Below are 144,179 nucleotides of genomic sequence, written 5' to 3'. Positions count from 1 at the left end.
GGAGTACACTAACCAGCACGGAAGTTCAGTTGCCGAAACAAGAGGCCAACCCCCTGTTCTGTGGCACTTGTTTGGCATAGCACACAATGTTCGAAGCTGCTCAGGATCTCTAAAGAAGACAACACTATTTTAGTGTTTACTAATTACTTCGGAGTGATTACTTCATGAATCTTGTTAGCTTGTGCTGTATACACTTACTGTTCCTATCAGTACAACATGCCTGACTCTCAGCTCATGACTAGCCCCCAGGTTTATTTCTGTAGGGCTACCGTTATCTAACAAGTCATTCACCCTTCTCACACTTCAAACCAAAGCCCTGTAAGTCACTTTTCCTGAATTTTGTCTTTTCCTATCCAACTACATTCTCTGTTTCCCAAATTTTGACTTCTATCTCATCCACAAGATGCCCTTGTCACCCCTTTTCAGCACTGTCCCATCTTCAAGTTTAGATGCTGCATTGCATCATCCAAGCTGTGGGATCCCTGGCATCCCATGGAGTGGGAAATCTTATTTTATTACGTAAAAAAGACCATGCATTCTTTGCAGCTTTGCAACCAGGCCCACAGTATTCCTCTAGCTTGCATTAACACAGTGTCACTTAAAAATGAATATAACACTCATCTTCATTCTAAGAAGTTAGCCAGCACTAGTGTGTACTGTCAAAGCAATCCAGCTCTCTGTTGTCACTTAATTACCTACAATGGATGTGTTTATTTGCCTTATCTCCTCTTCATTCTTTTTATGACACAGGTTTATCCAGTTTTCTCTTCTATCCTTAATATCTTATCCATTCCCCATGTTTCCATGGAACAACTAATTTCCAAGGTGGTTAACTAGCCCATTAGATTTGACCTCTTTGAAGACAAGTATCCAGGCTGCCACCAACCTAATCAGGTCCAAGATCTTACCCCTTCTTTGCAATCATTGTAGTTAGAAGACTTTTTTTTTCTTTAATAACAAGAAAGTAGGAACAAAATCCTGTCATATAAACATTAAATTTTTTAGCACTTTCCTTCCCTACCGAAAACAAAGCCACAAAACACTATTCCTGAAGCTTCTGCAAGCATATTTCTAGAGTAAATTGCCCTTCGATCTCTTGCTTAACTGCCTGTCATGAGGTAATTTGGAATTTTAGATTTGTCCCTGCTTGTTTGCACTGGGCCTTTGCAGTCTTCCACAGAAAGTAGGTCAGATAGTACTTCCCCTATGTTTTCCTTCTCGTGTCGAAGGGTGGTGACTCACACAAGCTGAGCTCACTACACTTCAAATATTAAAGAGTACGAACTGTTGGTGCATAGAGAATAAAGAAAGAACTGCCAGGCTTCCCAAACTCATCTCCCTCGCCCTTTCCAGTACGTTCAGAAGCTAAGTCAGGCTTCAGAAACTGCACTATTTTTGTTGATGGGGACTTGGGGACCATTTTTCTCCCTCATTTCTTGCTCTAACAGAGGCAAGCACAACCCTTCATTCTTCCACTCAGCCTGGCTGAGTGCGAAAGGGAGACACATTGCAAAAAGGGAAAAGGTGTGTGTGGGGGGGTGCATTCTCCTCCCAATGAGAAAACTCTACATTGAAGCAGCTAGAATAGAATCTCTCCAGCTTCTCATTGAAGAAAGGGACTGCTAATACAGTTTATGTCACCATACACCTTTAGCTAGGATAAAGACTAAATTCCCCCCAAGATCTGAGTCTCCAGGGGTAGCTCATACAGGATTTCCAAGAACACCTGGACAGGCTGTTGGTCTGCAGACCCTAAAAAACCCTCCTGAAAGGATCACAGACTGTCAAAAAATGAAATAGCAACTCTTGATCTTGTCTATTGAGCCTGCACCCCTTGCCCTTGTGGGACTAACGGGTGAGGTGGCTTGTGAGTCATGCCATGTTTCCTCTCTTGTTATCGAGTGTGTCCAGCCACACTTCCCCTCACACCTGAGCTCTGAGCCTCTTCCCAGGCTACTGCATGTTCAGCTTCCCCATAACCTTTGTTATGTACTTGTTTGAATCCTGGTTTGATTTCTGCATCTAGCAGGGATAGCCAGGTCCCTCTCAGAAGAGGCAAGGCCAGTGCAGCCCAGTTAGACCAATGGAGACCCATGGTGCTGTAGTGTAGAGGTGTCCAGCTGCTGCTCAGCACTCACCCTGAGAACACAAAGGCAGACCCAGGCCAATTCCTGTGCCCTGAAGTTGGCTGCTACACTTAAGAGAATAATAGAAAACGTGAATCAGGATTAATAAAGTCTGCTTTTCACAGTTTTATATGAGAACTCAGTGAAGTTCCACTATGTGTGTCCTACTATGTGTGCCACTACTTAGTTGGCTCTTGTCCCCAAGCTGCTCCTCTGTTGTTGTGGCATCTCCCCTTGACCAGGCATTTCGAGGCTTGGGACCTGAGAGAGACTTTCTTTGTCCCAAACACGCAAGGGACAGTATAAGATTATGCACACGTGGATAGCAGTTAGAATACCCACAAGGTGATGTAACTTCATGAGATCATCTAGTTTCATGACAGATGAGTATTAAGGAGCATTTGCCTAATTTATGTAACTGTATGGTTATATAAAGACTACATTTTTTGCTCCATAGATTACACATTCAATGGGCATGAGAGGCAGTAACCTCTCCTTATGGCACCACAGAATACGAGTACTGCAGAAAGGTCATGCTTCTATAATGATCTGCTGCTGAAGGATTTCAGATACAGCAAGGTTAACATAAAACACTCAGGACAGCATCAGAAGGGATTGAACTAATTTGGGTTTGCATCAGGAAGATGGACTGTGCTGTTCAAACAAAAAAACAACTCATGGTCAAGGCTTTTCCATGACCTTTTACTGCAGCTGAGTTACACCAATAGGAAAGGTTTTGATTAGCCAAGAGGATTAGGGGCACAGAATCCAGGTTGAGTCACCAGGTTGTGCTATCATACAGAAGAGCTGAAAATAAATTCCAGCTTAAAAAAAGCTTACTCTACCAACAACTTTGTATTGCTTTATCTAAAAAATTTATTATCAGATTGTTCAATATAATCAAATGTGGACATGGTTTTAGAAATTACTTCCATCATAATCCAGTTTGTTTTTCAGTCCACCAAGACTACTTGTGAATCATTCACACAGTAACTGATGACAGAGAGGTTGGATAAACACATCTAAATTCAGGCAGTGGATCCTCTGAAGGATCTCTGGTGGTATCTCATGTATTCTAGTCAAAAAACTTTGAATTCTTATAGTGCACCTATAACATGTTGCTTTTTTACCAAGCTCGTATGTTTTTGTTGGGTTTTTTTCAGCCATTGAGATAACTGTTTAGAAATACTTGCCCAGTTCTTTTGATTTGCTGTTACTGAATTCAGTTGCATGTGAGGGGTGAAATTTTTAACAGTATTTTTGACATGCATTAACCAGCAGAAGACCCCCTTCCCCAAGGATCAAAGCAGCCTGTTTAGGGGAAACCCTGGGGTGACTGGTAGCTTCTGCTCTTGCTGAGCACTGTATTGTTGCAGAACAATAGTTATTCAGCTCTGCTGGGACAACCAGAAAGCTGCTTAGTGGCATCTTCAATTTAATCAACAATGGGCCAGGCTTTCACAACTCATTAGCAATATTATTGGCTCCAGAAGTCTGACATACTCTAGATTTTTTTTTTTTTTAAGCATCATATTTAACTATTCTTCAGTCCTCATTTTGGTCAGTCCGAATACGAGTCTTTCTTTACTTATTCCATCAGCTGCCACAGAGCTCCCTCCTGCTACAGCACAGATCTGAAGTACTCTCTCATGATGAAGGGGAGATTTATAGTTTATTAGCTGAATCTCACCCTGCCCAAACTGGGAACCACATTTATTTAATTTGATACATGCAAAAGGAAATAGCTTTTCTCAAATTGCTCTTTGAGGTAAGCAAAAACACTGGGCTTTGCCACAAGCTGCTACAGGCCCTAAACTAGATTAAGTATGATTTGTATCCCACTATTATTAATCCTAGTTAGCGATCTGCAGTGTGAAAAACTCTTGAAATCCTCCATTATCTGAATAAAGCTGTTAAATTTGCACATTTTTTTCTCCTAATAAATCCTTCTCACTCAGCTGAAAAGGAAGGAGCGGAGTTCTCCCACCTCAAACACCTCCTTAAGCATTTTGTGAGATCATTCCAACTTTATGGAAGGCAAAACCAATGGTTTGGTCTTGTTTGAGAGGTATATGTAAGAGCAAGACAAGCATTTGCCCTGTAATTTGGCTACCAAATAGGACACTAGACCAACTAGAAAAATACTTTCACAAGGATTTGAACAGCTCTAAAATGAACTCAAACAGAAGGGTTTGTCTTTCCTATATATTGAATAGCAGAGCTAGTTCCACTAACAGAAATGCTATCCAAGGCAGAGCAGCCTGAAGAGCTTCTAACCTCAAAATAATCTTGATATTAGTGTGGGGGGAGGGAAAGATAAAATTCCCTGCTGGAGGAAACTTTAGCTTTGTTAGACCTTGATATTCTGCAGTTAATAGCCCATACACGATTAACTCCAATCTCAGGTGTTTATGGTCTGAAGACAGCTTATTGGTTAAGGGAATTAAAAAACAAAAACCCACTACCACACCAAAAAAAAAAAAATCACTGGCAGTGTCCTCACCTATCCTCCTTCTCCTGCAGACATATAGACTGCAGCATTAAGCTGACCACACACACCTTTAATTTTAACAGTCAGCCATAAATTCTGGAGTAGCTGAAACAGAACTGATGTTTATATATGATGAGTCAAAAGTGAAGCTTGCATGCAAGTCTGCTTCATCAGAAGTCAGCAGTAATGTGGCACCATCTCACCTAAATTCTCTTCCATTGTTTCTCCTGCTGCTCAAAATAAACTCCAGTGCTGCTCCGTGGCCCTGCAGGTTAATTAAGTAGTTCTCTTCCTAGAAGAGCTAATGTTGCAGACTAACAAGTGTAGGCCAAAGACCAGAAAGATGGCTACAAACTACCCCACGAATAGCCCATGGGCTGGACAGCCCAGACTTAAGCAGTACTTTTATCCCTGGGTAGTGTTCTAATCAAGGCTGTTCAAAGCATTACAAATCCCCCCGCCCATGGCATTAGAACTAGCTGATCTTTATGGTCCCTTCCAACCTAAATCCTTCTATGATTCTGTGAAACTATCTGCCCTCCCTGTTTCAGATGGCATTGTTCCCTCATGCCCCCTCCACAAGCTTTTGATGCCTATCAACCAACTTTAGCATCCCCACCCTTCCATCCATCAGTCTGTGTCACCTGGAACAAGGCTGGTTAGTGGCTCACAGGGTGCTCCTTCCAAAGGGAAGCAAGTGGAAAGCAAAGGATGCTCTTTTCCTCAGCAGGGCAAGCATCGTTTTAGCAGCTAGAGGTAAGTAATCCAATTAATCTGGCTGTTTGTCTATCAGATTATTAGTATAAAGAAATCTGGAAAATCTTACTGGCCTTCTCTTGTATTTTTGGCTGGTGACTTGAGAAGAGAACTATCTTTGAGGGGAAGGTCCTAGCTGCAAAAGCAGTTGCTTCTGTTTGAAACATGAACTCTCATCCAAGCGAAGTTTTCTCTTAGCACTTGGCTCTCAAGGCAGCAAAACACCTTCCAACACCTACTCAAAACAGGATGAGAGTTCACAGGATCTATCCCAGTATGAGCAGAACAAAACAGACTGTAGACTGCCCACTAGGCTTTAATCCTCCTTTTCTATCAAGCTGTAGGAGCATACTCTGATCTTTGCACAAGATGCAGTGGCCAAGGAAGAGCATCCAGCTGCTCCACACCCACATCAACCACAGTCCCAGTGGTTCTAGAGGCTCCACACTATTGCCCAATCAGCATTACATTTTCTCCTTACTGCAACAGGGCAACTTTTTTAATTAAGTAGGACTAAAACACAGCAATCAACATGCCAAGAGCAAAAATAAACCAGCCTGTCACCATCAGGCTGAGTTTCACATTCTGCAGCAGGGCCTTTTAAATTCCCACCTTCCATGAGAGCATGTCACTTCATGCTTCCTGAACCATCCCCTGCATATCTGTTTGTGCACTCTCATAGTGAACCAGATCAGGGAACTGGTCTGGCTAAACCAAAAAAAAAAAAAAAAAAAAAAAAAAAAAAAAAAAAAAAAAAAAAAAAAAAAAAAAAAAAAAAAAAAAAAAAAAAAAAAAAAAAAAAAAAAAAAAAAAAAAAAAAAAAAAAAAAAAAAAGAGAGGATAAAATATCATGCAAAGAATTTTCCAGCAGGACCAGTTCCCTGATCCTACTCAGTGCATGAATGCACAAGTGTTTGTGTTGGCACAGGGCAGAGCATGGCAGCCAGGGCTGTTTAAGCATTCATACAGATTTACAGCCTGGGTTCTGGGATGCTGACACACATTCCCCTGCCCGCCGTGCATTATGGAAATGCACATCACCAGGCTGCAGGCAACACGCAAATGGTGGCTGACTCAAAGGGCCACACAGGTTCATACAAAAATGAGCAAGGAGAGGGACTGTAGGGAGAGTTCTCTTATGCAGTGTCTGCTCACAATGGATAATGTTTGTTCCCAAGTCTCACAACAGTGCTTTTAAGTCCTTCCTGACCTCATGTGCACAGTAGCAAAGGCTAGACAGATGTCTTGCTCAAAACGGGAGCAGTTCTGCTTTTGCCCAGTGTCACCTGAACTTTACAGGAGGTGCAGTGCAATTGCTGTTTAATCCTGGACAAAGAGTACATTGCACATCCTTTAGCAGAGATGGCTGAGCAAATCTGGAGTAGCTGGAGTCCAAGAGGGCCATGGACTCCACAGTCAGGGGAGCTCATGGCCACATAACACGTGGCAGCAGTGACAGCACGCCAGCTGTGTGTGCTGCTAGGAGTGCACAGAGCACTGGGTCAGTTCTCATGCAGAAGAACTGAACTGCCTCACAACTCACTCTCAGCCAGCTCCACTAGAAGGGTGGTCAGTCCTTCAGCAATACAGAGAAGCAAGTTACAGCCTGTGCTCCTGGTTTTGCACCTGGATGATATATCAAGCAGGTAAGTTACTATACGCTGTTTCCACTCATGCCAACCTGCTCCTTCCAGCCAAGCAATGTAGCCCAGGCCAGAGACTGAATCTCATCGACAGGTCAACACAGCCACAGACGTGGCACACAACAATTACACTGCTTAATTGTCTATCAGTGGTAGGCTGTCACAACATGGCCAAAAGTGGGGTCCCTTTTGTCTCCCACGTTCAAGGCAGTCTGTGCTTTGAAGATGCAGTCTAATGAGAAAGCTCATTTCCCTGCAGCTAATCTCATGAGAAGCAGCCAGTTCAGTTTTATGTTATAAACCACTTTTCTTTAAAGATCTTTCCCTGCAGCTCTTTAACATACTTGATAGTTCAGGCATTCATTTCTTGAGCTAGCACAAGAAAGCCACAGCCAGTGTATAAGCTCAAAGGGTTGTGCAAAGTAGGTGCAGCCCAGGGAGGCCATGCAGCTAACAGCTCCAGTTCATCCTGGGGAATTAATTTCAATCTACTTCAGCTGGCTTGAGACATGAGCAGTGAGCTGCCTAAGTCAAGACCAGACAAACCTCACTTGTCTTAAAACCCTCTGACTTAGTCACCAGCACTTTTTAGTTCCTAGTATTGCAAAACCAGCAAAGAATATTCATTCTTATAGCAACAGCTACTTCATCTGCTTATTTGGAAAGGAACAGACCAAAAATTGCTTGGTTTCAGCTAAGGCTAGAGGAGGGCCACCCATCTCTGAAACCCTGACAAAGTAAGGCTAAAAGAGGGGAGTATGCTGGAGATGAGAAAAACTTTATTAAATGAAAACCTATCCAGCAAAGGACTCCAGCAGCCCAAGACTCACTACCCATGCATACTTGTAACTACAACACAGATAAATATGATCCTCTTGACAGCAGAAGAAATTAAAAGTGACGTAATCTAAGGTCCCTGCTGTCTCTTCATCCTATATCCATGCAGCCCCTGCTGTAGAGTTCAGGCAGGTGAGGATGAGCACTGACTTCACACAAAACAGAAGCAGCTACAGCCACTTTAAAGGAAAGACTGGACTTTGCATCATTGCCTGCAACATGTATAAAGACACTGAACTTAAGTCTTCAATATCCTTAGCCAAGTGTCCCAAAACAGGTGACCTCTGTTGTGTGCATATTCCTTTCTTTGTCCCATCTCTTGACACCCATTCACCCTGTTTTATGGGATCAGTACTGAGGACTGTCACTGGAATTAAATTTGCTACAGAACCACCGAGAGCTCCTGGCAAGTGCAGCAGTGGGCCTCAGACTGCCTGACTGCTCCTGGACAGCATGCGTGGTCTGGAGGAGCCAGTCTCCTCTCCTCAGAAACCATCCAGCTCCCAGGGAAGCAGATCAGTTACAGCCCTGAGACTGCTGAATGTAGTCCAAGGCTGGGTTTGAGCGAAGAACTGCGTCTCCATTTGTTCCATTTGAGACTGTCTTCTTCCAGTGGACCTGTTAGCTCAGACCGGTCAGCGTGTGGCCGTAGGGCTTGTGCCAGGATGCTGAGAGTCTCAGCCCTGCACACTCCTCCTGCCAAGGCCATCACTGCAGAACAGAGCACAAGCCTGCAGCACACCAGCATCAGGACATGGCAGGGGCAGCTCAGGGACATCAGTCCCACAGGAGCACAACTTGCTCTTGTCATCATCGGCCGTCCAGCTCAGAAATCAGATGCTGCTTTAGAAAGTCATTTTTACAGGACATGTTCTATGGCATCTCAAGTCTTCAAATTAGGCTGGTGCATCTCACGGTGCATCTCTGATGCCTCTCGGCAGCACCAGGAAAACACGTGTGTGCCTCTGGTCCTAGGGAAACCTGATTCCTGGAGACAAACGCCATACAATTTGGCTGATGGAACTACTACCCATTTCAAATGAGATCCACACCACTACCACAAGTAGCACCAGTGCTCTGACCTGAGCAGACATGGTCCCGAAGTCAAAACCCACCTGATCACTGTGCTACAAAGTATTCTGGGGAAAAAGAAGCTGCTCTGCCTCACCTGAGGAAGGGAAGCCAACATGCAGCCACAAACAATTATCAGACAAGAGTAAATGCAACAACCTTCGGCATCCAGACACATGGCTAGGAGAAGACCCAAGTTCTTATCTCAATACCAGGAGTTTCCCTCTTCTTCTCCTTGAATTCCAGCAATGCAGGATATGCCAGGGAGCTAGGAGACAAAGCTCTAATATCCTCTTGAAGGATCACAGAAGCATTTTCACTCCTTCAGTGATACATACATGTTTCTGATTTCAGCAAATTGCTTGCAGTGCTTCACTAAGGAAATCCAAATTTCAGATAAAAATCCCTAGTGTATCGAAATAAGAGTTTGTATTTAGGGCAATTCCTAGAAGCTAGGATGTTGTTTAAACCTCAGCAGAAAGATGAACTCGCAAACCCATAGTACTGAAAGGTCTCAGCTAAAGCACTCGGTAAACTAAAATGAGACTACTTAAACCTACAAACATTTAGCCTTACAACAACAAAAAAGCCGACAAGGTGTTCTGATTAGTTACATAGAAGTACAGTGGAACTGCCTAGACCTAATGTTTTACAAGAGGATACATCCTATAGTAACTGGAGATATCCTACAGCAATCGGATATGTAAAAGATAACAAAAACTACTTTCTACTTGCTTACACCGGAGTGATAGAAACACCCATCAGCTGCAAGGCCTGCTGCTATCCAATTGTGCTTTAGCTTCCCAGCTGATCTGATCAGAACTAACATCAAATCTTTCATATCAGGACAACAGCTGAGACTCAACAATCCAAGACAAGGCCCTCTTGATTGCTTTTTTAAATTCCACATTTTCTTCAGAGGGATGCACAACGAAGTGTCCAATGCTTGTGAAATTATTTTTTGCTAACTATCTTCCATACATACACCCCAGACATATGTTCCCTTGAAATGCTTTATTTTGTTACAAAACTCACACTCAAACTTCTCAGTTACAGCACCACCACCAGCCCTTTCAAGCCCACCCCCGCCAATGAAGAACTCATGGATCAGGAAACTGGAAGCACCCAGAAAGAGCTGCCTGGCTTGAACAAATACTACGTCAGTCTCTGCCTCACACATGCACACCAGATGGCAGGACAAGTGACATCCCACAGCCTGATCCTTTGGCCATGTTACTTAACAGCCTCTACAGGAGACCCTGTATTAGTCTGAATCACTGAATTAGTCTAAGGTAGAACCCAGCTCAGACTGCATGAACTCCATTTGAGAAATACACCTCACAGCCACTGGAGCAAGTGATCTACCCATATAAAATGGTGAAAATCAAGGTCCCAGTGCCTCTTCCTAAAACACTAATGGTCTCTGTGTTCACGGTTTACAAAATCAGTGGTAATCCTGCACATACTACAAAGTTCTGACAGCAGTTGTCCTGTTTACAGTTAAATTATGCAACATCTCAGTGAGATTATGGAAGCTGACTGGTGTACTTCCATGCTGAGTCATGAGGGTGTTGGAGTATAATTTCAACACTGAAGCATCAAATGAAAGCCTCCCACCAGAAAGTCTTAAAAAACCTGCTGCTGCAATTGTGCTCCCATTACCTATTGTTCCACTCGTTTCATTTACGGACATTAGGCATTTCTTGACTGAGCACCTACTGGATTAAACTAACTCTGACCTAGTCACCCAGTTACACTATTTCATACCACATCTGTATAGCAGAGCCCTGAATAAGGGGCTTGCTACAAAGGCAAGATAAATCAGAGCTTCCCTTTGATCTCAGCTGTTATCTAAGCCTCACTGTAACAGATAGAGTTATGTCCTGCCTTCATTTTCGGGTGTACAGCCTGTTCACCAGTCTTCCCTGTGGCCTTGTTTCAGAGCAGTCACCAAATCAGTTGGGGAGGTTTGAGTTTAGTGGGAAAGGTTACCATTTTTGTGCAATCTGGATGCCCTCATTCCTCAGATGAGCAACTGTTTAGACTTGAGTTGTAATTTGGACACCCCTGTGTTTTATACATCTTTGCTGTGAAGAGACAAGAGACATCACTAATTCCACCTCTGACAGACTGTTGGCATTAAGACAAGTCAATAAAACAGTACTAAAATTGCAAGGCAAGGTGAAGTGCTTTACTACCAAGTTGCTCCTAGCACAACATGCCCCATAGCTCAGACCAGTTTCTGTCAAGGAGTACTGTTGGGATAGCTATGTAACAACAGACTGGGCCTCTAAGAACCTGTTCAAACATTACTAAGCTAAAGATATTTCATATAGGAATAAACTTACATGAACAAAGTCTACTCGCTGACTACCAGTCAGCACAATCTCCCTCTAAATAAAGGAGAGCATAAAAAGCTGAAGGACCACCTTACAGACCAAGTCTGAAAGCACAGTCTGAATCACATGTACCAGCACCACCACACTGAATGCTTTGCTGTTCCAAGTGCATAGTATTCACCTCACAACCCTCAGCTGATGGATTATGCAGGATTGCTCATACAACTGTAGTTGCTCATCTCTCTGAGGCATCCAAAGCAGGTACAGTTTTCAACAAAAGAGTTGTGATCTCCTATTATGAACTTTCACTTTCTTCTACTGGATACTGCAGTTTTTACAACTTCATAATATTCTGGGCCTGCTGCCAGAGACCCACTGGCTACATCCATACTAGTAAATTAAATAACATCAGAGAACATCCCCAGGCACTGGAACACAATCTACACCATCAAATTATTAGAATGATTTCTGGCACAGTTTTGAGCCTTGTCAACTGGTATGCCCCCAAATAATGCACAGGAAGGTTCCCCACAGGCAGTTTGATGTGCAGGGGGAGTGTTATAGAATAGGCCAGAAAATTAGATTTTCTACACACTTGGGACTCCAGCATTTCATCTGGCCACAGGACACCTTGTGTCCAATGTATTTTACTGTACCGGGTTTGCATGGCAAGATTTTGGTAGCAGGAGGACTAAAGGGGTGGCTTCTGTAAGAACTGCTAGAACTTCTCCTGTGTCTGACAGCCAATCCCAGTGGGCTCCAAGACAGACCCACTGCTGGCCATGGCTGAGCCCATCAGTAATGGTCCTAAGTGCCTTTGGGATAACAGAGTTGAGAAGGGGAAAAAAGTTATTGCACAGGAGCAACTGCAGCCAGAGAGGAGAGGAGTGAGAATATGAGAGAGCAATAACCCTGTAGACCCCAAAGTCAATGCAGAAGGAGGGGCAGGAGGTGCTCCAGGTGACAGAGCACCTGAACCAGATTCCCCTGCAGCCCGTGGTGCAGATCATGGTGAAGCAGCTGTGCTCCTGCAGCCCATGGAGGTTGATGGGCGAGCAGAGATCCACCTGCAGCCCAGGGAAGGCCCCACGCCAGGGCAGGTGGATGCCCGCAGGAGGCTGTGAACCCATGGGAAGCCCCCACTGGAGCAGGCTCCAGGCAGGGCCTTGTGGCTCTGTAGAAAGAGGAGCTCACACTGGAGCAGGTTTGCTGGCAGGAGTTATGACCCTGAGAGGGATCCACTCTGGAGCAGCCAGTTCCCGAGGATGGCACCTCACAGGAGGGACCCACACTGAAGCAGTTAATGAAGAACTGTAGCCCATGGGAAAGACTCATGCTGGAGTAGTTTGTAGAGGACTGTGTCCTGTGGGAGGGGACCTATGCTGGGGCAGAGAAAGAGTGCAAGGAGCCCTCCCATGAAGAGGAATGCGCAACTGAGACGTGTGATGAACTGACAGCAATCCCCATTTCCTTGCACCACAGGGGGAGAAAAGTTAGAGAATTGGGAATAAAGTTAAGCCCAAGAAGGAGGGAAACGTGTTTTTAACGTTTGGGTTTACTGCTCATTACCCTGCTCTGATTGAATTTATTACCAATTAATTTCCCTAAGTTGAGTCTGTTTTGCCCGTGACAAGTCACTAGTGAGTGATCTCTGGCTGCCCTTACCTCAATCCACTATTCTTTTGCTATATTTTCTGTCTTTGATGGGCAGCTGGCATCCAGCCAGGGTCAACCCACCACATTTGCTTACTAAAATCAGTGTAAGAAGGTTTGGTGAATCTTTTTAACCCCTTTAGGCTGCATGCTGGGGGGGGAGGGGATATTGAGCATTTAGCACTTTTCAGCTACTAGAGTAATAACTTCTAATTATTCATAATTGCATCTCCCAACTTCTGTAGAAAGGAGCTTACCAATGTCTCACAGCTCAGTGCAACTACAGACACAGACTGGGATACTTTGTGCGGGTTAAACACGCTCCAGAGAGGAGCCGATGCTGCTGGAGGATTAAGCCAGCAGCTTTCCTCTGCGAGGCCATGAGTCAGTCGATGTGAGCACACGATAGCAGAGCACTCCTTTGCCACTGCCCAGACATGCCAGAGTCAGCCTCTTTTGTTAGGTGCTTTGTTCACTGATGGGAAAGTAGTCACGATCTAGATGATTCCTCAGTTAGGACAGAAAGAGATTTAGAAGTCAAAGCTGTCTAGCTGCAGGCTGTAGGCAAGTTTCGATGCAAGCCTCACTACCACCTTTCCACTGCACGTAGGTGCCACTTACACACTGTTAGAGTCAGTGAGGTGGACAAATCACGTTTGTCCATCAAATGTGCTGGTGTGAGAGTCTCTATTACAGTTTCATAAGCACAGACCACAGCAGGTGAGTGAAAAATATCACATACACTAGTGTTTGTGTCAGATATGAACTCAAGGAAGCTTTGTGGTTCCTTTACTCCTCTTTCCTGTCAACTTCTCAACTAAAGAAAGCCTGGGCTCTAACCCTAAAGATTCCTATTAGTTGGTCAATGGGATAACAGGTTATCCCTTCTGCAGAGATGCTTTAACCAGAGACTGATGTTTTGGTAGATCAACAGACTGCTCTTGAGTTCCTGCAGTTGTGCAGAGCATAGGCATCTAATCTCCCTGATCACCATCCTGGGGTCAGGGCACACACCCTCCAAATTTTGCTATGAGCTGGATAACAAATAGAGTGACAGGTATAGATATCTCTCTATATAAATATATACATAACTATATTTGTATGTCTCCATTCTACTGGTCTCAGAGCATACAATACAGTAGCATAGGATCCTGTTCTGGGACAGGAAAGAGCCAGGTAGGCTCTTCCTTCAGTGCTGTAGCTGCCAGCCCTGGTCCCCAGGGACTATGCAGAGGCTCCATAGCAGCACAGCCATAGCAGCATTGCTGCTATGACACGCAGCTTCACAAGAGCTCTCATCTGGAACTTGTTACGTTAATCACCGCTTGCTCTCCAGAAGGCAGACTGGCTCCACTCACCCCTGCCCACCTCTGGCTTCAATCTACAGTCTGCTCCTCCAGTAATCCCTAGATGCAAGGGGCTGGACTGGCTCTGACCAGGAGGTGTACAGCCACCAGCATTAGAAACTAATTAGCAAGAGCTTTCCTGTGTAAAGCACAAGACAGCCATGGTCTGCAGTGCTGCCCAGAAAGCATCCTGCATGCTCCCCTTCCAATTGGAATGGAGTTCAAGTTTCCTTACATTTAAGAGGCAATAAGCTCTTCATCATGCAGCAGAGGTAGACAAAGAGCAACCCCCTCACTCTCCAGCAACGGCTTGTGGGCGCTCAGGTGATGGAGCCAGAGCACTCCGAGAAGTTGTTGCATGAACTGGATGTACTTTGCAGAAGGCTGATTGACAGGAGTGTGTGCCTGGGACTGCCTACAGCCAAAAATCAAGACTGTCAGCCTTTGTTTCCACTACTAGCAATTAAGACACTGACATGACTGCACAAATAGCGCAGAAAAGTTACACAGTGGAACATGAAAATAACACAGAGCCTCCATGCAAGGCAAGACATCCATGAGTATTTTAAGCTGTTTGGCAGGCAGTTCCCTATCTGTTATATCAGTACCTTTGATTTAGTTGGGAGTCATTCTGCAATAGCAATCCCGAAGGCCTTTCACTCAGAAAAGCCTGAACACTATGAGGCAAAATGAATGGACACGAAAGAGAACCATGTTGCAAAAACAAGGGCTATGGAGAAGGTAGTTCTGCCAGAGAGCACAGCAGCATGACACAGCAGTGAAGTAGCTAGATCTCTTTAACTGATCAATACCCAAAGGAGTTTCAAACTAGAAGCCTAGCAGGGAAAGCCATGACTTACACCACCTCCATGACTCAGTTGTAACTGCAACTCCAGTGACTCAACGGGAAGTTCTACTGCCAACTCCATCCAAATCCCACTAACACACTGGTTCCCATCCAGCAAAGCAAGCCCCACTGGTGAGACTGGTCTCAGCAGTGAGATACAACATTACAGTCAAACATGGCAAGGAGCCCAAGCTAACAGACTCTGTTGGATCCATGCCGGTTCCACAAGACCCAAGAACACCGACTGCAGCCAAGCACTGCTTGAGAAATGGAGAGGTTGGGAAACCACCACATTAGCAGATGTTGCCCCACAAGGGTTGCTTGTAGGAGGTCCAAATGTTATCTCACCTTGAGGTGAGGCTTCACAGCACAGTAACTTTTCCACTAGCATCTCCACAGTAGAAAGTGCACTATCCTGGGTCTCCAGCCAGGCCAGATAAGGCTCATTGCTGCGGTACACCAGTAGCCAGCAGAGCAGCAGTTCAAGTGAAGTATGTTTGTCAGCTCTGACTTAGAGACCTGTCAACAAAACTGACACTCAGCACTCTGAAGGAGATACCACATGCTTTCTGCATGGAAGAGTTATCTTCTCAGTTCCAAAGTAAACCTCTAAGAAGTACTTGCACTGTTGGTCAAAACAATTTCCACACTGTAAATTCAGTGCCTACACCAGGAGTCTAGAACTAATAAAGGTTCCTCACTTCTAATTCACAAATAAATAGTGTCTTTTAATACTGATGCCTCCTCAACAGCTCACAACCATCCCTCAAAAACACATCCACTTATATTTCCACTCATATATATTCTGCTCACTTCAGAACACTGAGACAGGACCCAACTATACTCCCTTTTTCCTTCCACAGCCTTTAGCAGTTCAAGACTACAGTATCGTTTGGAGGCACTGTTCCAGTTGAACTAGAACAGGAAAGAGTTGCTGCTCTAGCTGAAAGCTGATGTTTCCCACTGCTTTGCCAGTTCCCTTGGCACAAACAGCACCTGTCCCGTCTGTTTGCGGAGAGAGTTACGATGAAAGTTTCACAAATAAAAAGTCTATCACTTTGAGCTAAATTTCTCTTGGACAAAAGCACTAAAATAAAGTGTCTATGCTCCCCTTATGGGCAACAAGAAATCTAGTCAATAAAGCCCTGACAAAGCAACTCACCTTGGAATTGACGTGTAGGGGCTGGTCAGATAATCGCTCTCTTTGGCTCCACTGATTACATCGCCATGACTCTAATGAGAGCTTAAACACCCAGCACACACAGACACCTACATTTAAGTGCCTTAACATCAGCTGAACGCTGTCCCGAGGGAGTAATGCCATTTGCACACAGTGAGTGCATCAATCTCCAGCTGTCCTGGAGTGCTGTATTAGGCATCTCCCACTCCAGATTATCTCAGAGCTATTAAGATGAAACTACTAACGCTGCAATGCTGAAGCACTGCAATTTTATAATTGACAGCACCTCCTCAGGAAAGGGGTCCTATCTTCTCTCTGCCAGTAAGTTCTCTCCTCCCTGTGGGAGGCCCTACTAAAATCCCAGCTACTCAGATGCCAGAAATAAGTGTGGACTGTCCCTCTCAGAGCCATTAGTATGATTCTTGGACACATGAATCACTTCAAGCAAGGTTAGGATGAAATGCTAGTATATAGGCCACCTGGAGACATCTAAGCACTAGGAATGCAAAACACATACTTAAAATGGACCAATTTTGCTGCTAAAACAGCAGCCTACATTTCAGGTTCGTGCAGTAGTTTACTTTTAGAAGGCTTACAGGTTTCTTGCACTTGCTGTGACTTGTCTCGGGTTGTTAGGAGAGAATTGTTTGGTTTCCAGAAGTTTCAGAGTGCTGCCATTAGAAATGTTAGCTCTTCTCACCACTTGAAACTGAGAGAAACCTGGAACAAAGACTACAAACTTGCACCAGAGCCCCTTTACAAGACACAAATCCCAGCTTATTTGTTGTTGTCCTAATCAGAGCTGACCAGACAACAGAGTCATCATTTCACTGTAAAGTGGCCACCAGTGAGTGTTCAGATGAAGAAGCTCTGTTTACAGTGCTCGATAAATATTTTGATGCTGCTCTGTATGTACTATAGAAGAAAGTGTTTCCTCCTTATCCACTGCCTACATGTTTAATAATTAGGCTGGACTACCTAATTTCTTCTAATTAGTTTATATTCAGATAGCAATGACATCACCCTTGGAAAAAGGTTCGGCCTGCTCTGCAAAGCTTGTGTCAACCATCAGCATACACCTACACCAGACAAAACAATCAAACCCATGTTTCCCCTCACCACACAGGCTAGATTGTCCACTGTCTTCTGTAGCAGAATGCGTATCTTGGCTCAGTTGGCTTGGTGGCAGAGTTATACCATGTAACAGTTTCCATTTGAGCGAATAATTAGGTTAGTCTGTTAAAATGTATCAGCCTTCTTATTCCAAGGAAATCCATGCCCCCATCATAACTGGGGTAATTACTCTCCTAAATTGTGTTTTAGGCAATAAAGCGTCACCTTGAAGAAGAACAGGAACCTCTCGAATAATTCCTGCAGGTAAAAGTACTCAGGAAAAAAACAACTATTGTTCGGTCACTTTTTTTGTTCCTGTTTATTATTTCTATGACAATAGGCATGGACAAGTCAAGTCATGCAGCAAGAGCCAAGCGCCAAGAGATACGTCAGCAGCAGCAGCACCCTTCCCAACGATCAGACCACCAAGAACCCAACACAACCATGGCAGTGCCCACAGCAATGTAGTAGATTCATCTGCCACTTTGCAGTGGCAGATTCAAAGGATTGTGTAGGGCCACTCTGCTTCTGTGCCCCAAACAAGAAGTTTTCAGCCACTTGATGCAAAAGTATAATTATTCCAGATGGGTGGGAAAGGCAACTTAGTCCATGTCCCTGACATTTCGACATGGGGAAAAAAGCCACGTGATCACCAGAAGGGAAAAAAACTCAGTGCTGAGTCACCACAGAAAGCCCCGAGGACTTCGGCTCCTCTATGTGCTCACCACGGAAACCCCTTGATCTGCAGTGTCACCCAGGCCCAAGTGTCTCTTACACATAGGAAAACTCCAGACAAGTATTTATTTCATGACCTTATCATTCCTAGTAAGCAATATATATCACAGAAGGATTTTATCCAAATGCACTACAGAGACTGTAAATTAACTGCAGTTTTTCCACTTTATTCAGAAGATGCAAGCAGAGCCCTCTCCCCATGGAACAGTGCTGGCTATGCTCACATGTTTGTCATTTTTAGCCATGTCATAACGACTCACTGCCATGTGGACCAGAAGGGTACATGCCCATAGCCCATGTCAGGTTCACAAACAGAACAGCACAGTGAAACTGGAGGTATTTTGAGCAGCTTAGATCCTACTGTGTACTTTGTTCTGCCACTCCATATCTGACTGCTGCTGCAGGTCATCCCCAGACAAGTTTCAAATCAAGTACTCCATTTGAGGAAAAAAAGCAAAAACAAACAAATAAACAAAAAAACCCAGTTTTGACTCTGATGTACCAGTCTGCTCACACATTTTCCTCCTATTCCATCAAAAGGAGACGACTCCACAACCGGTGCACACTCAGGTCTGGCAGGGCATACATGTGAAATAGGGAGCTACCTCAGGAGAAAGGGATGGGATCGGGGCTTCGTGCCTGTCAAAGGGCGGCCACAAGGCCTCCTGCCCCGCACCCGCTGACCCCACAGACCTGGAGCGCAGAGCACAGCACTTCACAGCGCGGTGGTGCCAGGTTTCCGCGGAAAGCCGCTCGCAGGCGAGGCGGGAGCAGGAGCAGTAGCAGAGCCATCCCCTGTCCGTGGATGACACCTGGCGGCGGCTGCTGCGGGACCAGCGCTCCCCACGGCTCAGGGCTCGCCCGGGCCACCAGAGCTGCTCCCGGGACACCGGGGCCGGGACAGCACAGGCCTCACTGCCGCGGGGTTACTGAGCTCCGGGGAGAGGGGCTGGCTCCGAGCCCGGCACCGGCACAGCCGAACCGGGCACCGGGACCTTTGTTTGAGCGGACAGAAATTAACGACCCCGGGCGTACCCTCCACTGGGCTGGGGCTCCCGGGCACAAAGGCGGCCGGGAACCGCCGGCCCCGCTCTCCCCTGGGCTGTGCCGGGACACGGCAGGAGCGTCCCCGCTTTAGGAACCACTCGTGACTTCGGCCACGGCCGAACCACAAAGGGCCACATGCCAACGCTCAGCCGGACTCGCCGCTCGCCGCCTCCGGGGCGCAACAACGCCAGAGGGACGGCGGGGGCATCCTGCCCACCCCCGGCCCCTCCAGGGGCGCCCCGAGGGGTGCCCGGTCCCGGTGGGGGGAGCCGGGCAGTGCCGCCCGCCCGGCCCGCGGCGCCCCGGGGCGGAGCCGCCGGCAGGTCAGGAGCCGCCGCGGCGGGTCTGGTTTGAATTAAGGCTGCCGGGGCAGCCGGGCTGGAGCCCGCCGCCAGCACAAAGGCCACCGCAGCCCTCCATGCCGGGATGGGCTGGCCACTGCTTCGCTCCCCTACGGGAACCCGTCGGAAGGGGGGAGTCGGGCGGTCCCCCCAGCCCAGCGCAGCCCGCCCTGGCCCCCCCTGCCCCAGCCCCGCACGCCGCCCGGGCCCCGCCGCCCCACGTGCTCCGCTCGGCTCGGCTCACCGGGACAGCAGCCTGGAAGCAAAGGGCCACCAGCCACACGGACACCACGTTTATCATCCTTCCTCCTCGCTGGGCCTCGGGAGCTCGCAACCTGTCCCTGCTTCCCGCCGTCTCCGTTCCTTGTCCCGCTCTTCTTAGGATTGCTTTAAGTAGCTGCGGCTTTGCTCCCTTTCCTGGTTTCTCTTTTTTTTTCTTTTTTTTTTTTTCCCCTCCCCTCTTTTCTTTTCCCTTTTTCCCCCCTCGCACGCCAGGGAACCAGCCTCCCAACAGCGTTCTGCGACGGCGAGAAGTTGAACTCTGTCTTTTAATGAACCCACTGCAACAACCTTCACCTTACGGCCACCCCCCGGCCGGCCCCGCCTCCGCCCCGCTCCCCTCCCCTCGGCTCTGCTGGGCTCGGCTCAGCCCGGCTCCCCGTCCCCAGCCCGGCCTGGCCGGCACGCCCTGCCCCGCCGCCCGCCCCCGCTTCCTGCCGCCGGGATACCTGCGCCGGTGCCCCCTCCCCGCCTGGCCCCCCCCCCTGTCCCTCCGGCAGCCGCTGCTTCCCTCGCACTGCATTCCCAGATTTCCTCTCTGGCAGCGGCGTTGCTCCCGCCGAGCTTCCTTCCTTCTCGCTAAAAATAATAAAAATTCATAATAATAATAATAATAATAGTGATGCTGTTAAAAGCCCTCCCTTCCCGTTCCGCTGTGGGAAAATCTCAGGGGTGCTCGGCCGTCTCCCCCTTCCCCCGGCGCCTCTCCAGGGAGAGGGCCGGGAGCGCTCCCCGGTGGCCCCGCACCCGGAGCAGATCCCTGGTGCCCGGGCTCCCGGTCACCTCCAGCGGGGGCTTCTACCCCCAGGAGGACGTGTTTAGGGGGGCGAGGGTGTCCTCCCTCTTGCCCGCGGGTCCCCGGGACCGGCCCCGCAGCCTCTGCCCGTGCCTCAGTGCTCCCGTTTTTCTGCCTCCCTCAACAGGGTTTCTGGCAGTGTAAAATGCTGCTGGAGGCTTGCGGCAAGAAATACTGCTTTGAAAGAAGCGCCCTCCTGCAAGTTACCCTTTTTTTTCTGGAGTTAAAAGCGGCTTCAGCGCTGCTGCGGGTTGGTCTTTGCACATCCCGCCGAGGATGGCAAAAACGAGGCCGGCAACAACCATCCTGCAAAAGCACACCGCGGCATGGATTTTTCACCCCAGCAAAGAGTCAGGGCTGGAGTTCCTGTTCCCTTTCAGTCCATTCAGTTGTCTTGGTTTTCTTTCTCTGTGTGTGCCAGCACATGTTGAAGTGTTTGCTATAGACAATGCAGCCCAATGTGTGTGCAAATGTTATTTAAGAAAAAAAAAACCAAACAGTTTTTAGGAATTTTTACAGCTTCTGGGAGCTGTAGGAGCACACTGGCCACACAGCTGATGGGCACGGCATGCCCGCAGAGCAGCTGGATGGATGAGGGGACAGTGGCCAAGGCTGCAGGCACTGGGCCCTGCTGCCCCGGGGCTGCCTGGGGGAGGGATAACCAAAAAAGAGCCATAAGTGGTGTTTCTTGGCTACTCTGGAGGCTCTCAGTGGGTGTTGGTCCATCTCTGCCAGACCCAGAATCCCTTCCCACAGCTGTGGCCCAAAGGCTTCATAGACCTAATTGGATATTCAGTGTGGCTAAAACTGTTGAGATTTTATCACGTCTTTAATTAGCTTGCTTTCTTTCCTTCTCTCTTAAATTACTCATGCAGCCTTCCTAGGAACGACTCCTACCACACTGCCTTTCCCTTGGATGAGCCATGGCCACCATGTGCTTATCCCTGCCATTTCTTGAACTTGATATAACCAGAAAATTGGAGATGAGACTTTTGGGATGGGTCTTGGGTGCTGGGGTAGAGCCAGCAGAGCATGAGGCTGAAAACGTCACCCAGGCCTGGTGGACAGATGGTGACATCGAGCTGCATTGTTGTCAGTGGGAACTGGGAAATGCGTGCTGGGCATGGTCAGCCTTTTTGGCAGATTTTGGTGGAGCAGGAGCTAGTTCAGCCAGGGCTGTGTCTGGTGGACCCTGGCAGCATGGAGGAGGGAGAAAACACTTCCACAAGGCTGCTCCTGGGGGCAGAGGCACTGGTGGGGTTGTGTGGTGTATGGGTTTCATGCCAGCGTGGGCATGCATGTGTGTTCGGTAGATCAAATAGCACTTGGTGCTCCTTGTTGGATTTGCTAGAAAACATTTAGAGCTTGATCGGGATGTTCTGGCTGGGATCTGTGAATGGGGTAAGGGAAGAACAATGCAGCGTTTGGAAGCCAAGTGTTTTCAGTGACATTCCCGTGCCCTCCGCTTGATCATTGAAGCATGTTAAGTATTGTGGTTTCAGTCAAAAGAGCTCCATGCTGAAAAGCCAGATGAGACTTGTATGGAGAGGAGTTTCTTGGCAGCCTGGAGCTCAGGGGATCATAGGAGCTGGTTGCCTCTGCCCAGTACAGTGGAGCTATGGGGATTTCCCAGAACTGGATCAAGGGCTTCCAGCAGCGTAGCCCAATTGAACTCAGCCTCCCCAGGGAAAAGGGGCCGGTTTGAACTGTGTCCTGCCATGGCAAGAGGGGAAACACAGCCACAGGAGGAATCCATCCCACTGCTTCCGCCACCACCAGAGGCAAGAGGGGAGCAGGGATGGCAACTGTTGCTCTTGGGTGACCGCCACCATTCTTCCCTGTGTTCTGCAGCAGAAGCCATCGTCCCTTCTCCCTCAGTGAACGTGAGCATCAGGCAGCAGCAGGAGCTGCCTGCCTGCCTTTCCAGGTGTTGGACCTTCCAACAGCAGTGTGTGAGGACGTGGCCACTGTCACCGTGTGTCCTCACCTTGCAGCAGTGGTGCAGCCTGCAGAGCAGGTGACTGCCTCTTCTCCTGAAGCCGCTGCTCTGTTTATTGAAGGTTTTATTAGTGGTTAATTAATGTGACCAAGTGGGGTAGGGTTAGCAAAAGCTGATTCTGCTTTGAGTTCCTTAAGGAGGGTAAGATCGTACCTGTAACATCAAGATGGACAGGCTCACTCATCACATCTCAGTGACTTCATCTATGACAAACTTGTTTGAGGATGTTACAGTCTGACACCTTGGGATGAAGAAAAGGAGTATATTCCCTAATACACAGTGTGAGGTTAGAGTATGTGCAAATACTGAGATTGCTTTAAGTGTCCGGGCTGTCTGCCTCCTGGGGTGGTGGAGTTGACAGCTCACTGCTAATGGGTGCTATCCCTAGTTGGCTTCAGGTAATTGGCTTCCCTGCTGATGATTGCTATTTTCTCTGTTGTTGATTTTGTGGCAGAGAGAAAAGTCTTTTTTCCCCTATCCTTTAGCTCAGTTGACTAAAAGGGCTTATAAGAACAGGAAACCCACAGAGCTCTCATGCATTTCACTTCTCAGCTATAATGTGCAGGCAAGGCTTTGGTTGAAAGCCTGAATTTGTGTGGTGATTGCTGAAGAGAAAGGAGAGGAAAGAGGTTGCCTCCGGACACAAGGGGCAGCTACAGTATGTTAAATACATTAAGTTAAATGCATTCAGATTCAGACTGCCCCAGAAACTTCTTAGAGGGAAGTAGTAGATGCACCCAAAACAAGGGATGGTGTCTGGGAAGAGCTTGAAGCTCTGTCACTGATATTTCCCTTCAATGTCAGGGTTTTTTCCAGGGATGATGCCTCAGAATGCTGAGCTGGCAATGAGAAGCTTTGATCAGTGGGCTAAAACTTGGAGATGGAAGAGGAAGACTTGTTTGTCTCAACAGGAGGAGGTTAGGACAGTGTGGCTGGTGGTCTATTTGGAGACTGCATAGAACAGGAAAATTTGCAGTTTCATTTCTTGCTAGCCTGGAGCTTCTTCCCCTCTGATGTTCAACTGGCCAGTGCCTCTGTTATCCATGGTTCACAACACATCCTCCTCTTTCTAACTCCATACAGTAACAAAAGTGCAATCTGCCCAGTCATTAAACCAATAGTGAGTGTAAGAACAAGTCTGCAGAGGAAGGACCCTGGACCTTCAATTTTCCATTGGCAAAAGCTTGTATTTGGCATCCAGTCATTGTGCCACTCATCTTCTGAGAGAGAGACATAGGGGTCCCCTATTCCTAAGACCATCTCTCTTACTTCAAGGTGGTGGCACCGAATACACTTAACTCTCTTCCTGACTCCTTGCGTGCTTTGGCAAATTCTGTGCAGTTTGGTTTGGCTGTCCTTTTGCACTGATGCAGACATAATTGATTCTGACCCTTTCAAATGCTGACTGTGATTTACAGCAGGATCTCCTGAACCCACCCAGAAAGATTGCACAGTGGTATCTGATTTTGCTTGTTCTGTCCGGCAGCCTTTGCAGTGACTCAGACATCTCTGAGCAACTCCATCTGCCTCCTGGCTTTCACTCCCAGGAAGTGAGACCAAAGGAGACTCCCCTGTGGCCCACCCTAAGGTGTGGAGTGTGAAGTTAGCCTGAGGCGATGTCTGCTCTGTTCTTTCTTCATCCCAATGTAATGCTCTGATGGAAGGGATGTCCTTGCTTATTTGGACAAGAATAAGCCCTCTTGCAAAAACCTCTGAGAGTTTTTTCTTCAGCTTAAACAATGAAATTTTTAATGGTCTAAGTGTCAGTCTTGGCTTTATAGATACTAACTGAATCAACTTGGCTGCCTCTCCCAGGAGTTTGGTGACTTTTTTTCCCTTCTCTTCCATCCCTTTTCCCTGTGTCCCTCTAATGAGAACTTCTGTGTGGACACTAAAAACTACATATAATAGTGTCTGTGCCACCAACCAAATAATTCTTGACCTAATTAAGCAGAGCTTCCTTTGGCAAAAGCCCAGCTGGCAGTGGCATGCCACTTTTGCGATAGTTTTCATAAACAGCTGTAATAAAACCAGCTGCATTGCTTTGATGATGCATGCGAGGGCCTGGTAGGATCCTGCACGCTCATTACAGAGAGCTTCAGAGCTGGATTTTGGGGGCTGGTGCATCAAAATCTACCGAGGGATTTCCCATTACCCTAAAGTTACACAGGTGTTGCCCACAAGAAAAGACTGACTCGCTCTCTCTTAATGAGGCTTTTTGCTGTAATGCTGGCTGGTGCTTTCACTGCTCAACAATTTTGGCCCACCTCTCTCAGGGCTTGCGGACTAGGCAGGTACTTCTCAAAGCACTCACCTGAGTAACCACTTTTTTGTTGTTTTTTCCCTTGCCCAGGGAGAAACCTGCAATTCTGTGATACACTTACCCATGTGGTCAGCTCAGGGTGGCTCACTCGCAGTGACTCACTCTGGCTTGCAGTGTGTGATCCCTCGACCTCCATGACCCCAAATAATTTTAGCACAGAATGAGGTCTGCCCTGGCATGAAAATGAGCACGAGAGAAGGGTAACACAAGGGACAAGAGCTTTCTTCAGTGCATTCAGTGGGGTAATGCCGAGATCAAGACTTGCAGGTTGGGTGCCTGTGTTATAAACCCTCTGACCACAGGAGAAGTTGGACCCTTCATAGCTTTCTACCACCCTGCAAAATAGGGCTGTGAGACGTAGTGCTGCTGTAGTACCTCGATGAGTGGTGTGACAATAAACTATGTTTAGGTTTTAATCCTACAGCTGGCTCTGGCAGTGCCACAGAGATCCATTATTTGCCAGGGAGAGATGGGAACTCCAGGTCAAATGAGGTATAGTCTCTTATTAAAGGACTCCTGTGTTTTTCTCTGTGTATTGCTTTATTTACTTGATTTGTGAGAGAGGCTTATGCTCTATCTTATGATAGGTTATGCTTGAATAACTTGCATAAAACTTTAATAAAAGTTCTCGTTGCGGGATTTGGTGCCTGTTCCTCTCTGACCATACCAAATATGCAATGTACTGTTGAGGTTAGCTATCAGTTTTTGCATAAACTAGTGCTTTACTACTGGTTAAAAAGTTCCAAATGAACGAGAAAATCAAAGAGTTTTAGCCAAAATACAGAAGTATTCAGTCCATGCGAAACATGTTAACTGTATGCTTCAAGACTGTCACTTTTAAACAGCTAAGTGACTTGGATTAGGTGTTTCTGCTACAAGGAGAAGTTGAGTAAGCACTTCTTGCTCCAGGAATTCTGCCAAAGCAGGTTTAGTACTCCTACATATGCAAAAAAGCTGTGGTCTCAGGAGAAGCAAATGCTGCAGCAGAGCAGTCATGAGAGCAGGGTTAGCTGCATCAGAGGTTTTAGTTCCATTTCAGTAACTGCTGGTTAGAGCAGATATTTGGAACATTGTGAAAAGTACTATTGGTTCTTTATCTTATCATCAAGCTGATGTGATCTGGACCCCAGGCTGGCTGGGGGTCTCTGAGGAATGCTGCTCTGGGGCCGGCTTCAGGTGTTACCATTTACCCTTGTGCCAGCCCTGACTGTGCTGTGAAATTGCTATGACGTAACACACAGGTTTTCTTCCTGATTAACCAAAAGGATGCATCCTGGTGTAATTATCATCCTTCATTTAGCATTTCGAGGCCACTTACCGTTTCCACAGACACTGTCTCTCTGTGTGCAGTCACCCCACAGCCGTACCCCTCCAGGCGGTACAAGAGCCTCTCTGCCCTTGCTGTCATAGTGTTGATTCACTCACCGATTCCCCACCCATCCTGTCTCATCCTTCACCCTGGATCTTCTCACGCATTCGTTAGGGGAATGCCTGTGCCCAACTCCTGCTGTCACCCCACATGGGAGTGGGGTCGGTGTAACCCCCCGCCCTGGGCAGGTTGGTGCTCACGTGCTGCAGCGATGGAGCAGAGACCAAGCTGTGCCCGAGCTGCCTGACAGTCAGCACGTGTAGCTGGGATTGAACCACCACCAGCGGAGCATCTGCCCTGGCTGGGTTGTGGGGTGGGTTCCTGCAGTGCTGACCTACATGTCTATGGGAAGGAGAGAGCGGGGGTTTTACCATAGGTTTAAGCTCAGTGTGGCATGTGTGCCTGCTGCCTGCCCCTCTCTGAGCAGCACTGACCTTCAAGGGTGAACACAGATGTTTAATTGCTTAATATTTTCTTCATTTTTGTTTCTTTTTTTATAGTTTGATTTCTTTTTAGGTGATTTAGATGAAACTAATTATACTTCACAGCGAGGCCTGGAATGAAGGTTTTGCTGTGCATAAAGTGTTTTATTACTATAGTTATTACCTTATATACTTTTTTAAGACACCATTTTGCTCTGAAGGTGCTCCTTCTGCCTTCCCCCTCCCCTTCTCCCAGTATTGGTAAACCAAAAGGTCCTTATGGTTGGTAATTATACCATGGCTACAGTAGCTTTGAGCATGTGTGTAGGGATGTGGATGCTTTGTTTCTTCATCTCTCATCCCACCCTATTCTGCAAATAAAGCTGTTCTCACTCTCACCCCCAGCAAACCCTTTGGGCCTAGTCATCTTCTCTTCCCTCCCTCTCTTTGTAATCATTGATTTATCAAATGTTACTTATTGGCTGCTGATCCCTGCTAAGTGGAGAGACCCATTGTGTCTATGAAGGTGTCCAGTGCTATCTAAGATGTTCTTCTGGAACAGAAGGTAGAGGCTAGGCTGAGGCAAGCTCCTAGGGAATGTTCCCCTGCTCTGTCCGGGTGTCCTGGATGCTCAAGGACTTTTGAATGGCACCAGATCCCTAAGTAGGCAATAGGATCTGATCCCAGTGTATGTATCTGCATGGAAGTATCTACACCTAAACAGAAGTGGTTTTAAACTGGGATGGTGTCCCCCCCACAGCCTTGCTGATGAGGTGTGGCTGCGTGGCCCCTGTGGGAATATCCCTTCTCCAAGTGGCCAGCAGGAGCTGGGCAGCATTTCACTGAAGTGAGGAGTGGGTGACCTTTAACACCCTGATCAAACCTCTGGGCTTTTGGTTCTCTATGTGTGGAGGGGGTGACACATGGGGTAGGGCTGGATGAGAGACCCTTTCCCAGCAGGATGTGAGCTCCTGTGACTCCCAAACAATCAAACCCTTGGTTCTCATGAGACACATGACATTTCAAGGAAATAGGAGCTATCATGTGAATTTTGGAGTACTTAAGATAGCCAGTTTTCATACAAAAAGGCTTTTTAAGAGCCAAATGGCCCAGCTGAAAGAGATCAGTGTATAGCCTGGAGCTCTGATAGGGGTGAACTCTGCTCTATTTATCCTGTCCCTCCATGCAGGGGTTTGTTATTGATTCTGTGGTTTGCAGTGAGTTTGTCCATCCTGAGCTCCTCAGCCCACCTTCAGGTCTCTGTAATTCTTGCTTAATGAGTGATTGCCCAGATTGTTGTACCAGCCTCTGGGTCCAGTTCACACACACAGCTGTGGAGCAGCAAACAGCACCGAGGCAGACCCACCAGACCTGAGCCCAAGCAACAAGATCCAAGCTTGTACAAGCAGATGGCCTCCAAAAACCTCTCCTCCTGGACTGATCCTGCAGGGGGGGACAATTGCAAATACTTTCAATGCTGTTTTTCAGCTCTCTTTAATAAAGAGAGATCTTTATTCCCACCAGGGAACCTCTAACTTCTGATCCAAGATTCCAAGATAAGGAATAGGATGCCTATATTTGCACTCATGGGAGTAGAGAATGGAGCTGTGAATGTGCTCTCATCATCTTCCTCGCTGCCCAGGCTGGATAGTGCTTTCTGCAACCACCTCCCTGCGAGTTCCCTTGCTGTAACACTCCCCTTCTTGCAGTTTCCATTAGCCCTCAGTAAGCAGTTGTATGTCTTTGGGCATCTTACTTCATTTTGGGACCTACTTTGATTGATACCTGAAACTGTTCTGCTTCCCCAGCGCTGTGAAAAGCCCTTTGACAGGATCAGTGTGGCCTGGCAGCCTGGGAGGGCACAGCCAATGTGACCTGTACGGAGAGGGATCTCAGCAGGCTTGGCCAATTCCTCGCCAGTCCCCAGCAGTGACATTCCTCTGCGGCTGCCGAGCACCTCAGAGCTCCGCGCTGTTGATACAAATCTGCAGCCAGTAACCGAGGCGAGTGTTTGTGAAACTGAAGCGTGTGAACCTGCCCTGTGATAGCAGACAAGCGGGCTGCCTTCCCCAACAGCCTCCACCACCTGAGCACTGCTGGGACGGGGAAGGGCTGGCTCCCTCCCTGCCTCCCCGAGGCTCGGCTGGGAAAAGATCCAGCAGCCGAGCCGAGGAAGGGCTGCGGTGCTGTGCGGCTGCCAGGAAATATGAACCCTCTAGGCAGGTCTGAAGCTCAAATGAAGCCCATTAGGGCTATGCAGCTCAGCTGTGTAAGGGGTCTCTCCTTGTCCAGTGGTCTAGTTTAGCAGCTGTGTCACCTGCTATGTACCCCCGGCTCTTGTCTGCAGATCTAAGGAATTTAGGGTTGGGTAGGCACTATGCAAGCAGAGGAGGAAGAGGCAGAAGTCCTCCTGTGCCCAGAGTACTAATGCCGGTGAGAGGATGAACGTTTCATTTCAATGTTTGTTCATACTAATGAAAGGGAGAGGGTCTTTAGAATAGGTTTTCCTACATTTCAGCTGCTTTTTATAAAGCCCCTGGAAAGTTTCCAGTCCGTTAATGATGGGGGAATGCTGCTCCCAAGATATATTTTGCATTAAGAGAGTCTGGGAGAATCGAGGTGGAGACAAGGATCTCAAGCGCAGAACCCACCCACTCCCACCTGCGTGCTTTAGAAGTCATGCTCCATCTTGTGCTCTTTGTGATGCAATGAATGGTTCAAGCTGTGCTAAAAGCCCAGCCCAAATTCAGGAGTAGCAAAGTGAACCCGCCCAGCTCCTTGTGGTTAGGAAAATGCCTGTGAAGTGAGGGAGGTGGGTTCAAAACCCTGAGGCTGGTAAAGGAAACTAATTCAAGCATCTCTTCTGCTGGGCAAGTTCCCTAACCACAGAGGCAGCGTGCAAAGGCAGCAGGCTCTGCCCAATGGGCTGATGGAGGAAATGCTCCTGCACCACCTCCGTGAGGAACACCGGCAGTTCAGTTAAACCCATAAGCTCAGTTTTCCCTGCTGCTCCCTGCCTTGACACAGAGTGGTCGCTTCCCGAAAGCCTCCGTGTTCTGACACATAATATATGATGCTGGGATCTGGGTCATTCTCTCGGCTGAAGCAGTTACCTCCTTTCCTGCACCAGCAGGGGGGAGCCCATGTCCTGTACTGGCTCTGGAGTGCTACCAACACTGGATGGACATCCTTCTGTCCTTTCTGTGTGTGACTGGTCTTTCTGTGACAATGGTACTGGTTTCTAACCCCTTCTGATGACGGAGCCAGGGAGGCCTGGGCTGCTCTCACACAGGAGTGCCAACACCCCAGGCTCACTCTGCAGTGGCTCTCAAGTTGTCTCTTACTGGGTGGCAGGATCTACACTTGCCAAGTTTTCCCAAATCTCTCCAGCTCAAGACTAGGAACCCAGCAGAGCCCCAAGAGGGATATATCCTCAACAGGAACCAAACTTCCTCATTTCCAAGCCAAGAGGTGCTTGGATGAAGCAACCTTTGGGCACAGATAGCGCCTGTTTCTGAAACTCTTACTGCAGAGTTAAGCATTGCCTGTAGCTCATCACAACATCTGTGTTGCCCACAGACTAACGAGACCCCAGGGTCACTGCAAGTGTACCAGTACCTTGGCACGTGAACCACTGTAATGACAGGCACTCCTACCCTACTGTGGGCTGGGATAGCTCAGATCAGACACAGCACGTGGTTTTCCAGTTCCTTCCTCAAGCAGCAACAGAGAACTGTCTCAGCACTACAAAGGGATCTGCTGCTCTCAGGACAGACCATGACCAGCCACAACTCTGTACAAAATTCCACACCAGAGTACAGAAGCTGCCTGGACTGCAGGAGCAAAGTGCTGTTCTGGAGAGCTCACCCTGCGTTTCTTCCCCAGGCATGTGACTTACATCCAACCTGCAGTTTTAATGACCAGTCACTAGATCTTAAAGTGCTTTTGCAATCATTCTCTCAGCTTTACTTCCCTGAATGACATGGTGAGAGCTGCTGTCACCTCACTCTCCTAGTTACTGGTATGTTGAGCATCAAACATTCTCATGGAACAAAACTGATTGACAGATCAACCCCACTGCAGTGCTACTACACAGCGGTGACTCAGGAGCACCTCTCCAAATGCCTGCTCCTTAGGGCAGCATGAAGAAGAGTGGTTTCTGAATTTGCATCAGCACTCTAAAACATCTAGGCATCATCACCCCAAAACCTCAGTCTTCCACCTGCTCTGATGCAATAGTCTGGGATGGATGCAAAAGCTTTATGGCTGTTCTGTCCACAGGTGAGTTGTTTAACACCAGAGAGCAGGCTCGCTTCCTCTGCAGTCACACCACTTTGCTCTACTACACCTTAAGCTAAAAATGTTCCTTTGAAGTGAGTGTGGATCCAAGTATAGCAGAGAGAGCTAACAATCTCTCTCACTTGAAAAAATCCTGGGCAGTAATAAAAAATGAGTGTGGATCCAGGGATGCCACAGAGTGCTAACAATGTGAAAACTAACTCTCAAATGCTCCAGAACTCATCCTGGATCCAGGGATGTACGAAGAAATTGTTGTCACACTGTAGCCTTAGCTAGACATCCGTAAAGACTTTTTGTAAGGCAATAGGAAGGTTTAGCTGCTCAGAACTGTCCTCTGGAGATTTAATGATCTAATCTAGGGTTCTTCAATAATTGCCCAACTCCCATTAGATCACTAGAAGCAAGTACCTTCCCAAAACTGAGCTCCACAGATACAGACAAGTCACGTAACTGAGAATATGGCTGGTTTCCTACAGGAAAAAACACAAGACCAAATGTATTTCACACAGTGTTATTCACACATTTTCATTTTGATTTTTACAGTATATACATGTGAACATTACATTATTCAATACGAGCCACCTGGAGTCAAACCTAATCAAACTGGTCCATAAACAATCTATATCAAAAAGCAATACTTGAGCAAAAAGTCTAGTGGTTCTACCCAAAGCCTAAAATAGGTGAAAGGAAACCCAGTGATTTTCATGTTCCTGGACAGAATTTCTGCACAAATGATTTTAGGAGAGCAAGTGGAAGATTATGTTCAAGATACTGAAAGCACCAAGGATGACGGTTACAGGACTGTTTAAATTCAACCATGGCATGAGTGCTACAGGGACAAAGTACTGGGACATTATCAGTTTCTGCCTGGACATCCCCGAAAGCCTGACGTACCGTCTTACATGCTGAAGGAATGTCGGCTCTGTGGATTATAACACACGGCACAGGTACACAGGGTACAGATAGTCACTGAGGGGAATTGATGTGTCCAAGAAGTGGCTCAGGAGTCATCCTTTGGGTGACTACGGGAAAGCTCTGGCTCCAGTGACAGGGCTTACACCTCCGGAGAGGGATTTTGTGAACTGCCATGCAAAAACTACTTGGCAATTAGAATTGTGCTTACTCAAAATAACGAGGCCTACTACACCACTTCATGCAGGCACGGGAAGCAGGCCAGGACAGACTTTCCCATTTGCCTATTAATGAGTCAGCGCTACCCTTAGGAGAGCAGCGCCTCAGATGTACGCTTTAGTAACAGTTATGTAAAGCTGGTATCAACAGTAACATGACAGAAATCCTTTTACAAGTTTATACCACTGCTATTTTCTTTCCTCGTGATCACACCCCTACCATAACAGCCTTTTATCTGGTCAATGCTCAAGACATTGTTTCCAAAATATCATGTCGATCAAAACTTTAGGTTAAGCCATCCAACGTTTTACACAAAATACTTACTTCAACAACATACAAAGCACTTTCTTTATCTTTCAGAAACTGAATATACAAAGTAAGCTTTTTCCAAAATATTTCCATAGGCAAAGGATTAAAAAGGATTTTAATTATACACATATGGTCACAATTCTGCCTTAAAAAGATCATTGGGAAATGTACATAAGGCCGCTTGTAAATGTACATCATCTTTATGTTACTGTTACAATGTCATATGTCCAGAGAAAAAAATTGACAGTATCATACATATTTGCTTTATGCTGGGAGAAGGCTATTCAAAAATACAGTACTCTTCTGTACAAAAAAATCATGCCACATTTATTAAGATGGAAGAAGCATTGGTTTCTGTGATAACCAAATATTTCAGTCCACTTCTTACTATGCTTATTTATCCCAATTTAAAATTTGAACAGATTGATTTCCCAAAGTGTCCATATGAACAGAATCAACAGCTATGTTATAAACAAAACATAATGTTTCTCACAATAGATAAAAAGAAAGCCAGTTCATATTTTTGAAACCATATAAAGATAGAATTTTAAAAAAATCACTCTTGATTTGCTGAAATAAATTTACATTATACAACACTATATGCCAGGGGGAAAGAAGGGAATGGGGATATGAATATACACTAAAATGCAAATTTTTGTCCCAAAAAGGGGTAAAACAAATTACATTTACAGCATGAAGGTTTACAAATGTACATCTGTACAACCAAGGTAAGCATCACTACTAAATTAGCAAGGCTTTGTAATAAACATCAAAACGAGAGATTTGTTTTCAAACTGTAAACTTACACCTATTAACTACACGTATACAATGCATATATTTATAGGAAGCAAAAAGCTATCTGAATATTTAATCAATCATGCTTAAATGTTGAGCTATCGAGTTTACTTTTCAGTGGCCCCTTTTCTCTTCATCATTACCTATTTTTCGCATCTATAGTGAGAAAGCAAAATAAATGCTCAACACTTTCAAATCCTTACAATTCTATATGCAAAATAAAAAAATACAAATCTCTACTTTTCCTGCTTGTAAAACTGACTGTAAAGTTAATACAGGGTTCACTCCTTTTCCAACAGCGTACTTGACTGAATGGAAGTACCACCATCATTTTCATCCCTCTACCTTGTACAACAATTAAATATATAAGTATATACAGCACTTTATTTTTAATACATCGCTAGAGAAAACCTTAGGGCACCATTTAAAAAAATCTGTATCCACAGCAAGTGCCGAAAGCTAGTCTTTTAAAGTTTCCATTGTTTTGTTATTCCCTACTTTATTTGCTGTGCCCTGTTTTGTTATTTGGATAGGATGTTGTGAACCACCAAAATACAACTTAACTTTTCAACATGTTAAATAATGTTTATGCAGCTGATCAATTTTAATCTGGTATAAAAGACTTCACACAAAAGGGAAAAATAAGGATTAATTCTATATACAACTCTATAAACCTGTTGTGCTATGATGCTGGGTAGACCTACCAGATTGCAAGCCAGTGTATTAAAAGAATACTGTACTTTTTCCCTTTAAAAACTATTTCAGTGACTTTACAAGGTAAAAATTTACAAAATATGTGACAGCTATTTTGATACAATTACATCATATACAGGCATTCTGTGCTTTGCCAGCCATCCAATCTGATAGGTCTCCGGATCAGGGCTGGAGATATTTTTTCTTTTTTTTTTTTTAATAATTCACTCCCCAAAAATATACACAAGAATAAAAATTTTACAAATGGATGAACAAAGTCAATAAATAGATTTAAAAAAATCAGAACATTTAGAGTTAAGTTGTAGGTTTTGATAATTCACAATTTAATTTTTCTTCCATTTCTCTTCGTCTTTTACAGCATTCCATTTGGTGGTCCACCAATTGGCCCCAGATCAGCACTGTTCTTCAGGTAATACTTTTCCAGCTTGGCCAGAATGTGTTTGCCATAGGTATATTTACGCAGAGTCGTGATGTGGGGTCGAATCTGTAACAACAAACAGATTTGTTGGGTTTTTTTAATATCCAAACTTTAAAGTAGAGGTGACTACACTTTCAAAATACTACAAAAGATGCTAAGAGGCTGTATTTCGAAATTTTGGAATTTTCTGGAAAGATATCAAGGTGGTGATTTTGACTCACCAAATAACTGAGGTACCCATTGCAAAAGGGAGGTGATACCTTTGGGAAAGTCCTGTTGGTGACTGGGGGAAGCAGAGCTGCAGGAATACCCTGTAACGTTAAATAGCCCAGGGCCACTATGGCAACAGCACTTTTCTCCATGTCTGGATATTCTTAAGTAGAAAATGTGCCTGTATGTTACCAAGTGTGGAAATCTCTTCTGGGGGAACTGCAGAATGGATTTATACCCACAACCAGAAAATAAAAAAGAGAAACATGTATTACCTGTTTTTCTTCTTTTACATTAATAATGATGACAGATTCTACATTTTCATATTAAGAGTATTTTCACACAAAAGCTGGCACAAAGAGAGGCTACAAAATCCAACTTCTGAAACTTTTCTGTAGATTTCTATTTTTAGCTCAGTGCTCAGAGACCTGAATACATTCTGCTTTACCAAGCTCCACTGAATTTAATGCTTATGCATCAAGTTCCAGATGACAGAAGTAGTGAGTTTCACATCTAGAGGGAAAGGTGCACTAGCAGAAAAATTCACATATATAACATTTTTTAATCACTACAACCATGTAGAAACGTACCTTGTGCATTATTATCTTCCTCTGGGCAGGTTCAGCCATGTCAATCATCTTCTGCACGACGTAGTTGGCGTACTGGTCCTTCATCATGGTGTATAAGGCACTGTGAGGACCATCGTTCTGGCAGCACACCTCGTCAATCAGTAAAGCTCTTTCAGCACGAGAAGCATGAGTCACGCATTTTTCTACCACATTGCTGAAAAATAAGACATAAATGAATTAGGGGACTGAAGATGCAACATTCTTTCACGTAGCAATTTTAAATTTTCCTGAACAGTTCAGGTATCTTAACGACAGTAAAAAGGAAACTGCAAACACATCAAGTCCGGAGTTCCAAATCTTCAGTCTGTAATGACTGAGAAAGTTACAGGATTAAACACCCCTAGTCGTGTAAAAATAGGTACTTTCTGATACTTATTATCTTGTAGGAGAGATTTTCTACTGGACCTACAGTAGATATACTGGATCTCAGGCTGCAGATGTGTTCTAGTTCATCTATTTTGGTTGTGGGCCCTTTGAAGACACAACAGAGAAAACCAGATACGAGGCCTCCTGCTTTTTGAACAAAGGTGCTTTCCAGGAGCACACCTATAGAGATTCTGTCAAATATTCCTTTCGTAGAGGAAGTCTCTGCCCTTCCAGGTATCTCAGAAGCTGGAAAGGCCATCAAAGCTTATAACAGAGCAAAGTCATTCCTGTCCTAAGTTTGTGCTTTAGAAATAAAGCAAGTTAGAGGATCATGAACAGTTCTACTTAGACAAAGAAAAAGATCCAGATAAATTTGCTAGTTTGCAAACAATTTTTAAAATAAATGCCCCCATAATGTCGAGTGCATTTCTACTTAATAATGATAAGGTTAGTCTCACTAAATCATCCAGGATGAATTGTGAGGTATGTTTTTCCTTAAGCAAAAGGCACATAATCCGTAATTTGGCGAAAAGCGTGAAAGGTTGAATTTTAGGTTCTAATTTCGTAACAGTTCAGGACTCCTCTAATAATCTTTGAGACTTCCTACCGCAGAAAATCTTTGTCAGACTGAACCACCCCTTTTTAATGTGAGGCTTGTTATACTGATAACTGATAGTTAGGAACTCCCATCTTACTGTCATCGTATCACGCAAGTTCTAGGAGAGCTTTTCACCTGGCTCTGAGATCTTCACATGGGGACTTGGAACCCATTCCCTGCACGTGCACAAAGTGAACAAAAGGCATCCCATAAACCCACAGAATCTTTATTGTTCTGCTACAGAACAGCACTTGCCCTTTCCCTTCCCCAAATCTAGTATAGTAATGCCACTACTGTTCATCTCCATAAAAATAAGAAATTTCAGGAGGCAAAGTGCCACAACAGAAAAAAAATTATATCCTTCTCATAACACAATAAATAAACCCAACACTACAACTTCACAAGGTTAGTGAATCTTTAATATATGAAGGCTGTGCAATACCTGGCAAATTTGTGCTGACTCAGAGCTAGAACTTTTCCTCTTATTTCTGAAACTATTTTACTCTTGTCTTCAGGACGACCGTGCTCCAGTACATGTTGGATAACGTAATTTCCATATTGATCCTGAAAATAAGATTACTTCAATTTTCTTTTTGTTCATACCAAGTAATAAATACAACTTTTGCACGTGAGTATAATGTTTCAAATTACTATTTGAATGGATATAAGGAAAATACGATAATGTCAACATTACAGAAATAAAGTGATGCAAGAAATACTGCATCAAGGATTACTTAACGGACCACAAATTTTACATGAAAAATATAAATAATCTGTAAACCCAGCTTTTTGCTGGAGTATCATTTATCCTCTTAAAGAAACCAATCTTCAAATTTAGGATCATGCTTTTTTAACAACTGTAATATCTTCCTGAACTCTGGTTCCCCAAGAGAGCTGTGTTTTAACTAGAGACTTGTATATAGAAGAAACCACTGAGAAATAAACTTGATTGTGAATATGCAGCAAAAGGCAATTCTTGCCTTTAATGGGTGAAAATTCCTAATGAACACAGAAACCTTTCCAGTATTTCAACAATGTATTTGTGTTTAGACATTAATAGAAGTCATCTGGAGGACACCAAGACAAACTATGAAAAGGCAATTTTTGCAATAAAAATATACTAATTCTGTGCATTTACAATGTATATTCGCAGCTACAGTCAAAAATGCAAGAAAAAGGCTTTTTATATCTTCTTTGCCTCCCAACTTCCAAATTCATTTTCATTAAAACTACGGAAGGAAAGAAAAACAAAAAATCAATGTCTACAAAACTAAAAAGAGGCAAATGCATTTAAACTATTTCTTAAATTAGGACACAGGAATAAATTATGATAACAACAAAAAGCTCTAAAATGCATCAAGAAGTGAGTACACATGCACTAACCTGCACTAGCTGTTCTGTGTGTTGATGCAGTTCTTCTAAGATTGGCAAAGTCTGCTCAGCAGTGCAGTGTTCCAGAATACGCTGAATTACTCTACAACCATATGGATGAGTTGAAAGTACGAACACCTTGAAATAGGATTGTAAATTGAAGTTAAGCCAACTGAAGTTCACAGATATAGTAATATTACTGCAATCAAAATGGAATTGAGGATGCCAACTACTACTATTAAAAAACGTTTTGCCTGTCAAGACCACAATTCCATCTCCAGTCAAAGTCAGGAAAAGATGAAAAATCAGGTTTTTGTGTGTCAAGGATTCCAGTACCCATACAACCAAGAACTCAAGTGTTCATTATCATGTTTCTAGCCTATATTTCTTTCTAGCCTACGTAGCTGCAAAGGAAAGCCTGGAAATATGACCCTTAGTTAAGCACTGTTCAACTTTCAAGTTTTTCTTTTAACTTAGTTAATTCTCAAATTTTAAGATTTGGACAATTATAAAGAGGAGTTCTATTATGGTGGCTAATCTTCAACAATTTCACATTCCACGACATACAACAGGCTCTCTGTTATAGATACAAAATTTGTAAATAACTGTTCAAAATGTACAGCCAAAATCTTTCTTATTCCTTTTGCTTGCTTCTCCAGAAACTAGGTTTGTGTTTTGGGAATTAATTCAGAAGATTTAAGTGTTGGTCAGGACTAAACACAGAATCTTGTCTGATTAGACATCAACCCAAATGATGCAGGCAGGTGAAAAGGATAAGTACTGTGAGGTGACAAGACTAAAGCATGGCATTTTTCTTTCGCTACTTTCATACTAGCCCGTATTTTCTATATATAATTAATTGGAGCTTAGGATGAATGTTCAGTAAACATAGTCACACTTCAGTCAACAGGCTCTATCTACAGTTTAGAAACTGCATCTCATGTACCTCATAGACACTTTTTGATATAAAAAGCCCCAACTCAGAAAATTTGGTGTGCAATTTACTACTATGTACCACAGAAATTCAGTACTGCTGTTGTGTAAAATATGAAAGCTATTGTAGATTTTATTAGGAAATACATTTGGTCATTCATTACAGTAGAATTTAGTTACATGGCCAAGTTAGTAAGATTTTTACGATTCTTCTCAAGATGATGAAAGTACACGTTTGTCTCAGAGTGTTAAAACGTTATTTAGCTGCAGCATATTCACTAGCCTGCAGCACAGTATCCATCTTATTTTAATAACTTTTTTGGAAACAAAACAAAAACCACTCTCCTTCACTCAACATCAGCCAATATGTAGGGAACAGATCACTGTACTTCATGACAGTACTTCCTTAGCAATACACATTAATTGGGAAGAACTGAAAGACACACAGGCAACAAAAGCAACAGAGGAAGAGAATGGAATTTTTAATGAAAAATATATTCTAGAGACCACATACTTTATTATTATATCAAAAATGGCTCTGTCAAAAGTTATGAAGGAAATCTGACATGGTGTTACCACAAAACACAAACATAAAGCCTGCCCATACACCAAAGCCCTGGTATGTACTTATATTACATCCACCGGGTGTATTTATAATACATCCAAACAGGTCTTTCTAGAGCCTCCTCTCCAACAGATTCATCTTTTCACAGCATGTTAACTGTCTCTTCAACAGCTTTTCCATTTTATCATCCCTATTTTCATCTTATTTAAAACAAGCTGACTGCAAAGTGTCAAATGCTATCTTGTGTATGCAAATGATGGACAAGGGCCTGCAAAGCTAAGCAACCTCCAGAAGAGGAAACGAAGTGTTGACACTACCTGTCCTTTGAATGCATCAATGATGAACTGCAGTGACTGGGGCTGAACACACTCAATACATTTCTGTACAACATGGTTTCCATTTTGATCTTTCACACATTTCAGAACATGGCCATCCAGCTCTTTCACCATTTCGTTCTGGGAAAAAAAAAAAAGATTATTCTTGTCTTTACAATGATTTTTACCCTCCTCCCCACCAAAGGTGGAAAAAAATTTCATTTCATGCTAACTACAACCTTCATATTTACTGGTGTTAATTGTGTCTCAGCATTTTCATTTAAACAACTGTTTTAGTGCCTAGGGCATTTCATGATGAAGGGAATAATTAATTAAACAACTAAAATAAACAATTTAAGCAAGTAAAAAGATGGACAGAATAAAAAAATACAAATAAAATAAAAAAGTATTGCTCTAACTTACAATTACCTGCTGGTCAGGTGAGATTGACTCGAGCGCTTTCTGAATAACACGACAACCATACATCTGGAGGGCTAATGGCAGAACATGACCACGAATGCGTGTTGCTAGGGCTAACTTTTGATCCAGGCTTCCAAACTAAAAGAAAATAAATATACAGTTAACAAATGAAGACATATTGCAGCATGCTGGGACTTATATGTCAGAGTAACTATTTTCATAATGTACTACACGATAGTAATACAACTTTGTTGGTAACACCTGAATGATATTTCACTTTGTATTTTTGTGGGTATATTTATCAGAATCTTTTCTAAATGCAATATTTTCTAATATTCCACATCCAGTCACATACCTGCTATCAAATACATGACCTTGAAACACAACAGAAGAAATCAAAATAGTTTATACTTCTCTGTCTGTAGCAATATTTAAATGCAATAAACCACTTATTCAGGTAAATTATATCAGGAAAATTTATTACAGGTCACTACAATGTATGAACCCAAACCAGATTTTTTCTGATATCTTGAACTTGTATTGGCCAGTGTATCTCACATCTTGCATACTAAGCAAGCTTACAGTACACATTTGTGTACAGTAATAGGAGGGGACAGGGAAGTGAGGGGAGGTATTTCAACACCTGGAGTAGATTCTTGGTAATTTCACGTCTTTCTTGAACAGCGATTCTTAGGATGGGCACTTTGGGAAATCTAGGAATATGTGGGGTTTGCAGAGCAAAATCAAAATAGTTTTATAAAATGGCTGTGTTAAGAGTATGATTCAACCAATGTTTCTCACCAGTAGCTGATTCCTGTCTTTATTATCCTGTTCATACAGTAGAAGTCAAGCTTCATAACTAATACACATAACCCTGTTCCCAGATACCCACACAAGCTCCTCAGCTGGCACAGTACGAGAGAGGACACAGAAGTGCTCACTCGGACAATCAGCTGGTAGCACCAGCAAAGTTCATCAAAATCAGCAGCGTTGCTGAGAACTGTCCAACTCCACACCTGTAGTGAACTCTGAGGAAAGCTCAACCAACTTCACCCGCCTACTCAAACAGTGAACTAAGGTCCCTTTTTACACCTAAGACCAAGTGCACTTTTCTTGAGTACTGTTCCTCAGCACTAGGATGAAAACACTTAATTGACAATAATTATCTATGTATCCATCTAACTTAATATTAAGGAAAAAAACAGTAACTGATGACCCTTGAGCAAGATTAAGACCTTACACACCATATGTCAGTGACACTTTTTAGAAGATATTTTGATTTGTAAAAGAAAAAAAAATATAAAAATAGTGAGCACATTGTTTCCTAGCCTAATGACTAAAAACTACATTCTTGTTTACAGAAACTGTCTTATTTCTTACTGGACATTTTCCAGCTTCACTTTCTATCCACCAAGGCACTTTGATATGATCCTTGATTTAAAGAACACTGTGCTAGATACATTTCCTACATATAACGTTTTCCAGGACATGGGTACTGCTTTTTCTTCTCTGTGCAAGCCAAATCTTGTAATTCTTTGATAAGGCTTTTTTTATTTACCACAGTTTTTAACAGAAAACAAAGCTGTTATAAATAGCATTTGTTATAATATTGGATGCATCTTTTGTCATCCATTACTCAAAATTCTTCCACTTCAATATATTTTGAGTTTCCTCATATGTGGCACCAGATGAAATTCAGACAGCTATTTGAATGCAAGACCGTTTTCCACACCCACTCTACACCATGATGCAATAATCAATATACAGTATCTTTCAAATATTTGTGTTGACTTTCATCTGCTGAAAGTCTTTGTGAGTTCTGCTAAAAGGCTTACAAAGCCTGAGTGTGCAGCCTGTACTTTAAACAGTGTTCACCAACAGATGCACCTCCGGTGTAAAGAGAAACTGTGCCCTTTATGATAAAAAGCAGGAGATACAGAACAGAAAAACACGTGCAGTGTCGTACACTTGGGTTTCACGGAAGTCCAGTAGAATTCTGCTATGATGTTATGACAAAACCAGTTAAATTTCATCAGATTTACAGCATTTTGTTTGCATTTCCATCCATACACCTAGTGCTATGCTTACCTCAAAAAACTTCTGTATTACATAGTTTCCAAACACATCAGTCATCAGTTGATATGCTGCTTGCAGGATCTCATTAAATACCATCTGGCGCTCAGCTGGAGTAGCTCGCTCCAGCTTCTGCTGTATAAATCTGAGTGCAAGAAAAGTACATTATGCTTTATATCAACAACAGGAAAACCTCTCAAACACTATTTCGATGAGACACCTCAAAACTCTAAAGAAAGCATTCAACACTTGTAAAATTTATTAAAATGAAAGTAGTGCCTTTGCATATAAAAGGATACTTTTTAGTAAAATTAAGGCTCAAAAACTTTCATTTGAAAAGGATCAAAGATAAAAAGAATAACAACAACTAAGTACCTGATGATGTACTGATGAAAAATAGTTTTGTATTCCAGATGCCACATACTTTGTTTTCTTAATCAACACCTTTTTGGTACCTAAATGCTAGAGTTTACAAGTCTAGTTATGAGGCTATTTCTACACTGAGAACTTCTACAGGCAGCTAAATTAATACTATTTTTATAGTGAAATTTCCTAGAAAAGAAACAGGTCATCATAAGGGCATGTGTTCCAACTAATGGCACGCTTTGAATTAAGGTGACTAGCAGCTCATTCAAACGCCCGATGCTAATAAAACAGTATCAAAGCAGTAAAACATTATTAAGTCATTGACTGTACTTTAATAATTACCTAGAACCATGCTGGTCTTGGGAAAATTCAACAATATGTCCGACAAGGTCCCTTAGTTGAAGATTAGGGAAACGGTTGTTTCTGAAATCTTCCAGCAACCGGCTACGTCCAGAAGGCATAATGTCAGACCTACTGTAACGGAGGCGCGAAGGAGGGAAGAGCTGACTGGTGGAGCTAAAGAGACTGGAGGTACTTGCCGCACTGCGATACTTTGCTTCGGCTCCGGGGGCTGCAGAAATATAGCGACCACTACCATTTGTCAGTCCTCCTACAAGGAAGCAGCTCTGTCAGTAAAGGCCACGAGGAAAATAAGCAACAGCAAAACCAGCAAGTGTACTAGAACTACGGATTCACCCTGGAGCCAGAGAAAACAACAGTGCTGTCTCATTATTGGTATTTACCTCATTATGGTTGGAGGAGTTAGATAGTTTTATCTTCCAATAAATAAAACCATTCTCCTCCTCATTTTTATTTTATGTGAAGGGCACCAGGAAAAGAAATGCCATTAGAAGAATGTATCAAAGCAGGTAAAGTGAGCACCCACTCAGGCTTACAGAAACTTTTAGAATTGGGTAGACCTTAAGCTTAGTGGGCAGATTTGCACTTCACAAGTCGTACTGGCTTATACCCTTGTTAGTAGCCTTGAAGTTAGCCAATTGTTTCAAAATAGACCATGAAATCTGAACTACCCTTCAGTCCCTACTGAGGTACCTTTCCAAATTACAGTGTGTAAGGGCATTTTTGAGGGATGCACACGTGGTGCCTCTCGTCATGCTGTACCTGTCCTGCAGGATATTTCATCACTTTAGCATCCCAGGCTTTCAATCTGATACCTCTTGTAAGCACTAGATATGTCAAATTTCAAACCAGGTAACTAAAAATGTTCTACTTCACTCTAAACCAATCACAGCTATATCAAACTGAAGCTCCTTGTAGAAACCTGAAGTCCTTCTCTTGCTGCACAAACACTCATCACTTGCATTACACTTCATCTTTCCTTACTTTTGAAGAACTGAATTGCCTTCCTATGTCTGAGTCCTACTCCCTTTTGCTAGTGATTCCACCTACAGCTCTTGTCACCTCACATTCCTGTGCATTTCTCCTCTCTCTGATCAGTTTGTGTCACTTTGAACTCCTCCAGTAGGCCTCTCTCCCCACTTTGCAACAGGCAGGAATAATCACAAAGAACCACGCAAAGTATCTTTCCCAACTGCAGTATGACTTTCTAAAGAGACACTCTGACTACACTGCAAGCAGAAATATTCAAATACAATTCCCATCTAGAAACCTCAACTCTACTACTAAAACCACACCAAATAAACAAAAAACCAAACCCCAAAACTCCCCTAAAAGTATTGAGCATGAATTGGGAAAGGAAAGAATTTGTTTCCTGTCTAGAAAGTGACATAGTAACTGAAGCCCTTTCAAAGTCAACAGAATAAGTAACTACATTCGAATTTAAAACAAATTGCAGTATGTGCTGTTTGAATGGTGCTCTATTACAAACTTATTAAAAAAAAAAAAGAAAAAAAAAAAGAAAAAAAGAAAACAGCTGACAGTGCCCCAGCCAAGCCTTCTTTTGGTTCCAGGTATTTATAAGGCCAGGCAACAACAGTGTTACAGTGGACTGGTAATGTATTAATGGTAGTTATCTTTTTCAAAAGATCAAATTGCAATACCAGAATCTGAGATGTTAGTGCTCTGCAAGACACATCAAGCATCACGTTATTGCACTGTATGGTATTATGCCCTAAAATAGGAATAATTAGTATTTATTTTATAATTAGTTTTCAAAATTTAGTGATAAGCATCAGTGAATACTTTATGCCCCACAATACCTTTTAAAAACCACTAGGTTTTCTTTTAAATTAAAGCCTCTTAATTCTTCACAGCTAGGAAAATCAGATTCTTGTAACTATCATTTTCAGTTTCCAATGACAAGCACTATTTCCAGAAAAGAGGTGACAGCAACATGGTACTAACAAACACAAGGAGAAAAGAAACCCAACACTCTGCAGGTGAAGCAGTATGAAGAGTGATGCTCTACGGTCATTTCTCTTCTAGGAAAGGCCTTCCTAAGAACAAAAAAGCTATGCAGCTGAAATTATGGTATTTCTCATCTAGACTGTGTAAATACATGAATGCAATCCTGGCTTCCCTCTAAGTGCCGTGCAGTAACACTATTTAATATCACGAGAGGGCACCAAAGCCCATCTGAAAGGAAGTTACAGGCTACTTTCCTGTTGTAGCATCTCTATTGCTCCACTCATCATATGCTCAATTCTGTGCCAGAAACTAACAGGACAGTTTCGATGATATGCTCACAATCAGCATACAGTTATAAAATTGCTTATGTGAATCAGGAATTGTTTCAGTTTTTTTTTTTTACCTGAGCCTTCATGACTGTATAAATTAAGTGACAATTTACCCAGTAACTAAACCAGAAACTAAGAATTGGTAGCTTTTAACAAATATGCTATGTATGTTTAATATAGAATACATTTCACACTCATGATTATCAAGCCTTTTTTCAGTCTAATTTGGCAACCATCACTTTTTAAGACTTGTAAGATGACTATGCTGCAACTGGGAGGCTCCTGTCTCACCTTTGAAACTCTTTCAATCACATTAAGCAGGACCATCATACAGAAAGGCTTCAGCACACCTACTGTGCCTACAAGAACCTGTCGCACCCTAAAGCACACAAAAAGCTGACCCTTGTAAAACACTGGACACTATTATAAAAAAAGAGTAACTTAATAAGTACTTAGATTTTCTTCTCACATAAGTTTTCACATTACAGTAATGATCTGGCTCAGTGGCAACTTTGCAGTAAAACCCCCAAAATAAAGGCATATTGTCATAGGTACTTATTACATGCAGACATACTTATGTGTACAATGGCCTATTTTCTTAACGTATTGTACTTATTATTTTCTTAGTCCAAAACCCCCAAAGCATTAGTGTGGACATTACAGACACATGGTCTCCTTCCTGAAAACGGTGTCAACAGCTTGGAAAAAAAACCCTGAAACCTGAATTCTAGTTACCCAAATCCTTCTGGTTAGCCTGCACCATCTCCATGTTCTTCAAGAGCTCGGGACACTTGCTTTACAGATTCTGATTCCAAACTAGGAACTAGGTCTTATAAAGTACTTAGGGTACATGCCCTACTGCATAAAGCACTGAAAAATTTAAATATTTATTAGACATCAGTATAGCCACACAATTCCAAACTCTTGGGGAATAAAGTGTGCAGTTCATTCTTCACATAATCATTTACTATAACTTCTGGTCTCATAAAACGAAGATGCACTGAATAATATTAAGTTGTTTGACAGTTTAATTGAACCTAAATCCCTCTGGCTAGTCCATAGAGAAGGAACAGAGATACAAAGGGGATATAGATTATCTAAACCAGCATCTTACTAAGCTTCAAAAACACAGAGCGTGTAAAATTATTAACTCCTTAACATGGAGAGTGTATTTAATGTTAAGGAGAACATTAAAAAAATACTAAAAACTAGATTTAGGTACATTTATTTTGATAGCATTAGTCTGTTAGTACTTATCAAAGTGTTTTTTCATTTGTTTCTAATTAAGGCAGAAACCAGATCTACCACACAGTAACTGTTTTTTTACAGTATTTACTGTGTCAGCAGTATTTTCTAGTAACATTCTATAAGTATTTGTTCATTTGTAAAAAAGTAGCTTCATCTCATCCTCAGCTAAAAGTTTCATCTTCATATGGAAAATAGAATTAGACATATCTATGTACACGTTGCGTAATTTTAGGAATCAATGGAAGTGTTGATTATGCCTGGTTTACTGCAGCCCTACAGAGTAGGTACAACAGCAGAGGCCACGCAAAGCTCCCCGTTCTGCCTCGGCCAAGGGGCCTTTACTCTTACCCACAATGACCACCTCTGAAGATAAAACAACATCAATCTAAACTACTTACAAGCTTGGCTTGCAACACAGAAAATAATTACCTCAAAAAGCCCAGAATTTAAAAATCCTTCTCTACACAAATGCTGCAATGTACCATTAGAGTAAGCACTACCAACCTAAAAGGATTTTTATGACATTGGAAAAACACTTCCTCTTGCAATTCTTTGTCCCTGGGAGTGAAAGGGTAGTTCAAATTCATGACCTTACTGCTCCAACTCATTACAGTAAAGAAGCAGTTACAGACAACTGACAAATCCCTTCAAATATAGGAAAACTGACACTAGCACAAAGTCATTAGCACATTCCTATTTTAGGATGTTGGATAAAAGTTGGTGAAAAGAGATAAAAACAGTAAAATATCATTAATTTCTTGTAAAAGGGAAATTGGTCTTTTAAGCTACAAATTGCAGCAGTGTCTGACAAAGGGGTTATAAAATCATGCACCCTTTCCCAGTATTGTGCTCTAGATTCTGGTGGCTGAAACAGGAGCAACCGAGTTTGATGCCCATTTTAAAACAGGAGTTAAACTTAGCTGAACCTGTTGATACAAGCAGGCAGGACAAGTTTTGAAGGTGGAGGGAGAGCTGTGTTTGACAGGCATTATCAGAATACCAATGGAAACTGCATGCAGACATGAACTTACAATGTTGTTCTACTCTGAAAAGTGACTACATAATAACCATACCCTTCTGAAAACATACTCCCCGTTTGACTTCAGGTATAACTTCTCATCTAGTGAGAAAACTTTGTCTTGTTTTTTTTAAATTTTTTGTATGTGAGAACAAAACATATGCTTCCAAGAGTGACTGATGAACACACTAGAATAAATGTAACAGGACAGACAATTAACTGCAGAAATAGTCTTTAACTTTGAGATGGTGCACCTTGGATGTAACTGCAAAAATATGACACAGGGTTGAGGTGCAGGAAAGGCTAAAAAAATTACTGCATTTTTTGTGAAAGCAAATATCCAAATGACCTCCATTTCCAAATTTTAGACTGATTTGGTAATGTAGCAAAAAGTTTACCAATAATCAAGGTCCACTTCATTTGGCAGATGAAGAGGACACATGGAAGCCAAAAAGGTTGTGTCAATTTTCAGAGTACAACTGTATAATTCTGGCCATTACACACTGATCTAGTACATGATTTTAACAAACTATCAGGCTTGGTTCACACTGCCAAACAGTTCAAAATGGGTCAAAGTCAGTATTTAACAATTTCTGTGGATAGAGGCAATCCTCTATACTGATCACAGCTTATTTTCTGAAAACTGAAAAAAAGTCTTTTAACATTTATCAAATGTGAAACAACACAAAACTCTGAATGTTTTAAATTTTAGATAATGCCTTCCAAAATTTGATTTAAGTATAGTTTTCAACAATATGAAAACTATTGTGAGAGTACTTTGAAAAGAAAGAAAGAAAAAGATTTCCATGATAACCCCATTGTCAGATGTTCAGAACTTTCTCAAAAGCCTCCATTTGGGCTGAAACTTTCCATGCTTGGTCTCAGCCCAAAGGTGCACTTTGTAGACCTGAAAAAGGAAAAAAGGTAAGTAAAAAAAAATAAAACGTGCTGAAACATCCCCTTGCCCAGTTTTACTTTGGGTATTCAGCACTTAACCATGAAGGTGACACTGTATTGTAAATGTAATATATTTTAATTATTTAACCTCGTATACAAATCACTCACACATTTCTCACTTATAAGTGTATCCTGGTAGGCATTTTTTAAATTTTTTTCCTGTTTTATTTGCACTAAGAGAAGTATACGGGATTAGGTTGCCTATTGCAAGCACAGAATTGTGCCCTGAGTAGTTACTGGAGCAACAGGCAGCTCAATTGTGAATTACATCCAATTTCACTGTATGATTTTAGCATTCAAATTAAATTACCACAAATATTCGCAGTAAAAAATGAAAAAGTTTATCAGGTAACCTCAGGTTAGAGGCATTATCTTCTAAATATAATGTAGACTGTGGTGGGGTTTCTTTAGATTTTTAATTTCATTTTATTTTAAATTTTTTTAAAGAAAGGTTGAGCTCCCGTGTCATCTAAGTAGCCAAAAAATTTTTCTAAGAGATTATTATCACCATTCCTTGAAACACAGATCTGATAACAGAGAGCCACCACTGACAATGCCTTTGCTACTTCTTTCACAAATGCCTTTTTTTTTTCCTTCTACCAGCCTGGTGATAAACTACTGTCTTCCTGGCCAAGCATCTGGGCCATGAGTTGTAGGCTGACTGATTCAAAAATCACCTTTCAATATATTTTACATTGAGAGCACCGCTCACTCTTCTACTTTATCATGGTAAGGGGCACTAGTGAAAGTCACTTTACTGTTAAACACAACGTCATCTTAAAATGTCTTTAAAGTGGTAACACACTGAAGGAGAAACAAAATTAATGCACCTTTGCTTGTCATACTGTGGAAATATAACAGAAAAACGACCAATAATTCTTACTGGGCTCTCTATTGGGCTTCTGCAAGGGAAGAAAAATCAGTTGTTGGCCCAATACTGCCAAAAGCTGAGTGCTCTCCACTGTCAAATCAATGAGCATTTGAGCGTGCTCTTCACCTTTCAGGGATGGCCCCTCTTCATTACAAAACTGTTTAACAGCAAAGGTAATGTGACATCTCTTATGCAACATATATTTTACACATAGAAATACATACACACATACAAACAAAAAGTGTTTTTTTGGTTTTTTGTTTTTGGTTTTTTTACCTAAATGCAAACTGGATGAGGATCCATGTGATGAAAGTGATGGCGGTGGCGTAAGTGAATGTCCTGGCGTTTGGCTTGGCAGAGGCATGCCTATTGGACTTGGAGAGGAGGAAAATCCCAGACTATTGTAAAATGGCTGCCCTATGGGTGCTAGGCTGCTACTAGATCTTTTGTACAAGTCAGAGCTAGTAGATAGAGAATCTCTCCTTGTGGCACTACTACTTGCAGAACTGCCAACTGAAGAAGAAATAAAAAGACCCTAATTACACAGTGTCAACTGAATAAAACCTATCCCCAACTACAGCTGGGCAACAACAGATGCGATCACAATAATTACAGCAATCGTTATGACAAAGACAATTACTGTGATAACCACACATGCTTTTAAATAAATCTAAGTGGGTATAAACACACCACTGGCAAGTAATTTCACCAATGTCCACATCTTTCAACATTTCATACTAGACTTCTCACAGTAATATTGCAGTACTCGGTTTTAACCGCCTGGCTTCAGGCTTTGGGACACATATAGAATTTGTAAGATTAGATTACACTGTCACTTTATAGAATAAATGATTCTAAAAATATTTCCATGAAATTCTTTGATAAAACTTTTTCCATCATTAATTATTAGTCAGAGAGTGATACTCATTTCAGGAAAAAGTCTAGAGGCAATTAGTTGTTGTCTAAGGGTTCACAGAATGATCTATGTTGCTGTTCAGCTGTTTCTGAACTTCCTCTTGTTTGTGAACCCCTCACCTGTAGGAAAAAAATGACTACTTAAAATTCCCTATGAGAATTATGGCTCTCAAAGAAGTTTTTTTTAAAAGATACTATAAATATGAGGGAATAGGCTAAGAAGAAGATGAGAAGCAGAGCAGAGATAGGAAAATTAAGGTGAGAAATTAAAAGTGTGATTTTACTGCTATCAGTATTTCTGAAAGTCAAATTAGACTAAAGGCTTTGGATAACAGTGTATTAGTGAAGGACTGATTATCCTGCACAGCATCATTCAGCAGGGCGATGAACACTCTAGGACAAATTAGGAGAACAATAAAAAATTTTTAGAAATGTTAAATTCTAGTATCTGCTGCATACTAGTGAAATATTAAACTAGAGTGCCTATTTTAAACACTGGAACATTGAACAAATGAATTCATGAACAAAACCAAGATTACGGATACTTTAATAACAAATACATTTCGTAAGCTGAATTTGGAAAGTTGACTTCAACTTAAAAAGGAAAGGCTGGAATTTATACTTCCATAAACTTTACCCTTTTTAAGTACCTTTCTACTAAAGCTGGCAGCATGGCCCAGTATAAAGGTCACCTGATACTTTGACTTTAAGAAACTAACTTGTTTTTTCATCACAGTAGTCACTTGGCTAATATTTTTTCATGGCAGGTACTCAGTTGGACAAAATTTTTCAAAGAACTTCTGTCCAAACACTGTCATTTCAGAAATATTGTCAAGGAAAGGTGATTTATCCTTACCAAAATAATCCGGCTACCTATTTGAGAAGGTTAAGTTTTCACATACTCGGACCAAATATGCCAGCAACAGGAGACCTTTATTTTCACTCTCCTTGACTGAACTAAAAATCCTTGCAAAATCACAGTTCATTTAAGTTCAGCACAGATCTGCTGCAGACTCACAGCTGAAAACTCCTGACCATACACAGCACTTCCGTGATGGCTGATAAAGGTTTTCCCTGCAATTGAACTTGTAGGCTTCTGTCTGCCATGTCAAAAACAGACTCTGAAACTGCTGTCCAAGATTCCACCTTGTGTTGGGAAGGCCCATCAGGCAATGTGGAAAGGATATTTTCTATTTCAAGTGCAGAGGATACAAAAGCCAAACACAAGAAATAGACCAGGGAGGTGGGGGAAGAGAAAAAAGGAAACCAGAAGGAGGAGAAAAAGGTCAGACAAAGGAGCCAACAAGGAGACTGCAAGAAAAACTAGAAAGCACTTTCAGTGGAACTGAGGATGAGAAGAAAGCAGATCTGAAGTTAGGCTGTAGAAGGTATATGTGACTGTGGGGCAAAAAGACTGGAATAATAAGCTGATGATGGGAACATCACACAGTACGAGTAGAAACAGAAACATATTTAGGAGCAGGAAGGGAAGCAGGAGATAAATGTTGCCTGGAAACTGGGAAGGAGGACATACTAGCGGAGAAGCCAGAAGGAAAAGATACTGAACTAGGCAAGGAGACTGAGAATAAGAAACCAGAAGAGCAAATTAAGACAATAGTTGAAAGAAATCTCAAGCTTTGAGACCAGCTCTACAGGTTCTGGCTCAGTGAACCACATAAATGTTAATACAATGCTACATGATGGATTGTTGTATTTCCATCTTTCAGGGTTTCTTATTCAGCTAAATTACTGCAGCTTACCAAGTTACCAAATGCAGCTGAGCTGCATTTTCACACACACAAGCAAAGCTCACAAAACCCAGCAGATAATTTGCACTAGTTTACTCCTCTTTGCCCCTGCCTAATCTCATGAAATTACTCTACAGTTGTTACAAGCCAGGAGAAGGCATGTGGAAAGTTGCCAAGGTTGATCTAATTCTTGGCTACCTGTTAAGCTGCAGTAACTTATCATCATCATGTACCTAAATCTTTAAAATGGAGGATGAATAACTTTATATAAAAGAACAGAGACTGTAAGTACATACAGCCATTACAGCAACATACATTATGTTTGCCACTTCCAGTTGTTACTTTGTTCAGTCATTCAAGCTAGAACATGTTCACCTTTACATTTTTTTGCAGAGCTATTTTTTTTCCTCCCTGCAAAAACTGAAAACATAAGGGCAAGGTGTGTACTGCCGTCTATAGGTTTTCATGGCTATATTTTAACTGAAATTCAATCTTTTCAACACACTGAGCAGTTACAAAGAGGCTGAAACCTTGGCAGATAAAAAATTAAGCTTGTTTTCAATTTGCCTCAACATGCATTAATACCATTTTTATAAGTATTCATCTGTGTAATTCAATTCATATATACATACAGCTCAGGAGCTCTCTAAAAATAAATAATCAGGAAGCATTTTTTAGGTGGCTATTAGGGCAAGTACGATTTATACTTGGCAGAAGGGCACTTTCAATGTACTTTTATTCTAATAATACTACTAAAAATATTTCAGGTTTAGATAGCACCTTTCATCAGCACTTCTCAAACTGCAAAAGCACAGGGTTCCTGCTTCCCTGTGAATACTGCCATGCTAATTAAATCACCTCAGATACTGCAAGATTTCAGCATGTGCTCTCCATGCTCAGGGCTCTGGACAAAGCTCTGGAACTGACCTTTGCTACAAGAAAAAGGCTTAATCTCCTGCGCCAGAAAGAACTATGCTGATTGTTCTTATGTAGATACACAACTAAAATTTGTGTTCTATGGAGGTCCTTATGATAAAGCTGGATAAAAACTTTTATGACTTAAATCTATTTTATCTAGAGGCTTAAATGGATGCACTGCATTAAAATGCAGATATACTTATCATCACTATCTACCAATGTAATGAAACTGTACCTGGAGTGAAACACAGCTGCTAAGGATTCACTGAAATCCTGCAAGTAGCTCGGGACAAGTTATATTACAGAATACAGCACTTGGATAGCACAATTACTTTGTAAATAAAATTTACCTGCTGTGGCATTAAGGAAAATTAAAAAACTCTACACAACAGAGTAGCTTCAAAATTTGTCTTTTTTTTTTTTTTTAATTAAAAATGGAATGTTTTGAGTCTCCTTTTTAAAATCAAATATTAGAGAGGATCAGTGTAAAAACCTGATTCTGGATTTCCCAACATTACTTATGTTAAAGTAAATAATTTTTCCAATTATTTTATTAAAAACAACACTGAGAAAAACTGTGTTGGCTTGCAGATGTCACTAGCCACTTACACTTAGTCACCAAATAACAAGTATCATGTCTTAACACTGAAGGGCATGTTTTTCCTTCTTCTTTTTCTTCACTTTTAACATTTCTTTCAATATTTAATTTTTTTTAAAAATTACTTTCCTTAGGGTATTTAATTTTGAAAAAAATACTGTTAGAGTACGTACATTTCCCCCGATTTCTACCCATCTGCAAGATGCATAAGATTATAAACATGCTCCACTGATTTCACTACGATAATAATATTAATAAGAGGCAATTCAGTGCCATAAACCTAGAGATTTATAGCCAAAGGAAATAATCTTTAAAAAAAAATGGTATTTCTCTTGCCTCACTAATACTGAATCTGAAACATAAGAATACCTAACCTCGCATGTTTAAAAACTGTATGCATATGAAATTTCTTCTACACAGCAGAAACATGACAAACCCAATTATTTTAATTTTTTTTTTTTTTTTAACAGAAATGGCTTGATAATATTTAAGAGTATCTTGAAATAATTTAAGGCCCCAAATCTGCACGGAACTATTTAGGCTTAATTGTATCTAAGATTAAATTTATTAGAGTTAACAAGGATTATTCTTGTGTATTAAGCATTTTTATTTTATAAATCCTATAAAAATGTTACGGAAACTAACATTACAAATTTAGAAAGTCATATGCTATTTAATTTGTTTGAAAAAAATTAGGAATTTTCCTGACATGAAAATTACAACAAAAGAATGCATATTGCAAATATCATCAATTGTTATTTTAGGCACAGAATAAAGACCTCCTTGAAAATAAAAGCAGGCTTACTAAAAAACAGTAACAAACTTCTGGGCCAGAGTACAGCGATCAGTATGGAGAAGTATTTTGGAGATATCTATGACGACAAGATATTGTTCAAAAATGCATCTTGTACATAGAGCCCAAGTGAACTTAAAAAACCCTTTTTACTCCCCTATAATTTGTTTTTAACTCAAATAACCTATTTTTGCATTCTTTGTAGACATCTACGTGTATGCCTGATACAAATACATTTTTTGCTTAACAGAATGTCCTCACTATATTAACAACCTACCTGATGAGCCAAATCCACCAAGTGCAGAGCCGATAGCTGCTCCTAAAGAGCTGCTACTTCCAAAGCCAAGAGATGTGCTTCCTGGTTGGCCAGGACCATGTGAAAAAAGGGAACTGCTCTGGGAGTTACTGGTCAAAGAGTTACTGCCATAAAATGAATTGGATTGTAGGCTACTATTTGTTTGCTGTTGCTGTTGTTGTGGCTGGGCACCAAGTGGCCGAAATAGACCGTTCGTGGCTCCCGCGAGATTGTTTGCTGTTCCTCCAGCTGAAGCAGCTGCAGCTGTAAAACACACGTTTTCAATCATAATTACTCTCTCAAACATTTCTGACTGAAAATGGACTATTCAGAGCTAAACTGTATTTTTTTGAAGCCCTCTTACACAAGCAGAAATTCACATGTTAAAGGACTAGAAGAGACTTTGCAGTATTACACAATCTTAATTACCCAAGGAAAAAAGTGAAGACAGCATATGTTGTAGGCTAATCAAAGCTGTAGAACTTTCAATGTAAATAAGGGAATTTTCAGTGTAAACACATTACTGTTTACTGAACTTTTGATATCCAAAGTTGCAATAGCAGAGCTGCAGCTAAGAGTCATTCAAAGACATCTCCAGCTACTAATGCCAGAAGTGAGTTCTGCATAGAGAAAGAAGCTTATAGATTAACTTAAAATCTAATTTTCTGAACAGATTAAATTAATTAATCTGGGATTAGTATTTTGGATTTTTATTTAACAAATGCAATAAATGGTTCAGTAAAGTAGTACTAGATCTTACAACTGATTAAAAAAAAAGAAAGATGAAAACTAGGGACTTTTGATATAACTAACTCTCCTCTTCTGCTGTCCATTCTATACTTATTTTCCTTGTCCCACTTTTCAGGAGAAAATACTTTCAGAAGAAAAGCATAGCAAGGCTCCAGAGCAGTCCATCTTCTGCCAGGCCGAAGCAATGAAATGATGTTTCCCAGAGGACACCATTTAGGGGACTGATGAGAAGTGCATGTTATATGCATGGGGAGAGGAATGTTCCTATCTGACAAGTAACAACATTTGCAGAAACATGCCTGTGTATGTATGGGGAGAGGACTGTAAATTCGAATTAAAAATGGAAAACCACATCTGAGAAACAGCAGTCTCAGAGAACAGGAGGAGACAAAGTAAGAAAGGCAGCATGCACAGTATATCCTTCACAACTAGGAAACTTCACAGATGCATAGAAAACATCAATAATATCAAATACTAATCAATATTACTGTTATGATTCAGTACAGAAGTGAAAGAAACCTTCATGCAGGATCAAACACTTACCTGCCTGTGCCGCTGCAGAACTGATTAGAACAGGAGTTGAGGCCACCAATCTGACTGGTGCACCAAGGCCAGTTCTCGCTCCAGGGCCTACTACTAAGGCACCAGTCTGATCGTAATAGGCTGTGGGAGCCAGTACTTGATAGCCTACACAACACAGAAGACATGGATTAGTAGTACAGACAGTCTCATACAGGCAGCATTTCTTCTCTCCTGTAAATATTCTAACCACAAACTACAAGGAGGAAACCAGATTTTTTCTTCCATGTTGCCTTTGAAAGGCAACCAGACACCAAAACGAAAAAACAGTTGAACACTGTAAAACACTGTGACAAAGTCGGACTTAGAAATGCTCCACTTAATATTTTACAACTAGAGTAACAGCTAAATTTAGTTGTCAAAAGTTGAATTTACTGCCCAGGTTTAAGTTACTAACAGTATAATGAGAAGGTACAGGCACAACACAGCTGACCATATCTGGATCATTATCGAATCAACTTTCTTAAAATACTCTATATTTCTCTTAAACTTCTTTGCACATGGAAAAGCTATTGAATTCTGTACAATTAAAGGGCTGAACTAAATGCAACTCTGGCAATTCCATCCATTACCTAGCCACACTTAAAAGTCCATCTGCAAAAGCACATTGGGAAAGGAATGCTGTATGTGCAGGACTACCTTGTGCCAGTCAGTTTAACAGGAATAAAAGACTGTAATCCAAGTGTAACAATTCATTCAGTTGACAGTTAAGAGAGGGAATAAAAGGATAAAAGAAGGATAATAAAAGGAGGAGTTGAAAAAAGGAAAAAAGCAAGCAGGAGGAAAGAAAACAGATACAATATATGAATGAAGGAAAGCAAAAGAGACAAAAAAGCAAAACAAAATAACTTTATTTAGGACAAGAAGAAGAGAATTCATTTTAAAGCTCTTGATACTTTAGAGCGAACTAGATGAATTGGAATAAGAATTCCTAGAAAACTCACAATGACTTAGGATAACCTGAGAAAGGGTGCTGTCATTTAAAACAGATCAATGTCCAATTGTTAAGTTGGTTATTCTTACACTAAGCAATAAAACAAAACCCAACAATTTCAGTATTCCTCCCACTTTCAAATATATACTAATGCTATTAAGAAAAAAGCCAAGACTGCAAAAATCACACGTCTTTTTGTGCATGTAAGAACAAAGATTTTGCATACTATTCTAAGTTGTTCATATCAGTTGCCATGTATCTTCAGAACCAGGTCTAGCAGAGTTCTGTCTGAAAAGCAAATGGACTAGAACATAATGACCCTGGCTTCCAGTTTTAGGTAAGTACCCCAATCACCAGCTTTCCAAGTCATATATTCTCCTCAGTTTCTGTAACACCTCTGTAATCTCTTCTGCCTGGACACCTTGTTCCAAAACCAGATGGAAACATCACCTGCCTACTGGCCTGGTGCTCTGCAGGGCAGCTGGAGACACTGGTCCAAGTTCTTTCATATTAAGAAAATGTAAAGATATAAAGACCACTCAGAGGAACTGAACAAGAGAGGAACAATGAAAATCCAGATCTTTAGGTTCAAGTCATGGTTCTGGAGGTGAATGCACTATACTGTTTATGAAAAATTGTCATTACTATACTGTTACACACCTGTTTGTTCTCTCTGCTCACTATTTGAGGTACATTCCATCTACCTTCTCTTTCCCACCAACAGCAAAGGAAGACAGTTGTCCTCCACAGCATTTGTCTGAAAGTTTGGCTAGTTAAAAACAACCAAAACAGGTTTTTACAATTGAATTCATTATGAAACCTTTGCTATAGCTGCCACTGACTCTTCCACCTACAAGAATGTGCTACGCTGCTCTACCTTCGCCACTAAGAAAGGCTGCAACATTCCCAGCATAGGGAAGTATGAGCGACCGCCCTCTCTGCTGCTGTAGTTCTGTAGAGAACATACCATAAAATATTAGGAAAGCTCTTTATAATAACATTAGCACCTGCATACATTAGCAATGTCGAATTACTAGTACCTACATAATTTCTACTTTCACTTCTTCAGAACTCAGAATTGGCCAATACCTACCAGTATTTACTGTCCACAAACGTACAAACCCATGGATAATGCTGTAACTGTACAAAAAAGCACTGATCATGTTTACATCCTTGTGCTCCAAAACTAATATACAGCATTTTATATGACTTCAGGCCCATGATGTAAACCAGCCTATTTTCCAACGTAAACTACTTTTTTGGGGGGGTGAGGGGGGGATAACTTACAGTTTTGCATAGATTAAATTTACTGAGATTAATACTAACACAATTTAATACACTAATATTAGATTTTCTAAAGTAATTGATTTGTATGACTGCTAAATAAAAAAAATGGAAGCACCTTGCACTTGCTCTTTACATTATAAGATGCCTAATCCCTCTTGATATTTCCCTGTCTATCTTAACCTGTGATCCACCCACAGAGAGAGCACTTAAAATTAGTTATGACAGGCTAGGTCAATAGCATCAAGATACTGCCTATACAGAAGGTTCAAGCTATGCATGAGAACTGATGGGTGCATTTATGTTCCCAGTCTCAGAAATTATTATATTCTGACCTGAAATAGGAGGCCTCAGCTTTCTACTTAAATCTACCAAAACAAAGCAATGTAGGACTATTTGTGAAATGCTAGAACTTGGTTCTGTGCATCTGCAGCCTCAAAGGTATAAAATTATTTGCTTTGACATCAAAAATATAATTTCAGAGAGACCATCTCAGATCAGATTACATAAATTAAGGACAGTTCTCATAGCAAAACTTAAATCTTTCCTTTCTTCACACTATTCCACAAACTTTGTGCCTCATCCCAGAAAGGTGAGCACAAAGCGAAAAACTTCCCCAGCCTTCTCTCTTATCAAAGATCAGGTGGTGGGTGACTTGGCAAATCTTCTCCTCTAATTCCCTCTCTTCCTGTTTCAGTTTTTATTACCTCCCCATAACATCATTATCTCTCCCTGTGCCTGTGCAATTTCCCCTACAATTTAACAATTATCAAAACTTACTTCAGTGCCTTCACATTGAAGATTACTGTCGTCTTCCACTGCAACTAGAAAACTAAAACATACTTGTTTCCTAATCACACGTTTAATTTTAGAGTTCAATTGCTCTATCTACATTTACTGTCTCCAGATCAGCAGGGAATATAAAAGTAAACAATCTGGTTTATCAACAGGGTGTTTTGCTGAAATGATTTCTAAATGTCTCCAAAAATCATAGACTGAAAAACTTTCTGGATTCATATCACACAAACCTTGAATGTACTTAAAGAAAAAGAGAATGAGAGGAAGGAAATCTGTTCTCTTGGTTTGTGCTGCCATTCCTTAGTGTTGCTCTTACCCATCCAGTAACGCAACTTCCCTCAGCGATGATGACATCCAAATGTACGTCTGTTTGACACTTCTCTCTACACAATTTCTACAGATGTGACATTTCTTACTGCCAACTCAATTATCTGCCCCTTTTAACAGTGCCATCCTGTCTCCTCCCTCCCCAGAACCTGCACACCTGTAACTTTTTGCTTGTCCTGACAAAGATATGCAGTGTCCTGCATGTGTCCTCTCACAAATCAAACTTATTATCCTACCAGTAAACAATTTATACTTCCTATAACCATTGTCACTTTGTCCATATGTAACTCTCTGTATGCCTGCCATAATGAAATTTGATTTCTACTTCTTATTATCTGGAGGCACAGGATGTACAACCAACTGCAATGTCACACTTCAAATCCTTCTAGGTAATTACAAAAAAAAATGCAATGCCAAAAGATAGAAATTGTTGATTATAATGTTTTATACATGGGGTTTTTTTGCAGACAACTCACTTGACATGCCCAGATGCAAGCCAGATGCAGCAACGCAGCTTCACTGTGTGAGTTACATGAAGTTGTATCTGACATAGTGCAGTCAATGGAGCCTCTGGAGGGATTCAGCAGACCCGCTGCTCGACATCTATTTTAGGGTAAGCTGAGCACCTCTGAACAGCAACCGCAGAAGGGAGATCTCCACTGAGCACAGTGGCTCCTTAGACAACTGAGGTCACAAGCAGTTTCCTGAATCTGGACGATTAAGCTGAGTCCAGACATTTTCTGTGATGAGGATTGGTTTTATTCATAAAAAGAATGTATAGTGACCATACTATGAAACTGGGAATGCCCTCTGTCTCACATATTTGTTCAATCAGAAATGCTCTGTTTTTTAAGAATCCTTCTTACTGAAAGATCTGCTAAATTAGGATTGGACTAATTTAAATATAATTTCACAATTCCAATGTAAAATGTATTTCACATTTAATGATTTTAAAAAAGAATGTGAAGTTTTACCTGATATCTGCCTTCCAGTACCCAAAGGGGACTACCAGAGGGCTGGAGAGGGACTTTTTATAAGGGTATGAAGTGGGAATGGCTTTAAACTGAAAGAGTGGCTTTAAACTGGGAGAGCGGCTTTAAACTGAAAGAGCATAGGTTCAGATTGGATATTAGGAACAAATTCTTTACTGTGAGGCACTAAAACAAGTTGCCTAGAGAGGCTGAGGACAGCCCATCCCCAGAGCGGTTCAAGGCCAGGCTGGATGAGGCTCTCAGTAACCTGGTCTAGTGGAAGGTTCTCTGTCCCCAACAAGGGGTTGGAACGAGATGATCTGTAAGGTCCCTTCTAACCCAAACCATTCTATGATTCTATGATTTTCTGAAAAGAGGCTTAGCAACAATATTATGTGAAAAGTAACCTGAATTTCAGACACTTTCATTCTGCATGTAGAATAAGATCTGTGCCTTAAGCAATACAGAAATACAGCTCCTAAATAATTAATATAGAAATACTTGATATATCAAAATTGAAAATAAAACAACTGCATAGTTGGGATAACATTAATTTCATCCAACATGAAGGCTGTGGCAAGGAGAAAATAGCTCAAACAATTTAAGGACAACAGCATGCACAAGCTCAACAATACCCTTTCCCTTACTAACTCACAGTGAAGCCAAATTACAAATATTTTCTCTGTAAAAAATATTTAAAAACTTTAAACTCGGTCTGGACCTTTACTTTCTTGTAAAACATCTCAGTCCATTGAAAGAAGAATTCCACAAATTTTCCTCTTATTACATTATATGTGTTGCTCAGTGGTTGCTGCCTGGGATTTGCTGACCCACAGTTTGGTATGTGGATGTTGTTTACCCATCTTGACTCAATTTTATAGGAAGGGAATAGAAAAAGGCATCTCTGGAGCAAAACCCACTTTACCCTAAATCAGGTAACTAAAACAGAGGCGGCAAATCAAGATGAAAAGTTCTTACTTCTCTTTGCTAGCTATAAATGGAGCCCAAATATCTCACTCAAATACAGACATCTAAACCAGTATGACGATTTCCATATAAAATGGCTTGTATTCATTTCATCATCCTATATCCTTCTCCTTCACCTAAAAAGAGAAATCACCAGCACACTCTATGACTCACTACAAACCCATCTTATGACGATTGATAAAATAAATGTCTTTGTTTACACTTTGAGTTCTATTTTATGTAAGAGTGTGGTGGGTAGGGCTGAACTCAACTGCACACAGTTCTTATTATAGAACAGTCTGAAATATATCCACAAGAATTCTTCACTGGCCGTCCAGGCATGTAGCAACAGATGAGATAAAGAAGCAACTTACAATGAAAACTAAACAAAAAGGTTCCTGCCTTCACAGAAAACCTCTTGGAGCTTGTGAAGGAGCAAAAAAGGTCTACAAGTACCTTCCTCACAGGAAAGGCTCTTGCACTACAAAGTTTATGTATCTGACCACTCTATTACTTTCAATCATCTGTTTAGAGGGGGGGGCTTTTAATGGGTTTTAAGAGCTACTCTTGAATTAAGACAGATGCTCCAAGCCCAAAGTAAGAACTAACAAGTATCTATAAAAAAACCCACACAACATCCCCTCTCAAAAAATTAAAGAAGGTATAGCTAAACCTTTGAGGCGTATCCTTGATACGCCTCACTGTTAGCAGACCTTGGTGAGTTGCAGAGATACCATTTGGCAGGTGCTGGGACAGCACTTGGTTGATTCCTCATTTTAGGAGAAAGATGCTAAAAGCTGAAGATGCTGCTGCATGAAAAGAAATAGAAATGGCAGCTACAAAATAAAACAGGCTAGAAAAAGCACAACAGCCAGCCAGTTCTGCAGATAGAGGCCTAAAATTTGATCACATGAGGCAAAGTGCACAGTGCAGCCCCAGAGCACGCAGCAAATAACTGACTTCTCTAGGCCATGTGGCATTTCACAGTGGTGCTGACCGAGGAGAGAACTTGTACAGGTGAAAGGAGTACAGCTACCATCAATGTTATCTAACTTAATCACATAAAAATCTTAACTTTCATACTGAAGGGTCAGGTATACTGAAATTGTTCTTGCTCAGGTAACATGCTGAACTTCAAGCTAACTATTCCCTGACACATGAACCACTCTTCAATAAGTCAGAAGCCAAGCATGCTAAAAGAATCTGAGGCTCCAAGCTTTGGAGGGTTTCCACTTCAAGCATGTTGTGATCTTCAGAGATGATTAAGCAGTAATTTTGTTTTAAATTTCCTAAATTTGGATTCTGAATTTTAGATATTATTACTATTGTGCCACAAATAAGAAGTTATAACAGAAAAAAAATTAATACATCCTGTTGCAGAGGAACCAGAGAACACACCTTTGAAGACAGTATGTTGTTGTTCATTACATATGAAATTACCTTAGAAAAATCTACGATACTCTTTGTTCATATATTTTTAACAGTAAATACAGAAAAAATGCTTCAAATAAAAAATGCTAGAGGAGTTTCCTGTGCTCCAAGAATACCATGCCAGTATTTTAAACCAACTGAACAACATAAAGCTATAAAACTCAATTCTAAGCAGCTTATCATAAACATAACAGAAGTTTGTTGACCTGTTACCTAATAACTCCAATATTGTAACTTTCAGTGAGTCTCTTAATCCACTGATAACATACATACCTGGCATGCCTGTAGCAAGACCTTGACCAAAAGCCAAAGCTGGATTTGCTGCTGCAGCTGCTGCAAGTGACTCTGCCTGCTGCCCCTGTTGCCCCTGGTTGGGGGTAAGAGGGCGCTGAGTTGCCCCAGCACGCAGAACCTGGAAAAGGCCAGTACAACACCCCGTCCTTAAAACGTAAGGAAGCAAGTCCATTATATGTTAAAAAAGGTCTAAAACAGTTGCTTTGTGCATTTGATGCCTCTTAGCTCTGAATTTCACTTTGGGAATATTCCATCTTGTTGGTTTCAAAGATATACACATATAAAGAATAAAAAATATATATTACTTTGTTGACAAATGTGATCATAAAATATCTTCCCTGCACTGGACAGTAGGACTCATGTATGTTCCATCAAGGGTAATGAGTTTAAAGCAAGGAAGAAAATCTGTAAGAGTGATACATTTATGACTTACATTATTTATTAACTAAACACCTGACCTTTCTTGATAAACACATTTGTTTACATTATTCCCAGGCAATTGAATGATGTAAATCTGAATATTTCAGCGCTTGTAGTAACTTGTCTAAATAATTAACACTCCACTGCCAACAGTGCTGTAAATAATGTACCCACTAAGTTTTAAAAATTCACATAACACTCCATCACCATGTAACACAGGCATATTTTGTTATGTTCTGACAGTGTATCTCCAGGAATCTGACTGAAAAGCAATCTAAATTCTTGCAACCACTCTGTTCCTCTTGGTTAAAATCATTTTTCTCAGGTCCAAAATAAGGGAGAAATACAATTCACAATATATCCCCACAAAGTATCTTTTATGTGATTTGCATAAATTTGATAATAGTTTTATAGAGGAAAAAAAAGAAGACATTGGAGAGATGATATACATTTAGTTATCAATGCACGTCATTGACAAAAATGAACAGTAGGAGGAAAGATCCACCTGAATATAAAAACACTAATGAAACCACTCTGTATTTCCATGGTATCTCAGAGCCACTATTAAATTTCTAGGAATGGCACTGAAATAAACCATACTGCTGGTGAAAAATTTAAAATATTTACATTAATTCAAACATAAAATTAGAAAAACTGTGATTTTACTTTGTGAAAAAAGGCCATTTGTTTACACTGAAAGATCATATAATAGTTTTTAAAATGCACCCACATATCCTCCTAAAATTACCAGAACGCATTTTTTCATCCACCCATGTTAGTTTTCTAGATCAGTTTTTAACTTTATAATAATTTACTACACAGGAGGCATCACTTTCCTGGTAACAGCTGCCTGGATTAAAGGAACTATTTTTAAAGCTTACTGTTTTAAAAACCGAGACTGTAAAATAACCTAAATATTTAGGTTGCTGTAAGACAATGACAATCAGTAACATAAGAAAACTGCACATCTGCTCTTCACAAAGAACATACCGGTTGCTGTCCCTGTTGTGCCTGGGAAGCCGCTTGCTGATTTGCTGTGGTGTTTGCTGCTGCAGCTTGCTGCTGGAATAAATTGGCTGGATACACCCCCCATGGAACACCATAATACTGAGGCGGAACCACAGCAGGACCTAAAACCAGAAAGCACGATTATTCCATCTATTGTAGCCAGTTAAAATACTGTTTGTAGCATCCTTCATTGATCCACCTTCTAAATGTTGAAAGAGAAATCAGTATTAAGAAGAATGAATTCCCATATTAGCTAAAAGGACACGTGAATACAAACAGGTTAATTTAAAAACTTCACAACAAACCGTATCTTCTCTATGAAAGATGAGACTCAGACGACAAAGAAAAAACTTAAAAGCATTCAGAGTTTGTATAACAAAGAACATTAAAAATCAAGTTTTCATGGTTGGAAAAAAAGATCATTTCAGAACATCAGAGAATGAACCAAATTCATTCTCCTGATAGTGATATACTGAGACTTTGATCATCTGTGATTTGTCCTTTCTGTATCATGCCTTTTCTTATACACAGAACTATTGCCTTTGCCTTGCCTGTATACTGCACGATGCTCTTCAGAGTGGGCACACTTAACCCTTCCAGTCTACTGATACAGAACACGTGGAAGAATAAACTCTCTATATTCACGGCATTGTACAGATAATGCATTATGTATACCTGTATTTTAGTTTTGTCTACTGCCTTTCCTGTGAAACCACCAACTGGAAATACATGGGTTTTTTTTTAAAAATGTTATGCTCATGTCTGAGCACTAGCTGGGGACATGAATATTCAGTCGTGTTGTTTCACAGTGACATCTATTAACTTTTTAAGAGATTTTCCTGGGTTTGGAGTTTATCTGTTGTTAGGGCCTTTTAGCATGCTGGACACAATCTTTATTCTCATGCCTACTGGGAATAAGAAATCCTGAAATTAGAAAATTATTTCACCAAGTGAAAACATACAAGGAAAGGCTATCTCACCTTTTGAAAATAATACATACTATAACATCAGATGAAACCGCATCAATGATAAACATTTTCAGAGCAGAAAAAAACACTCTAATTGTTGCATATAGAAGTCCAGTGGAGAGAGAAACTCAGAATCCATATGTAACAGAAACTGAAACATTTTACCTTCTTAGTAAAAATGTTCAAAATGGCAATAATAATTTTCCTACAAGTCTCTCCTTCCTAGAAATACATTTGCAGAGAATAAACAGGATGGATTTCAGTTTCTTCTCTTTTCATTCAGGGAAAATTATGAAGGTAGACACTAGAAAGCGTTCAGTTACCTGCTAGGGTAGCTGCTGCAGCCAGTCCAGCTGCAGTGTACGGGTCAGTACCTGGAGGAGCAGCGCTGATAATGTACGGGTTTGGCACAAAAGCAGCCGGGGCCAAGCCTGCGGAGAACACGCCTGCTACAGTAATAAACAGAGGTTCATTACAGCTAACACACTTGGCAAGCAGCATCACCTTCAAAACAAATCACAAAGCCTATCTGCTAAAATCAGGACTGCTTGTACTTCAGCTTCTAAGAGTAGGTACATCATTACAGAAATCAGCACTTGTATGTCTTCTCACCAGCCCTTTCTTATTAATTCCAAGGCCTAACAGCTTTGTTTGTTGGATGTACAGACTCCAAGGAGATTTATCTCATATGTATCTACCCACTCATATAGAAGGGAATATTCAAAGCGGAATTTATCTTCCCCAGCTTTAACTATCTAAAAGTTACACCAGTCTTGCAATGAAATCTGAATCAGACAAATCATCTAGTGTCTTAAGTGAATCAGTTAGATAAAATTAACCACTTGCAAGAGATACAAATCTCTCATCACTGACAAGTAGGAAAAAATTCTAAAGTTAGTTTTAATCAGATACCTGGCTTTTAAACAGACAGTTATGAGATGATAATCTTACTTCCAAGAATCTTAATTTCATATAGGCATCATAATGGAAAGAAACAACAGAAGAAACTCAGTGAAACAAAGCACTGCTACCCAGAGTTTCCTGTCAGTCAGGTTCACACACTTCATCCAACACTGAGTCAGAAACTGCTGCAGCAAGGACTGCACATCAAAATATGTTCCTCCTTCCAAATATTTCCTGATAGATTTCTGTTAATATGCATATCAGAAGAGGCTGCATTTCAAAGGGGCAAGATTTATCTGACTGCTAAGTCAGCACCTCATACGAAGCAGGGGCTTCTCTGGAGTTTTGCAGTCAAAGACAGGATTTGAGGACTCCCATCTCAATCTGCCATGTCTCCAGCTCTCAGATGGCATCACTTAGCTACATAACACTTTTCAACCCCAGCTATAGTCTGCTGATCCCTGTCTGGACAGACTTTACCATGTAGCTAAACAAGCCAGTGGGAAAACTTAACTGCCACCCTATCACAGGAGAACATGGACACATCCCATTGCAGATACTGCTTCCTACTTCTGCCTGCCCTTCTGATCCTGAGAACCCCTTTTCCCTCACAGAGGAAGGAGATTTGTGCATACACCTCAACAGCCCAGTGGTGGAGATTGGGAAGGGCAGGAATCTTTAAGCCTGCCCCTACAGTGTCAGAATCTGAGAACCTCCCTTCCTTAAACAAGGAATTGCTTCCACGTGTGTTCCAACCTCCCTCACTCTAAACACTGACAGTTTCCCTGCAGCAGGAGATAAAACTGTTGCCAGTGAAATAACACCTTCTTGTTGAGTTGCAGCACACAAAGGACTTTATGCATTTAACTAACTCACTGAATTAGAGGGACAGAAAAGAAATGCCTGCTAGAATAACTCCATCATAAAGGCACCTGCAAGAAGAAAGAGCTGTCTGTTTAAAAGGTGCCACGGAATAATGACTTGATCAACACAACAATATGATTTCCAAGTTCTGCTATACAATGGTTTTTAACTGGATTATTAAAAATACTAAACTGCAACAGAATCTTAGAATTGCATATGTTTGGTTTTTAGTAGAGAAAGCTGGTGTTTCCATCACTGCTTGTAGCAGTAATGTTTTTTTTACTTTCACTTGCATCAAAATTCAACTACTGTGCTACATGAACAAATATAAATTTTATTTCTTTGTATACAACTGTTCAAAGTAGGGGAAAACTTACAACAACAGAAAACTTCCTTTAAGGACAGAACAGTTTTATGCAGCCATTCTGAGCAGTTTTCACGAGAACTGCTAAAACAGGCCAAGTGATCAGTACCTATTTGAGTTAAAATACTGTGGGTAACATCGAAAGGATTCTGTCAAAGCAACACACCCACTTTTGCCAGGGACACCTCACCTATGTGTGGCTGCTGAGCTGCAGCCAGGGCGTATTGTTGCTGCTGGGCTGCTGTCAACTGCTGAACAGTCAGAGCATTAGTCCTCTGGAAAAGCTATTGGAAAAGAAAAAAAGATGCATTGCAGTTTTCAGAAGTCAGGGCTATAACATACTGTGAATCACTTACAAAAAAAAATTTCAAACCAGGCTTCTGTTCTAATACATTAGACTTAACTAACTAGAAAATTATGCACTAAACCAGAAAACTATGTACCAATATTCTTCCGGACTAATTATACAGTTATCTGCCTTTGATTAACTCACAGACAAAACAAAATGCATTATGTTTAAAAGACTGATTATCAAAAGAAGATAATGAACAACTCAAAGGATCAATTTACCATGTTTTCAAGTCCATTACTGACCTGCTGCTGAGAATTGTAGTCAAAAAGTCCTACAGTAGCTCCTGAAGAGTCCATTTGTACCTGATTGCCAGGATAGTCAAACTGTAGAGAATCAAGACCAACTTGTTCCATGGCATCTAGATTCTGATTTTCTGGATTTGAAAATTCTTCTACCAGAGGCTTGTGGGCTGCAGGATTGGGAAGTGGACCTAATCCTTCTGTGGTGCTGGGATTGGGGCCCAAGCGTTCAGCTACTTCTGTTGGGGAGGCTTGTCGACTTCCAGGGGTACGACTGTTCAGAAGAAATTTAAGATAGACTCTTCAGTCTGAAATAATGCTGTCCATGGACAGAGTACAGCATTTCTATTCTAAAAGCACTTCTGAACTCAACAGACCTTACAAAGGGAAGTGACAGACTGTTTTTACTATTTCAACCAGCATGCATTGATGGCTCAAGATAAAAGACACATTTCATTTCAAAACATAATTTTATGTATTTTTTAAAAGTTTAAGATTATACAATCTTCAAATCACTATGAGAAAAACTAAATTTTGAGTCATATGGAGTAAACTGTTATCTGTAAAATTTTGGGATGGCTCTTTATTGTATTTTGGGAGTGACAGGAATTATTAGAAAATGTATTGAAGAGACATGAAAACAGAAATAAAAGGAAATAGCTAAGTGTATCTCATGCCAAAGGAGAGAAAGACACAGTAAAATTTCAACTGGAAAAGACAAACATACAATATAGCAAATATTTTTCACATCGAAAAGCAAATATTAATTTTTAACGTAATTAAAATGAACTAACAGCTGCCTTGTTTAGCATTTGACTAAAACATTTCACTTCCTACACAACTCATTTAACAGACTAAACCATAGTGATGACTGGTGGGAAAAAAGTGTTCTTAATGTAACCCTGAATATTATATACAACATTTTATATATATATATATATAATTATATATGAAAGCTGAATTGCTTTCTAATCTGCTCTGGCCATATTACCCACATCCCCACTGACTCTACAGGGGAGTTTTCTGTCCATCTATAAATGCCTATAGGCAAACACATGAAGTGAGATGTCAACAGATTCACATCCTAAAGAGAATTCCAATCCTGTATTTGGTTAGATTTAGGGTGCCTTAATTTGGAATTGCACCTCACTTCTGTGTCAGGCCACATTGTTTTGACTATCAATTTTTACTGGCAAAAATCTAAGTTAACTACTAGGAAGGAGTTGTGTGAAAGAATCTATGATCCCTTAACAATACTTATGTATTTGCTGATACCAACACTGAAATCTGCACAACTAGAAATCAGCCTTTTAGTGAGCTTATTGCAACGCTGCATGATTTATTTCTTCAGAAAAAATACTTCAAAGATAAAGTAGTTACATTAGAGCTTTTTTAACATAACAACCAACCTCATGACAATTGCCTGTACCATACTGGCTACCATCTAAGTATCCTATCTAGCAACCACGTCTTGCTCCAGGTACAAAACTTGAGTTTGAAGCCATTTAAATATTCCCTATTCTTCCCAAATGAAATACAGCATCAACAAAGTGAAGAACAAAAAGAAAAAAGGCAGTTATTTCAGTATATACTTTAGTTTAAAAACGCTGTAAGTACAATAAAAATACAAGGAGGAGGACAGGACAAAGTTTCTTTGTTAATACTTATGTTTACCTAATATAGGTTGCTCCTTATATTGGTGCTGTTCTGTTGCTATAGTTAAAGTTGTGTCAATACTTCAATTATAAACCTCTATTTGGAGGGCTTTATACTATCACTTTATATGGTCCATTTCAAATAGATGGCCTTTTTTTTTGAGAGAGAGGTTTACTGGCTTTGGATGCTTTTTTGCACTTGAGTATTTTTTAATAATTTCTCTCTTAAATAATATAGAAGGTACTTTGCAAACAACTATTTCAAAATTGAAACAGATACTGGTAAAGAAAAGCAGGACAATATTTATTCTGCATTTTCTACATATAATATTGAAGGTAATTTTGTTTATTGTGCATATGGCTGCATGCATCCGAAAGGAGCTAATGTGAGCTCTCTAATATGCTTGGTATTATATTATTTTCAATAATATGTCTTGAAAAACAGACTTGAAGAATCCCTCCTTAGCCTCAGGTAAATAACATTTTAAAGGGTAGGAAATACTTACATATGGGATTCAAACATGCATTTTAATATACTTGTTCAGTAATGAACTAATGAAACCACAACTGTTTGGTCACGTTCACCACATTAAGATAAATTTATGAGCAGCACTCTAGTTCTCTTATCTTGTTAATTCTTCTGTCTGACAGTTACAAATGCATCACAGTAACTCAAAAAAGAAAGGTTAGTCCTTAAAAAAATACCAATTTTAAAAAGCAGTTCAGTATTAGAAAAAAACCCAGACTGGCTGTACTGTCACGTGGGAGTTCACTGTTCCAAAGCTTGAGCTTGGTCTAATCTTTTTTTCCCTATGCAAACAACCAAACCACAACACCATTCTATACTGTGAATAGCCGACATCTAACTATGTGAACAGGAAAATACATTGTTCCACCAAAGTCAAAGATATGGTTTCTATAAAGACTTTTGTGGGGAAATAATTACTTGTGCTAGGCTGTGGCATCCACTAAGAAAATCAGAAGGAAAGTTAAAATTCTGGTAGGACTTACTCTCTACAACAACACTCAGATGCAAAAGTTAAAGTATTAAAAAGAAGCAGAGAGAGAAAGGGATTTAGTTTGACATTAAAAGGGTTAAAAGTTTTCATCCCTCCTTAATTCACCATGTTTAAAAGGTACCCGTCTACTTTTAATAATAACTATGTTAAGATGAATTTGTCTCATGAGAAGTGACACACACATTAATGACATCCTAGGAAACATGTGGCACAGTGGGAAAGGGAGGACTTGAGGTGGAAAGAATCAGTCTGCAGCTGGGTAATGTTTAAAGCTGACACACAAACCAGAACTGTAATAATGCCCTTAAGAGACATGCTTGTCTTCTTGAGAAACAGTTAAAAGCTTACTTAAAATCTTTGCAATCGGCATCCATTCCATTTGGCAAACCTCTGCCATTTATTTTAGTAACATCCTCATCATCTCCTTGTTTAAGATCTCTGTTTTTGTCCTCCTCAAATGGAGAAGCCTTGCCTTTCTGATCTCCTTTCTCAGGTCCATCTGTTTCAGCATCTCTAGTGCCCTGAGGAAAAAGAATCTGTTTGATTCTGAATATTGAACAGAACACAATAGGAGCACCACAAGGTGACCTAATTCTACACTACAGTGCACGTAAACAATACAAACAGTTTGTTGTCAATGAAATTGCATTTGGTGGGTAACTTGGTCATCAAGTTTCAACCACATGCAATTAATAACTGCCAAAATGTGAAAAGGAATGCCAAGATTTATAATGGAAGAGCTAACTCAACCTTAACTATAGCGGTGCTGTAAAGCAGTAACACTTTGCATTAGACAAAAGTTTATTTTATATAATTAAAACATCCAGTTACAAAACAAACCCGCATGAAAACAAAGAATAGGAAGATCTAGAATAAAGCCCATCATACATTTATAATTTAGCTATTTGCAATCTCTTTCCTTTAAAAAATGCTTTTAGGAAAGCACTTTAAGACAGCTATTTAATCAAGAAACCCAAAACACTTCCCTCTTCTGCCCCCTCCAACCAAGGAAGACAGACAAGTAGCAACTACACACTTGCTTCTAAAGAGAAGAGAGTTAAAAAAGAGAATGGACAAAGAGAGTAGAAAACATAACCATGTAACAGAAAGACCATAGCAGGTAACTAGGCAAGCTTAACACACTGTATTACTTACAAAAGCTCCTTTCCTAAACCGGGAATCCAATTTATCAGCTGGAGAGGAACTTAACACATATTCTACCATGCTCACTCCAAGGCCACCACTTTCTGATCGTGGAGACAATACAGCATTTACTTCACTGTTTCCATGAAAACCCTGTCCAGGCTTTCTCTGTACCATAATAGGTTGGGACATAGAATGGTCTGTTAAAAACAAATAAAGACATAAAACTATAGTATTTTTTTTTAAATACTGTTTGTAATGTTTTTGCATTTCATTACAGCAGCAATATTAAACAAGACCAAAATTAAATTAAATAAAAAATTCCAAATCACAGTTTCAAAGTGTTATTGGCACATAATCATTAGTGCAGTATACATTTTCACAATTAAAATTAAAAGAAAACAAAATCTAATACACAATTGCAGTTTTTTATATTAATTTGCTTCGAAAGAACATTTAGTAATTGTGACTGATTTTTCAATATGTATACAACAATCACTTACGAGGAGTTCCCCATGCAGTCTCTCTCCACTCGTCACCAAGGAATATCCCTTTTTGTCCATCTTTTGCTGAATCATCAGGTTCCCAAAATTTTTTGGCAGGTAAAAGCTGTTAAAAATAGAAAACGTTTTTATTTAAATACGCTTATAAACGGGCAGAAATAGCAATACTTATAAGAGCATATGCAAGCAATTAATTTGACATCATAGAATCACAGAATGGTTTGGTTTGGAAGGGACCTTAAACATCATCTAATTCCAACTCTCCTGCTATGGGCAGGGATGCCACTCAGTAGATCAGGTTGTTCAGGGCCCCATCCAACCTGGTCTTGAATACTTTTATGGACAGGGTAGCTGCAACTTCTTTGGACAATCTGTGTCCGTGCCTCACCACTCTCCCAGTAAAGAATTTCTTCCTTACATGTTATCAAAATCTCTCCTCTTTCAGTTTAAAACTTCTCCCCATCATTCTATCACTATCTGCCCTTGTAAAAAGTTGCTTTCCCTCTTTTTTGCAAGTTCCCTTTAAGTACTGTAAGGCTGCAATGAGGTCTCTTGGGAGCCTTTTCTTCAGACTGAAGCAGCACATCTCTCTCATCCCCTCTCCATAGGAGGGGTGATCCAGCCCCCTGATCATCTTAGTGGCCTCCTCTGGACCTGGTGTAACAGGCTGACACCTTTCCTGTGCTGAGGCCCCAGAGCTGGATGCAGCTCTCCAGGTGGGTCTCACAAGGACAAAGCAGAGGGGCAGAATCCCCTCCCTCGACCTGCTGCCCAAACTGCTGCTGACGCAGCCCAGGACATGGTTGGCTTTCTGGGCTGAAAGCTCACCCTGATACCAAAGTCAGCTTTCAATAAGGCAGCAGGTATTGGTGATGAATAATGTAACACCTGAAAGCTACTTCCTATTACAGCTGATGCCGTATAAAGGAATTGCCAAAATGACTGCAACAAGACTGAGATTCTGAAGTTATGTGGGAGAAATACAGAATATAGAAGCAGCTGTGAAAAAAGCAAATCAACTTAATCCCTGTGTTAAATCAAGTCAATCCTCTCAGAAGCCTTAACTAACAGTGCCTTCTTTCCAAAGGCTCAGAAGCTTGGCTGTGAACTAATACTGTGATGATAACAGGAAACAGCAGCAGTTCATTGTGAAGTTCTCTTCACTCAGAAGTGCATTACATCACAAATTTAGGAAGGAACTAACACACACAGTAACAGATCAGCTCCTTTAGACCACAGGGCTCTCTCGGTTACGAATCAGTGACATTCAAATGTGAAGTTCTACATACCAACAATGCATTTAGCTGTATGGTTTTTTTCATTCCTATTTCTAAAGCAGAGAAGTGTCACTTTAGATCAGTATCACTTCTTGTACTGCCCTTCAGGACAAAAGGACTTAGTGGGACATAACAGAAGCATCACACAGTACCTCAAATGTCAGGTTGTCACTTCCACTTTTCTACTTTGTTCCTCTAACTTCTCCCATCAGTAACAGTAAAACTGCCAAACTATACATATTATACTTCCTCTAGAATATGTAATTAAAACACTGTACTCTCATACTATATATTACATACTTTACAAGGTCCATCAACTGAAATTAAAGTGAAAAGAACTTGCAAAAAATACTGGGAAGAGCTCTGAAGAAAGCAGCATAATCCATCAGATTCTGCACAACGTAATGCCGAATTTAGAATTTTGAATTTTGTAAACTTAGGAAAAAACAAACAATCTGATGAAGCTGTTTGCAATAAATGAGTACGTTCTGGAAATCTGTTTCTCCTATAACTTAAGTGACTAAAAAACCCTTCAACTTGATGGCTGTTGAGTATGAGCCTTGATGAAACTACAAACTGGGGTATTTTTTTAGGTATTTCTTAGTGTAACATTGAAAGAACTTGTGAAAACAGCTTAAAGAGGAGGAGGATAAGATTGCCACTAGGAAGCCACAGTACTGACACTGCAACAGAGATGACAAGAGCTCCTCTGCAGTAACTTCAGGATTGCTATTGTTGTGTGCTGCCCAGAGTTCTTACCAGAAACAAAGGATTTTGACTGGCTAACATACTCATATCCCTTATTTTCTTACAGAAGTTCATTAATACAGAAGGATTCAGGTTGAAGGATGATAAACAGTCAAAGCTCAACAAAACCACAGGAGAGTACCATCCTTGCAAGAGTGCTGGACTGTTATGACCTGCCCTGACAGAGATGCCCACGCTGAAGTGCACTGTAGAATCACCAGCAGGTGTCAACCGAACATACTTTGGGAGCACCAGGATATTAAGTTTATCCCAAATTTAAGGCATGAACGTAGCCATCAGAAGACAGAGAAAGAGATTAATGGATCTTACAACTGCATTTCAACTAAAAGCAAAATATTACAAAATCCAGATCTGCTTATGCAATCTACACATCCTTTTTAGCTTTGCATTTGTAACAAGTTTGCAATACTATTTAATTTTCATTTTGTAGGTCAGCGGTAGAACAGAAAGCAACCATTTAAGAGTATCTATGAAACCTTGGTTTTGGGAATCACATTTTATTTTCTAAGGCAATTTCAAGTGTATGTCCAGCTGAGACGAAACAAAGAAGTGAAGGTGTCACAGACTAACACAACCTTTTCAGAATAAAGCAGATGTAGTAATATACTGGGCGTGATAAAATGAGAATTACCCAAAGTATGCTTACTCTGAAATCAGTAAATTCCACTATCAGACAGGTGTTCAGACAACTCAATGTTAAAAACAATAAGCAAATTCGGATCAGAACACACTATCAAAGGAAAAACTGTCCACTGGCAGAAAGTAGCAATAATCCTCAGTGAAAAAGTTTTGGAAGGACTTTGTTGTTGTGAGGGTTTTTTTTGTTTTGTTCTTTTTGTGCTTGTGTTTTGCCTTTTTGTTTTCCCTTTTAATTACTTTCAAACTCCAAACAGATAAATTCAACAGCTTGCAGTCTTCCTGTACCCTGGTACACAAAGAATATAGAATATGTTTAACACAAAACATAATGCATCATCCATACCTCAAAAGGCTGAATTTAAACTACTGAAGATTAAACAGATTTACAGAAATTATTTGCATTAAAAATTCTACACAATAAATACATCCCTCAAATATTTAAATAAATGCAGTATTTCAAAGTTTACAATACTGCAGGTCCCTAAGGGGCAGTGATTCAGATTTATGATTTACTTTTGACAGATAATGGATAGGACATACATGATGCTCTTTTTTAATGGATATTTTAGCTATTGGATTGTCATACAAGCAGCCCTAACAGTTGTCTACTATTTAACTGTGGAATTAAAAAAAAAAAGTAGTTTTCAGAAAAACGTTAAGTGTTTATCTTTGACAGACAGGCCACAATGTGCACTTAATTAGTTCTACTGAAAAGCACTTAATCCGGAAGTCAACACAGACAGATACAAGTAGTTAAAATCATTGTGCTTTACCCTTTGATAGCATGTTTGCTCAGTATTTCCTGTATTTAATCCAAGAAAGAACAAGTTTCGCGAAGACACATCCAAATCTAACTAAAAACGATGGCAAAGGTTGTCACATTTGTTACTAAGTTCTCCCAATGGTACACTAAAAAATGTGTTTTTCAGTATCAGCACTGATCCCTGTTAGGTGTCTGCCAGATGCACAAAGCCCTTTACTACACATGAATAATAATCACCAGTTATGTTAAAGCTGCCTTTTAACCAGCTCTCTGATAAGTAACAGCAAAGTCTCGATTACTGGCTCTTGAATTTAAGATTTTCAAATTATTTTTAAAAATTTATTTTAAGGATCAGAAGTTGATCCTTTTGAGCTGCATTTCTCTGCTTGAAATTTTACACTAGAAATGAATACTTTGTTCCCACAATGAAATGCGTGTGATTCGACCCTGTAAGCTAATATAAGAATAGACATTACCAAAAGAAGACTTAGTTTTATATTCTGTCTGGCACTAAGTTTAATGTGTGCCTGTACTGGGTCACACTAAAGGCCTTGAAGCCCACCATCCTGGCCCTGAAACAGCAAACAGATGCTCAGAGAAATAGCAGCAAGTGTCCTTGTTTCTTCAGAATATTAACATGACCTTAAGGGTCACAAACAGATTTTGGGAGCTGGAGCCAGAAGCATCATCTGTGTATAACCAATCTAATATCTAAAACTTCATGAGACAATCTGCAATACAGCTGACAAAACTTTAGTCTGTTTTTTTACAGCATAAATTAACAAAGAATCGAAGGACAGAAATGGATCAAGGAAGCTGCAGGTCTGGCTCATGTTACGTTGTCCTATTCCCGACACTGACTGACACCAGGCTCTATCTGAAAGCAGCTCAGATCAATAACTAAACAGAAGGATTACCAGTACATAACATTTCCAAAATGTGTTGGGCTACAATGAAAACAGATTTCATACTCTATCCTTTACATTAGCACGTGGAAGAGATGCTTGCTTGATGATTCCCAGATAGTCACTATTTTAGTAATGATATGAAAAGTAAGACTTAACAGCCTCCTAATGCCAAGGATTGATATCCATGAAAAAGGATTAGAATTATGACCAATAAATTAATTTCAGTTCAGAGAAAAATCTGTGCAGACAGAGAAAATGAGGAGGATAACTTCCCTACAGCTAGAAACAGTTTGCTTGACATAACCTCTCTCTCACACCTTTCCAAGGAGATGGAGGGAAGCACAGAAGAACATACAACCACCCATTCTTGTAAGGGTATTTGCAAGGACATTTCTTTTAATATTTTAAAAGGTTATAATCAAAAAGAAGGTTAAAACAGTCTGGGACAAATTCCATCTCTACTTTATTGTTGTGCAATACCTTATGAAAATTACTAAGTCAACCCAGCTCTGTGAACCTGTGTCACCTCAAGATATACGGAAGATACTCTTGAAATGAAAGACAAAATAACCTGGTAAGTGCAGGGTTCACAGTACAATAACAATAATTTCTGATGCTGCGGTACTGTACCAAAACTCTTTTTGTGTTTTTTTAAACAACTTTACAGACCCATGAAAACAAACAAACAGAATCATGATCATGCAGAAATACATCCCTCATCTCAGACAACTTAAATGAGGAGCACTTTGGATGGCCATACATACCTTAATTTAATTCCCAAGCATTTGTGCCATCCTTCACCTTCACTGCTTTCAATCTTTTGAGTACTTCGTGGGTGTCAAAAGAACAAACACCACTATGAATTTCACCCATCCACTCTATCACACTGCTGGTACTACCACAGATATCTCACTAACACCTTTACCTTTCAAAAGAGTTTTAAGAGCTGGGAGAGGAAGGAAGCATATCCAGTGTGGTTACTCAGGTTTCTAAAGAACAGGGCTTCATCCATTATTGGTTTTTCAAATGGGAGAAGGACAACCCTGGATGAAGCAAAAATCACTGAAAAGCTAAGTGATTGCTTAAATGCTTCATTAAAGTAAAAAAAAAAAAAATCAAGTAAGAAGAACCATGTGTCAGCTCAGAAATATTCAGCAACTAGAACATGGCATTTTTTTCATCAGTAAGTTATGGTTTCAGCAAAGATCATTGTCCTACCTTCATTTTAAGAAAGTTAAGATGGAATATTGTCACTGGTTCAGTTATCAATTGAATTAGGTAAATATCCAGCAAGACAAGAGGGTCAGTATTTGAAATCTTAGTTCAACATGCATTTATTTCTTTACCGTGTCCTGTCAGGGCAAATAACCCTAATGCATGTCAATTACTTTCTAAACAGTTCAAGGAACTGCTTTTGACGGAGCCAAGTGATCCTCCCTGATCTTAAATTCCTCCTCACAAAGAACACTGACTTGAAAAACCCCAAACAAATCAAATCAATAAGACAAAAAGTTCTTCTTCTCTCTAGCTAAATTACATAATAGCACTCTTCACCCTGGTTAAAATCTTCTATTAAGGAGTAATTACCAGTGAAAAGTAAATTACCACAGATTTCTGCTGGGTATGCCAGTTCACTTTTTCTGGAGTCAAACCTTTTTTTCAGATCCCAGGCTTCTTGGCTTTTCAGGAGGACCATGCAATTGTTTCGCTAACTTAAATACAGTGACACTGAAAACATGCCCCAATTCACAGAACTGCACACACTAGAAAAAAAATCTACCAAGACTGGCACTGACAGAGCAGATTCAGTCAAAAACCATCCCAGTGTTCTTGCAAAGGACTTAGTTTTCCTTCACCTCAGAACAGAAATCTCCAGTTGCCTGAAAAATAAACTGCTCCTTAAGAGAAGCTCTTCGCTTCATATTGTATTATTCAGACTTCTTAAATTTTATCAACATTTCCAAACCGCCAACTGGATTTTCAGCCCTCAATAATTACCTCTCCCATTCCCCGAGATTCTAGGGCAAGAGCTTGAAACTCATGATTCATCTCATCCACAGATCGAACCTGCAGGGGGAAAACCAAAACAAAAATCCATTAGTCAAATATCTTTTCAAAAGTAGAGTTTGCAATACTTCACAAGCTTTCTGACAACTGAAAGCACACACAAAATGTGCTGCTCCGTTTAGGCTGAACATGAGTTTAGATTCCATGAACAAATACAGTCAGTGACCAGTTTAATGAACCATGCTAATAACATGCACGAAATTCCAAGAGACTTAAACATTTTAATCTTCATATATCCAGACGGATATTGCTCACTATGGAAACAGTGACCAACATTACATTTGCAACAAATGCAAAAAAAGTGAAATTAAAGATTTGGGCATAGAATATCCCTTAGAAAGGAGATGAGCCATTGCACACTGTGTTACTAAGTACACCTGGCAGCAAACAAAGACAAGCTCACCAGATAGGTCACAAAACCTGCCAGCAATGCATTGCTTTTAAAATCTAGTAACTGACTCCATTATCACAATTTCTCCTGCTTTCTTCAAGGAAATAGTACTTCTCCTTCTCTGTCTGTCTTTGTTTGTTGTAAATATGAAACATATATTACTAAAGTAAGAGTTGCTGCTGAAGCAAACCACCTCCTCTTCCAAGGCACACAGACACAAAGCATTGGGTGCATTCTTTCCCAAGAGAAAATGGTTTCCACAAGGAATTTTCAAAGCCATGATAAGTTTCCAAAATTAAATAAACCCATGAAATTCAGAGTTGTTTCTTCCCCTTTCCTTTTCTCCCAATAGTGTGATGCAGCAGCTAAAGCTATTCAAGTTCAAAGTAAAATTTAAGTTTCCCTCCCAACATCAGTCTTCCTCTGAGGAGTTAGTTCCTTTCACCAGTAAACACATATGCTTACAGTAACCAATTAATCAAAAAGAAATTACTCCACAGAGCTGATAACACTTTAAGAACACTTTCCAAAAGACAGTCAAATACCAGGCAAAGAAACAATCCTGTGCTTTCAATATTCAGGTGCAAACAACTTCTTAGCATTGAGAAAGTGTCAATTCTCCGCCAATAAATGCTCCATTCTCAAAATTCTACTCCTAGAATATTGTTATTCCCTCACAATCATTCTAAGCTATTAACTTCTGGTATTGTCTCTGCTTCTAACAAAGAAACTTCATAGCTCAAAGACATTTTCCCTTAAAAAGAACAATATTGTAGTTAAGATGGACTCTGAAACCAATTCCCAACAATGTCAGTGAGACACTGAAGAGCTAATTCAGTTTTGGAGTGAGTTATAGAATGGGCGAATCAGCACACTCACTTTTCTTCCAGTGATGCTGACTTTTCAGTCAAGTAGGTTGATTTTATTTTATTAAAAACTGAAAGAAGATTTTCACATAGCCTTAGAGAAGCTAGAGACATTTTTCTTCAAATGAACTAAAAATATTCATATTTTATGCAAAACTTTTTTTTAGCTCCAAGGGATAATCAAATATTTGTGCATATACATAGAAAATTAAACTGTGTAAGAGCAATTACTTAGAAACAAAAATCAAAAATTCAAATATTGAAAACTTCTTAATTTGAATATTATAGTTTCTGAAAACGTAATTTCTTCTATAGAGAGCTGAGAGAGTCCATTATCTGACTTGGGCCACTATCCATGCTGAGGTCACGCACTTCGGTTTCAATTACAAATAGTAAATTAGGTACTTCTGTCTCAAAACTCTCTCTCTAAACAAAATATGCTGGTAAACCTTGTCAAGGTATATTTACCATAAACACTACCCAAGTCGATGTTAGATAAGTCACAACCAAGCTTCAAAGACGCATACTCTTTTTGGTAGTGGCTGTTTTTTGGGGTGGGTTGATTGTTTTTTGTTGTTTGTATGTTTTGTTTGGGGAGTTTTGTCGGTTTCCTTTCGTTTTAACTTCTGGTGGTGATGGTGATAGTTTTATTTGTTTGGGTTTTTCAGTGTTGCAAGACCTAATACTAAATGCTCATTTTCTACAACTCAGCAAAATTCAAAACCATGGCAATACACCCTTCCAAGTCTCTAAGAACAGACAACCCAAGAATCAAGATAAGACAACTGCTTTTTTGGTTTTTTTTTCCTGAGCAGTTCAGAGACCATTATAAGAAACTGAAGCTTTCTGAAACTGTAAATACATGCTAGTACACTGAATATTAATTTTGCTCACCGGCCACTTTCTTACAAAGGTGAAATTTCAGTTAATGTTATCTACTGCTACCAGCAGCAAGAGAAATAATATAGTTCTTTCACTGTAGCTAAGAGCTCTGTTTCTGTTTCCATCAAAAACAACAGCCACAAAATCCTGCCCTATATCATAAATACACGTTTCACAGATCGTTTACAGACTGGGGAAAATACAAGCAGCACCAGTATCTTCAGGTCTTTCTTCAATGCTAACCCAGCCCTATCACTACAACCATGGAAGAAAACATCCAAAATGCCAAACATGCTGGATCTCCTACATATAAAGACATGCCTTTTCCCTGAAGGAGAAACTTTCGTTGGGGTTATCTGTATTACCAAGGAGTTTTATTTTTCTAATTCAATGCCAACATTCACCCAATTCATAGGTTCCAGAAATAAGCATTTTTATATAAAGTTTTTTAAACTCAAATTCAGAACATTAAAAAAAAAAACCCACAAAAAACCCAAACACAAAACCTGTATTTTTATTCATACCCTGTCATCCAGAGTCATTCATAAAACGCAAAGAGGCCTATGGAGCATACAGCTCAACATTTACAAGTTTTTGTCTGGTTTCGTTTGATTCTTTCTTGTTCTCTCATACATTCACTCAGACTCCTCTTTCTCCATTTACCACCTACCTGGTTTGGGGATTAGTTGCTAGATCTAATCTTAGTTTTCAGAAGTTAAACACTAATTAACCTTTCCAACTCAGAGACTCTGGCAATGATTTCAAACTTCTGATCCACAACAGATCATTCCAGGGGCCCCCAAATTATAGTACACACAAAGCTGTCTTTAGGTATAACAATTCCTCACACACTGCTGTGAAACAGATAGAATGGCCTTAGTGTGTCCATGAACTTTTCCCCTTTGACACACCAACAGAAAATTCTGATCTTTTTCCCCTTCCACAGGATCTAGATAGAACATACAAGCATGTATTAGTCCATTTTTCATCACACCATTATGAACAATATTTTAACACACAGTAAAACCAAAATTATGCTTTAGTAGACTCTTTCTTCCTAAAGTTTACACTTCCTCACACTGAAATTTTAAAAGAATTTATTGTAAATCTAGAGGCCTGTGCAAAAGCCTTCCTCTGCTGAGGACAGTCCTGCTCCCCTTTCCCCAACTGCTTCTATCAGTCCCCTTGAATGACCTTGGTAATCATCAAATAAAAGGTCTTCAGAACCTTTTCAGAAGTTTTTTTCCTTTTTTTTCCACGTATAAGGGTTTCACCAGATCACCCAGCTGAAGTGGCTAAAACCCCACAGTGGTGAGACCACCACATCTGACAGGGGGAAAGCAACACGGACAAACTGGTGTGTAGCAGGGTGGGGAAGGAGCACCCGCTCAGTGGTGGCTACATGATAAACCAGTAACATGAAACCGTGTCCTCATGTAACTCAGGACAGAATCCAGGAGGCAGACTCTTGACTGGACAGTCATCTAGGATTACCACAAGAAACACTGCTCACAGTAATATCCATTTCTGCACTGCAGGTATCCAGATCTAGAAACAAGAACTCTCAAATAACGCTTAATCCAGCCAGAAATAAGCTTGTAACCATCTTCTTGCAAAAGCAAAATACAGCCCCTTCTTTGAAAAAAAGTCTGTGGAAAATAATAACAAAAAAAAATAAAGTATGAAAGAGAAAGATTTGACTTCATTTTATACATCAAAAGTGGTTAAACCAGCTGACCAGAGAGTTGGAAAATCACTCTTTCTGCATTAACATACCCCAAATCCCATCCCATCCTTTCTCTCCCAGGTGAACACCCTAACAACTGTGACAAACAAAAGGAGGACACATTTTGCAGTTGAAGATGTGTCCTAGGCCAGAAATTCAACACAAAACACCTGGTAATCCCAGCACTGGGACTGGAAAGAAAGGGAAGCTTCATTTCGGATTGCAGATGTTTCAGTTTCTTTATTTTACTGAACGACTTCCAGTAGTTTTCTACAGGGGTATCTCTTCTGTAGCATTTATCTTATGTAAGATATATGCTTATGAGCAAGTTAAACTAACTCAAAAACACAAAAATGGCTGTATTTGAAAACACAACATTTAGCAATTCTGCCAGCCTTCCATTAATTAAACACTGTATTGTAAAGTCATGTCAGACACTTGACTAGACATTCAAAAAACCCTTAAAATAACCAACCCACCTAAAACCTCTCAAATAGGTGGCCAACTTGAAACTACTAAATAAAAATAATATTTTTAATAAAAGCTAAAACATCAGACACAAACCCAGTAGGGATTCGTAACAAAGGCCAAGAAATGAAAACTACACATAAAGGCTAAACTGAAAATCTCCAAACCTCTGTTTGGACATACTGCAGTTCAGGGCTGTATACAGATATACTCTAGAATATTTTTCTCAAACTAACCAAAATGTCCTTACTTTGGTTTAGAAGGCAGGTTATAGTGCATCCAGATAACAAAAGCTGTTGAGTAGCTGAACAGGCAACTGCTGTAAACACAACTGAACTGTTTTGTACACAGGTTGGTAACAAAACACTAAATATTTTCTGTAACGTTAAAAGAAAACAAGGCATTTCTTTCATTAAAACTGCTTTTGTGTAGATGCATTTTCTCATACTTCTTTGGAGCATCAAGGAACCAAAGGTTTACCTACTAACAAACTGGTTACTGAAGGTTGCTGCTCCCAAGTAATTCAAAGTCTACAGGTATGTCATGTTTTGATAAGAGGCAACATTTTCTGAGGGCCAAATGGAACCAACTAAAACTTCTGCAGGTAAGTGAATAATCCTTCAAGTGCTGTATTTTTGGCTTCTTAACTCATATTCTCAGATTGAGCTATACTTTTATACTCTGTGACCCTTTATATATCCAAATACTCTAACAAATCCAAATTTGTCAATTTAGTTGGCCTGGTTCAGCAATCACGTTGATCTGGATCTTAATGTTCTTGCTTTACTTCCTTGTGAACTTCATATTGTAATCTGAGAAGCAATTCTACCAGTGCTGAGCACACTGACTGACAAAAACGAAAGCAGCAGATTTCAAGGTAGGGTCTCTGCAGCATGTTCAAGGGGCAGGGCAAGACACTCAGCAAAAGCACTGTCCAGCCTCCTGAAAAAACAAGTCACAAAAAGGCAAGGTGATCTGAAGAGCTGACCAAAATGCTTTGTTTGCTTGTTTTACAATAGAATACCAATTATCTGGAAGCACGTACAAAGCAGGAAGAAATTTTCTACGTTTTTATCAACAGCAAATATATTTATATACAGAGATAGCTCAAAGTATGCCTCTCACAAGTCACCATCAAGTTTGGAAATTACTGATTTACTTGCACAGTCCTCTGCCAGCAGATGATACAGAGCAGTAACAGGCTATCACCTCCCATGAAGGAAAGCACAGGAAAATGATGGACATCTCACCATTTGTGTCAGAGCTATGGGATGATGGTTTGCTGGTCTAAAAGAATTCAGGAACCTTGGGTTCTGCTCCCAGCTATGGACTCCAACGGGCAACTGCACTTGGTCCCCCTAAACATGAGCTCTCTCATCATGTAGAAACTCACCTCTTCACTGCAGGTTTTCATGCCTCTCTTCCCACCCAACGAGCTCAATCTTTGCTCTAAGACTGGCAGAACTGTTTGCACAAGTTTTTCTAAAGTACTGTCAGATGCCCTCAAGCTCAGAATTCTAATCCCTACAGCCAAATACTGGCAGATCTACCAGGCTCACATAAATTAATAATGTGTCTGTGCTGAAACCAGATTTCATAACTATTTATAACAGTTATACTGTTTGCTCCATTTGAAGAGCTGAAGTGATATAATCCAACATAAGTAGGGCATATAGTTTATATTAAATAACTTGGCAGGTTTCTCAAAGTCTTTTAATTGTGTAAGAAATAATCTACTCAAAAGAGTTTCTAAGAAATGCACAGAACAGAAAGAAGAGTGACAGATGTTGCAGAAGTTTGTAGAATAAAAATTTAGACAAGAGGCAGGTGATAAAAAGTTTATATAATTTTACAAAATGGAAGAAAAATACCATAAAAACTTGTCCAGTGAGAGCTTTTATAAACAAGAAATTATTTTAAAAAAATTAATTAGAATGATTGGTTAAATAATATTTTCCTTACATTTTTTATCTTATCATTTAAATAAGCTACAAGAAAACACAATTCTTCAAAAAAGGGGCTGATTGGTCCTTTACTGCTTGTAAATTAAGTGAAGAACTATTTTTAATATACAAGTTTAATCTTCAATGTGAAATAGTTGAGGTATAATCCCATCTAGTTTGGCGAGACTCTTCACCTTCCCTTGCTGCACTCTCACTGTTGTTCTGCAACTCTCACTCCAACGTTCCTGCATAAATATACCAGAAACAAAAGAGGAAGGCAATGAATATATTCAGAAGTTTGAAAACAAAGCTGCGAAATGAAATTTGAATTGCAGTTCCTGTCTAAACATGCTTAATTTAATTTGTGCAGAATTACTTACATGCACATGACAGAATTTTTTTTTTTCCCCTAATTTTAAAAATCTACACTTCTCTTATTAAACTGATCAGTCAGCACCACCTCTGGTAACAGAGTAGCAAGTGCTGCTGGTGATGTAACAGAAGTTTAGAGGAAGCCATGAGCCGAATTTCTCCATTACTGTTTCGCTCTATACTGAAAGGTTTTGTCAGTAAATGACTACACAGCTACTTCTGCACAAAGTGTGACATTAATTTGACGTGTTGCTGTTTTGAGACATCATCCTTCACTACTTCATTTGCTCTCATTCAAAAACTTTATTTAGTAAGTTAAAAAACTTTAAAAAACCCTTGAGTGCTCTCTTGGCGATATACTATAGAAATAGGCTTAAAACTTTGCCTTTTCTGAAAATGAAGATTCTCTGTATAAACCCCAAACTTATCAACACACAAGCAGAAACGAGGAACAATTTATCTCAATATATTATATTGATATATATCTCAATATATTTTATTTACACTGAGATAAATATAAATACAAATACAATTTAAATATATTTTATATTACAATGATTAATGAAACATAAAACTTTCCTTCTTAGAGTCAACAAGCTTTTCTTAAAAGTGTTAACAAGAATTGGAACATCAGAATCCACAGGCCTAGAATGAAGTAAAAATTTCCATAAATTAACTTTCTACATAGCAATCAATACTTTTTTTTTGCTGATGTGTTTTCTTTGGAAGTCTCAAATATCTTTCCTTTTCTGTTTGCTACCACAGAATCTGAAACAGATGATCTCCCCTCATAACCATCTGAAAAGTAAAAAACAAATCTTAAATTTGTTTGAGAAATTATGGATATTTTAAAAACCATCTAAAAAGAATGTGATTTTAAGGAATCCCATGGAACACAACTCATTTATAAGCAATATAATTCTACCAAGAAAAATATTTTGTACATGTGTGTAATATACACACACCCTCCCATTAAAAGTGGGGCTGAGGAAATTTGAGAAGTCACGCTGACAGAATTTCCAGGAAATAGTTTTAACAGTTTAATTTTGTGTTACTGTAGAGTTGGTATCACAAACATTCCTCCCACCCCCGGCAGTTCTTGATATGTAACAATCCCCTTCTTCAGAGCATTTACTTTCATTTTCTTTACTCCAGAATACAGCAGAATCATTTACCATGCATTATATAAATTTCTTAAGGAAACAGTTTTCAAGAATGCTACATCAAAACCAAAAGTTTTCCCAGTTATTCTCCTGCCCAGAAGTTTCTGGCATCATGACTTCTCCCTCACGGTCCAATACCCTTTGACCAAACTCTGTTTTGTTTTCTTTTGGGTTTTTTCTTCCCCTGACAGGCAAGGGGCATCCAGGGAACACCAACACAGTCTGATGCTGTCAAAGTGGGGGATAAAACCAGAGATGAAGACACAAAACTACCGAGTCATTATGCAATGAATTGAATAGCTGATAGTCCAAAAAAGAAATCCAGAAGTTTTAGACTCCTCACTCCACTATGAATAAGCAGTTGTTGTAAAGAAAAGTGCTGACACAACTCACATCTTCTCTGTATCACCAGCAAAAAATAAGTGAAAAAAGCCCAAAGTTTCAAATATATGCCAGTCTGCTTCAAAATCTACCTTGATTTTTTTTCAGCCTTTAAACACTGAATAACCTCGAGGACAGCCGAGAAGGTAAAACAAGTTTCTTTTGGTGTGTTTTAGTGCCTCCCTTGCTGCAGGGAGGCACGTGTGCTTTCCACTTATCTGTCTACAGTAGGTGAATGGACACTGAAAGAAACTGCTGTTATCAATTATTTCAGCTGTTTTTAAGGATGTTCTCTTTGGACAAAGTGTATTTAAACTACTCATAGATTTCCACAACTGCCCAAAAGCTGAAAAAAAGTCAACTGTAAAGAAACCCTAGAGACTACTTCTAATTCAGTAAGCCTCATTTCTAGCTCACTAAGAGCCACAGCTTAGCCTTGGACATTAATATCTCATTAAATGTTGACCAGCATAGTCCTTCAAAGGAAGTAAAAACCAGTCTAAAATAGCACCAAAGAATTCATACCAATGACAATAAACAAAAATAAAAAACAAAACAAAGTAGGCTACTTAAAATTCAAATTTAAGTGACAAAAACTTCATAATAAAGTCAAAGATTGGCATTGATACATCTGTGCTACAATGGAGTTAAAACCAAATACTTCAATCTTTTCATTCAAGAAGTCAAAAATTTAAGAGCCCTTGTATGTAAAAGCAGTTATCAGCACACAAACAGCAGAATGTAGGGCAGGCAGAAGCTGTAACTGTGAATAAAACCAAACTATCTAACAATATACAGAAAGGTGATTTTATGAGCAAAATTTCTGGTTAGATGTCTAAATTACAGGTTATTGATTCTCACCCAAAAAAGTATTCCCTCAAATCATTTACCCAACTATTTGCTGCCCCTCCTGCTTCCCTTCACATATTTACCCACTTCATTTTGCTCTGTGTCTTTACACTGAAGAGAAGCTTTCACCTAACTCTTCCATTACCTTCACAAAGACACACAAGGGCCCTCTTCAGCCTGACTTTAATACAAATGGTACCAAACCAAGGTAGATCAAAAAGCTAAATGTAGCTCCTGCATGCAATAAAGCAGTGTCATACACTTTCATAAGCCTCAATTTTAATAATATGAAAAAAAAAGAAAGCAAACAACATTCTAAACCTGCAGACAAGAACTTAGATTAAGCAAAATAACAGTGACCCAAATTTTAAATATTTTAATTTTGACACCTTGAGAAATGTAAGAAAGTGAATAAGAGCATATGAAGAAATTTATGGCAAATGTAAAATGCTTTAATGCCTATATGCAGACATTTTCCCCCAAGCTTACTGGCTCCCACCACCTTATCCTGGATGTCTATGCAAAACTCTCCTAGAATGCCTAAAAACCAGTCTTAGCTTTGGGATAAAACTCCGTAACGACACAATAACCACATCTGGAACGAGGCCTCACTTCTAACCCCACCTAGAACCTGGAGCATATGGGAATAAATGCCAAGAAATTCCAGCAGGCTCCGTAAGTGGCCAGCTCAGGTCTCTGGTTCCCAGCGTCAGGCTCCAAAGGCTGCTCCCAGCTCACGTTACTGCCAGAAGCAGCGACACCGTTCAGGTTTGTGCTACTGTTAGTAATTGCTCACAGACCTGAACTGATTCTGCACAGAGCTACTGCTGCGCAAGCTTACAGGATAATTTAACTGTATGTAAATCCAAGATAATGCACAGCTGACCACGCGCTATTTGTTTGCTGCAGTATCAAACCAGACTCACCCCATGCTAATTACTGAATAAGCACTAAAGCATGAAGGAATCTGCTTCAAAGAACTCTCAGTCTAAGTGTACTACAAACTACAACAAGACACCGAATTGGTGAAGTGAGAGTAGAGCAGCCATTCCATTCAAACATTCAACAACGTGTGAGCACCAGGTATTTGGACACATCAAGGCAGGTGGAAATGTAAAGGAGAATGCTGGAAAGCACAAGGATGCTTGAAAGGATAAAATAAAGACACAACTAAGTCCACAAAGAGGGGGTAGCAGCTCACAGCTTGACAGCACACGAGACAATATGCAGTGGGTGGGAACTGTCTCACCGGCCGAAACTATCACCTGCAGTTGGAAATGTCGTTGAAAAGGTCAGAAACTGTGCAGGTGCATCAAAACAGCAAATGTGACTGGAAGGAGTGATTAGGGAAAAGTCTCTGAAGACCAGAAGTCACATGGAACAAACTTGTTTGCACAAGTCAGGTGACTGCAATTACTCTCCTCCTGCCCTGATGGCAGTTCATGTTAAGCTGCCTATTCCAGCTACTAAAAATACAAATCAAGTATCTGCAAAATTCAACTCTGTAATTTTCTTCTCTCTAGCTGGGGAAATGTTTTAAAGTATATCACAGAAAATTTCTCCATGTTTTTCCTGCAGTCCAGTGACATGAAACCACCTTGCAGTACGTCACAAAATACTCCTTTTTGGCTATTTAAAATCAAAGAGAGGGGAAAGACAGATATGTTTCCCCTTTCCAGCTACGTGTGCTACCAGAACTGAGAGTCACAAACAGGCAATAAGGTGGTATCTCAAGTATGGGGGTTGCAAGTTTTAAGGCTTTTTAAAGATAAAAAAAACCCCAACTTTAAAATTCACTCAAAGAACTTATACTTGCCACAAATTATACAGCACTAGTATGACAGAAAAATCTCACCAAGAACTTATTAAACAAGATGTTTTAACATGGCATACATTTTCCAAAACAGGAATCAAATACCCTCACCCACAGCTCCCCTCTAACCATAACAGAAAATCCTTCCAGTTTAATATTTCTTTTCTGAATTTGTGACGCTTGAAAATTTTTACTTATTGGCAAGTCCAAGAAGCTGCTTAAATCACACATTTGACATTCATAATCTGGATTTTTAGTTTGGTGGAGCTAAATGCTACTGGAACTAATTGATGAAACTGGCAAACTAAAACCTAAAACCACAGCACAGAAAGACAATGCTTAGAACAAAATTGTTATAGAACCTTCTGCTTGCAGAAACAGAAATAAATGATCTTTAGAACAGCTTCAGATAGATGTTGACTTTAGAGGGAGAATGACCCATCAGTCAGTTATGACAAAACTTGAGCTTTTACAGTGACAAACTAGCCATTAAGTATTTGTGTTGCATAGTTGATTAACACTTGAAAAAGTCTTTAAAAATCTTTTCATGAAAATGATTTTGAAAGCACTTGAAAAATAGTTACACTGCACAATTATACTTTATTTTTAAACTTAAGTAAAATTTGCAAAGATAGGAAATAAAGAAGTGGACTGCAACCACACTTAGATTTTTAAGGACAGTCTTCAGTAGAATACATAAAAGGAAGAATTAATGATTCAGGATGTGCAACTCCCACTGTAAGGTCAGGAAACAGATTATGTTGTTCTCAGTTTGAATGAAGAGATTATGTTCATTGTTTCAAGGGATGGCTACATGACTGTGAGGTCTCATATGGTAAATTATTTCCCAATTTCCATTGCACAAACATATTAGTCTATCTTATTTGAACAACAAACAAAACAACCTCATTGTTTAAAACCAGAGCAAATTTTTTGCTAGGAATTATCCATTTTACCCTGTTAAACACTTCCACATTTTATTAGTTTATTAATATGTAACCATTTTCTCATGGTTGTATTAATTCTAATAGACCTCCATGGAAGTCATGCCGAATACTTGCAAAAACTGATACAGTTTCTTCTCCAGACCACAAGTGCCAAAAAGCTCTTGAACTCAGTAAGACTCTTTCCTTTGTTCTCTCTTCTCCCTCTGAAGAAGCGTTTCTCTTTGTTACAGCAGCTACTCACAAAACTTCAAGATGTTTGTAAATTCTAACACAAATGAGTTGCAGCAACTGAACTTGTGCAAAGACACAAATAATGTTCTTTTGTTTATAGCACCTCTATCCCTTCGAGTCTTTGAAAAGGCTGCTACAGCCAGAGCTTTCTGTCAGTCTTTTGCCTATCAACTCTTGCTTCTTCAAAAGCAAAAAGCAAAGAAGCACATGTCATGTTAAAATTCATAACCTAAGTATTTAGCTTAAACTAATTAAGTGTTTAAGTACCTTTGTCATGAGATTTGGGCATCAACGTGTCAAGTGCACAGTTGGTTGAGACAGAAAATTCTTTTTGCTACATGTAGTGGATCCCATTCAACTGTGGTGTGCTGGAACTTCCTGCTCTTATGTGTGTGCCTCCTGAAGGTCTTCCATTACAGTCTTGATAATTTCCAAATTAACACACATCAAGCCTCAGTCCTACCGTGGATCTCCAGGATAACCTACTTGGATCTTTCTCTGTGCTACCAAAGGCCTCTAATGATACTGTGCATTAACATACAAAAGAATATTTTAGTTGGAAGGAATCTTCTAGTCTCAACTTCTTGACCACTTCAGCACTGACCAAAAGTTAAAGCTTGTTATTAATGGCATGAACTGCCTTCCAATTATTGACACTTCAGTAATAATTCCCACAGTTCATTCCTCAATAATCCCTTATCAGGACACTGACAAGCAATTCTTCAGTCTTTCAACAAGAGTGAAAATAAGGTATCATACTAGACAAATAATTAATTATCTTCCCTAAAGATATTGTTGTTTCTTACGTTTAATAAGATGCTCTTTTGAAGACATTTCAGATGGCTTTCAGAATATCAAGATAATGTTTCCCTAATCTTCCCATGAATTAATTTCTTTGAATTAATGAAGTATATTCATCAACTTCTTATTCTGACTCTTACTGAACTTCTTTAGCACTCTGACTAATTTGCAGATTCTTCACAATCCGTCAGTGATTCCAGGCAAGTTGAGCTGTTCCTCTAATTGTTGACAGCAACTCTTTCAACTCACTTCTATGTATCACACAGAGTCAGCCAAAAGTATCTGGTATCCTCTGGTAAGTGAATACAAGGTTTCTCCACGTTCTGTATTTACTTGAATCCTGTTAAGGCCTCAGTCTCATGTGTGTTTCTTGACCAAAGACTAGTGGATTTTCCAAGATAATTTAGCAATCCTCATTTTCAATATATGAAAATTTTTTATTTTTTGTGATTTCTTTTCACTTGAAAAATCCCTCAATTCACGATTTTCCACCTTTGTATTTAACTTTCTATATATTTTAAGTTCCTACTGAAACACCGGGGCTAGAGCTTCACCAAAAAAAATGGTTCAGTCTTGCTATATTTTCTAAAATGCCTTTTTACTACTTTGGCATTACCTTATATACTTTGACTGATATGTTAAAATTCATGTCAAATCCACAGTTTTAAGCTACACTTGGACAATGTATGCTGGAGACCTCAGTACCTTCATTTCTACCTCTTATATACATGTCTATCCAGCAATCTGGGTGGTCCTGTCTGAGCAGAGGGGGTTGGACCAGTGACTTCCAGAGGACTATTCTAACCTGGGAGACTGGATCAAGCACCATGCTGGGGATAAGCTCTTGGGACTTTGGTGGAGAGCTGGGGTTGTTCAGCCTGGAGAAGAGAAGGCTCCCAGGAGACCTTATAGCATCTTCCAGTATCTGAAGGGGTTGGAAGAGAGCTGGAGAGAGGGAACTGTTTACAAGGGCATGGAGGGATAGGACAAGAGAGCGTGGCTTTAAAATGTCAGAGGGCAGCTTTATACCGAGCATTAGGAAGAAATTCTTTACTGTGAGGGTGGTGAGGCACTGGAACAGGTTGCCTAGAGAAGTTGTGGATGCCACTGTAAGACTCCATTCTCAGAGCTATGCGTTCACTGAAGGGGTTTTACTTTAAAAATGCACAAGGCTCCAAAAATTTACCCACCAAATCTTTTTCAAAAGGGTCTTCAGTTCTTTTGATACCTTAAGAGAGAGGACAAGGGAGAAATGCTGCACACGTTTTCTCAAGAGGTACTTTTACTGGCAAACTTTGAAAATAAGGGAACTTAGCAAAAGTTTAAGAGCAACATTCAACCAAAGTAAAGCATTCCACAAAGAACTGACTTAGCACATGCTAACCCATACAACTCAGTAAAATTTAACCCCTTCAGTTTTAAGATACCCAAAATATTAAGAAGGAAGATTAGGAGAAGAAGAAGTAAAAAAAGAGGGAGAAAAAGAGGGAATTATAGCTACCACCCGAAGTCCTGTGCAAGTCCAGCTTCCACGTGTCCAAGTGGCAGAGTCTGAACAACATGGAGAGCACATGTCACTGCTTTTATTTGCCTTGGCCTCCCTGTGGCCACACTCCCAATCCCCAGGCAGGATCTCGGGTGTGTCAAGACATTCTTAGACTGGCTTAGTGGGTCCAGGGTGCCATGTGGTGTGGGCAGTGCTCCCGGTGTGACAGCTCTTCCAGGGCTGGGTCAGGGTATGGTGTGGGCAGTGCTCCCAGTTCCAGTGACCGAGAGCTGCTCTGGGGCTGACCAAGGAGACTTCAAGGGCCTGGAGTATGGGCAGGACACCACCTCACCTTCGTGAAATTTGACCTACCCCTTTCCTTCCCCCTCCACATACACTTGAGTTGGTCCGAGCCAATGACTGACATAACAATCGAGTGTCTCAACCCCATCCCTGGAAGTGCTCAAGGCCAGGTTGGACGATGCTTTGAGCAACTTGGTCTAATGGATGGTGTCCCAGCCCACGGCAAGGGGGATTGGAACTGGATGATCTTTAAGATCCCTTCCAACTCAAACTATTCTGGGATTCTGTGGAAATCAGCCATTACAAGATATTTGTATACTATACTTGCTCCTATTAGCTTTCATTTTTTCTCCAAACGCATAAAAAATTTGTTTAATACATTAACCTACACAGTCTGTGTAGTAGACACAGGGTACAATCACAGTTTAACTCCCTCCACTGTTTGCACAGATTTTTTAAAAACATTTTCCTTTAGTATTTTTAACTCTGGAGTTGTGCGTTCTCAAAACAAACAAACAAACAAACAAACAAAACCACAAACACAAAAAACACAACAAACTAATAACTTCTATCTTAACTAAATCGCAAAAAACCACCGGTACAGGGCTCAAATCAAAGAATTTAAATGGAGAAGCCCCCTGATATGTCCTTGATTTCTGCTAGTTCATATTGCTAAGGAAGAATGAGAGCAGTGAAAAGTGGCACAACAGTGGTAGCGATTACAGTAAGTTGGCAACTGCTATTTTCACATGGATATTACACAGCAAAGTAAGAGTAGCTGAATCTTAATATTGTGCAAAATTCACTAAATCTTCATAACGTGCAAAACCACTGAAGGACTTAAAAAATTAGGACTAGTTCCTATGCAACCCCCATTCCAGTTATCAGAAAACACATATGAGATTCACAACATTTACCTGTGGGAGGAATCCAGAAATATTTTGATGGACCTAACTGAATTAAAAGAAGGTGCTGATTAAGGCATGGCTCTGAGTACTGGGGATGGAAGGCAGGTGGCAGAAGAGAGATGCAACTGTTATTCAGCACTTACCTATCTGTGAATAATTTTATCTACACAATGGATCAGCTTTGGGAAATGCCAGTGGAAATCGGCACCGTTACCTGTGCAACACACTGAGCACTACCAAGGAAAAACCCAACATTATCATACTCAGGAAGTTTATCCAAGTGGAGTGGACAAGTAGAATACTGTAAAATCCTAGATTTACAAAACTGCTTTATGGTTTCTGTATAAGTAATAAAGAATGTGATACAGAATGAAGCAGGACAGCAGGGGAAAAGGTTTTTTATTTGGCTATTTAGGCCAATATAAGAGGAAAAAAATAGTAAAAGAGTAAAGCAAGAAACAAAAGGCCAAAAGAAATTACAGAATGAGAAAGAACAGGTGAAGAAAAAAACAAACAGGCATTCCCACTTTTAAAGTCAGCAATTTTTGTTTATTTACATTTTCCTATATTTACTACATTTTTTAACACAATACTAAAATCCTTGGGCTTGGGAAGGTGCAACAAGTCCCTTGAAGACTTGATTGTGGCACACTATAGGAGTCCTGAGGGAAAAAGCCATTCCCATCTGACAAACACAATGAAGCTTTTAAAACAAACTTGGGAAACTGTATCAAACATCTGGGGGCAAAAAGCCTAAAACAAGATTATCTTATTCTTCTAGGTTATGATCTGCAAAATGAGAAAGTTACATTTTGATCTACACTTCATTCTACTACTTCTATTTCACCTGAATAAAACGTTTTTATCTGCAAATTCAAAAAGTAAGACTCAGTGCTAAATGCACATCACTTCTCATAAAGCCGACCAGGAGCAAGTGCTTTTTCAAACTGAACCAATTGCTTTCCATAAATTCAAAACTAATGATTTGATCGTATTCTGATAAAAACCAGGTACTCGCAGAAACATGAAATGCTTATGTAAGTTAAATGAACAGTTCTAACCGAATATTTTAAAATTATTTTATGCAGTTTCATTTATAACTGCTTTAACAAAATTAACTGCAAGTTTTAGGTTTGGATTATTACCCTCTTGAAAAAGCAGCTTAATTCACACATGCTGTTCCTAAAACACGACACAAAGCACAGCAAAGAAAAACAAATTGACGCCCCACTGCATGACCAACTGAATGTCATCTCCTGTGGGCCAGCGGTGTTTGCCCCACACAACTGCCCTCTAGTCTGCTGTGCCACCATCCTGGGAACACCCTCTGAGGAGCACCTGGATACTGGAAGCAATTGACACCACAATAGGGGATGGTGTGAGGAGTGTTTCCACCTGAACTGCGCCCTGATGTTACGGTAACTACCGTTCCAGCTGCGGCAACCCCTGCTCCAACCCCACTGGCTTCCTGACCAATGCTCACATGCATCATTCCTCTGATCTCCTGCCAGGACACTTCATTCATGCCTAGGAGGACACACGGAATGCTCATTCCACACAGAAACCTAAAAAAAAAAACTCTTCGTAACATAAAAGACTTTCCCACATATCTTTAAATATGCAGCTCTTATAATTAGTATTGGGGGAAAAAAGAAGTCCAAGCAATATAAGAACAATATTCATCAAACATATTTATTGATTTAAACTTTAAATTATACATACCATTTCCAAATTAGGAGTCTAAAAGAAAAGAAACTACCAGATTTTTTTTACAAGACAATGTATTATAATGGTAGAGCTCTACATATTATAAATACTTGCCCACATATTTCCTTGCTAAAAAAAAAAAAAAAAAAAAAATTTGATCATAACGGCAGCAGTTTTTTACATTATTACTCAGCATGATGTGTAAAACCACCAATTCTCTCATACTGCTATGTCTGATTCTATAATTAGTACACTATGCAACAAAATAGCACAGAAAACTTACTTCTCTATCTGAACTACATCTCACTTCCACGCCAGTCTCAGTTCTTCCTTCAAATGTGTTAAGCTAAGTAAGATTCTAACACAGTAATCGACATTAAAAGTCTCTAAAATCCACACAAGAGTACATTTGGGGGTCTTCACAAGATAAAGATTTCGGGCTCAGATTAAAATTGTCATCTCACTTGTGAAGCATTTAAGTCATGGCTTAAAACAATCATAAATGTCAACAGCAAAAATCTCTGGTATGGACAAAATCCTCTGCAGGACAAAATACCTGCCCCTGCCTGAACACACACACACTTAATGACCTCCACACATTCTTAATCTGCCTTAACTGGTGTTACTTTTAGTATGTAAATGGACAAATATAAGCATCAAAATACCACCTACAATCTAGCCTTAGTACTTCATGAGGAAGAAAAAAAAAATTAAGTTCAAGAAGTGTCTCACTTTTCATGCTAAACAAAAGTGTTAAGTCCAAATACAACGTAACATATGTGGAAAGATATTTAATCAGAATACAACACTTAGGTCTGAAACACAGAAAGGAGAAACCACAGTCCTTTAATCCATCTACACAATTCTACCTTTTTCACTGAGCCTTACAGACTACTGAATGTTCCATCTTGAGGGAAATATATAATATATAGACACGGTATAAGTACTTCTTTTAGTAATACTGGGTTTGTAACACATAAGAACTAAAGCTACTTTGTCTTATCAGTACTTCTACAGTAAATATTTGCTATAGTAAATACCCTACTAACATGAGTTCTGCAACTTCTAGAGAAGTGACTAAGTCTCCATCGTACCATGCTCAAAACTCAAGTTTAAGCAATATATATCATAAAGGAGATAAACAAAAGACACTTGAAAAATACGAGTCAAGCCAGACTCTCTATTTTTAGCTCAACTGCACAAAGTCATCTCCAGCAAGTCTAGCTTTGTATTTAATCAATACACACATGTTAAGAGTTACAGAACTCAATCCAGCTTTTAAAAACTCACTTCCTCTCTTTAAAGAGATTTATGAGCAAGTTCTGTAAGAAAATTCATATCAGCCATGTGTATGACTAGTTCAATACATCACCCCAAATTCTTCTTTAAAATGACATGGATGAAATCTAAGAGCAAAGTTATGAACGTAGGTCTGACACAACTCTCATTTCCATTAGGATATACATGTTGAGAGCTTTATATGGAAAGACAGACAACCAGACCTATTACCTGTAACCTTAATAACACTGATGAAGCAAAGGGAACCTATCTTGGAATTGTATGAAAAATTAAAATCGAAAATAATCAAAATTACAAAATGTACACGGGTTTACTTAGTCCAATGTACACATATATTTGTTGGAAAAAAAAAAAAAAAGGCTTTCAGAAAGGCTGCAGATGTGCTATTTAGCACAGCCAGCAGAGGACAGAGGATCGTATCACTGCTCAAGTTTAGTGCAAATAGATGCATATGCAGAGCAGCTGGCAAGTAAGTCAAATGTGGATTATTACAGAGACGCTGTTGCTATATTTCGAAGTTTGCATTTCTTTCGCAACTCCTAAAATGGTCGTCATAACCTCCTTAGACATATTTCTTCTACATATATACAACTGTTCTTAAATAGCCATTTTTATGGAAAAAAAATCTGTTAAGCAATAATGAAATATAATCTTTAGAGATATTGCTAGAGATGACATCTGGTCTTTATTTGTAAAACAAACATTTCACATACCAGCTCTTGCCTACTATTCTAAAAGCCACAGCAGGTATTCTGAGTGAGATCCAAACTAAATCTTGCTATAAATTTTCGGCATGCAAGACATTGCTATAAAAGAAATTTTATATGACTAGTTTGAAATGACACTGAAGCAGCTAGAACTGAATCCGTTTATATGTTTTGATGTAATTTAAAACGCTTTTGTACCATATGTCTGTGAAGTGCCTCCAACTTCATTATTCGCAGCACTACACGACTAGTATTATTTGTTATAGGAGAAAACCAGCTTTTAGACTAAAGACTTCTTGCCCCATTTCTGAGACAAAAGCCTGGGCACTGGCTTTGTGACAGCACTGGAATGGTTGTATTGTGTGGAATAATCAAGACAACAGTTATGTCATGGGTGGGGAAATTCACATTAAACGAGGCAAGCATTTTCAACTAAATTTTTTGAAGAGAAAGAAGATTGATAACTCTCACATACCTATATATATGATACACACAATTAGAAATATTTATAAGGCATGTCTAATGAACAGTCTCATGTTGTTTCCTTTGTAGACATTTTATCAGAAACTTTTTTTAAAGAAAATACAATGTATTAATACTTGTTTCATAGGAAATTCCCCACGCAGAAAGAATTAAACACTCAAGAGAATTTAAGTTTCTTTTCAGTGCAATAAACAGTTTTTATGTAATTGCACATTCAAAAAGCAGGAAGACATACAAGCAGGAATTCAAACCATCTACTGGATCACTTGCCTGCATATAAAAACTTGGTCTAATAATTCTGTGGTTTTAGAAACCACTGTACAAAGAAAAAAAATGAAGTTATCAAGGAGAATGCTTTTACAAATGCTGATTATTCAGTTCACACTCACATATCACTAAATTAAGGGGACGGGGCAATATCTAAAAGCTGCAATATCTAAAGTGCTGCTGAAAAATCAGCTCTAGTTCACAGTGTTCAACAAGCTCATGTCCTGTTAACATACTTGCCCCAAACATCTGCAACATCTGGTCCACTGAGAACACTGCAGAGAAACACCCAAGGAAAACAGCTCCCTAAAGCCAGTGTAAGATCTAATATATACTGTCATAACAAGAAGAATCTTCTCATAAAAAGACAGGCAGCTCTCTCAGCCAACTGCCTGCACTATTGGCTCAATCACGATACCAGAGACATCATAATTGCCTTAGCACTGTGCCAATATCCCCAGAAGAAAAAGATTGAGTACTACAGGGTGATACTATAGGGAAGAAAAAGAGCCATTCTCATTAATGCAGAAAAAATACTATTCAAATAACATGGACTTTCCTACGTGCAGTATCCACATAATAAACTGCAGAATGTGCATTATCAAGCAGTTTCTCACAAGCATTTGCCTACTAACCATTCTGCTGGGACAAATTCCAAATTTTCAACTCCCTGAACACTTCAGGAAACTGTCAGGTGATTTGGTGTCATTTCCACACATATAACCCAAACTACACCACCACTAAATTAGCATTTCCCTTTTTATTCAAGTTTCCTTCTCCCACCTCCCTAGCATATTTATATTCGCATTGACACAGAGTTGTGGAGCAGAAAAAGGTAGGCAATATTTCCCTCAGCTTCTCAAGAAAACTGCGACTGTTGTTAACATCTGTTTTTAAACCCAGACATGACTAAATATAACAAAATACTATGCTTTAAGTGTAAAAACGGTAACACTGCATAGTAACTATATTTCAAATGCATTCATATCCCACATACCTGAAGAACTACACCATCAACTCACTGCAAGTAAGAAGGCCTCATCTCTCAGCTGAGATGCAACAAAGAGAAAATAAAATAAACCTCAAAGTACTTTGTTAACATATAGCATGTAAGTAACTATTAGGCGATACAAGAAGTTTCATCGATTCTCATTGCTCATATACACCTCAGGAAAAAAAAGCATCACAAAATCAGCTGATAAAAACCTCTTTATCACATCTCAAACATGCTGCACATTTTGGTGTTAAGCCATCTTGATACAAACTGTAAGCCAGAAGAATATAAACCGTGCCAAGTATATTAATTTTCCCTCAAGGAAACAGAGCCTGACCTTATGAAATATACGAACGAAAACAAAGACAAAAAAAAAATAATCTTTGCACAACGACTGCTAAGGAGATTAAACCCCAAAGCGCTCGCTGTGCGCACGATTCACTCAGGGCAGGGAGCATTTTCCTCAACTTTTTGTTATTGTGGTTCTGCGCAGGCACGTTTGAAGCAGAACCAAACCCCACCGCTTCATTGTGTGCTACCAGCTACCGAAAGCGTTTGGCCTCGTCGCCGCACTCTGAGGAAGGCTGATTATCCTTGCGAGGACCAGAAAAAAAATAACACAAGTTTTTCGCCTGCTCGAACAAAGCCCGTGCGATCCCAGCCCCGCCACGGCCCGTGGGGTCCGAGCGCCGCCCCCGGCCCCTCTCCCCCCACCCCAGAGCCCTTTGTGGCCCGGGCGCTGCGTCCGCCCCCGCCTGCCCCGGACCCCCGGGGCTCTACCGGGCACCGACCCGGCCCCGCACACCCCCCAGGCCGGGGGCGGCTCCCCCCGGGCCTCTCGGAGTGCACAAAGCCGCCCCTCCCTCCCCGCCGCCCCTCACGGCGCCCGCTCCGTCCCCACCTCGGCGCCGCTGCCGGGCGGACACAAAGGCGGCGAGGCCGCCGCGCAGGCCCCGCGCCGCCCGGTGACCTGCCACAACATGGCCCCCTCCCTCCTCCTCCTCCTTCTCCCCCTCCTCCCCTCCCCTCCCTCTGCCCTCCCTCGGCGCAGCCGAGCCCGCAGACAAAAGGGGGCTGGAGGAAGGGGGGCCCGCCCGCGCGCTCCGCCCGCCCGCGGCCTCCCCAGCGCGGCGCCGGCCTCTCTGGGGTACTCACGGGCTGGGCTGGCGGCGATGGAGCCGGAGCGGCCGCTGGGACACCCCTGCCCGCCCGCCGGCCCCTTCCTCCTCTTCCTCCTCCTTCTCTGCCTCCTCCTCCTTCTGCCGCTCCCTCCGGGCGCCGCTCCTTCCTGCCTGCCCTCCCGCCCGCCCGCCCGGGGCTCACAACAACATGGCGCGGAGGGTCAGGGACAGCGAGAGCGCGGCAGCCCCTCCCCGGCCGCTCCCCCCCGGCCGCCGCCGCCGCTCGGCCCCGCCGCCCCTGCCCGCCCCGGCCCCTCCGCGCCTGCGCGCCCGGCCCGGCCCGCGGGAGGCGGAGGGAGGAGGCGGCGGGCCCCGGCCCCTTCCGCCGCGCATGCGCCGCCCGCCGCCCCTCAGCGCGGGCGCCGCGGGAAGGGTCTGCTGCTGTTTGTGTCCCTGTGTTTGTGCCTGTTCCTGTGCCCGTTCCCGCAAATAAGGGGCCAAAACGGGGCTTGATGTTTGTCTGCGTGTTTCTTCTCACTTCCACTTACAGTACCCACTTCTGGGCTCCTCAGTGCAAGAAAGATAAGGAGTTACTGGAGAGGGTCCAGCGGAGGTCACAAAGATGATAAGGGGAGCGGAGCATCTCCCTTATGAGGAGACACTGGGGGAGCTGGCCCTGTTCTGTCTAGAGAACAAGGAACTGAGAGGGGATCTCGTTAATGCATGTTAATATCTCAAAGGCAGGTGTCAAGATGGCCAGAGAATCATAGAACATGCTGCGTTGGAAGGGACCCATCAGTATCATCGAGTCCAACTCCTGGCCCTGGTCAGGACACTGCAAGAATCACACCATGTGCCTTGAGAGCATTGTCCAAATGCTTCTCGAACTCTGGCAGGCTTGATGCTGTGACCACTTCCCTGGGGAGCCTCTTTCAGTGCTCAACCACCTTCTGGGTGAAAATTATTTTCCTAATATCCAACCTAAAACTCCCCTGACTCAGCCTCATGCTACCTCAAATCCTTTTACTCGTCACAAGAGTGAAGAGATCAGTATCTGCCCCTCTGCTTCCCCTTGTGAGGATGTTGAAGACCACAATGAGATCTCCTCCCTCAGTCTTCTCCAGACTGAAGTCCCTGGTACCAGGATGGTGACAGACTCTTTTCAGTGGTGCCCAGCATCAGGATGAGGAGCAATGGCCATAAACAAAAACACAAGAAGCTTCACCTCAACATGAGGAAGAACTTCTTTACGCTGAGTGTGGCAGAGCACTGGAACAGGTTGCCCCAGGAGGGCATGGAGTCCCTCTGGAGACATTCTAAACCCACATGGATACCTTCCTGTGTCACCTGCTCTAGGTGACCCTGCCTTGGCAGGGTCGTTGGACCAGGGATCTCCAGAGGTTCCTTCTAACTCTAACAGTTCTGTGATTCTATAATTTTAGGCCTCTGGGGAGGAGTAGCAGTGGAAGGCAGAGCCTGCCCAAGGGCCTGGGACTGGGAGACAAAGGGGAGGAGAGGCCCTGTTTGAGGCATCCCCAGTGATCTCCTAAGAGCCCTGTGCCCAGCACCACCCACAGAGGGGAGTTGTGTTTGTGTGTTACTGTGTTGGTACAATAAACAGAAATGCATCCCCCTAGTTGTAAATTAACTGCTGTGCCAATAGTTACTGAGTGGTGATTTTGGGCAAAGAGTCAAATATTCCCTTCCCTAAAGAAAGTTAAAGATGGGACCACTAGTACAGCTGAGCAGTGCTGTTAGTAAATACAGTTCTGGTGCTGGTACACACTGCCAGCATGGGTCTTGATAACCTCACTCAATGCAAAGAAATTCTGCTTATTCATCAGCCCCAAAAATTAGAAGGATCTCTGCACGTCAGTGACATTTTAAAATACGAGTTTCACAAGAAAATCCCCTATTTTGCCTTTTTACCATTTCTTCAAGAGCCTGGTTAGAGAGTGTTCTACTGCAGGAAATAGCACACAGATGCCATCCACAGCTCAACCCTTCAGACAAAACCAGGCTCTCGGTACTGTGGCCACTGCACAGCTCAGTGCTGCCGACCCCTTGTTCTGTAGGCAGACAGGAGTCAAGCTCTGCCTGTCCCAGTGAGTCCTGGGTGCAGCAGGGCAAGAGCAGGAGAGCTGCAGTGCAGGCAGAATAGCACCTGTGCTGGTGCTACTGCTGGCACAGCAGTTGTGGGGATGATATGTCTGTAACTACCAACTGTGTTCTTAAAAATAGAGATGTCTCAAAGGAGAAAATCCTCACTGTTTTCAGTATTTATAGACATGGTTAAAAACATGAAAGTTCCCAGCTCCTGATAAAGATAGAAACATTTCTGCAAGAAATTATTTGTTCAGCCTAATATTAGTCAGCTAAACAGCTAGATTTCAGCCAAATACCCTGCTGCTGCTCACATGATCCCCAGTGTCTTGTCCCACTGCTGCATTGGGGCTTTCTCCAGAGGGGCTTCAGGGCTGAAAAGCCAATTCCTTTTCTTACGGAGAAGGGAGAGCCTCCAAGCCAGCCCTTCCCTTCATGCAGGCCAGCTAGGACTGAAGGAAACCCTGTTATGCTCTTGGCATCCTGAACACTTACAGCAGCTGGTCTATATTACACCATCTCTCCAGCTCTGACCCTTCTGGGGACCATATTTGTCCTCAATAATTCTAATCAGTGTTTGTATAAAGCATCAAGTGTTCAGGAAGAACTCAACATGCATTTGATAAGCATAATTAGCTCAGTTGATTAGAGCATAGGACTAATAATGCCAGGGTCAGGGGTTTGATCACTGTATAGGCCACTCACTTAAGAGCTGGGCTCGATGATCCTTGTGGCTCCCTTCCAACTGAGAATATTCTGTGATTCTGTGATCATAAACTTGAGCAACTTCTACACCAGTCTGCTTCTCACTCCTGAAAAACCCAATCTGATCATGAAACAGAAAAATGTTTAAGTGCAATCAGTATGGGATTTGACCTGATAAATACAACTACTTAGGTATTTTCTAAAGTATTCTTCAAAAAAAAAAAAATCTACCACCACAAACCTCACTATTTAATAATGGCACTAAAGTTTTTGGCTCACACTAACATAGTTCAAGAAAAGTCTTTCTCCCTTACCTTTGTTCTGAGTGGAAACTTCAAAAGTACTTAATACTTTAGATAGTTCTAGTTGGTATCACTCCATTACTAAATTCTTCTCCTAGCTACTCCTTTTTTTAAGGAGGTGTTAACAGCTGACTGGGCTTTGCTTACACTCCACAAGTTTTAAATAAACTCCATTAACACAGTTTTGCTTTGTTTTTCCTGTGAATAAACATGCTCAATGAAAAATGCTAAACAAATACACAGTCAATGGTTTAAAAAAGTAGCCAAGGATACAGAAAGTCTGGATGCCTTTGCCTTCCTCTGCAGTCTTCCTCTGAGACCTTGGGTAAGGTATTTAACTGAGGAGCACTGACAGAAACTCAAAGCTGCAGCCCTAACAATCCCCACTGAGCTAGTGGTTAATCCTGAAGAAGTCTACATTTTCTAAAACCATAAACTTCAGACCTAAAACTGTACATGAACAAAATTTATCCTGCTGTGCCACGACATTCGTGTTCCCCATCAGTTTTGACAGACAGTGCTGTTAGATCTAGCTGGGCATCAAATAACTAACCTGTATTAATTGAAAATATTGAAAAGTATTCCTCCATGAAAATGAAACAAGATGCAGGTCCCTACAAAAGCTTTCGCTCTGGTAAAGTGTGCAGCACCCTTCACCTCTAGGACTGGAGAGCACCCAGATTTGATTCCTTTGCTCAAGATTCACAGGTCTGACTTCCTCGGAGAGAGTCCCCAAAATCAGCAGCCTACTTTGGCTGCCCTCTGCTGCAGCTGGGTTGTTCTGCGGGGAAGAATTCACCATCTTTGTCTCAGATCTTCTGCATAATGGCCTTGCTGGACTTCCAGTTATAGAGGCATATAATGGTTTGTGTTGGAAGAGATTTAATGATGCTCCCAAGTCTAACTACCCCCAGTCTAAGCCCCAGTCTAGCCGTCATCCTTCAGCTTAAGAGGAGCAGTCAGAGATATGTGAGCCTCTCAGTTCTCTGAAATAACAGCAGCAGTTGCCTACCTACCTACCTACCACCTTCCCAGCGCCCCACCACTGCTTCACAAACACAGCCTTTCCCTGCCACAGCCGTTCACTGGGCTACCTCCAGGCTCATCTTCTGTTCTGTTGCTCTTGACCATGTAGCATGTTCATTAACTCGGATCCTGCTGCATCTCGTCGTACAGGTACTGTTCTCTGAATTCCCTCAATCTTCACAGCTTATTCCTGTCTCAACCCTCTCTTCTGATACAGAAACATTTGACTCATGTTATGCAACTGCATTCATTGTCCAGTTTTAATGTTTAAAACTACACATTTTAAGCTTTTTCATCCCACATGTGGGAAGAACTCTTCTGAGTTAGTTTGCATCCCTCAGATGTCCCATTTAAGACAAAACTGATACAAAAAGGCCTTCCTTTAGTATGATTCACATAAACCCATTTGACAACTGCCAGGCTCTCAGTGCACTGAAAATCCCAGTCTGCTTTATTGCTCAAAATTGTAGTATTTCTGTTCATTTCCCCCTATCTGTCTGTGCAAATGTAAGCTTCTTCAAGGAAGGCCATCTATTCTGGGTTTTTTAGGGACTAGGTAGCAACTGGGGTAGCATAGTGAGCTCATGCACATGAGAACAGTTTAGGACCAACAGAAATTCACAGTAGTATTATAGTATATTTTGTCACTAGTCCCATTTTTGGAATTACTCATTCCTATACTACTGTTCTAAAATGCTGACTTGCCTTTCAGTTACACACATGATCATTGTTCCTATAGACATTATCAGCTTTTCCAAAGAAGCTGTTCTGCAAGGGGTTTAAAGGAAATGCATGAGAGAAGGTGTCAGCAAGTGGAATGCTCAGCCCTGCAACACAGATCATCATGAACTTGTCCCAAGAAAGAAATGTCTCTTGTGGAAATGCTTTACTGAGTAAATCTGTGCTAGAATGGCCAAGAGGGTGTCATCTGAAGACTGGTTTCACCAGCAGGGCAGCTTTGGTCCCCATGTCATTGTAACACAACAAGAGTAACTAATGGCATCGCTTCATGTACCTGAATGTGAATAGCTGTGGAGTGGCAAAGCCAGAGATAACGCAGGCTGGTTTTTAGATTCGTGTTCACTTTGTTCAAAACAGAGTGGCTATCAATGCTTATCTTAAGTAAAAGCCTGCATGTCTCAATAGAAGTATATTTTTCCTTCCAATGGAGAATTAAGTTCCAGGAACTCTTCATGCTGAAAGCAGACTGTGGCCCTTAGAGCTGAATAACACATATGATACTCAGTACAATGAATGAAACCTCAAAGAGGAGCATTAAATAAATTGTTACTCATTTAATACATTAAGCAGTAATGAGTAAACATTCTAATTTTTAGAAAGGAAAAAAAGTTCAAAGAAGTATCTCAGGCGACAGAAACAAGCACAAGAACTCTCAGTAAGAGGCAATATTATTTTTTTGCCTACTGAGGATGAGATAGTTCAGCCACGTCAGAACAAGGAAGAGTGAGAAGAATGCATGGTTTTTTTGTCTCCCAGGGAAATACATTCTAAGAACCCTAAAAGCATGTCCATAAGTTTAAATTTTTTTACATAAAGTCTCACCAACTTTACTTTCATGAACTAGAAATTCTCTGTATCTTCAAAAATGAGAAGCCATAGCGCAGAGGATAAACTAGAAAAAAGATCTGCAATAGTACTTTGACTTATATAATTTCATGCCTTAGGTTCATTAACAACCTTTTACCTATTGCTGTATCAAATACTCATCCTTCCAACTGCTGCAAGTTCTTCTGATAGGGCTCTGAACAGCAGCCCAACATCAATGGACTTTGCTTAGGGTAACAGTGGACATCTGTGGTCATCTCTACTCTTGAGCTGTAATCACTAGGCTACAAATTTTGATTTTATCTTAACTGCACCTGAAGCCCCCCAGAATTTCCTGTTCTTACACAGAGGCAAGGGGGACCAACCACAAGCAATAAGATGACTGGACACATAATTTAAATACCAGACTGGATCACAGCTGTATTAGCTCAGAGCTAGTAAAGACCTCTGTTCCAACTCATCTTTATAGCAAGAAGACATACTCACTGGCCCCTATTTCCACACAGAAAACCCAAACCTTATTCTGTGCCAAACATACTTTCAGAGAAACAAGGCATGGTCCAGTGAATATAGAATGCCAGGGACAGATTGAAGAAAAGAAATCCCAGTTTGCTTCCTGAGCATAAACAAAGTGGCTGAGTGCTGTAATACTAAAAAGTAGGTGTCAATGTTAAGCACGTATTGCATAAAGTATTACATAAATAACAACAGTGTATTCATACCTGTGTGGGCTTACCTTTAATTATATCTGCAGGTTTTACAGACTTCTAAAGTATCTCTTCTCTTTCCAATGCATCCCTCTTCCTGTGCAGTTAGTCAAACACAGATCAAAAAAGTCATTGAGATGAGACAATGCCTTTTTAAATATTGCAAAATTCAAGTTCTTTTTGTGACTCAGCTCTCCCTCCCTTGCAGTACAGGAGGACCCTTGTCTTCAGCTAATCTGCTATCAGGGCTCAACAGCCGTTTGTGCATTTGCACCCCCAGTGCTGGGGTGGGGGCCCAAGGATGAGGCTGCATCTGGAGCAGAAAATGTAAAAGGCGGGGCAAGAGGGAAGAGCAGCACTTTGTTTTAGTGCAGGAGCTGCTGGGGGAGGAACTCGCCACCCAGCCAGCTATACCTTTGCTGTTTCTGTGACACTGGGAGCAAAGAGCTTTGCATGTGGGAAGCAGGGATTAGCTCTTCAAATGGGAATAATCAATTCCCATTTCCTTGGCACAGGAAAAGTAGGCACGAGACCACACCCCTCAGTCTGCAGCTTGCTTTGCCTACTGGCTTGAGCTGGTTCCAGATGGAATTCCAGCTCAGCTGGAAAACTTCATCCCTCGTAATACATCCTTTTAGTAGATTGCAAATCAGGAAGTGTATATGTGTAAATAAGAGTGCCTTTCCACTAGTTTTGTCTAAGGGCTAAGAATTAGAAGACAACATCTGTAGATGCATCCAATTTTCATCCAAGAGAACAGTATTACTTCAGAGTGATTCCTGTACATTCCTGTGTTCCTTGTTATTACGTCATGCTGACTGCATCACTGACCAGGGCAATTAGGGAGCTATGATCTAGGACTAGAAAGAGTCCTCCAAGCCTTTAAACACAGTTCTTTTCTTCCTATAATCTCAGATGAAAATTTACCAAATGGAGTTAAAACCTAGTCCCTATCTCCCACACCTACTTCCCCTGGAAGGCCAGGAAAAGATGTGTAATTAATTTATTAATTTCGTTCTTCATTTTATTCATATCTATTTATAGCTTTAACCAAAGCATACAGATGGGAGTAATCATAATCTCAACACATTACTATCTTCTCAAGATTATTAGTTTTTCTATTGGTAAAATTGTGCAAGATGAAGCATTATCTGGAAAACACGTTTGTTGCAACTTCACAGAGCACCAGCCAGAGATGTAAAAGAGTGTCATAACTCATTTGACTTTTCCAGGCAAACATTATTTTTCCTTTAGGTTTGGCAAAGTCTGAGATTATAATTAAACAGTGTTAAAGTTAATCCCTCCTCCTAGCTCTTTGAGAAGCTAGGCAGTAACTGGCACGGAGTCGGGCTGAGCCCCCTTGTCCCCGGCTAAGCTTATCCCAGGAGATCAACTTCACAGTGCTGTAAGTATGGCCCAGACCCCGTCGCACAGCTTACAGCTACTCCACAAACAAAATGTGTTGGGCAGGCAGGGGCAAAGCCTGCCCTCACGCTGGCCCTGACTCCGTGCTGAAACACATCCCACTGCTGTGTGGGGGAAGAGCAGTGGAAGAGTGATCTGCCCCGTGTGTGTTGACAGCAGCAGTGCCGGGCAGGGATAAGCCACCCAGCCCCACCCTGCACTCCCGACTGTGGCCCAGGGAAAGCAAAGAGGCAGAGGCAGCCCACAAAACTTTCACGAGCTGCTGCAAGCAATGCTAGCCTATTTTCCTTCCTGGCTGTTGTTCTCCCTGTGCTTTTCCTGGTCCCATAGTAGTAGAGCAGGTCCTCTGCTCTGCGAGACTAACAAAGCTGGATACTTCCTCCACTTTTCATAGAATCAGAGAATCAGCCGGGTTGGAAAGGACCTCTGAGATCAAGTCCAACCCTTTTGGGAATAAGAAGAAAAAAAGAGGTGGGCAAACAGCCCTTTGGTCTTTGGGGTTATCAGGAGGAAGACACTGCTGTGGCAGCAATGGTGCAGGCTGGGCAAGGGAGCTGCCTTCTGTAGGCCCTGAATGTCACTTCTGGTCCAGAGTTTCATTAAAAATAAGGATCACTTCTGGTGAAATTTTTTAGGCATTGAGTTTAGTACCTGCAGTTACTATGGCCCCCATTCACCTAAGAAAAATTGGAATTATTTGGGTCAATGTTATTATGATGTTTCTGACAAGAATTGTACAGAGGAGACTATTTTATTATAGAATGCTACCTAACATAGAAAATAAATGAATATAGATTTATAGGTTAAGCCCTAAGCGTGTGTTGAAAAAAATTGTTTTAAGAATAATAAAACCATATAGTGTTAGTGAAGGTATTGCTATGCATCTGTTCATATATGTAGGAATCCACTTCAGAGATTAAACAGAATTTTGGAGCTTCCGACCATCATAATTCCCACCAGCCCTTCTCTGTTCGTAAGCAGCAGGTCAAGCTGTAAGGAGGCTCATTTACCAGCTGCATCAGGAAGTTCTCTTCCACACACTCCAGGAATCTCCTTGACTGCCTCCTCTCTGCTGTGTTGAGTTTCCAGCAGACAATCTGGCAGGTTAAAATTTCCCACAAGAACAAGGGATGGCGATTGCAAAACGTCAGCCAGCCACTTATAGAATACTTCATCCACCTCTTCATCCTGGCTAGGGGGTCAATAACAGACTCCCACCAGGATATCTGCTTTGTTGGCCTTCCCCCTCATCCTCCCCTATAGGCACTCAGTCTTACCATCACTCTTCTTGGGGTCTATATAGTCAAAATACTCCCTAATGTACAGAACCACCCCACCACCTCTTTTTCCTCGTTCTTTTATTCCAGAGTACACCCAAACAGTGTGTAAGAGTGGAACTGTTGCTGCCCTCTGAGCAGCCCAGAGAATGTGCAGTATGACACTAGTAGCTTCCTCTTGAACACAGTAAGATAACTAAAAATACTCAGTGTCTAATTGGCAACATGTGATATACCAAATGCATTTTCATACAGAATATCTGTAAACCGAAAGCAAATCTTTCTAAGTTTAATAGTTGCAGAGCCAGAATATGCTATGCCCTTGCTGAGCAAGAGTGGGGAGCCTTGAGCTCAGGCTGTCTGCAGACCCAGACAGGGAACACTAACTCAGCTTATGGTAAATTATTGTTTTTCAGATTCACTCTCAATCCCCTGACCTCAGATCTGCTGTTAAAACATGATAGGGGAAGGCAGTTACTCCAAGTATAAACAAGCTCTGTTTTAGTGATGGTTCTTGTTGTGGAGCCTAAGGCTGTCCTACATCCTCAGAAATGTCATTCCCCCCACCATCCTACTCCCGGTAGCCCAAGCTGTTGTTTCTTTTTTTGCTAGCTGCAGCTCACGTTGGTATTTTTAAAATCCCAGCCAGAGCTTCTTTGCTGCACGACACGCCAGGGGTCCAGGTGGCCTTGAGGGCTACCATGACCTGCTGGCCCCTGGGCAAAACGTGAACAAAGCTGGTGGGTCCAGAGCATCTCCAGTGGGTGGAGGCCCAAAGCTGTGCTCTTTCAAGGCTCAGATGTGACAAGAGCCAGGATGCACTGGAGATGTAGAGCCTTAGAGTCAAACATGTGGGGCACCCCTTCCCCAGGCAGACACCTCTTGTTAAGTTCTCTTTCCTTTGTCTTCACATAGTGCATCTGAGGTGTTTTCTCTCTGCCCCAGTTTTTCTTCTGGGCTCAAGACATGTTTCCAAACTCTCCTTTCCTAGCGTTTATTTCCTCCCTGTTTTCAATCAGGCATCTCTACTTATACGGAAACACAAGCACCAAGATCTGCCTGCAATTGCAGTTCAAAGCCTGCAATATGGAGTTGAGGGTATTCAACTTGGATTTGTGGGTTTCCATGTTCTCGAGTAAAGAAGACCATCAAATCCACTTCTTATGTACTGAGTGATTCTCTAACCTTTAGTACCCCTCATACATCTGGGTGTTTGTTGTTTGGTTTGTGGTTTTTTTAATTTAAAAAGGAAGAAAATCTAGATCCCTGCACAATTTTATAAGTATAATATTGATGTCTACCTCTGAAGAAAGTTATGGGCAATGGTTTTGGCCACTCCACCCTGAGATTATGAGTTATTTTTTATCTCCATTCTGAGATTTGTAACTCTTTCCCAAGCATGGGACAGGGAAACTAAGTCCATAACTGTGTTCCAAATACCACTCCTGAGACCTAAAATTAAATATTGCAAAATATTTGCCTGCATGTTTTGCTTAGTTCTTACCACTGTCATTGGCCTTTACTTTAAATTATCCTTCTTTAGCCCTTGTAGTTACTGCTGAGATAAAAATAGCCTTAAGGACATTAAGGAGTGTTTTAATTCACGACTCTAGTCTATTTGTGTTACCCTAATATTGAAGAAATAATGCTAATTGTAGGGTATCTTTTTAATCAGGAAGGCAAGATACCAAAACCAAATCCAGACTGAGCCATGCCGCATTATTGCTTAGGACCAGTAGATGGCAACCACCCATTGCAGTGTCAAAGGTAAGTGAGAGTTAAGAGTTGTTCGGGTGGGGGATTTATTAGGTGACAGCTCGAGCAGCAAAGCTCTGCTGCTCTACTCAAAAAGAAAGCAGTACTGGTATTTTTCACTCCTTCTTAAACATGTCTTTTGGAAGGGAGCAGTAAGTTGCCCTTTTACATTGTAAGTTTTGACAAATTATAGTTGTGACAATCATATGGCTGCTCCTTTCTGCTCATATCAGTCAAAAATACCACAAGACAGTGGAAAAAAAATCCAAAGCAATCAGATTGCCTTAGCTTACTCAGGAATAGCCTTAAGTTCTTTCAACGATTAATTAGATTCATTATTACTTTTGGTGGAAGCAGTTAGAAGTGAGTAACAATGATCCTGGGATCAGAAACAGATTTTCTTTTAGGAACTGACTGAGGCTATTGTCATACCAGTTAATTAATTCTGGTTATATGAGTGGCCTTACAGAATGTTTTTTCACATGATCGAGTTTGAAGAAATTCTTTTTTTTTTTTTCCTACAACATTAGATAAAAAGTGATTCATTTCTAGGAGCAAGAACTGTAAAGGTCTGAAAAAATCCCATCCAAGAACCTTGTGTTTACACTTCAGAAAAGAAGTTCCTTCATTAAAACAGGAGAACAGTTATGGAAATGCATCTGTGACCTTACTAGAAAGGTACTTAGCTATCTGTAGTCATATTAAGTTTTCTTTTAGCATTGATTTAACCATATTTTGTGCATTTGTTTTCTGTAAGGATTGGTATACATAATACCTGTATGGATGCACGCAGAAGTAGAGTGTCTATAGTGCAGAAATAAATAAGACCTTTAGACCTCTGAAGGATTCCAGCATAGTCTAACACTGTCATTAGCAATTTTAAAAAGAATACACTACAAATAGCTAAACCAGCCAACAAGAAGAGCACTGTCACTTAGTAGAAGTAAACCAAAACACTCTGCATTACTGGCATGCCTCCTTCCAAGTTCTCAACCACTTGCAAACCATTAACTTGAAATGCATTCACTTGCACCCTTGCAGTACAAGGTGTATGTTTATTCTCAGAACTCACACTTTTGCTAAGAAGGCTTGAAAAACCTACTTGAGAGATAAAGCATAACCTTTTGCTCTTTTTAGAGCTACAGCTTGATCAGTTGTGAATTTCTATCAGTGACTTTGAAATGAGGAGAAAAACCAGCTGGGATCCATTCCTAGTGAATACCAATGATATGGCATTTAGAAATAGCTTTTAAAATCCTTTATGAAACCCACCAATCTCTTCTTGCTATTTCTTTAATCACATTATTTCCTTAATAACATTTATACTGTAAAAACCTCTATTCTTTAATGAGATTTGAGGGGGGTTTATGCTTTAAAGAACTTTAAGGCCTTCAACCTGGTGCTAAAATTTGAGCAACTTTATTTGCCTTAGCATGAGAAATTATGTGACCTGTGTATGTTGTTTTTCATGTGGACCCATGAGTTTTGTTAAGGGTTCAAGAGTTATCTTGGACTCTTCTTGCAGAGAACTGCAAAGCCAGTGAGATGATTTTTTTTTCAAGAAAGCCAAGGAAAGAGAAGTCTAAATGATTTAGAAGGAATATTTAGACAAACAATAAAAATACTGCTCTGTTTATAGTCATGCTTTTTTTAGTTCAGATGTTTGAGGAGGACAGATAGTTTTAAAGATTCAAGGTCTGTGGTTGCCATGAAGGGCAGAGGAAGGTCTCACTCCTGTTTTCTGGTACTTATCGCAACAGAAGTTTACAAGAGACCACCAAGGACAGTAACTCTCCAATAAAGTTTAGTTCAAAGGAATCCGTGTGGAAATTCCCTTCTGCTCAATACTTCATACACAGATCACAAAATGCCCCCTCGAGCACTGTAACAATAGTCAGATTTACAGCAGAACCCACCTCAAAGTCTGGAATTTTACATGTTAAATATCTAAGTAGGTGTCAGAGGCATCTCCAAAAGCTTGTGCTGTGTTCCTCTGAGGTGTGCAATGAAATGTGTATTTGATGAGCTGTGACAAGGAGTTCTGAAGATCGAGGTCTGGTAAGAGTGTGCACACCTCATGTATGATGGCAAAAAGGCCCTGGAAAAATGTAATTATAGCCTTTTCACTCTTCTCCTCATGCACTTTCGAAAAGTGGGAAGAGCCCAAGTTGCCCCCTACTTCTGTGCAGAAAAACAGACTCTGGACTGTTTTTCACAGAACATTTCTGTGTCTTTGGTTGAGACACTGGAAATGTTCCTCGTTGAGCAAAGCCATAGCCTGTTGGCTGGCAGACTTGTTTGTTTGATCATGTTATAGTGGAGAATGACAGTATGATTGAGCACTGAAGCAAGTGCTTGAACATTGACTTTTAAACAAAGAATGAAGTACAGATTTGCATGGGGACTTTGCTTACCTGATCCTTATTTCAGAGGCCATTTGAAGTGTAATTTGAAGGAGAGATAATCAGGGACACAGTCCAGTAAGGTGCTGAGTGATTCTGAGGTGGTGCTGGATGCTGTCTATTACCATTGCTTGCAGTGAGATTCAGAGATAATCAAACTTGGCAAGATCTGAACCATAATAAATTACCAAGATAAGATGGGTCATGAAAGAATGTGGAACACAGAAGATAAGTTTGTATTTCTTGAAAGCATTCAGCGTGACTTTTATAATTATTAACTAAACCTTAAAGCCTGAAATAGTCCTTATTCAAATGCCGTAGTCCTTTTTCATATTCTCTCCTAACAACATCTCCTCACATTTTCACAATGAGGGAAAGGAAGACAACAGATCCACCTCAGTCATCCACAGATCTGAGTGAAGGGAAGGAGAAGTTAAGACTGAAGCAAGAGGTCGGCCTGATTAGCGGAGTGTCATTAATTGCAGGCACAATGATAGGCTCGGGGATCTTTATGTCCCCTGAGTGGGTACTACATCATATGGGGAACCCTGCCAGCAGCCTGCTTATCTGGGCAGCATGCGGTCTTCTGGCCATGTTTGGAGCCTTGTCGTACGCTGAGCTTGGAACCATAATTAAAGAGTCTGGAGGAGAATATATTTACATTTTGAGGATTTTTGGTTCTTTTCCTGCTTTTCTTTTCGCCTACACTTCTGTCATCCTGGTGAGACCAGCTGGTTTGGCAGCTGTCTGTCTGAGCTTTGCTGAATACGCCGTTGCACCGTTCTACCCAGGATGTTCCTCTCCGCAGGTTGTCGTCAAATGCACAGCTGCTGCCTGCATCCTGCTTTTAACTATCATCAACTGTCTCAATGTGAGGCTGGCGACATCTGTTATGAACATTTTTACAGCTGCCAAACTCTTGGCTTTGTTGGTGATCGTGGTGGGTGGACTGGTGCTCCTTGCCAAGGGACAAACTGAGAGTTTTCAGAATGGTTTTCAGGGCACAAGTGTGGGTATTGGGGCAGTTGGAGTGGCATTTTACCAGGGACTCTGGTCCTATGATGGGTGGAACAACCTGAACTATGTAACTGAAGAACTCAAGAAGCCTGAGGTGAGTGAGTGAGATGGGTTTTATTTACTTAGTACTGCTATTAGTATTTTGATTCTATCTACGAATCTTTTAAGAGGGGTAATCAAGAGATTTACAGTGAGGATGGTGAGACACTGGCACCAGTTGCCCAGAGAAGCTGTGGATGCCCCATTCCTGGAAGTGCTTAAGGAGAGGTTGGATGGGGCTCTGAGCAACCTGGTGTAGTGGAAGGTGCCCTTGCTCATGGCACAACAGTTGGAGCTTGATAATTTTTAAGGTCCCTTTCAATCCAAACCATCCTGCGACTCTATGAAAGGCCTAAAATGCCCCACTGACTGGAAAAAAAACTATTAGGGAGCACTTGGATGCTTCAGGGATGAAGTTTTGTCTTAGTGTTTAGAGGATCTTACTGTAGACATATAGATTTATTCAGAAAAGCACTCACTACTATAATCCATAAAGGATCCTTAACACCACATAAAAGACTTGATCCATAATGTATGCATCAGAAAACAACTTTATGTCTCCCCATTGCATGGAGGGGCAACTTCAGAGCAAGCCAAGCCGCCTTACTGGAAAGAGAATATAACTTGTCTTTAAACATTTACTTTTTTGGAATTTGTTCAGTCCATGCTATAGGCGCTGAAGTAGCTCTGTGAGTGCAGAGTGCAGAGAATGTGCTTTCTACCAGTGCAGTACACAAGATCCTACAGATTAAATGAAAATGCAGTTAAATATTAACCTAAATGGCAGCAAAGATCCCAGGGCCACAGGGTTGTGAGCGCTAATAATCGGGCCCTTGCAGAGTGGAGGAAACAACATTAGGAATTGCTCTATCTTGTTCTACGGTGGGGTTGGGGAGTGCAAAAATTGATATTTTAGGTTCTTAGATGTATACAGTTGCTTTTTCCCAGTATTTTCAATTAGATAAGACAGTGTTTGTTGATTTTACTGAGCCTTAAAATGATTCTGTGGTGTTCTAAGATAGCATCCTGTCACTGAGAAAAATAAAATATTTCCGTCCTAAAGCAAATCTCCTTTGAGATTTTGAGATCAAAATCCAGATTTCATTTAAACTGCAGAGGAGTTAAATGTGATGCAACACACGCTGGAACTTCGTCCATGGCAGTATGATGTTCTTGGGAAGATGAAGCACAGAAGGACACATAATGCACTAATCAATATTAAAGTAATCAAAAAGTATGCAACAGACATCTTGGGCAGCTATGAGCCAAAATATTTTTAATAAAATTTGGTGGGTTCTGTTTGTTTGATTTATTTTGTTTGGTTGGTTATGGGCTTTTTTAGACTAACTTTGGAAATGTACAACCTTACAGCTTGACATCTTTGGGAGGCTGGTGTAAAAACTGCCATGTGAATCTGGATCTAAGTCTTGTTCTGTGGAAAAGCTTAGGGAGTGAAGGAATTTGAGTGAGAGATGTGGGTGGTGGCAAAAACAAAACAAGCAAAAAAAGCCCAGTGCAGGCATAAATGTGCTGCACCTAACACTGCTGTCATCCCTTTTCCAGGTGACCCTTCCCAGAGCTGTGATGATTGCCATTCCTTTGGTTACGTGCCTGTATTTGCTGGTGAACGTGAGCTACTTAGCAGCCATGACTCCCTCTGAACTGCTGTCTTCAGGAGCTGTGGCCGTCACTTGGGGGTGAGCTCTGCGTGTGGCAACACAACCGATGCGGCTCAGTGAAATACTGGTTCTCCCCTGAGTGTCAGGAGATTTAGGTCTATCCCCAGAGAAATGGTAGCCCTGCAATGGTCAGGCCAGGTTTATGAAGAGGCAAGATGACCAGAGGGCTGGAGCACCTCTCCAATGAAGACAGGCTGAGAGCTGGGGTTGTTCAGCCTGGAGAAGACAAGGCACTGGGGAGACCTTCTAGCACCTTCCAGTACCTACAGGGGCTACAAGAGAGCTGGAGAGTGACTTTTCACAAAGGCCTGTAGTGACTGGACAAGGGGAAGAGGCTTTAAGCTGACAGAGGGTAGATTTAGATTAGTTATTAGGAAGAAATTTTTTACTGTGAGGGTGATGATGAGATCCTGGAACAGGTTGCCCAAAGACAATGTGGATGCCCCATCCCTGAAAGTGTTCAAGGCCAGTTTGGATGGGGCTTTGTGCAACCTGGTCTAGTAGGAGGTGTTCCTACCCATGGCAGGGAGGTTGAAACTAGATGATCTGTTAGGCCCTTTCCAACCCAAACCATTCTACAAGTCTGTGATTCTATGGTTCTGTGAAGCAGGCTGCCCGTCCCAGCTATGTCACCTCCAGAGCAGTGTATGGCCTTCCCCCACCAAAGGCCAAGGCTGACCATCCCCATCTAGATATGGTCTCCAAGATGCATCAAGGCTGCCAAGATGGTACACCCCTTACTCCTCATTCCCTTTTATTCACACTGGAAACCCATGGCTCCCATCCAGCTTATGTTTCACCCTGTGGAAAGTATCCATAAAGAAGAGCTGAAGGGCATACCAGGAGCGTCTCCCCACAGGCACCAGGAATGCAGTGAGGCACATATCCAGATCTGGGGACTGAGAGATCCTCCACATTTTAGGTATTTCCATAGAAATGGAGAGAGCGATGTGCTGTTCTGCTGATGCAGAGGCAGTGGCTTGGGAGTGAGATAGGAGCCAAGTGGGTGAATCCTGTCCACTTGGCACCTGGAAATTCAAGCAGAGCAGAGTCTTTCAGTTCAGTTTCTCCATATGTGGGGAAATAGAAAATGGCACAGATCTCTACACCACCTTTGAGAAGTGTTATGCATGGGTTGGGTAATCTTTGGTAACTGTAACTTTAATGAGCTTATGCTTTGCCAGAGCTCCACAGAAACTGTATCTTCCATCAACCTGAAGTGTTTGGTGATATCAAACAGTCTGCATGCAAGACAAGGAATGTAGGAAGAGAAGGAAGGGACCATCATGAGAGATGCAGGCATCATCAGTGATCTTTCACCAGAACATCCAGCCTTAGTCTCCATATTTCCAAAGACACAGAATCTCTGATAGGCCTAAATGAGTTTTCTGGCAGAAATGATAACATGGTATATCCACAGATTATGTTGCTGTTCAACCTCTTCCTAACAAGTCAGCAGCAGCTGTGCTTCTGTGTGTGTTTCACAAGATTTCCAGCTTGAAGATCTGACTGGGCTTTTGCTGGATGTGTTCTCTAATAGTCTTTCATGTCATTATAAATAGGAGCTTTTAAAGATCTAGTGCTTTGTTTGAGCATGTTTCAAAGCCTCACTAAGCTGCAGTGGCATGAACTTTCACTGCACTTCCTTTCCCATCATTCCTGATTAACAAGTTATTTGTGAGCTTCCTCCTTTTTAGCACATCTCCTTTTCCTGCCTGATTAACCTTTTCACCCAAGAGCACAATTCAGGAAGAAATATTGATCTAGCAACCAGAAAGGGGGGAACTCAAAAGCCTGGAGGACAGGTAGGTAACCTGAGGCTGAGGAGGGGCTGATGGCCATGGCTCAAGCAAGAGATGCAGCTGTTCAGGCCATTAACAAAGCATTGGAGGAGTATAAAGAAGCCAGATTTGTCACATTTATATGCATTTATTCCCCATATAAGAAGAAAACTGCCAGAGAGAAACATTGCTCTGTGATGAGAGGAGCTCAGGAAACTCTCCACAGCATTTCTTTGATGGCAGTGATTTAACAGCAGGTCCCAGTTTGCTTTTAAGAAGCTGCTTGCAGTAGCCCCTGTACTTCATTTCCAGGGTCAAAACAGTAAAGCACCAACCTCATAAAGGCAAAGTACACAACTGCTAAAGATTTCATTATTAATTGTGTGATGTATGTTGTTTTCCCTTGATATCTTGTGGTTATGGAATTGCATGATTATAGGAGATGGCCAGATTCCATCATTTTGAAAAAGGGAAAAATTTTAGTTCTGTTTATAATTTTTTTGCTTAATAATTTGAAGCCTGAAGGAGCATAATCCAGATATTAAGTTTCTAAGCTACATTTTTTAAATTATTGTGGTAGATAAGCTCCTACCGTGATTTTGGAAAGCTGAAATCTTGATTTTTTCAACGTTTGAGAGAGGTGATACTAAAAAAGAGTGCCTATGGCTCAAAGGCATACAGTTCAATGGAAATATAAAGTGTTCTAAAAAACTTTTGAGTTTTGGATTTTTGCCAGTTAGATGAACATTGCGTTTGTTTGTGTATGTGTATATACATGTATGTGATAATTACCCCAAACACCAGCATTTATTACTCAATTAATACTCTTCATGCTGCTTCATTCCAGAAGACAATCTTCACTTTCAGGTGAGAAGATTATCATATCTTCCATATGTTTACCTTGAACTCTGTAACCCTGCTGCTTCTTCTGTTACAGAGAAAGCAAACCACAAATGTCTGAACATGTTGTAGAAACAAACTTCTGGAATTCAAACCATTGCTTTGGCTTAAGTCTGATTCACAGAGTAGCAGAAATAGGTACATATAGGATTAAAGGATTAAATTCTTATGCATATTGGGGAAGAGGTTATAATGCAGAATATTTCTTCTGGTGTGATAGGAACAGTGATTTCCAAGCTAATATTGTTGGCTGTGATAGCAGTATCTCCAGGCTTTTTGCCACAGCTTCAGTACATAAAAATGGGGGGTTTCATGTTGTGACAGCTTTGTACACCATTGCACTGTGAGCAGATGTATATATATACACACCAGACACGAAGAAAAGCTGTCTTCCCTGGACAAGACAAACTTATTAGTCACTAAATACTCTAGGGACTGGAAGAAGATTTTAAATCATTTAAAAAGACTTCAGAAAAAAAATTTAGAAAGTATAATTGAGGGAAGAGAACTGTCCGGTTCTACGGTGAATATTTGCTACATCTACATATTGTACCTTATGCTGTGAACTCTTTCCCACCTCAGGGACAAAGTCCTGGGCAGCTGGGCATGGCTCATCTCCCTGTCGGTGGCACTGTCCACATTTGGTTCATCAAACGGCACGTTCTTCAGCGGAGGCCGCGTGTGCTACATTGCTGCGAGGGAAGGCCACATGGTAAGCACAGAATGAAGGGGTCTGCCTTGCTCTGAGCAACTTTCCCTTCTTGAGACACTGAAGCAGAGAGAAAAATACTGTGTGTGTTCAGCTGTCAGAGTGATAGCTCTTCAGGGGTTCCTTGCTCAAAGACTTTAACCTCCCCCCATCTTTTTCAAATGTAATGCATATGTTGTCTCTGGGCTTTCTCCTCCAGTCAAGTACTTTCAGAAAGACACATTTTCACATCTAGCCTGAATTTTAAGTACAGCTTCAAAATGAAACACTGAAATCCTGCTGCATTGGAGAACTGGGCACAGGCTGGGGGTGGCCTATCCAATGTATTTGCCAGGAGAGGGAACCTGGCCATGCTTGTGTGTTGCAAGGCACCCTTGCTTGCACTTGGAAGGTAGCCCAGCACTGGCAAGCTGCTTTTGTATGCTATACTGACTACATTGGCTAGTCTCAGGGGTGTTTCAGCCTTCTTGTGGGTAGTCCAGCTCAGATGCAACACAGGATATCTGCTCTCCAAGCTTCATAGCAATTATGAGGTGACACCAAGCCTTACACCTCCCCTCTCGGGGGTTTATCATTGGTTTTGTTAGGTGGGGCCAAATCTGGTAGCCCAGCAGAGGTGAGGCTGCTGTGGCTCCCTCCTCCCTAGCCCAGCCAGTAAGTTCAGCATGTATTCCCAGCAGGCACACACACAAACACAGGTATAAAAACGATATATGTACACACATATATACACGTGTTTAGCTGTATATACACACACCCAGACAGCAGGGCACACAGACAGACACACAGCACTCACACAAACACTAACAGCACTGAGAGTCCCATCTTGTTCCCCTCTCTGACTGATCAGGGGTTCTGTTAGGGGGAAATATATATAGAAACATATGTACAATATGATCCCTCCAGCAGCTGGGCTCAGATATTCAGTCTACCCAGTAGCTGGCCTTGCATCCCAGTCTCCCAGTTGCTGATACCTGGGCATACAAGCCCCTGAGGTTGCTGCCCCATTCCAGCTGCTGATATGGACCCTCTCACTCACAGGTATAACACCTACAACTACCCACACACTTCTCCAAAAAGAGGAGAAGAAAGGAGTTGCATTTGTCCTCCTCTGTTTTGAGCAGGCATATTATGTTCCTCCTGGACTTCTCTGCTTCTTTGGTGCTTCCTACCCACATCACCTGGCATTTCTGCTCTCAGGTGTGAAGGCACTGTAATGTGTTGCACAGGGAAGCTGTGGATGCCCCATCCCTTGAAGGGCTCAAGGCCAGGCTGGATGGGGCTCTGAGCAACCTGGTCTAGTGGAAAGTGTCCCTGCCCATGGCAGGGGGGTTGGAATTAGATGGTCTTTAAGGTTCCTTCCAACCCAAACCATTCTATGGCTCTATGATTCCACACCAGCTCCACTCCTGGTTCATAGCAGGGAATCTTTTATGTATATGAATGACCAGGTTGGTGGAGATGACTGGACTGGTGGTTACTGGTTTCAGTGGTTACTGGTTTCGGCGGTTGCTGGTTCCACAGCTTCTCTCACTGAGGACAGTGCCTGCTGTATCATGGCAAGCTCTATGATAAGCAATTCACAGAAGGTCTGAATTGGACCACACCAGACTAAAAGCTGAATGCTTATGCCATTTCTCAGACACTCTGCTCTAACAGTTGTTGCATGATATTTTAGTTGGTAATTAAAACATAAATATATATATATAAAAGAAAACAGCCTTTCTCATTAAACTTTCCAATGAAACAAACAATAAAGATGCTACTAGTCCTCTCACTGTTCTGAAACAAAACCTCATTTAATTTGTAGTTAGTTACATAAATGTTTCAGGAGTAGTCCTTGTCTTATTTTCCAGTCATCCTAAGAGAAGTCAAGTCCCGGAGAGACATGGCAGGGGGCAGAAGAGTGGGACCGTGGACAAGGTCCTGATGAGGGCCAGGAAAGCTCTGATTTGACTCAGCCTTAGTCTGCCACATCAGTATTTTGAAAATCTCATTTTGCCTGCCAAAACTGAGCATATTTCATATGAAATCAGTGAGACACAATAAAAATACCCTCGAGGGAGGTTTCCTTGTTTACACTCCTTGGAGCTGAACTGCTTTTCTATGATGCTTATTTGCTGATTACAAGTAGCTCTGGCTGCGGGCAGAGCTCCCACCAGCGGCTGAGGGGATGAGTAAGGACCTCTGAGTACATGATATGATGATACACGGTTTTGCTTTGTCTTTCAGCCAGACATTCTGTCTATGGCTCATGTGCGACGCCTCACACCCTCCCCTGCACTGATGTTTACATCTGTGATGTCTTTAATAATGATAATATCAGGAAACTTCACCAGTATCGTGAACTTTTTCAGGTATGTGTGTGTAACATTTCTGCTTGCATCCCCTGTGCTCCTGGGTTTTATGTTGTTTTATAAGTATTTTCTTCCAGTATTTTTTTTTGAGCCTAGGCTGTTGCTTTCTAACCAATACTGGGGAGAGGAGGAGGAAAGAAAGAAAAGAAAGAGCCTGGGAACCAGCATTTTTGCAATACATCCATGCTTCTGTCACTGTAGATTTAACTGGATGTGATTCATCCTCATATTGAAATTAATCTGTAATATTCAGATAATTCTAAAGTTCTATTGTTTATGTTGCAAAGGAAATGAATGGAAGAACTACTAAATTTATATCAATATTCTCCTTTTCAACTGGAGGTATGAACATCTGGGATCTGCAAGGCAGGCCTGACATTCCTGCATGATCTCACCCCAAATGTAATGCTGTCTATTTTTGGTTTTTATTCCAGTTTTATAGCATGGCTTTTCTATGGCATGACTATTTCTGGGCTCCTGTATTTAAAAATCAAGAAACCAGAACTGCCAAGATCTTACAAGGTAAAGTAATAACATAAAACCCTCAACACCCGTTTTCCTATATTGCCTAAATAACTACGAAAACATGATGAGAAAAGAGTGAGCACTGGTTGCTTACAGATTTAATATGGATGTCCTTTTTTTTTTTTTTATTTTCAAGTTATGTCTCAGCAAAGTCACCAAGGGGGGTAAGGTAGTGTGGATATACAGGCATAAGTTAAGGCTGAATTCTCAGTTTTGAGAAGTTAATAGTGAACTGCCCCTCACTATGGAAAATATATCTACCATATCCTCTTTCTTTCCAAAGTTTAAAGAGATAAATGAAGGATGATTTTGACGACAATGCAATCACCTGCTTATGCTCTCAGACCCTGGTCACACTCCTCAGAGGGTAGCCCAGGTGTAGGAATCTTGCAGAGGAAAAAATAACTCATCTAGAATGCCCCAAGTCCTTTGAGATGGCCAGGGGGCAGGTTTGTTCCCCATAAAACAGAGGAAGGAGATCAGGAGTTTCTGATGCCCTGAGCGGGCTGAGCTGCAGTGCTTCCTCAGTGACTGAGGGAAGTATCTTCACAGAAAAGATCTCAAGAACAGAGGATCCGTGAGACCATGAATGAAAGCAGTGACTTTTCCCTGAGTTGAAAGAACATCCTGATTACCATGGGGTTCCTCCAGGAACCAGAGGACAGGCCAGTTTATATTTAGAGGAAAGATTTCCTTGGTTTGAAAGTAGTAATTTTTATTAGCATTTTGACAAAAGTGTTAGAATACAATGGGTAGGGAGCAGAGTAGAGCATCCCACTAAGTTAGATGAATCCAACAGGATTTTTCTCCATGCTCTCACAAGTAACTGTGAACATTTCCTTTGGCCTGTAACAGTGCTCTCGTGTTGGACAAAAAGCACAAAAATAAAAAATGGAAAATCTCAGTTTGAACATTCAGTTTTTCGCCTTGTTGTGAAATCATTTTTTCTTGTGTGCATTTACTAGACTTTGAGGGAGGGTGGCTTCAAATTCAAGTTTAAATGCTTTCTGACAAGGCTTACAGAAATTGCCTCTGAGTTACGTGAGTCTGTACACCAATTGTTTTGCTTTCACAGGTACCAATTATCATTCCCATAATTGTGCTGATGGCAGCTGTGTACCTGGTGTTAGCTCCCATCATTGATCAACCCCAAATGGAGATCCTCTACATCATCGCCTTCATTTTCAGTGGCATCATTCTTTATTTCCCACTGGTTCGCTTCAAGTACCACCCTCGCTTTTTGCAGACCGTCACCTTACACCTCCAGTTGTTCCTGGAAGTTGCCCCGACCACTAAGGACACAAACTGACATAACATGCTCCAGTCACATGGAGGATGCTGCCTGCACCTCATGTTTTATCCCGGCACCTTGGTTTTCAAGGCTCAGGAAATATTCTTCTGTAAAGAGGAATGAGTAGAATGAACGTGACACTAAATTGTCCAGCTGAGATGGACTAGAGCTGACTCCCCAGGTTTCCTCTAAATTCTGGGGATGTGTTTTTCTCCTTTTCATGTATTTTCCATCCCAAGAGAATGGAAAATTTTTCCTGTTCATGGAAATCTCAGATCTTATATTTCAAGCTAAAAGGCAACAAAAGGCAGACAATGAAATACTATTCCTACAGCAGGCTGGGCCCCTAAGCCTTTCCTGGCAATGCTTTTAATCACTTCCACCTAGTTCTGCCCACTGTGACCACATAGCTTCTCAAATCGATAAAACATGGGCTCAGCATGGTCACAACAAAAAACCCACCCTTTTTCACTCAGGTATTTGCTCTGAGAAGGCCTTGCTTCTTCCAGTCCCAGGTGCACAGTCACAGCAGCCCTTTCTCTGTCCCAAATCATCCTACATCTGTAGAAAAACCTCTGAGGTGAGACAGAAAGTACTTGGCTTGAATTGTTCAGGCTGAACTTAAGGAAAATTTCTTCACCACGAGAGCGGTGTAACCTTGGAGCAGTGTGCATAAAGGTGGTGAGATCTCAGTTCTCTTATATTTTCCACCACAGGCACCTCCATGAAATTCTTTGATTCTAAAGGCACAGCATGAAAGTCACGGGCTGTGCTCTCACCCACGCCTAACACACTGACGTCTCTGTTGTTTCTCATTACCCTGATGCTCAACTGTTTTTCTCCTGTTCTAGGGGGGAGATATTATATGCTGTTTTCTTCCAATTTGTCCAGATTGTTTCAGGATAAGACCTGTCCTGTCATAGACTAAAACTAGGAGTTAGTCCCTAAAATGCCTTGTTATATCTTAAAGTACTGAAAGTTATTCAGGTCAACTTCCTGTCAGCATTCTTCTACAGATGTGTGCCTAGCTGCTACTGTGATCCTGGGACAGGGCCACTTGATCCTTCAGACCTCTTCCCAGGCCCATCTCAGAGCTGTGTATCTGATTACAATCTCATTCTGCAATGCCACCCCTTCTATTCCTCTGAGCTGTGATACCAGCAGTTACAGGGATGCAACAACAGTCTGTTTTTCCAAGTGTAAGGTATGATAACGGGATAGGCCAGTTGCCACTCATGCAAATCCTTAGCTTAAACAGTGTTTAACAGGAGGATTTCCTTCTGATTTTTACTGGCATTTTCAACAAAGGTCAAGGAAGGAACAATGTTCCCTCCTGAATCCTATGACAGTGCAAAATTCTTGGGATGCCTCTCTTAAAGGACAGTATGTACTTAAAGGCACTGATGAGCTCAGGAGGCCTAGGTTACCTTTCCACCATTGCCCCAAGCTTTTCATCTGATGTCAGACAAGCTTCTTAGTGGAACTGCATCTCAGCCACTTATCTAAAAATTAGGATAATATTATTTTTCTGATTATAATTTTTTGGAAACCACCTCTGTTTTCTACACCTGTTTTATGGAGCCTACCACACAGGGTGGTTGTGCTCTTCTGAACTGGAGACTAGTGGCAAGTGGTCCCTTCCAACCCAAATCATTCTATGATTCCACCTACAGTCCATATCTAAAAAGCGAGAATTTAAAAGCTTATTTAAAGGTTAGACATGCACAGTAGTTGGGGCTTTAACCACCTATGCTTGTGTACCAAGTACAACCAGGGTTGGCATTGCCTGCAAGCAATTCCTATGGAACAGGAGTTATTCCCACTGTTTGATATTAGGGGTATAGTACACTACAGATGATGAGAAGATGGAAGGATTAAGTGGTTTGCTCAGAGTCACACAGGAAATGTGTGAAAGATATGGCTGTTTCCCCAAGGTCCAGTCAAGCATGTTACCACGTAGCCCATCCTTTCTCCCTGTGCACCTGTGACATATGAACACTAATAAAGAACACAAAAAGGCTTAGCCCTTTAGATAAATAGCCTTTATATGTTATTGATGTATGGATATAGGAAGCTGGAAAGCTGCAAGTATCATATTTTGCACCAATCTCATTTTTTATAGATATTACTGTAACAAGATGTTCTTTTTATTTGTGTTGCCTAGGATTTGCAAGTGCAGGTGTTTGTAATGCCAAAACAAGATGCTGAAAGCTCAGAGAATCGCAAGATAATTGCAATAAAATGGGCATTACAATGAAGTGAGTTAATGTGGCTGTTTCTGTTTTTCATCCTAGAAAAACAGTTCCATAGAAATTTTACTGCATGATCGTAAACAATCAGCATCAGGCTTATCTCTCCTTGGTCAGAAGGTTTAACTACGTGCGTGGGCAATTATATGTGCATAGACTCATTTTTCAAGATGATTGCTTATCTATTCAACCCCAGCATATGCAAATCAGAGACTCTTTTTCCTCCATCAGACATTTACAATAGAAGTGTCAGGAAGAGGCAGCATGTCCTTACCATTCATTACTGCAGCGCAGTGACAACAGACAGAGCTCTGCCCCTGCTGCTTGTACAGGTTGTACTGTAAGATCCTGCTGGTTCTCTCTGTCTCCAAAGCTCCAGATCCCTGTGACCAGTACCTAACCCCTTTCTTCGTGGGCTCAGAGGAAAGCTGGACTATCAGCATTGCCCTCAAGATAATCATAAGATCTTCACCTCAAGATCCTGAGTGTAGTTGAATCCCATCCTCCAGGTGGCAACTTGCAGTAACCAGTCAGGAGTTTTACCTTGATGCACAGAGCTGAATGTATTCTGGGCCTTTTCTGACCTCCTCAGAAGCATCAGAGATGGGCTACACCTGGGGACAGTCAAGGATGGTTCAGCCAGTGAGAGGGTACAGAAAATCCTTCTGTGGTGCTTTTCTGGTAAGCCTTGCTCCTATTCCTAAGTTCAGGTGCCATAATTTGTGGTTAAGGAGAAATTTCCCCTTGAGTGGGACAGAACTGAATTTGTAATGACTTTAATCTTCCTCTGTTGCAGAAACAGTTCACCCACTTAGATTGGCTGGATTTATCTGATCAATTCTTAGCCAGTGTAGACGGTTTGGTGTTCAGCCTCTCCTGCTCTTTCTTGGGACATGGGGAGTAAGCAAGGCCTCTCTGCTTGGAGCAGGGCTATTATCATGCTAGATTAGGTCACCTGTGACTCTGTCTCCTCATGTTTTGGAAAGCACTGAGGATAGAGAGCCTACCATCTCTCTGCACTGACTGTTGCCCTTCCCTGTATCATCTGCTACTGCCAAAGAGGTTGGCTCCATCCTTTTTGCAGGTCTTCTTCACGGAGCTGTAGGTTGGTGTTACGTTGCTTCTTCTGCTCTTTGCCAGACTTAGCAAGCCCAACTCAACAAGCTTCTTCATGTAGGTAATGTGCTCCGGGTCTCTGTTTTGGGAGCTCTCTACTGGACCCTCCCTAGTTTCTCCGCCTTCCTTTTGAACTGTGAAGGGATCTGAAAACTGGATGCAACATTCCAAGTGTGCCCTCACAGGTGTCAGGTCTACAGAGACACACTAAACATCCCTCAGTCTAGGGGATGGGCCTAGACTGGGTAACCCCAGATGCTTTCAGCCAGTCTCTCACTTCTGAGAGCTTCAGCTGACTCAGTTGAAGGCAATGGCAAACTCTTATTTTATACAGTTGGTGCTCCTATTAGAAACTTTGGCTCTGATAAATCTAGCATCAGGATGACTCAGTCCAGCAGTCATGAGGATCTGTATCTTGCACTTTACCGTTTATTGACTAGTTGGTTGGATTCCATCAGGGTCTTTGTGTGTGTGACTCATTCCTCATGAAGGAGTGATTTTTGCTAAAAAAGGCTGCAGACCAGGGGTCTATAATAAGTGGGTGGTCTTGGGTTTGTGAACTATCAGTGAGGCTAATGGGCAGTGAAATAGCCCATCTGTTCTTAGAATCAGGCTACGACATCAGATTTGTCCTCAGAGATGGTGAACCCTATGGCTTGAGTGTCTGGCAGATAAATGAGCATCTTCTCCTTCTAAAGGTTGGTCATTAGTTCTTACTGTTTAATTTCATGGACAATGCCCTGGTTTCCATGCAGTGAGGTGACAGGCAAAGGGGGAGCTGAGAACAGGAAACGTAGATTGAGAAAGAATTCCTGTACATGCAAGTCGTGGCTTGTGTGTCTGAACTACCTATGCAAAATTCAGACATGGACAGCACCTAAGCAGCAAAGACACGTGCCCAGAAGTTCTGAAATGCCAGAATAAAATTTCTTTGCTCAGCAGTGATTCCTTTCCTTTCTGTTTGTACATTCTGGGGCTATTCCTCAGTTCACCATCTATTTTTTCCATAGTGTATCTGTGTCATTAACAAAGTAGAGCAACAGTCCAGTATCCTCCCCTACCTCACTACAACTCTTCTCAGGAAACTGTAGAGACCAAGAAGGTCTCCCCTAAGCCCAGATAAGTCCCCTGGTCTGCTGTCCCCAAGACAGGTGAGAGGATCCTGGGAGTGGAGGGCCAGGGAAGTGACATGGCAGCGAACAGAGCTGAGAGACATGCCAGCAGGTGTCAGGGGCAGGCGGGTGATGAAGCGCTTAACAGCATCAGCCTCACCCTCGCCTGTGGCAGGGCTGGACAAACAGCTGAGCTGCCCTCAGGTGTGCAGCTGAGGCTGAGGAAGGGCTCTGTTGTGCCCAAGGAGTTGTTTCACTGTGCTGCCATGGGCAGCCGTGTGCAGCCTCTGCCCACCCAGAGTCGCCCTGTGGTACCACCCTTCAGCTTCATCCACTGTCGTCACAGAAAAGCCCATTCTGGGACAGGGGAATAAAATCAATAAGCTCTGGTTGTGGTCAGACAGATGCCACCTCTGGAGCAAGGGAGAAGGCAGTCCTGCGGCTGGAAGTGAAAGCCAGAAAGGGAGCAAGTCCTGCCCTCTGCAGTAGCAGCCCCTGGTCCCTGTGTCCATCTATCTGTGACCTGTGACCACCACCCACCAGAGCCACCCTCTGAACAGCACCAGGGGCACTCCTCTTGGGCTGCAGCAACCCTTCCTTCCCTGAGACAGGGGATTCTCCCAAAAGCCATGGCTTTTTTTGCTTAAAGTAGTAGTGGTTAGAAATGAAGGCAGCTTATCAGGCTGAAATCAGCACAAGTCCTTGTAAAGTCAGGCAAATTCATGAAAACTGAATTATTCATGTCTATATTCAAAACATATCCATCCCCCTGCCATGTTGGAAATCCAGATGAAATGCTTTCGTGCTGGAGTTGGATACCCCCAGAGGTACTTTCGTGGTGCATTTTAAAACCCTGGCTCTTTGTCTTGTCTTGAGATCAAAGCTTGTTAGGAAGCAGGAACCGCCTCGCAGAGCAGGCAGGACCTTGCCCAGCTGAGCTCAGGGCTTGCTGGAAACCCACAGGGTAAAACTCAAAGCTCAAGTTGTGTAACTGAGCACAAAGTGAATCTGACTTTTTCATTTCATTGTCCCAGGTGAGCGCAAACAGATAAACACATGGGATAATGGTGAAGGGTCAGTTAAACTTGTTTTTTTCTGTAGCTTGGAGTTTTGGTGACAGAAAGTTAGCGTTTATTTATGATGTGTTGGTCCCTAACACAGAGAAGTTGTAGCTGGGAGTTAAGACCTGCATTTTGCTAGGTGCTATACATATGAAGAAGCCCCCTCGAAAATGGAACCATTTGCCAGAGACCATGCTCATGACATGTCAGCAGTCACAGAGATGTTTTGTATTGCTTCATGCAGAAATGGAGATATCTAGTCCATATCATAAAGCTTGCAAAGCAAAAAATACATGTAAAGCACTAGACTTGCTCTTGTTTTTAAGAAATTATAGAAAATAAACTCCAGAAAGGGCAAAATCTTTGGCTGTTGGATCTGCCAATGTCCTGGGCAGAATTAGTGAAACTCATAAAAGGCATCAGTGATAGCTAATTAGTTTCCTAAAAGTGTTTTGAATATTAGCAGGTTGCTTTAACCTGGTAATGATGTCTCTCTGTTACTACTCAGAACAGCAAATTCTCCAGGGTTGTGTTGCGTTATCTGGCTTTTCTCAAACCAGCGTCCTGGGCCCCATGTTGCCCCTGGCATACTGACCATCCTTTCCCTGGGAGGATCCACACCATCCAGGACACTATCTTAGCATTTTGTGTGGATGGCTTTGGCTTAGGCTGGCTGGGGAGTGTGAGGGACGAACAGGCACAACCACCAGTAAAGCACGAAAATCAAACTTGATATAAAACCTGCATCATTTTAATCACAAAGCCTTAAATCTACTTGCCCCTCTGCTGCAGCAGTGCCTTATTGGGGGCAGATGTGGCCAAACTGCCCCTCACCTCCTGCTGAGTTTCTTCCAAAGGCCAGTGCAGCTCCCTCTGCGGGACACGCACTCAGAACTTCTTCCAACAAGTGAATTTCAGGTCCTGGTCACATCCTAGACTTTAATCTATGAAAACACAGCCAGATCCAGCTCCTGTCTCTCCTAGGCTAGGCAGGTCACAGGAGCTTTTAAACAGTCTGATGCATCTCCACAGATGACAGACAGTAAATGGGATCCAGATGTGTCTTCCAGCACAAAGCTTTTCTTTTGGAAGGAATTTTCCCAGATCTTTCCCCAGGTTTTGCTGTTGGGGTTTCTCTAATAGTGTACAGCCACCTGGCTTCCCTCCAGCTCCTGGTAATCAGCATTCCCAGGGGAGAAGGCATGGTCAAAATACTGCCTGCTCCTTTCCATTGCCGCAGTCTGCTGTCTGTCCATCCCCTGATCGAAGGGTGGAGCACCCAGAGCTGCCCTTTAACACCCCACCCCAGTTCAGAAAGGCAACCATATCCTGGGCTGCATCCAAAGCAGTGTGGTCCAGGGATTCTGCCCCTCTACTCTGCTCTTGTGAGATCCAGCTGCAGGACTGTGTCCAGCTCTGGGGTCTCCAGCAGAGGAAGGGCATCAACCTGGTGAAACAAGACCAGAGAGGGCCACAAAGATGATCAGAAGGCTGGAGCACCTCTCCTACGAAGATAAGCTGAGAGAGTTGGGGTTGCTTAGCCTGTAGAAAAGAAGGTTCTGGAGAGATCTTATAGCACCTTCCAGTACCTAAAGGGTTTGGGAAGACGGGGACAAACTTTTTAGTAGGGCCTGATGCAATAGGACAAGGGGCAATGGTTTTAAACAGAAAGAGGGTAGATTCAGACTAGCTATGAGGAGAAAAGTTTTTATTATGAGGGTGGTGAGAAACACTGGTACAGTTTGCCCAGTGAATAGTAGATGCCCCATCCCAGGAAACATTCAAGGTCAGGTTGGACGGAGCTCTGAGCAATCTGATCTAGTTAAAGGTGTCCCTGCTCCTTGCACGGGGGCTGGACAAGATGAACCTTAAAGACCCCCTCCAGCCCAAACTACTTTGATTCCATGATTCTTCCTTGGGAGTCCCTAGCACACAGCCTGCCTGAAGTCCTGCTGTATTGACCTGAAATGATGCTTAAAGCACACACGAGAGCAGACAGTGCATCCAGGAACTGAGCCTGGGCTCCTTACAGCCTCTCTGCCCTCCACCAGAAATGATGAAACATTTATTGATTGCAATGAAGCACTGCTGCACTGAGAGAGCTAAGGCAGGAGTCCACATGGCTTGACATTTCAAATCCTTTGCCTCAATATTTTTCCAGCTACAAAAACATACGTATTTTTTTCTCATGGGCAGACATTTGGCAGCAGAATTAAGTGAACCATAAGGGTTGTTATAACTTAGGCCCATCACTGGGAGCCCAGTGATGCAGGAGAAAGAGCTCTGTCTTTACAAATCCCTAAAAGCAAATATGACCACTGCACACTGCTTTTCCATCGAATTCCAGCAGGATCACAGGGTAGGTTGTGGGCAACCTAATAACATCAGCACTGTGTCATCTTGTCTGTTTATTTGGTGAATTCAGGTTTTCATACATTAATGAAATAGAGAAATTCAACAGATAATTCACTTGGGGGGAAAATATGCCTGGGACTCCAAGGCTCAGGAATTTAAATCAAATTCTCTTGCAATAAATGCAACCCATTAAGAGCCTCTTAAATGTCTATTTGGATATTTCAATTTAAAATGCTAGTTAGAAAGAGTAAATAAAATATGCTTCAGTTCTTCAAATTAAATTTATCTTCTGTTAAAGTCCATTGAGAGATACCCCCAGGCTGAATTTTCTTTACATCTCATTTCTGCCCTGGGGTGTTTTCATAGCAGTCTGAGTCATCCAAAGCTCCCAAGCTGAATCAGTTTCTGAATCTCAGAGTTGATATCCCACAGACAAGGCCATGTCTGTGATTCAGAAATGCGCTGATTAATACGGAGCAAGAGGAATCTGGGCACTGCCGTTTGCTCCTGCCCATTTCCCCCAGCCCGCTGGAGCCAGCCTGGCTTCCTGCAGGTCCCACACGACGCTGTCTGGCACTGGGGGAACGCAGAGACCCGGCAGATGGGGTGGGGAAGCCGCATGCTGTGGTGTGAGGGTCCCTTCCCTGTGCTTCCCCCATCCCGGCAGCCAGCAGCAGCTGCACACTGAGCACATCTCCAGAGGCAGCAGCCAAGACTTCTGCTGCAGCAATGCCCCTGTAAGCCTGGCCAGTGCTCCTTTGCTCATGCTACAGACTGTCACCAGCTCCATCCCTCCCTGGGGTTTGGCTCCAGCCCCTCTAGCCTGTTCTGGCCCTGCACAGAAGGTTCTTCCACAGCTTGTTGCTTCTGTCTGCTGGAGCAGCACTGAGCTGGGTTAGGAGGAGGAGATCCTTCCTAGTAGGGTGGTTGGGGCACTCACACCAGAGCATCATCTGGTGACAACGAACGGTCCACAGCCAGCAAGCTCTACACGGGATTTCTCCATCCTCTCTCTGCTAGTGAGGTGCTAAGGAGCTGCACATACCAGCAGTGATGCCTCAGGCAGCTGGAATTTTTGACTCCTCTGCTTTTCCTGTGAATATTCAGCCAGGTTTTGGGCACCAGGCAGAGGTACTGCCCCTGTCCACTGAGCAGAGGTACTGGTGGAGACATGGCAGAGTCCTCCATGAGCTCTGCAGTTCCAGTCCCCAGATTGTCCTGCACCTTCAGCTGGGCTTGGAAATGTTTCAGCTGCAGTGAGAGGTGCCAGCTGGGCTGTGCCAGGGCTCTGCAGCCACTGAGCAGGTCCTGTGGCAGGGCCCTTGGGTGGTGGGCAGGGTGATCCTCCGGCTGCAGTTTGGGAGGTGGGCAGATGGTGCCATCGGGATGATTAACAGCACCAGAGACAGTTTGCCAAGAGCCTATTGATTTTCCAGAAGGGTGACAAATCTTCTCCTTATGTACCAACACTGAGCCTGAAGTAATCTGCTTATAGCAGGAGGTAAGTCAGGCTTCAGTGTGATTTAGGGAGGGCTGTGCTGCATCCAGACACACACTGAGTGCTGTTACACATTGCCTTAATAATTAATTAGAGATAAATAACATTTATGTTTAACACTAATTTGCAGCTGAGTTAGAGCAGCAGATTGAGTGCCAAGAGCAGATCTTGTACGGGGTGAATGGCTTCCCAGTGAGTCAAAGTGAGTAAGGATTGACCCTGAGCTCTTCTCTCCAGGGGTCCTGGTGGATGACTGCATAGGGAAGAGACTGTGGTGCTGGCACTGTATTAACCTCTTTTCTTGACAGATTAAGAATCTGGGAAGATCTCCAGTTAACAGAGTTTACCAGACATGATAGTTTGCTGTGGTCTTAAAGCAATTGGGTTGTGGCCAGACAGAAACAAGGGACATCACGAAACACTGTCATCACCTGGAGCACCTTCCTCTCCACAGCCCCTCATGTTAGGCTCTGTATGAACACCTAACAAAAAGACAGTGCTGAGTTTGCAATCTCATCTCTTGATCCACATGGTTATCATCACAGAATTGTGTCAAAAAAGTCTGAGAGGTGCTACCATGAGGCTTTTCAATATCTGTCAAATTATAAAGCCGAGTCTTACAATGAGAATCCAGTTGTCTGCATAGTAGTGGAAGAAAACAACAAGTTTGTTTTTGTGATGTTGGATCCTGCTCACTCCCAACCCCTCAGCCTTCCCCTGTGGGCCCTGCTCGAGGCTGAAGCATTGGCTTAGTGGAAGGGACCATAGTGATGCTCAGACAACCATGGCAGAGGCTGTTCAAGTCCTGTGGGCCTTCATCTCCAATTGTTGGGGAGGAAGCCAATGTGCCCTTTCCTGGGATGAAGAGAAGCAAAAGTCTGAGCTGCCTCCATTGTATTTTTAGCGCATCATCATCTGTTGGCAATTTACTACTGATGCAGCATGTCCTAGATTTACAGCAGGTCACCGGAAATGTACCTGGGCCCATTCATCACTTTTAATAGCAAAGCAGTGCTTAAGTGCAACATTAATTTAAATTTACCTTCCTGTAGAAAACCGGTGGACAGGGAGCCTTCCAAAAGATACATTTTTATTATCTCTCTCTTCTACCTTTGGCTGCTGATAAATATTTATTTAGGCTTACCCTGCCAGAGGCTTTAAATGCAGCCATATCTCACTTCCCTCCAGGGTAAGTGATGGCAGGCAGCTGTCCATAATGGGCAGAAACAAAAGGGCATTCCCATGGTGGCTGACGAGTGTGACTAAAGCCTGGCCACAGAACATGGAGTTGGGAGGGAAGGAACCCCAAAAACCCCTGTGAGCCCCCCCTGCAGCCCCTCTCAGAGCTGTCCTGGGAAGCCTCAGCCCAGGGGACACCCGGTACCCTGAGCTAAAGAGAAAGGGTCTTAGGGACTGAGAGGGGTAACTTACTGCCTCAGGGGTATGGGCTGCATTATGGGATGCAGAGGAAGAGCATCTTGGAATTGCATAGGACTGACTCTGGGAAGCTTAGAGGAGGAATAAAGCATGGGGAAAGGGTGGTTTGGGAAGGAAAAAGAGTGGGAAAACACAACGATAAAGGGGTAAAAGGGGCCCCTGGCATGTTGAGTTGGCTGCTTGGTTTGTCTGCCTTGCTATGGTCTCCACCTGGTCAGCAGGGTCTGTCTTCTCACTGAACTCCACTTCAGACGCTTTTCCTGAGTGGGGGACTCTCTACTCTGTGTGCATATGTTTGCTGGGGAGTCTAGGTGAATCAGTGGTGAATGTCAAGCTGGACTAAGTGGTGAGTAGGATAAGAGGCTTTTGGGAGATAGATATCAAAGCAACCATAAGCCTGGTCTGGGTGCTGGAGATACCAGAGGTCTGCGTGTTGCCTACTGGAAGGACCAGGAGGTCCTGACCAGCTACTGAAAATATCATGGGGTCTAGAAGTCAACTGAGAGACCTGTATGTGTTTGTGCCAGAGCCAGCTGGAGAAGAGGGGATTCAAGGATCAGCTGCTGTGTAGGCTTGAGTGTCTCAGGCCAGTGGTTAGAGGGATTCATGTTGTATATATGTCTGTATAAGTTTATATATATTCTATTAATGCCCTTTTATCATGATCAGCCAGAGAGCAGAACAGGATGAGGCCCTTGGAGCTGTGTGTGTGTGTAGCGTTTCTGTGGAACTGGTCATGTGTGTGCCCAGGTATGTTGAGTATCTGTGTTTGTGCTCACATTCCTGCTGGGAATACATGCTGAGCCCCACTGCCAGCTGCACCTGGGGGCAGGGGGCTGTGTCACCCTTGCCTCTATGGGCCACTGGATTTGGCAGCCTGTGACAGTGACCTGTTCACTTGGGCTAGCAGTTGGGTTGGAGCCAAGGGTATCCTACTGCCTCAGCAAAAGGATTGAAAGGCAGAATATGCACCTTTTAATGCCTTCAAGCTTGTAAACTCCCTCTCAAAGCTGTATGATGACAGGCAGCTAAATCCCTCACTCCCAGCACCCAGGCACATCCACCTGGCAAGACTGTTTGGTTCAGCCACACCTGAGCTGACAAAGTTGGTCCCAATGTCATCAAACTGCTCCCAAACCAGTCACTGGTGTGATTCTTGAATGGGATGTTCCTTTACCAGTCTGTCCCCTCCACAGTCACAGCCTGAGGGATGTGCTGAGACAAGTTCCCCTAAAAGCTGCCTCACCTTGACACAGGGGGTAGCTGGCATAAGGGACACTTTGGGGAACTGAGCAGACTGAAATGTGAACACATAAACAGCATGAAGGAACTTTCAGTGATGGACAAGCCCACCAACAGAGATGGAGCTTTCAAGACTTTAGGGAGACATAAAATTTAGTTTTGGCAAATAAATTGCAGTCCTTCTGCCTTTTCATATGGTACTCTGAGCTGCTGTGGAGGAGTACCATGATCCAACTCTGTATTTCCATCAAAACATAATAACAAATTACAGGCTCTTGTATCTCTTTGACATTCTCCAAGTGATTGCAGATACACTCTAAACTGATGAATTATTTAAAACAGATGCAGTACATTTGAAAGAGAATTTGATTAAGTGGCAAGATATTATGAAGAAAACTGAGACAAAAGCCTAAGAGAATCTATTTTCATAAAATATAACATGCTTCCTGCCTGATGATAATTTTGAGTAAACAGATGAATTAGTAGGTAGACTGATAGATTACCCACTAGAAGGACATATTTACACAGGAAACTAATACAAAATTGAGAATGGTCTTGCTAAGCAAGACATATTATCCTCTCTCCTCTCCATCTGTGAAAACAGGCAAAGAAAAAGAAAGAACATGTGGGGCTTTTTTTAGTTCCAAACTGCTCTTCCCTCCAAAGCTCTGTACTGGGTGCTGTGCAGGAAGGTTTTTGCTAAAGCACTGCTGATACAATACATTGCTTTGTAGATGTCACCAAAGCTTATAGGTTCTGCTTACATCTCTCTGCACAACTCATTCTAGATTGTCATGGCTTTTGGGGCTTATCACGTTTTATGGAGCTCTATGGGGAGAAGTCAGGTCCTTTGTCAGATGGGATCTGGAGGAGGTGTTTGAAGACATGAGTGTCCAGGAGCTTGTCTGTTTTTTTCCCCAGCAAAGTCAGCTTGTCTACAAACCTTTCCTTGACGACATTCTTAGGCATGCAGACTACTACAACACTATTTAATGGAATACATAAACTATCTTTGAAATAAAAATGGGAAATTGCCCTCACATATGGCTTTATTATTATGGATTCATTTTATTTAGTTATTTTTATTTTCACTGAAATACATCAATACCATTTATTTGCATATTTTCTTCATTGAAATCTCAAATTGTACTGTATATCATCATATTCAGTTAATATAATATAAATTCCCCTGCTGTTTCAATTGGACATCTCTCTTAAACTGTGGTGGTGGGGAATAAACAGTGTATTTCATCTTAGAAATGGCCTTGTTGAATGATACATGAATCTTCATTTAATTTCCATCTTCTCTTTTACAGCCCTTCTTTCTTTTGCTTTTATTTTCCTTAATAAACAGTCATGTTTAATATTTAAATTCACACCAGTAAAAAAAAAAAAAAAAAAAAAAGGTTAATAAAACAGTTTCCTCTCCTTCTTCTCCTCTCCTTCCCTTCCTCCCCCCTCCAACACTGGAATAATGACTTACATAAGAGGAGAACACTTCTGACTCAAGTATAGCCTGGATATTGACTGCTGGCAGTTTGCTTCTGTATGGATTCATCAGTATTGATTTTTGTTCCAAGTTTAAGATATGCACATGTATCACTTTCCAGCCATCAGTCTCCTACAGATGTTCCAGCTCTTCCACAACTAATATCTGAGCTCTTCACAGGCATGAGCACCACCCCTATCCCAACAGGCCTGGGGTTCTGAGACAGATAAAGAGGAAGTGTTTGTATTTTTTGACAAAAATGGCAAAGTGTAAATAAATAGAGTTTTAGCAAAGGGATGATGAGAAACCACACGAGTTTCTCTTTTCCAGCTGTAGAGAAGTATACAGTGGAAACAGATTGCCAACTTTCCATTTCCCCCAGTGTAACAACAGTTTAATTCAGAGATAGATACAGTGAATACTGGGAGCGAAACCAGTTACTTATCTTGAACAAAACACCCTTCTGAAGGAAAGCACTTGCTTATTTAGACTGAAAACAGACACCAGACAATATGCCGCCCAGTGTCCTACTAAGCATCAGGCAGTGTGAGCTTCACCGAAGTGATTCCTACTTTCCAAGTAGTGAGAGCAGTAAGTGCTTCACATCCCTGCAAAACCTCCTCTTTCCAATTCAATTCCCCACATCAGAGGCACCTGAGACACCTGTGCTCTTTGACTTATCTGCAGACTAATCCTCCCCACCCACACATGCACATACAAAATGGAAATAACAATTAAACCTATCTACATAAATACAGCTCTTTGAAAGGTGCTAATGATGCTACTGCCTGAATCAGGAGAACACTTACACACAGCACACACTCACATCCAAGTTGCATTGGGAGAAGAGTTTTAAAGTTCGGGTACAATATCAGGTTGCGTTGAGGGGATTATTATAGACAAAGAGGGGAGGAAATTGAGGTTAAAGATGGTCAAGGAGGTAAATGGGAAAGGGCTTGGAAAACTAGAAAAAGCTCTGAGAAGTAGATGGTTCTTAAGCAGCAGTTTGAATTACTCAGACTGAAAATGGAAATAAAACCTACTTTTCACCAAGAGGTGGGCTGGTAATTCATGTTGAAAAGTGCTCAGAGATTCTTGGAAGAAAGGTACTTTTGGAAATGTAAAGTGTCATCCTTGAAGCATTTGTTATGGCACAATGTGCTTGTGGACTACAAAAATGCTACCATAAAGTGATGTTGAAGGAAAGCAGCAACCTATCCAATACTGAATGCTTGGCCAACCCCAATATTTCTACCCATGATACCATCAATAGGCAAATACTGGTGGGGAGAGTCAGTAAAAATCTTAAGTGTGTATCTTACTATGTTTCTCACCTGGAAAAGCTTGTTTTATAAGTGTACAGCTCCAGGTGCACAATCAGTTTGGAAATTTGTCTTTATTCTCATTTCGTGTCCCCCTGGGACACTTTAACCATGCTGCCAGAGTGATGAAACCAGCACTGAGAAAGTCAGCAAAAGAAAATGACAGAATTCCATGTGCTCCCAGTTCATGACACTCCCAGTTCATATGCTCACTTAGCCCTGTACCTTTACTTCAGGATGAGAAGGGGTTTACCTCAAAACATTTCTCTGTCCACTTACTTTGTTACAGCATGTGCCTGCAAACCCTGCAGTCACATTGTTTGCCTGCTTCCAGGCTTGTGCCTTTAATGTCAGTCTGTAACTCAGTTCCTTGGGCTGCCAACACTCAGCGCTTCACAGAAGGGGAGAGTGTGGAGTTGGACCCAAAGTCTTTCCATTTTGGTCCATCTCTGTGCCTCTCTGAGATGTTCTCCTTAGGTTGACAGCATGTCTCAGTCTCTTTCCAGATTGTTAATGACTTGCAAAGTTGAGAGCGTGGTTGTTGGCATTCCCTTTTCTTCATATCTCCTGCCTGCAAGTGCTAAGGAATGACAGAAAAATTTAAGATACATTCGAACCATAAGAACAAAGAGGTTTAGAAACTGAAGTCTACTATTTTTCTCTAATTTTAAGAAAGGAATTTCTATCAAGAACTGGACTGTCCTACCCCAGATCCAGGCTGGTTTACCGTGATTTATTCACCTGTGCCTGAAGAAGAGGTGGAGATAGCACTGCCTCCATTGTACCCTGTGTTATATATTGCAGTCCTGACTCATTTATGGAACCAAGCCCAGTCCAGCTCCACAGATGAATCCTAGAGAAAGTCAGACCTGTTCTGCCAGTCAGAAATCCACTGCTATTAGCACAGCAGACTATTGGATATGTGTGTGATGACACCCATCCCTAAGGACATCCTTCAAGGAAGTTTATGGAAGGGAGCGTATACTAGGAAATCTTGCCAGCACAGCTTCTTGCCACTAACTCTTGCTACCAGGAACCTGGGATTAGATTCACTAAAACATGTTCTTGTGCTTGTCCCAGTAGTGCTGGTTTGTGTACCTGTTCTAGTCTGTGTGTACCTCCCTTGACCAAAAAACCTTTGTGGAGAATGGTAGCTTGGTCATTTCCATTTCTCAAGACTGGTACTCATCCCAAATCTAGAATTGTGCTCTTCAGCCTGTATCGGAGGTGGAGAGAGAAATAAATCCAACCTTTCAAGTGTGATGCTTTGCAGATATAAGAGATGTTTTTCTTCTATGACATAAAAGCAGCTTTTACAGCACAAACACAACAGCAACAAATACATCTACTTACCTTTCCACATGATGAAATCCAATAACGAACTAACATTCAGTTCTCACAAAATTTGGCAGTGTCTGTAATGTCTCTTTCTCCTCCTTTTCTCATTTGATGCATACTGATTAATGATCTCCAAGACCCTATCAGCACCCTCTTTTGTCTTGGCAGAACATCCCAGGTAAGCATATGCCTCAGTGCTGGCAGCTGAAGCTTTTCCTTCTGTAGTGTTAATTGGCTCCTTGCCTGGTGTAGTTAGTTACTTCTTAATACTTTCATCTCCCCTTGGTTCTATCTGGCAACCACGGGAATAACAGGTACTGTGGGGCAGAATACTTTGATTTTTGGAACCCAAAAATCAAGGATGTTTTGCTGTGAGTAAGGCCTGTCTGTGAAGAAGCACATTAAAATAACATCAGTGTCCGTGTAGAACACTGAGCAGAGATTTCGGGGACTGACTTCATTCCTCCCTGCCATGTTCAAGAGAACTAGTTTCATTCAAGAGAATTAGTTTCACCTCTTTGCTGTCTACCTCTGTGTCAGTAGTGTAAGCATCAGAGTTGGCTCTTAGGACTTGGGAAGCTGTTCATCACAAAGAGCAAAGAAAGAGGAGGCATACCTTTCCACAGGGGTGGTATCCAAGTGCAGTTAGCTTTCTCCTAAGAGCAGCCATTCCTTGAAAATCAAGATGAACTACAACATGGCTTATTCTTATAATGAGCTTTTTTATTTTTTTAAGCTTGAGGAGATAAATTCCATTCTTTCCCTTATCTCCTTTTTCTTCTCTCCATACTCCTTTCTTACCTTTGTTCCCTATTTTTATCCCTTTTAATTTCTCTGGTAGCTTAATCTTCTGAAATTGTGAGTACCTTGCTCTTGCCTGTTACTATAGATCAAAAAATGAAGGTATAAGCCAAGTCTGGATGTAACCAAGACTCCTTCAGTGCCCTGTATTTCTGTTTTATCATCTCAGACATTGTTTATGGTCAGTGTTCAGTCCATAGCAGATTTCATTTTCTAGACTGAATGACTTAAATTTGTGATGAGCTGGAATATAAAACACTGTAGTGAACAACTTTCTAAATCGGTTTTATTGACAGTTTTCCTGGGGTGGTCTCCTAGTGGAACCCTACCAATGGCAACAGCTATCCTGTGTAGATCCATGCTGCTTTTGCTCATAGTCTATTGTCATGTGGGAGTTAAGAAAGTGCTCTCAGTCTTCATGTAGTCACAGTTAATTTACATGAGATAGAAATGTGTTACTATCCCTTAAAGTATAGTAATTTCCAGCATCAACCACCTTCTCTTTCTCAATGTTCAGTATTAGATTTGTTTCTCCTAATATTGTTTCTGCCTCAGCTTCCTCAGGTCACTGGTTCCCTGGCAGAGAGAACTGACCACCACACTTCAAAGACCACCACAAAGACCACCGTAACTCAAGGAATAGGTTAATGTATCTTAATGTGGCCAACCAATCTACAAGGAGAACCATAAAACATAATTGTTTTTTACATAAACCTACTTTACTGGCAATAGAGTGGAAGTTACACAAATCATTAACAAATCACAACATGTTTACTTCAGAAATTTCCTCATTCCTATTGTGAAAGATTCGTCCTGCCTGAGCATTTCAGTACTGAGTGTGCAAAACTACTTGGTGGAAGAGGGAATTGACAGTGCTGGAGCATGAAACAGCAGCAGACCTGCCAGACAGACCCTCAAAGACATCACTTTCCAGATCTGCTGAGGTGTCATAAATAAATGAATTGCAGAATCAGAGAATTGAGGAGGTGAGAAGGGATTATCCACTCCACCATGCCCTGCTCAGGAGTATGTCCACTTGAGTTTTGAATATGTCCAAGGATGGAAACTCCACAGCCTCTCTGGGCAGCCTTTCCCAGTGCCTGACCATCCTCAGAGCATGAATTCTATACACTTGAGAGCCTAAAGAGAAAGAACTTCCCAGTATTAAGTATACTGTCTTGAACTCCAGAGATGGAGGCTGAATTCCTGCTATTATGTTGGCATTGGACGAGCAATTTTTGTTTGTCTCTGGTTTCCTGGTAGAAAAAAACTGCAAGGTGTCTGAACCACTATAAACTGAGAACAAAGGCAACTGGAGTTGGATTAATTTGGTCTCTCTGCAGAGAGAACTGTTTCCAAAGGCATTGTTGGTGACATAGATACGTAACATGATTAGTATAGTTATGTAGTCGGCCCATTTATTTTGTACAGCTACAGAAGGGTTCTTCAATAGAGATGAGGGGTTGTAGGTCTAAAAATTTTAGCCTAAGGATGAGGAACTTGTTTTTGTTTAATTTGAAATCAGCTGGAGACATGAGGCCACTTTAATTTATTGTGGTGGTCTAATTCTACTCTGCCAGACCATATTTCCCAAGTCTTGTTCATGTATAAATCTGATAGTCTCGCTATAGGAACCTGACAAAATTAAAGTCATCAGCTTCTGCCTTGCCTCTCTTATTCCCTGGAACAGCAATGTCAGTGGGCCCCAGAGAGCTCTTTAGGATCATGAAGGCATTTCCTTTTCAGGAGGATGTGCTTTCATGTGGGCTCAGTTCCGCGCACACTGTGTCTCACCTAAAAAATCCAATGCGGAGGCTGGAAGGTGTAAAGACCTTCCCCAGTTCTTCGTTCACGATGACTGGCCATTACATTACTTAGCCTAAACCTCTGTATGAAAATACAGAGCTCTTTTCAATTTCTCTTGTTGTGCCTTGGCATTCCAGCTTCTAGGCAGACCAGTCTGGCTTCTCTGCTGAGAGCACTGATCACAAGGGGGTCTGGGAGTAAAGCTCTGGTTTTCTTCAGGGATGCTGGAAGGAAATGGACATGCTGGGACGCACAACAAGTGGTCTGGTGCCAGAAACTCTTAGCAGCTTAGAGAGACAGATACTTACCATTTCTGCCTGTCCTCCCACATCCACTCAGAGCTTATTCACACTAGCCCCTGAACTGCTCATATTTAGCTACCTCTTGCTTTCCCTACTTTTCTGTGAAGCGTTGCCTGCCTGAGGACTGCAGGATGCTTGATGCCTGTGCTACAAGTCAGTGTGCAGGACTCAATATGCCATTATGGCACATATGGCTCCCTCAGCATGTTATGGCACAGCAGGCAACGTACTTACTTGCCTACTTATTGACAAAAAGGAGGAAGATTACCTTCCCCACTGAGTTTTCATGCTTTTGGTACAGATTTATGCTTGAACACAAATTATCTGAGTTACAGACATGCCCTTTAGAAAATCTGTTTAGCAAAAAGAGCAGGGGGGGGGGGGAAATATCATTTGGAAACAATCTCCTGTAATTGACTAGAATTGTCTTCTCTGCAACAAAAAATGCCAATTGGATTAAATCAATTAAAAAAACCCCAAAAGCTTGAGTTGTAATCTCAAAACCAACAGCACAGGCAATGAAAGCAAACAAGTGATGTCTTCCTTCTCCTTCTTCATACTTTCTTCATCAGTCAGTTGTGGTGTGGCAGAACTAACACTGCCTAGTGCACATTTAGGGACAACTGGAAGGGAAGATTCAGCTTGCTCACAGAACTATCAACAATTCAATCAGAAAATACAAAAGTTACAACATAAATTTCAAATTCAGCCCTAAAATATGTGAGCTGGCTACAGTCACTGGTGTTTTCCAGAGCATGACCATGTGCTGTAAGATCATATAGAACAGACCCTGTACAAAATTCCCTGAGGGGAGGAAAAAAACACCTTATCCCAAAGCCTTCTTTTCTTTCCAGGTTTTCTGCTTCTGCTCTCAGGTACCCCCCAAGAAGGAAGCCTAAGTGCTTCCACAGATTATTATTCAAAGTGCTCATTTACAGTAC

The 144,179-nt window shown here is 41.5% G+C and overlaps 3 protein-coding genes and 1 pseudogene across 11 annotated transcripts in view; 1 reads left to right on the top strand and 3 right to left on the bottom strand.

Annotated features, from left to right (window-relative positions):
* SDC1 (syndecan 1) overlaps nt 1-20,094 on the bottom strand; it is a 25,554-nt gene extending 5,460 nt beyond the window's left edge. Inside the window, exon 1 of one of the 3 annotated variants that reach the window (XM_027898540.1) lies at nt 19,770-20,094. In XM_027898540.1, coding sequence (XP_027754341.1) covers nt 19,770-19,826 — 57 coding nt within the window. In that variant the 5' untranslated portion in view covers nt 19,827-20,094. Of the gene's footprint in view, nt 1-3,112; nt 3,286-3,319; nt 3,359-19,769 lie in introns of those variants that run through there. The other 2 variants (XM_027898542.1, XM_027898543.1) reach the window with 2 other exon arrangements.
* An 11,413-nt stretch (nt 20,095-31,507) lies between these two features.
* On the bottom strand, nt 31,508-100,834 carry PUM2 (pumilio RNA binding family member 2). Of its 7 annotated transcripts, none has more exons than XM_027898549.1 (21): nt 100,579-100,834; nt 78,368-78,436; nt 72,015-72,120; nt 71,524-71,711; nt 70,717-70,889; nt 67,698-67,968; nt 67,294-67,387; nt 65,296-65,421; nt 63,987-64,126; nt 62,556-62,694; nt 55,536-55,679; nt 54,225-54,506; nt 49,252-49,488; nt 42,567-42,834; nt 41,874-42,003; nt 39,789-39,923; nt 39,369-39,506; nt 37,566-37,691; nt 36,625-36,746; nt 35,180-35,372; nt 31,508-34,445 (listed from the first exon to the last, which is right to left on the bottom strand). In XM_027898549.1, exons 2-21 carry the CDS (start codon nt 78,416-78,418, stop codon nt 34,314-34,316), a joined length of 3,195 nt encoding a protein of 1,064 aa, XP_027754350.1. In that variant the 5' UTR covers nt 78,419-78,436; nt 100,579-100,834; the 3' UTR covers nt 31,508-34,313. The 7 variants fall into 7 exon arrangements, with proteins under 7 accessions (XP_027754350.1, XP_027754347.1, XP_027754346.1 ...); XM_027898546.1 differs by lacking the exon at nt 100,579-100,834 and adding an exon at nt 100,325-100,373 and having other exon boundaries at nt 65,296-65,418; XM_027898545.1 differs by lacking the exon at nt 100,579-100,834 and adding an exon at nt 100,325-100,371.
* A 13,315-nt stretch (nt 100,835-114,149) lies between these two features.
* Nucleotides 114,150-124,513, top strand: LOC114064998 (b(0,+)-type amino acid transporter 1-like). The gene is made up of 6 exons (XM_027898544.1): nt 114,150-114,923; nt 116,432-116,565; nt 119,811-119,940; nt 122,170-122,294; nt 122,729-122,816; nt 123,895-124,513. The coding sequence occupies exons 1-6, from the start codon at nt 114,180-114,182 to the stop codon at nt 124,126-124,128; spliced, it is 1,455 nt and encodes a 484-aa protein (XP_027754345.1). The 5' UTR covers nt 114,150-114,179; the 3' UTR covers nt 124,129-124,513.
* A 14,788-nt stretch (nt 124,514-139,301) lies between these two features.
* Nucleotides 139,302-141,056, bottom strand: LOC114065000 (annotated as a pseudogene).
* Nucleotides 141,057-144,179: the final 3,123 nt, after the last annotated feature.

Source organism: Empidonax traillii, unplaced genomic scaffold, assembly GCF_003031625.1.
Source record: "Empidonax traillii isolate 1590-97213 ecotype Southwest subspecies unplaced genomic scaffold, ASM303162v1 scaffold602:size389650, whole genome shotgun sequence".
NCBI lineage: Eukaryota > Metazoa > Chordata > Aves > Passeriformes > Tyrannidae > Empidonax > Empidonax traillii.
This window is presented reverse-complemented; position numbering and strand designations above follow the sequence as displayed.

Coding starts and splice junctions, on each gene's coding strand:
- PUM2 (XM_027898549.1), bottom strand. CDS start 78,418: ATGAATCATGAGTTTCAAGCTCTTGCCCTAGAATCTCGGGGAATGGGA. Junction 49,489..54,224: donor TGGTGGATTTGGCTCATCAG/GTAGGTTGTTAA, acceptor TTTCTTCTTCAG/TTGGCAGTTCTGCAAGTAGT. Junction 39,507..39,788: donor CACCTGACCAGCAGGTAATT/GTAAGTTAGAGC, acceptor TTTTTTTCCCAG/AACGAAATGGTGAAAGAGCT.
- LOC114064998 (XM_027898544.1), top strand. CDS start 114,180: ATGAGGGAAAGGAAGACAACAGATCCACCTCAGTCATCCACAGATCTG. Junction 116,566..119,810: donor GCTGTGGCCGTCACTTGGGG/GTGAGCTCTGCG, acceptor TTCCCACCTCAG/GGACAAAGTCCTGGGCAGCT. Junction 122,295..122,728: donor AGTATCGTGAACTTTTTCAG/GTATGTGTGTGT, acceptor TTTTTATTCCAG/TTTTATAGCATGGCTTTTCT.